General features: G+C 52.3%; 8 protein-coding genes across 9 annotated transcripts in view; 2 read left to right on the forward strand and 6 right to left on the reverse strand.

Moving 5' to 3' along the window:
* Positions 1-218: 218 nt before the first annotated feature.
* On the reverse strand, positions 219-28,124 carry DNAJC7 (DnaJ heat shock protein family (Hsp40) member C7). The gene is made up of 14 exons (XM_052657983.1): positions 27,854-28,124; positions 15,464-15,552; positions 14,519-14,643; positions 14,050-14,163; positions 13,339-13,413; positions 9,180-9,298; positions 8,387-8,540; positions 7,711-7,875; positions 6,787-6,878; positions 3,681-3,754; positions 3,185-3,331; positions 2,799-2,951; positions 856-918; positions 219-440 (listed from the first exon to the last, which is right to left on the reverse strand). The coding sequence occupies exons 1-14, from the start codon at positions 27,928-27,930 to the stop codon at positions 403-405; spliced, it is 1,485 nt and encodes a 494-aa protein (XP_052513943.1). The 5' UTR covers positions 27,931-28,124; the 3' UTR covers positions 219-402.
* Positions 28,125-30,874: 2,750 nt separating this feature from the next.
* NKIRAS2 (NFKB inhibitor interacting Ras like 2) lies at positions 30,875-35,906 on the forward strand. Its single transcript, XM_052657271.1, has 4 exons — positions 30,875-30,992; positions 31,951-32,059; positions 32,791-33,032; positions 33,687-35,906. Exons 2-4 carry the CDS (start codon positions 31,966-31,968, stop codon positions 33,924-33,926), a joined length of 576 nt encoding a protein of 191 aa, XP_052513231.1. The 5' UTR covers positions 30,875-30,992; positions 31,951-31,965; the 3' UTR covers positions 33,927-35,906.
* Positions 35,907-36,002: 96 nt separating this feature from the next.
* ZNF385C (zinc finger protein 385C) lies at positions 36,003-77,633 on the reverse strand. The gene is made up of 9 exons (XM_052657985.1): positions 77,535-77,633; positions 69,638-69,889; positions 48,358-48,506; positions 46,421-46,531; positions 44,675-44,840; positions 39,162-39,452; positions 38,227-38,423; positions 37,784-37,894; positions 36,003-37,292 (listed from the first exon to the last, which is right to left on the reverse strand). The coding sequence occupies exons 1-9, from the start codon at positions 77,566-77,568 to the stop codon at positions 37,056-37,058; spliced, it is 1,548 nt and encodes a 515-aa protein (XP_052513945.1). The 5' UTR covers positions 77,569-77,633; the 3' UTR covers positions 36,003-37,055.
* On the reverse strand, positions 50,115-53,315 carry C19H17orf113 (chromosome 19 C17orf113 homolog). The gene is made up of 2 exons (XM_052657984.1): positions 52,773-53,315; positions 50,115-51,599 (listed from the first exon to the last, which is right to left on the reverse strand). The coding sequence occupies exons 1-2, from the start codon at positions 53,313-53,315 to the stop codon at positions 50,115-50,117; spliced, it is 2,028 nt and encodes a 675-aa protein (XP_052513944.1).
* A 19,183-nt stretch (positions 77,634-96,816) lies between the features above and the next one.
* Positions 96,817-106,273, reverse strand: DHX58 (DExH-box helicase 58). The gene is made up of 13 exons (XM_052658287.1): positions 106,181-106,273; positions 105,818-105,986; positions 105,400-105,601; positions 104,831-105,021; positions 103,378-103,494; positions 102,663-102,789; positions 102,320-102,511; positions 101,252-101,514; positions 100,280-100,429; positions 100,024-100,185; positions 98,708-98,898; positions 97,513-97,609; positions 96,817-97,254 (listed from the first exon to the last, which is right to left on the reverse strand). Exons 2-13 carry the CDS (start codon positions 105,983-105,985, stop codon positions 97,072-97,074), a joined length of 2,043 nt encoding a protein of 680 aa, XP_052514247.1. The 5' UTR covers position 105,986; positions 106,181-106,273; the 3' UTR covers positions 96,817-97,071.
* Positions 106,274-106,662: 389 nt separating this feature from the next.
* On the reverse strand, positions 106,663-115,308 carry KAT2A (lysine acetyltransferase 2A). Of its 2 annotated transcripts, none has more exons than XM_052657537.1 (18): positions 114,969-115,308; positions 114,704-114,827; positions 114,223-114,368; positions 114,033-114,122; positions 113,551-113,732; positions 113,268-113,459; positions 111,413-111,519; positions 111,111-111,221; positions 110,873-111,009; positions 110,581-110,789; positions 110,273-110,399; positions 108,834-108,944; positions 108,390-108,533; positions 108,040-108,154; positions 107,920-107,956; positions 107,770-107,833; positions 107,551-107,635; positions 106,663-107,443 (listed from the first exon to the last, which is right to left on the reverse strand). In XM_052657537.1, exons 1-18 carry the CDS (start codon positions 115,305-115,307, stop codon positions 107,250-107,252), a joined length of 2,514 nt encoding a protein of 837 aa, XP_052513497.1. In that variant the 5' UTR covers position 115,308; the 3' UTR covers positions 106,663-107,249. The 2 variants fall into 2 exon arrangements, with proteins under 2 accessions (XP_052513497.1, XP_052513496.1); XM_052657536.1 differs by having other exon boundaries at positions 110,873-111,012.
* A 1,468-nt stretch (positions 115,309-116,776) lies between these two features.
* HSPB9 (heat shock protein family B (small) member 9) lies at positions 116,777-117,250 on the forward strand. The gene has a single exon (XM_052658833.1). The coding sequence runs from the start codon at positions 116,777-116,779 to the stop codon at positions 117,248-117,250; it is 474 nt and encodes a 157-aa protein (XP_052514793.1).
* A 948-nt stretch (positions 117,251-118,198) lies between these two features.
* Positions 118,199-137,937, reverse strand: part of RAB5C (RAB5C, member RAS oncogene family) — a 21,905-nt gene continuing 2,166 nt past the window's right edge. The window contains exons 2-6 of the mRNA XM_052657566.1: positions 122,628-122,881; positions 121,017-121,168; positions 120,688-120,810; positions 119,521-119,614; positions 118,199-118,990 (exon numbers count right to left, since the gene is read on the reverse strand). Of these exons, the coding sequence (XP_052513526.1) occupies positions 118,875-118,990; positions 119,521-119,614; positions 120,688-120,810; positions 121,017-121,168; positions 122,628-122,793 (651 nt within the window). The 5' untranslated portion in view covers positions 122,794-122,881 and the 3' untranslated portion in view covers positions 118,199-118,874. The remainder of the gene's footprint in view (positions 118,991-119,520; positions 119,615-120,687; positions 120,811-121,016; positions 121,169-122,627; positions 122,882-137,937) is intronic.

A 137,937-nucleotide genomic window follows, 5' to 3' on the forward strand; every position in this document is an offset into this window, starting at 1 on the left:
GGCTGACTGACCCTGAAGTCCACGTGGGCATCCACTCTGTGCCAGGGGCCCAGGTCTGGCCCCGCTGACTGGAGTGACAAAAAGCAGCTGCCAGAGCAAAGTGCCAGAAAGGATCAAAACATTTTATTCTCTTAATTTTTTTTCTTTTTTAATAAAGTTAAACAGTAAAACAAAAATTCACAAGCTGCCCTGTCCACCCCCCACCTCCCTCCCCTCCCCGCAGTCTTCGGCGCTGGCTCCCTTTCCTTCACCCCACTCACACAGACACAGGGTATCCAACTGAGAAAACGAAACTGCTCTAAGGACGTGGAGACATGATGAAGGGAGGAGGTGAATTGTGTCCACATTCGAGGTTAAGCTGAGCAAGTGTGCATTTTCTGGATTCTGGGTGGTGTCCTTTCATTAGCCAAACTGAAAAAAGAAATTCCCTGGACCAGAAGCTGCAGGGAAAAGAAGAGTTTGTCAGCTGGCTCTGAGTTTCCGAGGGAAGATCACTCTGCCCTGGTTACGAAGCGCTGCTTCAACCGCGAGGGGAAAGCCACCTGAGAGTATCAAACAGGCTGGGCCCCGGGGTGCAGGAGGCCCACGAACAGGTGGCATGTGTGCAACACCGTCACCCTCACAGGGAAGCTCTGGGCAGACACTTCCCTGGCCACAAGCAGGTGTGGCTTTTGTGCTCCCGGAAACCTACCCCCCCACCGCCCCCGCCCATCCTCAGCAGCACCCAAGGGGGTGGATGTCCTGCTAGAAGAGGATTCTGCCGCCTCCACTGATGGGCCTCTCTGACTCTCAGAGTGCTGCCTAACTGGGGGGGCCCTGAGTTGGCTTGTGGCCTGGGAACTCAGGCATACCCACCTTCAAAGCTGAAGCCCCCAGGACCGCCGAAGAACGCCTTGAAGATGTTGTTTGCATCAAAATCTGTGGAGCAAAATAAGGAGCAGAGAAAGCACAAAAAGGTGAAAAAATCCGAAGTGTGTGAAGAGGAACTTAACAGAGAATGGGTCTCCAAAGCTCTCCCAGATAACAATCACTTCCCTCCTTTCCCCAAAGTCATGGTCAAGAGGCAGGCCCACTACTTGATCCCACTTTGTTCTGTTCTACTTCCAAGTGTGTCCCAAAGGAAGCTTTCCTTGCCTCAACCCACTTTGCTGTGCCTTCTCCACAATGGGAAAGGCCATTTGCTCCTATACACTGTCTCCCTATGATGCTGGGGCTGCTCTTGAAAGGACCAGACTCTACACCTTAAGTGCCACCAGGCTGTATCTAAGAATGAGACATGGCTGAATGCATGCATGTGATGCCATACTCTGTCTACATCATATGCCAGAAAAAAAGCTGCCTGGTGGCAATCACAGTGTTGGGACTGGCATACATTAGATCATTCCCAATTAATACTCAACAAAACCTAAGGGGGAAGCTCAAGCAGCCCGCCCACCCCCCTGGTCAGTGACAGCAGCAACACTGAACACTGCTGCCTCGAGCCTCCCCCAGCGTGGCGCTCTTCTCAGGCCATGGTGGGCCTCACGTAGCCAGTCTGCCCAAGCTGCACAGGATTTACCTCCAGCGGCCAATCCCACAGGCACATCGTATTTAAAAGTGAATTCTTTGCCTGTGTATCTGCCCATCTTCCTGGCTCCCCCAGCTCAGTGAACAGCCCCACAAAATCAGCTGTGCCCAAGCCACTCTCGACTTGGTCCTCTGCCTCTCCTGACACGCTCAGCAGCCAACTCCTGCCGATGCCGTCTCCCAACCGTGCCCTCGATCCTCTTCTAGTGATCTTGTTTTCCCTCCTCTTCACCTTTTCTAAACCAGCTCTCCTCACTGCCATCACAAATATAACTCCAGAGCTGAAATCAGGTCCACGGCTCCCTTTCTTAAACCCTTCAACAGCTTTTGACTGCTTACAGCTCTTCTCAACTGCTGGGTAGAGCAATGTTTATTATTGTTAAAATTAGGTTTGTAAAACACACCCACCCACCCTGAACTGGCGAGGTCAGGGTTATCTATATAGCATCATCAACCTTATTTTTTTAAGTTCCGATTTTCTCAGTGGAAGAGAAAGGGCTGGCATTAGAGGCAGTGGTCTGAGAACTGTGCACAGCTCAGGGCTTCTTTTATCTCTAACTGAGCTCACAGTGACCAATGATGCTCTCAGCTACGCTTCACTTCATTCTAAGTCTTCTGGGGAAACTGAAGTCTGTGAGGGCTTATGGGAATGTGCCAGACACACAAGTATCAGTCATCAGACACTTTGCAATGGGAGAAAAAAAACTTGCAGCCAAAAGGAAAAACCCAATGTTTCCTGTAGCCTCTAAGGCCTGCTGAGGTCTGACCCAGCTACTGTGTGGCTATGCCCCAGGGCCCCAGGCACCCTCTACCCTCCTAGCCAAGCCCTGGTCACTCCCCTACAGTGCTGTGCTTTTCTGCATATCCAAGCTTTCCCTTGCTAGTGCTGACCTCGGCACTCACTCTGTACCCCTGGCACCTGCTACACTTGACTGCCCTCAATGGGCTCCATGTCTATCAGACCAAGGGTCAGACTTGGCCCGTGGACCACGGTTTGAAAACCCTTGGACTGTGGGTTTGATTCAGCTTTGTTATTTTCCATACCCATCACAGCACCTCACACATTACAGCTACTCCTCAGAGTGCACTTAACAAACTGTTGGGCACTACTGGCTGATGGCATAAGACACCCCCACCCCACTCCTCTGCCCACAGAATGTCTTCAGGAAAAATGCTAACATTCCACAGGTGTCAGGTTCAACCCAGGCCGCCCCAACCAGCTCCCAACTTACCACCCATATTCATGCCCTCTTCATCAAGGTCTTGTCCACTGTCATAGCGAGTCTTTTTCTTGGGATCAGAGAGAATGGTAAAAGCTTCTCCGACTTCCTTGAACTTTTTCTCCTCCTCTTTCTGAACTTCGGCACTGGCTCCACTGTGCCGATCTGAAGGGAGGAATACAGGAAGAACTCAGAGTCTCAAGAAAATAGAGTTCAAGGGAAAGACTACATTATGTCTCATTTGACAATCCAGTACTTCCCACATGTGGAGTATACAGAACCGAGCGCCACCTAATTCCAGCTGAGGAGCCTCTCTGAGGTTCTGGTGCTGGACTGACCATGGCAGCAGCCGGCCCAACCTGCTCCTCCCACTGAGCCCCACTCCCCACCCGCTCTACCTGGATGGTGCATCAAGGCCCGCTTCCGGTAGGCTTTCTTGATCTCATCCTCAGAGGCATTCTTGTCTACACCAAGAATCTTGTAGTAATCTTTCCTCTTACTCTTCTTCAGTTCTAACTGTGCATTTTTAAGGAGCTGTTTGTGTTCTGGAGGAAGACATTTAGCGTCAACCGATAAATCTGTTTTTGGCTTCCTTTACCAAGTCCCAGCCCAGATGCCCGGGAGTCAGAAGCCCTGTTAACCATACAACGGGCTTTTATGATGATTTCTTGTGGAGATTAAAAAATCTATTTATACTTAGGTTCTTCACATCAGCCTCATCACACAGAAAATGAAAGTGGCAGGGAGAACTAGGGACCAGAAAACAGGTGCCTTGTCCCACATTTGGGATCTCGGCTCACTTCTTCCAATGAGCTCCAGGTTCACCCTTGAATCAAACAACTCCCGTGTCCCATTTTAGGACCTACAAGTGCACATGTGCTCAAAATTCTTTACCTTTTGTTTTCTCCGTCTGATACACTTTTTCATAGTCCCTTACTGCTTCTTCATACTGTTCTGTGTCCAAGTAACTGAAAAGGAAATACAGGGCAGTACAGTGACATAAACAGCAATGGCCTTTGGTATCAATCTAGGGAAAGAGGCATGGCTCAAGCAAGAGACACAAACTTTTGGTTGAGATGCTTCATGAAATAGGAGTTCTTAAGCTAGCCACAAGAAAACTTCGCTACCAGTTCCTCAAGAAAAAGAGAGAGGTCTCACGCCACTTGCACCCACCAGCAAAGTGATACACTGCTCTGAGGAGAAAGCAACCAAGGGGTGAACGCTCCTTCTGATTTCACTCAGAGCCACCGAGAGGCATCTGGATCACCTTAGGAGAGACCATGTGAAGGCACCTACTTGACACTTGGGACTGAAACAAGGGAGAAAAATTATCAAGTGAGATCAATGGATATGGAAGAGTTTTGAAACCGCAAGTGCCATAAACATGCGGGGCCAGCTCCAATCCAGAGGAGATGTGGGATTAGTCAGCCACGAGAAGGATCAAGTTCAAGGTGGTGGCTGTCGCAAATGCTTCCATTAAGACTAGTCAGTCTGAGAGATATAGGTTAGTGAGACAGAAAAGGAGACTGTGAACACAGGCTTGATTCTCTTTCAGTGGCACAGAGGAAGGAGGGACCCTGACCCAAGATGGGAGGAAACCAGCTTGACAGGCTGATCGCCAGATCTTATAAATGTCTCTTCCACAGAAATAAAGTGGCATTTTCCTGATGATATCACTCGCTCTGAGACTGGCCTACTGATTGAACAGACTCTTGTAGGAATTCCAGAGACAGTCACCATCAGCTGGGGATTGGAGAGGGACCACACAGCGCAGCTTGCCACTGCAGAGAGAGGTTCAATGTCTCAAACCGCTGCTACCCAAGCTCATCTTTGCAAACATCACACAGCACCCCCAGGCCTAGAGGCCAGGGCGGAGGGAGCATTACTGATGGGGCTGGCGAGAGACAAGCCCAACATTCTTAGGCATCTCCAATTTTCTGGCCACATCTTGATTTATGACTTTTAAAAAACGGCACAAAACCAATGCCCCAGAGATACAGGGCACAAATGCTACTAAGAATGCAGAGAGCCCATTTTCAGGATTAAGTATAACAACATAAACTGAAGTAACACAAAATTGGTAACAACTCTGGGTAAAGACTGATGTGACAAAAAAGCTGACCCGATGGACCTTCCAGACCCTTACATAACGTACTGAATAAACCTACATTACAATTGCACTTCACACTTTTTTAAAAAATTCAAGGACATCCTAACATTAAAGAAAACAATTTTAAAAAGAAAAAGAAAAGTAGAGCTTTAGGGAAAAAAAAAAGCTCCATTCAGCCCATGACAGGAACCGCAGCAAAGGTCCGGCCTCTCCCCACCAGTGGGGTGAGCTGACGCAGATCCCAGCAGCACTCAGGCTTCTGGGAAGGCTTCAGCCTGAGCTAATCTCCAGGACGTCTCATCAGTCCCAGCTGCTCCAGGGGGCTGTTGCCAAGTTCTCAGCCAACTGTGCCCAACAGTGCAAGCTGTGCTCTGTGGCAGGATCTCACAGCAGACCTACGCAGAGGACAGTTCTGCTTCTCCCACAACGATAAGGAGCTATCTGACCAAAGCAATTTCTGTTTATTGCACACATATGAATAAACATAATCTTTCCTCCCATTACCCTCCTAACAAATCCAGAATTTTCTGTTCTCTTCCCATTCCCTGTTCAAACACTTCAGAGTGTTCCACTGAGCTGATACAGTCTTATGTTTCCAGTCACGCCCTCCCTACCAGACATCTAGGTGAGAGTCTGCTTTTTTTTCTTTAACAGTAACATTGCCGTAAACATGCATACAACACTTTTTATCTGTTAAAATAAGTCTTTAGCTGGTCAAAGGGTACACTACACTTCTGTATTCCAAAGCTTCCATGTGTGTCTGCAAGCAGTATGAAAAGATGAGATGACTGATAGATAGTCTCATAGAATCTGTAATATAACTGTGTGTGTGACAGACTTAGTCATCTACTTTAGAAATTCACTTAAGAAAAACCAAAAAAGCACTACACAGGAGAGCAGTTTTCCTATTTTTCACAAACGTGGATAATTTGGGGCACACTAAATGGGAAGCAGCCCATGCTCTCACCACTGGTGAGACTGGGGAGCCTGAGGAACTATGAGCTTGCTCACCAGGTAGCAGCAGTAACGCCTGTCCTTTGGCTAGAACACTCCACAAGGAACACGACGGCTGTGGGAGGACTGGGACATAACAAATGGGTCTTCCTCTAGAAACTTTAAAAGACAGAACATTCTTCTCTGTCTGGGAAATAATGTGAAGTAAGATGGATTTGGGGGAGCGGTCTCTCTCAGCCCTTGCTCGTGTTCCTGTCTGGAGAAGAGTCTAGTGGCTTCAAAAATAAGATGAACAAGTATGCTGCAGAGCAACCTGACTCTGAAGGCAAATCTAAGCGCTGGATCTAGGCAGGCACATCCTGGCTCATAAATAACCTCGCCAGACAAGGCTATTTCAAAGGGGACTTCCCTATACTGCAGGGATGCGGAGCCAGATTAAATTCCTTCCTATGGAAGCACTGTCTTCCCTAACCCAGAACATACAGGATAGGCACAACTCTAAACTACCACAAGAGACACCTTATTCTTCCTCTTCCAAGCACCATACATTCATTCAATAAAGCATTAATTGAGTGAGCACCTACTGTGTGCTAAGCACTGTGTCAAGTTAGAGCAAAAGTGTACAATACAAAATAAAATCTCCAAAGGAAATGGATTTTAAACTTTAACAAAAGGAATTTGGGTCAGGCATCAGAGGAAACTTACTGACCGTGAGGGGCGTAAGACACAGGCATGGGAGACTGAGGGAGCTTGTGCAATCTCCTCCGCTGGAGGTCTATAAAGATAGCTCTAGGGCTGGAACAATCCCACCTAGAGGCAGGGGGAAGGACCAAATGACCTCACAACATCCCCGGGTCTGCTTCATCATCCACAATGCAATTCCCCTGGCAGGCCAGCAGCAATGCCCTCTTCCCCCCACCCACCAGAGGCACTTACCACTGAGCTCTTCTCAAGTAGGCTTTTATATAAGTGTCATCGAGCTTCACTGCATTTGTGCAGTCTTCTATTGCATCATCTAGTTTCCTAAGCTTCAGGAGAGAGAGAGCAGTCATACTTCACATCTTCGGTGACTGAGGGAGCCCAGAAGCTGTGGCCATGGGTTCAGAATTCTAAGAGGATCCATTAGTCATGCTGGCCCACTGTCACATTCATTCTTAGAAAGCTAGTCCCTCAGAGGGCTAAGGACACCAAATTCAAAATTGGGTTCTTTTCTAAGTGATGGAAGCCAGGCACACTTAGCTGCAAGCAAAAACCACATCTACTGTTTCAGGTTAGTGCCCAACCAGACATGGCAAGAGGAAGGGTGGTTCTTGCCTCCTATTCTTCCAGAGGCCAACTGCAGGAATAAGAATTACTGTAATTTTTTTAAACCACTAGGAATCTGCAAGAGTAAGGAGCCTATTCTTGTTTCCTGATGGTTGTGTGGGACAGCACTTAGGGTATTTTCCAATGAGCCGGGTGACCATCGGTTATACTGGAAAAAACTAAGCCTGTCTAATATTCTCATGTCCTCAGAATCCCTCCTAAAAAAGAATCACTTGGTTAGGCAAAAAGAAGCAACACTTGCTTTAAAAATTGTCTCAATGCCTTTAGCCATTCTCTTTTTTTTTTCCCCTAGCCATTTTTTTACTATAAGAAAGAATCTTGAAGAACAGGTGGGACTATCCTTCCAAACTGTCCCTCAAGTGTCCCTAAATTCCACAGAAGAAATAAAAGCTTGCCTCTCAGAAGTTCATTCCTCATAAGCTGAAATATTAACCTTTTCTCTTCTCATCTGGTTTACCCTCACTGGGCAAAGTTCCCAAGACTTTTTGTTGGCCCTGAAAAATATAGGCCCCAAGTCACAGACCAAGTGCTTACCTTGGAATTAACCGTACCCCGATTACAGTAGAGTTTAGCATTTGTTTTTATATTGTTGGGGTCTATCCCCAGGGCTTCTGTGTACAGTTCATATGCTAGCTTGTAATTTCCTTCTTTAAATGCTTTATTTCCATCTTCTTTCTTTGCTTTAAGTGCTTTGGCATTCTATAGAGAAAAGCAAGGGGAGTTTCAGTTCACATCCAGAAAGGCTCAGACCACTGCAGAGTCCAGAGTCTATTTCCTGTTTCTTAGATCCCAGGATGACCCCCTACCCTGCCCAACCCCACCACCTGGGCTATTTGTTGCTCACTGGTGCTTGCTACGGAGTGGACAGGAGAAACCGAGCTTTACAAAACAATACCAATGAGACCTGTGCTACCCAGAGTTTACCTCTCTCTACTCCCCAGGATAAGCATGACTATCTTTTCTTCACTGAAGGAAGAAAAAAGGAAAAAACACTGAGATATTAAAAGGATCTGACTCTAAATTATCGTATTTACCTTCAGGCAAATACAAAGTTGTCCTGAAATAAATTCTAATGAAAGAACCAAGCATCCTGGCAAGGTGGGAAGAAGGGCTATCACATTTCCTGTGACTGGCGGAAACCTTTCACCCTGTCTTAAAGGTGCAAAAAGGAAGCTTTCTTTCCTGCACAGATCTGGTGCCTAGAACTTACTCTGCACGCAATGCACGCCTTCTCGTGGTCAGGAGCCATCCTGAGAGCCTGTACAAAAAACTGAACCGCCTTCTCAATACAATCTTCATAATAAAGGCAAAGACCTCGTACATACAGAGCATCAGCATTGGTGGAATCCATTCGTAAAATGTCACTGCAACAGCCAGAAAGGGGCACATTCAGCTGTGGTCTGGATTTCCCTCACCGTTCCTATCATTTGGCCTTTTTTTTTTCCTTGACCATGTGTCTAATATGGAAAGAATCCAAAGGTAGATTCCCAAGAACTCCTCCAAAATTACCTGTTCCCTCCCTTTACACACTGTGTCTCACAATCTTTAATTAGAACAGGGTTGGCAGATAGAGCGCACAGGACCAAATTCCACTTGGTGCTGGATTTTGTAAATAACGTTTCCTTGAAATCCAGCAATACTATTCGTTTATCTATTATCTATGGCTGCTTTTACACTGTAGTGACAGAGTTGAATTGTTAACAGAGACCACACAGCCTGCAAAGCCTAAAGTGTTTACTACCTGGTCCTTTACAGTTTGCAAACCCCTTGAGTAGAAACAAAAGAACACTTAACATCTGTTCTTTTACGTACAGGTCAAGTACCTATTGAACTTTGTAAAACCCTTAGGTTTTCAGACCTGGTCTAACCTTTGGCTTTAAGTCCGAGGAAGGTCTGATCACCCTATCTATAGGACCGTACATACTCCTGATGTAGAGAGCTGCTGGACAGCATTTGTCCAGTGCTATCTGGCATTTCACTGCAGAACTGGCTTGGCTTCATACCTGGCCACAGACTGTGCTTCTGGGTAACGACCCAGCATTGCTAAACATTCTGCTTTGAGGATTTTGAAGCGATGGCAGGCAGGGGCATATTCTAGGGCACGGTCCATGCAAAAAACAACCTATGGGGAAAAAGAAAGCAAATGAGATTCTTCATCCTGAACTCCAGAAATGTCTTCACTTTAGTCTGGTCACAGGTAACAGAGAGATTTAAGGGAAAGTAATGCCAGAGGTTTAAAAACATTCCTAAATTACCAGATTAAACCACTGAAATGAGGAGAGCAGCTGATCCAGATGATGACAACAGCAGCAGACACTTACTGAGTATTTTATACACTAACTCATTTAATGCTCACAACAATTTCATCAAGAAAGTTGTATTACTACCCATATTTTTATTTTTTCTGGCTTTATTATTTTTTAAATTAACTTATCTGACGGGGTCGGGTCTTCACTGCGGCACACAGGCTCTTCGCTATCGCACATGACTGTCTCTAGCTGTGGCGCCCAGGTTTAGTTGCCCCGCAGCATGTGGGATCTTAGTTCTCTTCTCTGACCAGGGATCAAAATTGTGTCCCTTGCATTGGGAGGCGGATTCTTAACCACTGGACCACCAGGCAAGTCCCTATTACCCTTCTTGACTGATGAAAAAACTAGAGATTAAACTAACTTGTTCAAGGTCATCAAAGCCAGTAAGTGATAAGAATAGAATTTGATCTCAGACACGAAGACCCAGAGCCTATAACCCTCATCACCATGCTAAGGTGCCTCCACAGGGAATCCAATCGACAGTGACTATGATCAAAACTCTCATTCTTGGACTTCCCTGGTGGTCCACCTGCCAATGCAGGGGACCCAGGTGAGATCCCTGGGCTGGGAAGAATCCACATGCTGCAGGGGGACCGAGCCCACGTACTGCAACTCCTGAATTCCCACACTCTCTAGAGCCCATGCTCTGCAACAGGAGAAGCCACCACCACAAGACGACCACACACCATAAAGACAACAGCCCCCACTCACTGCAACCAGAGAAAGCTCTCGGGCAGTAACAAAGACCCATCGAAGCCCAAAAGAAATAAAATTTAAAAAAATAAAATAAAAACAACTCTCATTCTTCTAGAATACTATTATTTGCTACTTTGCATAATTCATGTTTAGCCTAGTAAGAAAGACAAGGAACAGCAAAAAAGAACCTGATAGAGTCACTGTTCCCTACGCCACTGATATCACTCACGGTCTCCTCCGTCCTGTGGCGCGAGCCTCACATCTCACTGACTGCCCTGGTGGCCACTCTTCCACTTTAGAATATTCAATATATTAGTTCACCTTCAGTGGTCCTAGACTATACTTACCACGTCACTATACTAACCAAAATGTAAGTTACACACACACACAGAGCTCGGATTTTTTTCAGTCTTTCAGCTTAATAAAGATTCTCCATATATTCCCATCTTTTTTCTCAGTTTGTTCTCTGAGCTTTCACTTGTTGTTTATCTGCTATTCCTGGGAGATCCTTCTTGAATCATATTCTCTTAAGAATAACTGATCCAACTGAGAAATCTGGAGTTCAGGGACACCTATTCCCTCTAAAAATCTGGTCATCGGGATCAAGAAGTGATGAAATTTGAAAACATAGAAATAACTCAAATTCCATCAACAGGAGACTAGTTAGGTAATGTAGACATTCATAGAACAATATGTGGATCTAACGTAGAATGAAGAAGCTCTACGTACTAATATGGAAAGACTTCCAAGGCCTATTAAGTAAAAAAATGTAAAAAAGAGCAAGGTATAGAACTTTGCATAGCGTTATTACCTTTCATTCAAAAGAGAGAGAGAAAAAAAAAAAGAAAATGAAGAATCTGTATTTGTATTTGTTGGGAATTCCCTGGTGATCCAGTAGTTAGGACTTGGCGCTTTCTCTTCCAGGGGCCGGGTTCACTCCCTGGTTGGGGAACTAAGATCCTGCAAGCCACACAGCACGGCCAAAATCTGTATTTGTTTATTTATGTAGACCAAAACTGTAGCAGAAAATAGAACAAGAACAGTGCTTACCCCAGGGGTGAGAAATAGACAGATGGAAGACAAGTTTGGGGAAACACTTATCACTGTTTATACTTTCCAGCTTCTGAACCAAGAATAGCATTTATTCAAATATTTAAATTTAAAAGTAAGGGAGAGTAAGTAAACACCATGAGCTGTTGCACCTGGAAGACTTTTCTGCAGTGTCAAAAGTGGGGACGCCTCTCCTTGAATGGCACAGGTTATACCCTGGAAATTCTAAGGACCATAGGAAAATGCAGGCATTGAGTAGGTGAGTCATGGTGCTAATTTTCCCCTCCTTAAACAGAAAAAGAATTGGGGGAGAGCAGCCAGTCAAATGTAAGCAGTCACACCCTGCTGCCTTTGCTAGTTTCTGTACTGAGATGGTTCGGCCCCTGGTGGGGAGTGTCAGTTGGAGCCTCAGGGCTTCACTTCCCACCCCCACCTCCCCAGGACTATCGACAGCTGCAGGCAAAGAAGATCTTTGTTTCTTACAAGTTCATCTGTTTCCCCTGCCAGGATCATAATTCTTCATTTGTGACATCACCATGAACTACAGTGGGGGGGGGGGGGGGATGTCACAAACAGAGGATTCTGTCACAAACTGGGGATTCTGGCTCCAGGATAGGCAAGAAAGAAAAGAAACCCAAAAGACCGCCTTTCGACACAAAGCTTTTGCTTATGTAAACCTCAGAAAACGTGACAGGAGGCAGAACTGCTTTCCAAACACACACACACACACACACACACACACAAAGTACCAATCACACTACAAAGACACCGCGGTTACTAAAACCAAAGGACAGACAAGGGATGCTAATAAGTTAATGCGGACTCTATAAGCTAATCAGATATTACCAAATAAAAAGACCATCACAGTCTGTGACTTAAGAATGATTCTTAACTGTACCCTTTCATCAAGCATTTGAGGACCTGCTACAGAAAGTACTGAGCAAATTCCCACATATGAATTGACAACTCCAGCTCTTGGATGATACAAACTTCTTTTAAGTGATCCTGAAAACTGATCCTTATCAGTGACTTTTAACCCTTTTCAGGGCCACTTACCTCCCTTTGAAACTAGTGAAAGCTGCTTCCAAGTTCCATTGCTCAAGACCTAGAAAGATACGTGCAACTTGGATACCTTTCCCGTGTTTCATACAGGTCAATCCCTTTGCCAAGTACATTTTTCATGAACTGTCATACAGCTCCATAAAGGACAGTGGTGTGCTTTCGTGGAAACGCTTAACGTCAAAAGGGTAGTGTTTATAGCCTAATGACAGGCTATAAACACTATTCAAAAACGTAAAAGGGGTCTCTGCTGCGTTCAGTTCACAGGTATTAAAGCTAGCTCTCATTATTCTAATAAAAATATGTAATCCAAACTTAATATTTAATTCCAACTGGCTTTTCCTTTACTAACTAACACACTTTTAGGCTACTACCTCCTATTAGAAATAGGGATGAACTCAAGTAACAGACCTGTACTGCTTTTTATTACAAAGTGAAATAAAATTGAGGAAAAAAAAAAAAAAAAAAACCACTTCAACAAAAAAAAGTTTTTTTTTAACTCTGTTGATGTGGAACAACAGGAGCTCTCATTCCTGGCTAATGGGAATGCAGAAGGATACAGACCACTTTTGAAGACAGTTTGATACGTTCTTGTAAAATTTAACAAATTTTTACTATAGGATCTAGTAATTGGACTTCTTGGTATTAACCCAAAGGAGGTGAAACTTAAAGCCACACAAAAACCTGCGCACAGATGTCTAGAGCAGCTTTATTCATAACTGCCCAAAACATGTTCTAACAAATATATCTCTGGAATTCCCCTCTGGGGAATGTGGATAATGGGGGAGGCTATGCAAGTGTGGGGCAGAAGGGCTATGGGAAATCTCTGTACTTTCCTCTCAATTTGGCTGTGAACCTAAAACGTTCTTAAACAAATTAAGTCTTTAAGAAAAAAAGAGGGAGAGAAATGGTCAATGCCAAATTAAAGGGAAATTATTGTCTTAGATCTTCTGTACCTTTTTATTCCTCTAATTACCACACACACACACACACACACAGAACTTTGTGAGAGAAGTGTAGATGAGATTTCTACACAGTTGTAGTTTACCTTCCGAAAATCCCGCTTCTCAAAATCCGTTTCTGCTATTTTCTCATATTCTATGACTGCATTCGCATTCTTGAACTATACCAGAAAAATCATATAAGAGAGTTTTAATGAAGCTGTAGATTCCACAACCACAAAACCCAACAGGGCCTTGATGAATTTATTTAAAGAAAATCAGAACCACAGACTTTTTACAAGTCATATTGGTGAAGATATAGCCAAGACTTCTTAACAGAAAGGTTAAGGCCCAACCTTCACCCTCAGTTTGAACTTAAAAGTTAGAAACATAAAATAAGAGGCACTGTCAGGGGTTTGGTGAGATTCTCACTAAAATGTATCCAACAGTAAACAAGGTACATAAGAAAATGGAATTAAAACATGTTTTAGCTGCTAACAATTTAATTAGGATCTGAATTCATACAAATTTTTTAACCTCACTCAAATCAGTTCCTTGATGCACCTGCCCACGCCCCACTCCCACCAACTCGGAAACTCTCTACATTTCACAGATTTTCCAAAGCTGTAAGTCATATTCAAAACCCCTTTTACAGATAAGGAAGCTGAGGCTCTGAAAGACTATGAGACTTGTGCACAGTCACCCAGGTGTGGCTGATGGCAGAAGTGAGACAGGATCTCGGTTCTGATTTTCAAGTCACTATTCCTCCCAAATACACCACCGTGTTTCCTCTGATACAGACAAGGCCAAGCCCATACCTCCTGCTGGGCCTGAGCATTTTTGTGATCCAGTTCTAGGGCTCTCTGGAAACTACGACACGCCGCCATGGCATTCCCTAGAGATAGGTGGCATTTGCCCTCTCGTAGATGTCCCTAGGAGAAACACAAACGGGGAAGAAAAGGAACATGACTGGCCAAGCAGAGGGACATCAACAGCAGGAACACCCACACAAAACCAACAAGGGATAAAAAGAGCCAGAGCAGCAGTAATCAGCTAGGGGTGATTCTGCCTTCCACGGCAACATTCAGCAGTGCTAGGTATGTTGTTGCTTGTCACAACTGGGAAAGCAAGGAATCTGCTGAAAATATCCTACAATGCACAGGACAGCCTCCTACAATAAAGAATTATCTGGCCCAAAATGTTAATAATGTCAAATCTGAGAAACCCTGGGCTACAGGAACTCAAGTATAAGCAACTTAGTACCCCTGAAACAGCCCTATAACATACCCGGACGAAACTGTCATCCAACCTCACTGACTGCTGTGCATCCCCGAGAGCTTCCCGGAACTTTCCGAGCATCATCAGAGTGGCGGCTCGATTCCCATAATAGCTAGCATTTTTAGGACACATATCTACAGGAAAGGCAGAAGAATGTGAAACAAAGTTTAGCGTGGGTCACTGCTTCAAAAACTCAGGGACGCCGACACCCTCAGAACTATATTAAGACAATCAAACTATAACAGGAATGTTGGCATGCTCTCTTTAAAGGCCATGGCCAAATTTTTGAGTACTTGTGCAATGGACAGTAACAATGGTGAAATCAATTTACAAATAAAAGTTATTTAGAAATAATTTATACTTAGCTTTAAAGTGTACTGATTATCTTTTAGGAGTGAGGGGTTAGCACATTTATCTTAATGATTTGTATTTTATGTAATAAGATACAAAAATGAATTTGCATTTGTTGAGTTGGAGGTGCAGACGGAGCAAGTTAGGTGAGAAAAATGCTGATACGAGATTAAAATACTACAAACTGAGCATGTAACTAAAACTTGGGGGGGTTCGGGACGGGGGACACATGTACACCCATGGCTATTTCATGTCAACATATGGCAAAAACCACCGCAATACTGTAATCAGCCTCCAATTAAAATAAATAATTTACAAATCTACAAAGGTCATTTTCTAAGACAGTAAACGAATTGGCAATGGCTGACAGGATTAAGGTGGATATCCTTCTGCCATATTATCTAGAATTTCTGGAATGCCTTTAATTTGCCAAATGAAGAATCACCTGCTTGAGCCAGAGGGAGTTATTCTTTCAGGTCATTAAACACAAAACCATTCACACAGTTAACAGCTATCAATCCACTAAGCAGAAAGGTTACTTCTTATAGAGGGGCTATTTATAACAGCATTTGGCAAATTATTTTCCAGCATATTCCTTCTCACCTATGGCTTTTGTGTAATAGTTATAAGCTTCATTGTAATCTTTCTTGGCATAGTAGGCATTTCCTTGTTCCTTGAAAGACTCTGCTTCTCTGTAAAGGAAAGAGAAAGAGAATCATGTTACAATACCCAGGGAATGACCTCTATAATCTCATGGGAGCAATCTTTTGGTCTCGCATCCCCGGCACATTGAGCTGAAAGTTAATGTGATACTTGAAGGAATTTATAGATTTGTTCAACGGGTTGACGGACCAAAAGGAGGTGCTAATGAAAGAATCTGAGTTTTTCGGATGCTGTATTTTTTGGTCACTTAGATACATTCAAACTAAATCAAGAAAACTCTCTCATGCTGCCTGACCTCCCTTCTCACTATCCCTACCTTTAATCATTCCCTTAGGACAGACACCAACTTATAGACACTCTCTCACAGAGACGAAATTTTTATATTTATTTCCTTTCCACTGTGCCACAACTTCTGCCTCTTTAGCAAGCTGACAAAATAAGTTTTAGGTAATTCCTTTCAGGGGTAACTGATTTCTCAATGTGGAATGAGTCGTAGCCTTGGAATTTTGATGATTTATTCTTTCCAAACTGGGCTCATGCATTGGTCACCGGAAGGACAAACAGAGCAAAAGCAGGTGACAAAAGTGTGAAAAGCACAGCATACTGGTGTTTAAAACGGAGGGCAGAGCTGAGTGACGGGACACCGAGAACTCGGGTGACGGAGGCATACACAATATCGGCTGCCAGAGTCACACTCTAAGAAGGACCCGCCTACCGGAAGTCTCTCTGTCACATCTGTGTGGATGCTTACTGCTCCCTTGACCATCCCTCTAGTACCTTGCATAACCTCCCAAGGGGTAATATCAAAAATTCTGCCCTAGTCCAAGATCCGTTTTTTGAAGCTGTGCCATGAGACAAACTATACTTTCAAAAAGAAACAATGATATATAATGGGGAATTATAATTTTGACCAAAAAACTAAAATCAAATCAGATATGACCAACAATGTCTCAAAGAACAAACTTGTAACCTATATCAGAGATACCCAAAATCACTCTGATGAATCACCCTAATGACCAACCTGAATGACAATGATAATTCTTTACCAAAATAATTACTGTAACATAACTAAATATCTGGGCATTCTGTTATAAGGAAGAATAACGAAATTTTTTTCCTTTTTCTTTCCTTAACACACGCTAAGAGCCCAGTTCAAGTGCTGCCTGAAGGGAAGATGAAAGTACAGTTCTTAACCTTGGTGATGGTACAAGAAGTTTACAGCTTGATTCTGTGCATTGTGCCACTGGGGAGATTTGTGATTTTATTTACTCGTGTATTTTAAACTATAAACCGGTAAAGCCACCTTTTACTGAGGCGATCTCCCTTTCCAGTTTTTTCCATCACTGCCCTGGCAAGACCTACTAACATGAAAGGTCTGCTAGCAGAAAGGAGAGGCAAAATGGGGGACTTCATTGGCAGTCCAGTGGTTAGGATTTGGCGATTTCACTGCAGGGACCCAGGTTCAATCCCTGGTTGGGGAACTAAGAAAAAAAAAAAAAGAGAGAACTCAGAAAAAAAGGAAAATGACCTATAAATGTTGACAGATTTGATCTGTGATGGATTTGAATAATTTTACTATACCAATTGTCACAATGCTGTAAAGAGGCCTTCTGCCATTAAAAGTTCTCAAGGAAGAACCCCCAAGTGCAAGACTTATAAGACCAAGCACAATTTTTCTACATGGTGAACACCTGTAAATTAAGCCAGGCACTATAAAAATGATGAAGAGCCTATCCTTTAAGAGCAGACACGCCAGGGACTCCCCCGGTGGTCCAGTGGCTAGGACTCTGATCTCTCAGTGCTGGGGCCCTAGGTTTGATCCCCGGTTGGGAACTATATCCCACATGCCACAACTAAGGCCCTGTGCAGCCAAATAAATAAATATTAAAGAAAAAAAGAGCAGACATGCCAAAAGACTGAAGAAAGGACTTCTCCAACACTGGATGTCAGAAGCTGAGTCAAACCACTATGAAGAAATGGGAGGAGAAAATGCAAAAGAGGCATTGGGCCCAAACTGTACTTGAGAAGACCTAGCCTTCTCTTCAGTTAGCCAGTGGCTGCTGCTGCTGCCAAGTCACTTCAGTCGTATCCGACTCTGTGTGACCCCATAGACAGCAGCCCACCAGGCTCCCCTGTCCCTGGGATTCTCCAGGCAAGAACACTGGAGTGGGTTGCCATTTCCTTCTCCAATGCATGAAAGTGAAAAGTGAAAGGGAAGTCGCTCAGTCGTGTCCGACCCTCAGCGACCCCATGGACTGCAGCCCACCAGGCTCCTCCATCCATGGGATTTTCCAGGCAAGAGGACTGGAGTGGGGTGCTACTGCCTTCTCCGCAGCCAGTGGCTAAGACCACACAAATTCTTGAGGAAAACTAAAGGCAGCTGGGCACTCAGATACATGTTGTGTCAGTGTAGAAAGCTTGTCAGTCAAAGACGGAACAATCTGGAGAGCTACATAGAGGTGCCCTTTCTTTCCTGAAAGAGAAGGAGGCCGTAAGTTCAGCACTGGCTTTCTATCCAAGATTCAAAATATGACTTCTGTGGAAAATCAGTAATCATTACTGAGGCCAGGTACTTTCCATACATTATATTATCAGGTGAGTTTCATTGTTCCCATGTTTCAAAGGAGGAAATTAAGGCTTAGAGGTTAAAAACTGGCTGGAGGTCAGGGTGTTGACCCACACCTGTCAGATCCCAAAGCTGAGCTGTACCCTATCTACTATACTGAGCTCTAATACTCACCTCTACCTATAGCCTGCGACTTTAAAAATTAATCTGTAATGCTAAGACACAAAATAGCCCCAGCGTATAAAACCCAACTCCAGACAGGCAATCTGGATTTAAATGAGTCAAATGACACTCCTAACAATTAGTCATAGGGCGAGCAGGGCTTCTTTCCCTTTAAGATGCATGACCTAGTGAACTGGACTTTGCCTCCCCCAAGAAATGCATTTCATTTTAGTAAATGGTGAGTAGATTCCATTCTAGAGCAAACAAAGCGAGTAATGTAGAGTCAGCCCACAGCAGAAAGAACAAGAAGAATTGTGTTGTGACAAGTTACCATGTTTTTAACCTCACACTGCACAGCATCAGGCCAGAATTAGCTATTCCCACACAACTGCCTCATGAAAAGGACTTATTTTCATAGAAACATGGTTGATTAACAGCTGCCTAAACAATGGGCACTTAGTGCTTTTAAACTGAATGCTTATTTTTTGCTTCCAGGTCCAACAACCAAAGCGGAGTCCCTCCTTCACTGTGAACCTCCCCACCACACGATGAGTTTTGACCAATGGGCCTGACCCTGCGAGACCAGCCAAGGAAAGAGTGGATCTTTGGAATCCAGCATGGCAGCAGCAAGAACTGAACAAGGCTGCATCAGAAACAATTCCAGGGTCAAATCCATTCAAGTCCTGCCTGGGAGTCTGAGAAAGGGCTGAAGCTTGTTCAAGTTGCCGTTACAGCCAAGGGACTAAAGGATGAGATGTCAAAGGCACAGGACTGGAAAAGCAGGAGAGCTGGTTAACACTGGAACTGAGGGCAATCTGGCAGTGGCCTCTGTCACTCCACTCAACTGCCAGTCAATTAATGTGAGAACCAAGTGAGGTTACATGTACCTAACTAAAACACATCAGTACTAAAAAAAAATGAAGAATTAGGATTAATTGGGTTCACCTGGATCGGGTTAAAAAAGGAACAGATTCAAAAGGGACTATATCAAACTATATATTATTTTTATGGCTGCAAAATAAAATTCAGACTAAACCCTGAAATACAATACTACATCAAAATACAGACTTGGTCACAGCTGACCCAATGTCACGATTAACATCTACACTATATTTCTAATGCATTTTCAAAATTTCAAAACATTTCCAAGGAGGACCCGATACCCTGTGTCTTCCAATACAGGAAGAGCTCGTAAGGCACCCAAGGGGGCTGCACAGGTCTCCTAAATCTTCCAGTCTTAAGTTCTCCCCACTAGATCCTGTTAGTGGCAAGGTTTTTGGGTTAAAACTAATTTATCCAGTTCCACACCCAATCCCTGGATCAACTCCAGGCAGAATAAGTGTCACTTCTCTGATTCACTAAGAGATGCTGGGAATGACTACCTCCATCAGACCAGTCCTTTCACTTTAATAGTCAGCAACAAATTCCTGTGAAAACAGCTACTGAAACGTTTTCCAAAAACTCTGCTCTTTGGATGTATGATGGGAAGGTGTCCCAAAGCAGGATCAGTGCCAAAGGGCCAGGCTGCTTTCTCTCCACAGACAAAGGTAAGGAGAAGACACTCCACTCTTGTTCTGCTTTGCTACTTAAAAATATATTTCTTTACTTTTTAGAAATCACTTCATCAATCAGAAAGCTGCAGCATGAAAACCTGCTCTTCTAACACTACATGTGCACTAAAAATCTGTACATCCTCTGATCATGCGGTTCCATTCTCTAATTTAGCACTCATTCACAGATGCTAATTACACCAACAAACCCTGCCAAGGGAATCATTTGGTATCACACAGGTCTTAGCAGGGCTCAGCATCATGTGATCAAATCAGACAACTTGGGCTTATGATCACCAGCCAACTTTGCACATTTACAACTCAGCTAAATTAAAAACACATTAAAACGCCAAAGCTGAAATATAATGTGTCCCAAGTTAGATGCTCTATAAAAACTTCCATTTTCTCTCTAAATACTTCCACGTTAAACACTTAAACAATACCTTTGCCTTAGGCCAATTAGTCTACCTTCTAGAAACAAAGTATTTAGAAACTTTAGTCAGCTCTCACTTAAGGCAGGATTCACTGGCAAGTATTTTGTTTTTGTTTTTGAAATGTCTCAACATTACTGGGTTCTCTCGGAATTACTTCACAGGTATATTTGTGATATACCATATTTAGATATATTTTACCCCAATGCATGAAAAATAAAGACTTTGCTATTCTACATTTGCAACTGAGGCAATACTGATTGATTAGATTTCTGAATGATCAAAGTGAGGGGGTGGTGGGTGAACCACTGTGCTCTTATTTCAAGTATTGGGCTAGAATAGATTTTTTCATAAAGTTCAGCTCTTCCAATAGCCATTAATAACAGTTTAAATTAAAACATATGTAGCAGCTTGAATGAGGTTTTCTTTTTTCCTCTGTGTTTTCCCGATGTATTTTGCTACTTCAGAAGTGGAAGAAAACTCTAGCTTTGCTAAAATTACAACTCGGGACAAAATGATTTCTTGTTAGAGCAAAGAAGTGTTAGGGGCCTCTGACCTGGAGACTATTTTACTGGCAGGAATAACTTTACAGAACAAGATATCTTTCCTTTCTTTACCCTCAGGCTTTTAATAATAATACTTTATACTGTCAATGAGTCAAATATCCTTCCTGCATTTGTATCATATTTCTACTTCCAAAAGGTCACCCTTACTCTATGATTGCTGCACCCATGTCTTTTATTCAATCAGATTTACTAGTTCCCCGTTGATCTAGAAATGCCCTCCATCCTTCAGAATTTACAGGATCTTGGCCAGTTTCAGAGCAGAATTCCTCCTTCCTTCCCACAGTATGAGCCTCTTGTCCCAAAGGCATGCCACACGGGCTGTGCCGTGTGTACTCTCTCGAGTCTTCATGGAGAGCAAAGTAAAAGGAGCAAGAAGCATTTCACTCCAACTTACCAAATGCACATTATTCGATTTCTTTCTATTTAGTCCTCTAACCTAACAATTTAAGTTTCACATGAATAGGTGGAAGTTACATATGACCTGGAACAAATGTCATGGACAGAGGAGCCTGGCGGGCTACAGTCCAAGGGGTCACAAAGAGTTGGACATGACTTAGCAACTAAACAACAACGCGATTTCATAGATAACAGTGTTTGTGCAATGCAAAGTGCTGCGTACTGATTGCAAACAAAGGCCTCATAAAGGTCCAGAGAAAACAGAACGTGGTCTCTATCCAGCTGCTACATGTTGGTAAGGGTGGGCTGCTGCTGCTGCTAAGTCGCTTCAGTCGTGTCCAACTCTGTGTGACCCCATAGACGGCAGCCCACCAGGCTTCCCCGTCCCTGGGATTCTCCAGGCAAGAACACTGGACTGGGTTGCCATTTCCTTCTCCGATGCATGTAAGTAAAAAGTGAAAGTGAAGCTGCTCAGTCGTGTCCGACTCTTAGCGACCCTATGGACTGCAGCCTACCAGGCTCCTCCATCCATGGATTTTCCAGGCAAGAGTATTGGAGTGGGGTGAACGGTGGGCTACCCAGCTTCTTTTCCTCAATATTCTGTAGAATAGAAAGCTGCTGCTTTCACTTAAAAGCCCAGTTAAAACATCCGCCCTCCCCAGAAAAGAGGAGATGGAGATGAAGAAAATATACCAGTTCAAACTGTCCTCTGTCTGGACACTCGCAGGAGTCTCAACAGGGGCAGAGCCAGAAGAGAGAGACCAAGAGCTGCCAAGGACAGACAGAGACAAGGACTACACAAGGCAACAGCGCTCTCTACTGCTCAAGCAGGGAAGGACACCAGCCAATGCTCCGGAGCAGGCTCTGTGGTCTTCTCCTACTCAGCAGGGAAAAAGAGGAAGCAAGGAAGCAGTCAGGCTGGACAGAAATTCCGTCACTAAAGGCGGAAGGATATTCTCAAAGAAATGGTGAACTCAATTTTGTTAGATACTTATGCTAGTTCCTCACATGGGATGTCACTATCTGTGGCATCTACTTAACCTCCATTTACCCCTGGGCACAGGAGGCCCAACCGTAAGGCTGTTTCTGAGAAGTAAGCTTGGTAGAAGCTACTCTGAGGACAACAGCCACTGGCTTTTCGGCGTTAGCCAGAAACTTGTTTTCAAAATATCTCCCCGAACCCATCATTTTCTATCCCTTGGTTTCCCATTCTGTGACATCTCCCACTACCCTCACGGGGACACTATCATGCATCAAAAATCAAGAGCTGGGGAATACCCTGGTTAGGACTCCACACTTCCACTACGGAGGGCCTGGGTCTGATCCCCAAACAGGGAACTAGGATCCCTGCAAGCCTAGCTATGCGATGTGGCCAAGAAATCTAGAACTGAGGAACTATAGTTACGATAAAGGCTGCTTTCCAAGTTGTTTTTTTGTGTGTATGTGTATGTGTGAGAGGGGTGGGGGGCAGTGGAGATGGGAACCATAGTCAGGCATCTACATTGCCAACTGTTATTTTGCTTCCCAAGTTTTCTTGGTTCTTGAGTTCATCAGGTGGTTGATGATCTCAGAGCAAACTACGCGAGGAAGAATTCTCAGGACAGCAACACCAATAAGACAAGGTCCTGCTTGTCTCAGACACCCTCCCCAGAAGCCTAATATTAGAATGAGAAGAGACAGTTACCACTTTGCTTATCGGACAATCCGGCCTTCCCACACAAAGTCATATGCCAATAGAACATTAAGTCTCAGAATCAGACTTTCAAAGTCAAATATTCCTGCTCATATTATCATTCTCAAAAGTCTCAATCGCTTATACCCCTGCCATGGTGGGCTAAAACACAGAAACTGCTGTTTGGATCTTGCATGGAGAAGGAAAAAAACTGTCAATCCAATAACATGAACAGACTACTGGAATAACTTGCACGCTGAATCCTGTTCTTACTGCTGAAATTAAGACAGTTTAAAAGAATACCTGGAACGACCTCTAAGTAACTTCCACATCACTCAGCACAGGAGAAAGGGGACCAAACATTAGTGAAGTAAGGGAGAAATGGGCTCTCAGAGGGACTTTGCATCAGACCACAAGGCACCCAGGCAGCCACCGACCATTGTTCTCCAATCTCTTAAAGGCCTAGAGAAAGAAAGCAAAGGCAAGTGCCTAGTAGGCAGATTTTAAAAACTTTAAAACTACTAACTTCAATGACTAAACCAATCCCTGATTGGTTGGAATGTACAATAAGCCTGGGCTTTAAGCCAATCAGAGTTCTGGTCGTTGGGAATGAACTAGACAGCAGAGCAACTGCCACTCACTCGGGCCAACGTTTTATTAAAATTGCTCAATTTACCTGGCTTCAGTTAATACATGGATCTGAATGAAAGCAGCAGAGAACAGAGACATCCTTCCTCCAAACTCTACTTTTGCGCCTGCTATGATTAATTAACAATTTTGTCACTTGTTAATATCAGGGTTCAATCAATTATTTGCTGGTATTCAGGATTCTGTATTCCTAGGCTTAGCCCTTCCCTAACCATGACTTATTTGTCCCAGGTCCCATTTCTTCATGGGACACACATGAGTACACCACACATACTTAGAGCACACCAAAACGAAAATGAATGCTGAGAAGAGAGTTTCTCTCTGATTGGGGCTCAAGGTCAAAGACAATTCCCATTCACCTTGCATGCTTTGTCAAGCTGCCTGCCTGGAACATCAAGAGAGTTTAGGGGGACAAAAGCCTAGGAATCTGAAACAGAGTGGGGAAGAAGGGGGAGAGGCATCCCGGCAAGCTCCACAGTTAAGGCCACAAACTCCAAAACACCCCAAGGAGCTGCAATGAATAGCAACTCCTGGATAGGGATCCAGGGTTTAGTGCTTCCCACGACCAATATGCAGAGAGAAATAAAAGGCGAAATTCCATGAGTTTAGTTTACAATACCGAGGTACTAAGAAAGGGCCTCATAATGACTGCTCCTGCTTTTCTCCATCAGGAAAACAGATACTGAGATGATCAGCCCAAGGAATCAGGTTAGGATCCCTGCTCCCTGGTGGCTCAAGTGGTGAAGAATCCGCCTGCCAACGTAGGATCACTGGGTCGTGAAGATCCCATGCAGGAGGAAATGGCAACCCACTCCAATATTCTTGCCTGGAACATCCCATGGACAGAGGAGCCTGGTGGGTTACAGCCCATGGAGCTGCAGAGTCCAACACGTACGCCCTGCTCCTCAGCCAATGGCTCCTGTAGGGTCTTCCCGTCCTCACTGCCCAGTCATATCCCCAGGGGATATGCTGAGACACAAGTGCTTCTTCTCTTGATAAGCAACTTGAAATCCTTCGATTTTACCATAATAAAGACTACCTACAGTGACCAAACTGCTCCCCAATTCAGGAAATGTGAGCTGAGAGCCTGCACTCAAGATAGGCATTCATTCATATATCAGGTAAAACAATCAGCAACTTCTCAGGAAAATGAGAAGACCTTAAATTAGCTGAAATAAACAACCTCAGAAATTGAGTTCTCTGGGCTTCCCAAGCAGCTTTGTCTGTTCTGGTGGGCAAAGAGAAATAATAATCCTCATATTCAGAAGCCTGATCTATTTTGGACTGCCAACTAACACACCTTTTATTCTAGCCTCTCAGCTATGAAGGAAAAAATAATTTTGTACAGAAGGACAGGCAAAAAAAATTGAAGTCCATTTCTTTCTCTCTAGAGACTCTAAAGCTAAGGAAATAAAACATGCAGCCATTTAAAATGCTACAACCATGAGGTCGAACATCTTGAAAGCACCTCACTCTGCCCCCTATGGGACTATGACAATTCAGAAGCAGGCTACCCTTGGGCCACAATACAAGGAAGAACTCCTTGCTGGACTTTACAAAAATAACCCAAGAGACCCATCAACGTTTCTGTCCCCAAGTGAACTGGGACTATGACTGTAACAAGAGACAACACAAACTTGGCCAAATAACTAACCAAGTCAGATAGTAAAGGGCATTTGTAAGAGACGTACCTATTCCTGCCCTCTGCTGTGAATACACAGGAGGACTCCAGAATACATAAAAAATGCGAAACCATATTCCTTCAAAACCTCTAAGTCACCACTCCATTTTCAGCATTGGAAATCTACATATAAACAAGGCTTTTTCTTACTAACAGAGTCCAATATTTACCCCCCTAAGGATGTCTTACAAGACACAAAGTGAAACTGTGATATTTTTGCTTATTTCATTATATTTTCCTTTTGACTTTTTTAATGTGATACACAGTAAACATTTATATTTTATTATGTTTTAAAAAGATCTAAAAAAAAATCTAAAAAAAAAAGATCTATATGTTTAACATACAAGTCTATTTCATAAGGATGCTTTTTTGTTTTTTTTTTTCTTACTGCTGCTGCTGCTAAGTCGCTTCAGTCGTGTCCGACTCTGTGAGACCCCAGAGACAGCAGCCCACCAGGCTCCCGCGTCCCTGGGATTCTCCAGGCAAGAACACTGGACTGGGTTGCCATTTCCTTCTCCAATGCATGAAAGTGAAAAGTGAAAGTGAAGTCGCTCAGTCGTGTCCGACTCTTAGCGACCCCATGGACTGCAGCCTACCAGGCTCCTCCGTCCATGGGATTTTCCAGGCAAGAGTACTGGAGTGGGGTGCCATTGCCTTTTTTTTCTTAGTGGTAGCTAAAACAACCATGTATTTTACACTCAATGAAATCTTGAACTCCATGAAATAAGGCAGTTAACGTGAGTTAACACCTTTCCTTATTCTGTTAACTGCCTGCAAATATCGTGTTTTTGTGTGTATGATGGGGGTCCTCAGGCAGTGCAGTGGTAAAGAATCTGCCTGCCAAGGCAGGAGATGCAGGTTCGATCCCTGGGTCAGGAAGACTGCCTGGAGGAGGAAATGGCACCCCACTCCAGTATTCTTGTCTGGAAAATTCCATGGACAGAGGAGCCTGGTGGGCTATAGTCTGTGGGGTCAGACTGAGCAGGCAAGTGCTATCACCTGGTCACATTACAGCAGCACCTGTTTTACCTTTTCTTATGATAGAATATCGGAGAAGGCAAAAGCACCCCACTCTAGTACTCTTGCCTGGAAAATCCCATGGACAGAGGAGCCTGGAAGGCTGCAGTCCATGGGGTCGCTGAGGGTCGGACACAACTGAGCGACTTCACTTTCACTTTTCATTTTCATGCATTGGAGAAGGAAATGGCAACCTACTCCAGTGTTCTTGCCTGGGGAATCCCAGGGACGGCAGAGCCTGGTAGGCTGCTGTCTATGGGGTCGCACAGAGTCAGACACGACTGAAGTGACTTAGCAGCATGACAGAATATCCTCTAAGGCTAAAACTTTTTTTTAAGGGAAAAGATTTGGTTTACATAGGGGCTTTGATGTGAAACTCAAATTAGAGACAGTGCCTACATCAGAAATTTATACTGAATTCACTTTAAATGACATATAGTCCATCCCAGGGACCTACTAACCTGCAAATTACATTTTGTCAAGGTTCTCAGCTCCCAACAAGTCAGGAACTTGAGACAATTGGCTGCAGTAACCACCTTTAAGCTAGTTAACTATTCATTCTGCCTCCTTGAGTTACTTCTTGTTTCAAATCTGGATAGTTAAAAAGAAAAAAAAATCTCGGAATCCTGATTTCAGATCTCATGAACTAACCACCACCTCAAACCACCCAGACTGAAGCCAGAATGGCCTTGATATAAAGATACGAAATATGTGGGAAAGAGACTGGAACTGTAGTCAATTAACTCGCGGTTGATAAAGACAGGGCTCCAAACTTCCAGAAGCTTTTTGTTAATTCTGCTCCATATTCAGGACAAGTATGACTATCCACAACTGTGTTCCAGCCCCACTTCCAATAACCTGCCTTAGCTGTAGCCAAAATCCAGAGTGTTCTCGAAAACCACTCACTCAGCAGCTCCCTTGGCTGGTCCGGACTGGCAATCTCGAGCCACTGCGGCTGCCCAGCAGCGCCAACAGCCCAAGCAGCTGCCCTCCTCCTTGCTGCTTAACTTAAAAAACAGCCCTGGGAAGAATGAGGATCTTTGGAAGGGTGGAGGGAGAGGGTTTGACGTGTACAGCATGAGACAAAACCCCTCACCCTTCTTTCTCTATCACCTTCCACTTCTGGGGTAACCGAAGGGCCACCAGGTCAATCATGGAGACACACAGTCACCTCGGGCCCAACTAGTGCTCGCTGGGCTACGATTACGAAGGAAAGGGGTGAGGACAGCCAAAGCTCTGGAGATGCAAAGGGCTGATAGACAACAAGGTACAGAAATTAACAAGAGAAGGAGGGAGTCGGGGGCGGTGTAAGAAGCCAGCATTATTGCGGTGCCGCCTCCTCCACCCCGCAAAAGACCTCCAAGATCCCCTCAGAGACCTGGCCTCTACAACGAGAACGACCTTCCTCTCTGCTTGGGGGTACAAGGCCATACCTCAGCTCCTCAGCAAGGCGGAAGCGGGAGAGGAGGGCAAACCTCCAAGAGCGCCCCTTCAGGGGGTCCATCCGGACTTAATCTCAGATTGGGGGGGGTCTCGGAGGGCGGGGCATCGCCTCTACAGGGATTGCACCACAGCAAGGACGGGGTTCCCGGAGGCATGGAGCTGAAGCTCGCCTCTTCCCCTACCCTGCCACCCAGTTACCTCTTCGCCTCCTCGTCGTCTAGCAGCTCTGGCTCGGTCGCCGCCATTACCACATCGCACTCAGCGGCAGCCGCCATCTTACCGCCGGGACCAAAGAGCCGGGTGGGAGGTCGGCGGTGAAGAGCACTTCCGGTCGGAGCATCGAGCAGCTCACCGGCGCTGCGCCCAGAGGGGCTCCTTCGGGCCGGTCTACCAGCGAGAGGCTCCGCGTCGGGCCAGAGCGGCCTCCCGCCCCCGGAGGTCCAGGGTGGTCTCCGCGCCGGGGCGGGGGGCCAAGGACGGTTCCTGTGCGTAGGGGGCGCCACTTTACCCGTGGGGGCCGAAGAGGGTATAAGAGGGTGTCGCCTCTCTAGGCTTCGGCTTTCCTCAGTATTCCGAGAGCTTCGTTGCCATAACAACTTCCAATCCTAGAGCGTCTCCGGTGATGGTCCGGGAGTCTGAGTTGGGTACGGACGCCGTGACCCAGGACCCTGGAGATAAAGAGCCCCCCCCTACTAATACCTTCCCGACCTTTGAGTATGTCCACAGCCGCCTCCTGCGAAAGGCAAGAAGAGACACTTTGAATCCAGTTTTCCTAGTGTTCATCGGCCCCTGGAAGCCCTGCCCAACCAAGCCTGGGGAACGCAGGGCGTCTTCGCACCGCGCCTTTCATCCCCTCTGGACCTCCAAGTACCAACTGGTTCATCACCCTAATGACGCTGACCCTTTTATGAGGCTGCTTTCATGTCAGCCGCCTGGGAGTGCCATCTCAGCATTAAGCCTAGGGAGGGTGACACAGAGCCCCAGACCCTGCCCTGGAGTTTATAAGGCAGCTCGCAGGGTGAGGTCCCTGTTCCACAGTGTCCCCAGTGCTCCCAACCCTCATATAAACTCCCTGCTCAGCACGCTTGTTTTGCCGAATGCAATCTGGATTGGGAACTCAGACAGGGAAAGGACACAGCTTAATTTTCGCAGCCCTTCACCCAGACCAATAATTTTTGTGGACCTGACTTAAATTGGGGTTTGAGAGTCCTTGGACTGCAAGGAGATCCAACTAGTCCATTCTAAAGGAGATCAGCCCTGGGTGTTCTTTGGAAGGAATGATGCTAAAGCTGAAACTCCAGTACTTTGGCCACCTCATGCGAAGACTTGACTCATTGGGAAAGACTCTGATGCTGGGAGGGGTTGGGGGCAGGAGGAGAAGGGGACGACAGAGGATGAGATGGCTAGATGGCATCACCGACTCGATGGACTTGAGTTTGAGTGAACTCCGGGAGTTGGTGATGGACGGGGAGGCCTGGCGTGCTGTGATCCATGGGGTCGCAAAGAGTCAGACACGACTGAGTGACTGAACTGAACTAAAATGAACTGACATTAAACTGAGAGGGGCGGGGGAGGTTGAGGTTAAAGTATTAAAGTTAACGGTTACCAAAGAAGGGGTCAAGGGAATTTAAGAAGAGTTTATCCCCCTTCTCCAGTAAAAGTCACTGCCATTGTCCATGAGCTGCTTGCACAGTCCCTGCCTACCACAGTGCTGAGGGAGCTGAAACCACACCTGTCACTGGGTAGTGGAGGATGGGAGAGGCTCCACCAGGGTTGGAAGAGACACGTCATTCTTCCAGCCAGTCATTCAACAACTCTCTCCAAAGCTAGGCTGGGAAGGCACAGACTCGGGCCCTGCTTGCCAATGGCTCATGGTCTACGGTCTAATGCAGGAGGCCCACCTGTCCTTAACCACGTTCCTATTTTGTGTTCTCTGAATCTTAAACTCTCAATTTAGAGAATGGATACATGCATATGGATGGCGGTGTCATTTTGCTGTGTACCTGAGACTATCACAACATTTGTTAATTGACTATCAGTTCAGTTCAGTCGCTCAGTCGTGTCTGACTCTCTGCGACCCCATGAATCGCAGCACACCAGGCCTCCCTGTCCATCACCAACTCCTGGAGTTCACTCAAACTCAAGTCCATCGAGTCGGTGATGCCATCCAGCCATCTCATCCTCTGTCGTCCCCTTCTCCTCCTGCCCCCAATCCCTCCCAACATCAGGGTCTTTTCCAATGAGCCAACTCTTCGCATGAGGTGGCCGAAGTATTGACTATACTCCAATATAAAAAAAACAGCCTCCCAATTTATCACCAAGTCTTGTTAATTCTCTCATCAAATATCTCTCAAATCTACCTCCTTTACACCCCCATTCAGATTCTTATCATTTTTTGGAAATCTTGGAATACTACCCTACTCTCCTAACTAATCCCAAGTCTCACCTCTCTCCAGTCTTCACTCTTTACTAGCGTGACCTGCTTAAAAGCAAAAACTGATCATGTCACTTCACTGGCATAAATCCTATCAATGGCTTTCCACTGCTGTTAGGATAGAGTTTGAACTCTTTGGCCGAACATGCAGGTCTTAGGTTGTTTGGGTCCTTTCTTTCTTTTTCTTTTTCGGCTCCTTTCTACTATCAATACTGAACCCAAATACGTGTAGTTCCAGTAAATGCCATGGATGTTGCCTCATTTCCTTCACCCTTTCCTTCCACCCCCTTCAAACCTCAGCACAGACCTGACCTCCTCCAGGAAGGTTCCATGGATAACGTGATGCCCACTGTCCCCAAGTTAAACACCCCTTGGCTGTGCTCCCACAGCACCTCTGTAATAGATCTTACATGCTAGACTGTAATTGGGTTAGATGTCTAGATGGTGACATTCTAATGGGCTGCAACCAGGTCTAATTCGCCAGCCTTTTCTCAGCACGTAGTCCTGTGAGTGGCACAGAGTAAACGCTCAGAAGACATTGGATGAATAAACGACTGGATAAACGAAGTGTTACTCTAGTAGCCTTTAGAAAAAGAACATTTGGGCATCTGAGACACCAGAACAGCACCCGGCGCGTCCCGCCAGCGTATAACCTGTGCCCTGGCGACCACCTAGCCGAGGTTCAGGCCGTCATCTCCCCGCCGGCCTCTGAGGGCGCTGTGTTGCCGGCGACCGCTCTCCGCCGCCGGAATTGGTCTTGCCGGATGGAAGCTGCGGGGGCGGGACCAGACGGAGCCTGGATCGACGCAGAGGAAGATCCGAGTGTTTGCCGCGGTGCTGCCCCACCCCTGGTCCCTGGGAGCCTGGGGGGGCCCGGCTGTGCTGCTGCGAGGGCCCTAGGAGGTATGGAGCTGGGAGGCCGGGGTCGACCACGGCTTTGGGGACGCTTTAGGTGGCAGGATTCTGATTCTCTCTGGGAGCCCCCTGGTGGGGAGAGTCTGCAGGAGGCTCGTGTGACAGTCTCTCTTGGGGTACCCCTTAATTGCGGGAAGCGGGGATCTGTACTGGGGAGTTACCTCTGGAGAAGTTTCTGTGTGAGAACCCTTTGGGAAGTTATCTCTGTCTCTCCTCTCTGGGGGAATCTTTGTCTAGGACTTCTGGGAAACCTGTGTTTGAGGTGCCTTGAGATCTCTTGGAGTGTCCTGAGATTTCTATGTCTAAGCCTTATCTGGGTGTGTCCGAGGGCAGCAAAATCTCTCTCCTTTCCAAAGTATCGTTTTCTTAGATTCCTTCCCTCCTTTGTTTCTTGTCTGATATTCTTCATCCTAGCCATGGCCTTGACTGGGAATTAGAGGGAACGAATTGTCCAGATAAGCCTTTCTGGAAAGCAGAATGTTCTTAATTGTTCACTCCCCAGGAAGAGTGACGTAAGATAGATCCGCACAAAACAATATCTCTGGTTATTTCTTTACGGGATCATGGTTTAAGAGAGGGAGCTGAGCCAGAGCTCCCTTCAGCAACTGGTCTTCTACACCTGTACATTCTGTGCACAGAAGAGATACTGGAGAGTGGCTCCTTTAAGCCAGCTACTCTTCCCGCTTTGTGGCAGCATTTACTGAGCACTTGCTCTGTGCCACTTACTGACCACGTCCTGGGGATAAGATGAGTGCTATACAGCTCACTGTCCAGTAGCAGACATAGACACGTCAGAAACACTATAGTGGACATAGTACACCCTGCCGAGGGTAGTGGACAGTGCCGACTCCTCAAGGCTGTGCGTTCGGTTCAGAACTTGGGCCCTCAATTCAGGGAAGGCCCTGTGTTTTAATCCTGCCTCACCCAGTGTGCTTCCATTCTTCAGGGTTGAAAGCTAAGCATGGGGAAGAGCTGCAAGGTGGTCGTGTGTGGCCAGGCTTCTGTGGGCAAGACTTCAATCCTGGAGCAGCTTCTGTACGGAAACCATGTAGTGGGTGAGTTGCTGGGGATGAGCTGTGGTGGAGGAAGTGGAAGTATGAAAAGATTTGATCACAATACCAAGAGGCTAAAAGTTGCTCCTGGTGGTACTCCCAGGATCTGGAAGATCCCAACCCTGCCACACAGAAGAAATCTGGAAAGAGGAAATCCAATATCAGAGAAGGATAGGAAGGAAAAGCTTGCAAGTCACGCTGTGCTTAGTGTGGTATCAACATAAGATTGACTCTGTTCCCTAAATCATTCCAGTCCAGTCAGATTTGAAGTCTGACCCTGATCCTCAGCCCTGACATTCCTTTCTCCCCCTATCTGGTTGGCTTGTTAGGATACACTCAGTCATGCAGGTTCCCAATCTCTTTTCTCCCTAGAAACGAGGTTGTTGTTGTTTTTTCAATCTGTGCTGAGTCTTCGTTGCTGCACGAGTTTTCTCTACTTGTGGCAAAGGCAAGAGAGGGCTACTCTGTAGTTGCAGTGCAGGGGCTTGTCCTTGCAGTGGCTTCTCTTGTTATGGAGCACGGGTGCCAGGGCACATGGGCTTCAGAAGTTGTGGTTCCCGGGCTCTAGAGCACAGACTCAGTAATTGTGGCACAGGGGCATAGTTGCTCCAAGGCACGTGGGCTCTTCCCAGGTCAGGGATTGAACTCAAATCTCCTGCATCAGCAGGTGGATTCTTGACCACTGAGCCACCAGAGAAGCCCAGAAACAAGTTTTTCTCCTCATTTTGTCCCAGGTTCTGAGATGATCGAGACGCAGGAGGACATCTACGTGGGCTCCATTGAGACTGACCGGGGGGTCCGGGAGCAGGTGCGTTTCTACGACACCCGGGGGCTCCGAGACGGGGCCGAGTTGCCCCGGCACTGCTTCTCCTGCACTGACGGCTATGTCCTGGTCTACAGCACGGACAGCCGGGAGTCCTTTCAGCGCGTGGAGCTGCTCAAGAAGGAGATTGACAAATCCAAGGACAAGAAGGAGGTGTGTGGCGGAACCCCGGTGGTGAGAGACAGTGGGCCCTGGGCTGGCTTTGGGAGGCCCAGACGGCTCTGTTTTTCACTCATTTTCCAGGAGCTAGGTTTGAAACTGGAGGGCGGGGATGGAAACCACTGCCAGGTGTCTTCACCACTAGAGGTGCCCACATGTTGAGACAGCTCAGCCAGAGAGGCTACTCGAGTTTAGGAGATCCCTGACCTAACACACATGATGTCCTCACTAGGCTTTTTTAATAGTGGTTGTGTGCTCAGCTGTGAAGGCCCTTTTGTTCTCAATCAGGCATGCTGGGAGTGCTTCCTCACCAGTTAACTTAGCCAGCACTAACTCCCAGTAGTGATCAGGCATGAATGACACAGGGCTTGTAACAGAACCCCTGGAGGGAGTGCCAGATGGAGGCCCCGCCCACAGTTTCTAATGTAGGAAGAGATGAGACCTCAGCTGTTGAGACTTCTTCCCCTCCCCTAGGACTCCGAGGTGGAAGTGGTTGCTTTTTCTTTTCCTTCCTCTGTTCAAGTTCTGGCTTCCATCTGTACCCGCTCTGGGAGTTCCATGACAAGCCTGAGGTGGTCACTGGCCCTCATCCCGGCCCCCAAGGTCCATGCTGCAGCCACAGGCCTCTCCTGTGTTCCTCTTCCACAGGTCACCATTGTGGTCCTCGGCAACAAGTGTGACCTGCAGGAGCAGCGGCGTGTAGACCCGGACGTGGCTCAGCACTGGGCCAAGTCGGAGAAGGTGAAGCTGTGGGAGGTGTCAGTGGCTGACCGCCGTTCACTGCTGGAGCCCTTCGTCTACCTGGCCAGCAAGATGACCCAGCCCCAGAGCAAGTCTGCCTTCCCCCTAAGCCGCAAGAACAAGGGCAGCGGCTCCTTGGATGGCTGATGTGGTGCCTTCCCAGCCCTGGAAGTTGGGTTGGGGGAAAGGGGGGGTTTAGGTGAGCTTTGCTTCCCAGTCAAGGTGGGGAGCTCACCACTAGGCCAGGCAGCTGGGCTGTCCGAGGCTCAGGTCGCTTTTGCTCCCTCCCAGCTCTGGGAATTGCTGACAGTCTAGGTTAGCACCGCCAACCCCCCCAGCCCCCATCATATCTGCCCTGTGGTGACTGGGGTAGTTGTGGGTCACTGTCCCTTTTACCTGCCAGGGGAGGAAGCAGAGCTCTATGCAGAGGTGCCGCATCTGGGGTCTGCTTCCTATCACAGGGACCTCCCACTTCCTGGTTTCCTGCCAGTGTCTATTCTCTCTCTCTTACGTGTACACACCCCCTGTTCAGGAAGCCTCTACATACACACACCCACACCCACACCCTCCCACCCATACACACACACACAAACACACACACACAAACACGGCATCAGCCTGGACATGTATCTGTGTAGATGTGCATGTGTGTGTTCTGGTGTTTGGGTCTCACACACACACACACACACACTTACGGCACCAGCCTGGACTCTAGAGTAAGGGCGTCCACATATCTGTCTGTAGATGTGCACGTGTATGTGCTGGTGTTTGGGACACACACACACACACACACACGCTTATGGCACCAGCCTGGACTCTAGAGTAAGGGCGTCCCCGTATCTGTGTAGGTGTGCACGTGTGCATGCTGGTGTTTGGGACACACACACACACACACACTTAGGGCACCAGGCTGGACTCTAGAGTAAGGGCGTCCCCGTATCTGTGTATAGATGTGCACGTGTGCATGCTGGTGTTTGGGACACACACACACACACACCGTCTCTCTCATGGCACCAGCCTGGACTGTAGAGTAAGGGCGTCCCCGTATCTGTGTGTAGGTGTACACGTGTGCATGCTGGTGTTTGGGACACACACACATCGTCTCTCTCTCATGGCACCAGCCTGGACTCTAGAGAAAGGGTGTCCGGGCATCTGTGTGTGGATGTGCATGTGTGTGCGTGCTGGTGTTCCAGGCACCTCCTCATCCAACAGCCCAACCTCTCTCCTGTCCTCCCCTTGGCTAGAAGCAGCTAGCCTCCTGGGAGTGTCCTGTTCTGTTGTAACTCTTCCCCCAGCTTCCTCTTCCTGCTCAGGGAGCATGTCACTGGGTGAGGTGGAATGAGACACAGCTGGGCTGGGAGTCAGTAGCTGGCTTTGTGGGCCTGCAAGGCCCTTCCCCTCTCGGGGCTCCGCTTTTCTCATCTGTAAGATGATCTCGATTCTGTGCTCTCTAGCCCTGTGGTTGGATACTGCCCGCAACTGCGACTGTCCCCTCAGCTTCTCCCTTTTCAAGGTGCTATGCCTACAGCCCTGCAGGCTGGGACGCTGCTCCCCCCAACCACCAGGGGGCAGGAGCGCACTACTCGCTCTAGTTGCCAGAGCGGCTGCCCAGTGCCCAATCAGCAGACCTCCCGGGCCTGGGGACAGGTCTTTCCCGTTCCTGTGGTGGTTTTCAGCTGATGGCTGGATTCCTGTTTATCAATTTCCTGTGTTTATATGCCTGCTGCCCCAGTGGAGGCTGGGCAAGGTGCTCCTCTAGCGCTCCCTTCTTACCTCAGATGCCTGAGCAAAACAAGGCCAAGCAGGAGCAGCTTCCCAGGAGCTGCCAGGCCTGTCGGGGGCTCAGAAAGGTGGTCACACTTCCAGCACGCTGTTCAGGTGAGCTTGTAACCTGCAACCTCCCGTGCTCACCTGCTTCTGATGCACACACCTAGCACAGGTGAAACACTACAGCCAGATGACCTCCAATACACGCCTCTTCTCCCCAGAACGGGAGGGGCGAGCAGGGGCAGGCGGCCCAAGCTGGGCGAGTCCAGTTTTAGGGCATATGCAGGCTTGAGCTTAAATTCATTTATTGATGTGTTGGACACAATAAAACCACAACTGTTATCAAAAAGTTTCCCTCCCCTCCCCCTTTGTTCTTGTTCCCCCATTGGAAATAGCTTTTTAAAAAAAAGATAACAGGCGGATACTGGCGAAGTCCCATATCGTGGAGTGGTGGGTGGCAGTGCTGGGGTGGGAGCGGGTAGTGGCAGTCATCTTGACGGCACGAAAATGGGTCTCGAGAGTGGATCCCAACACTCGGGTTCACAGCGAGGGGGGCTTGGGCTGCTGGTCTTGGGGGAGAGCTGAATTGAGTGCTGGGGGCCAGTTTGAAGTGAGGAACTGGAGGGGAGCCCTGGGGGGTGGATTTGGTGTCGGGGGCTCCATAGTCTGAGGGAGACCCAGTGTCACTCCTCTTCCCCCTTGAGAGCTGGGGTTCAGGAAGAATCAATGAAAGGCTAAGAGGGGAGAACGTGTGTGGGACTGGTCATTTCCTCTATTACAGATGGCCCAGCCAGAACATCACCATCACCTCACCCCATCCTGTCAGCAAGCGAAAACCCCAGAAGCTTGCGGCCCCAGCCGCCCCTTGGCTTTGCCCCACTTGGTGCCGCTCCCTCTCTCCACAGTCCACCACACCCTTGTCCAGGCGGTCTTGAACCCACTCCCACTGGAGACCCCCTCCATCATCGCCAGTGATTCTCTGGGGAATCCAGTGAATGGGGAAGACCACCCCCACCCCACCCCCTGCAGGGCATAGGAATAGAGGTCACAGTCTTGTCCTCAGGCTAGGAGAAAGTCAGATTCCTTGGGCCTCTGGCCACATGGCTATAGGTCTTGAGTTGGAGGGATGAGAGCACCATGGGGCTGGGGCTAGGATTATTGCATAGATCTTTGGATTTTTCGGTTTGCTCCCCGTAAGTCAGGATGGGAAATGGAGGGGAGCCCAGGACTAGCCCTAGACACCAGAGGCAGGGAGGGTGCAGATGGATGGTCCGTGGGCCAGGGTGGCATTAGCTGAGTCCCCAGTGCAGACTGAGGGCTGGGCAGCAGCTCTTAGCGTTAGCCCAGCTCTTCCTAGATTGGGCAGGCCCCCGAGGCTGTAAAAGGCATTCTCCTGCGGGATGGAGGGAACTGAGGCATCTCAGGGAGAGGGGTCAGGGCCGGTGGCGGGCAGGGGCAACTGCTGGCAGGGCGACTGCTGGGAAGTCAGCCCTGGGCTCCCTGGGAGGGCTAATAGGGGGCGAAAACGATGGGTCCCGTGGCAGGGCGAACGGCTCCCGCTGGGGTGCGAAACAGAGCTGGACCCAGGATTGGAGCTGGGAAGAGGGTGGTGGCCGCTGTGGGGGCAGGCCGGAGGGCCAGGGGCCCTGGCAGGGCACAGATGGCTGCTGCCGCGGTGGGGAGCGGGCTGGGCAAGAAGCGGGCTGCCAGGGTCTTGGTGAGTTGCTTCTGCAAGGCCAGTTTAGACTGCAAAGAAAAGAAGGATGGACACAATCTCTGACCCCAGGAAAATCCCCTCCCCTCCCTTGGCCCCATCCCTAGACCTTTTGCTGCAGGAAAAACGTGACTTTCAGGATTCCAAACCTAAATCCTCCTCCCTTCCCACCCCCACACATTCATTCCACAGGGCTTTCTCCACCACCTGTCGTCCTGTCCAGAGGGAGGAGAATCTTGGGATGGGCCAAGGGGGGAGGCTATGGGGAGTGGGGGGTGGACACAGTCTCCAGGAGATGCTCGCCCACCCCTTGGCGCTTGTCCCTGAGATGACTTTCCCGGGCCCACCTCCCCGGAAATTTTTCTGGGCAGATCCCAAGACAACCAAAAACCCAACCCCAGTTCGTTCCCTGCCCAGGCCGCCATGAGATGGGGTGGGGAGGCTTCCTTCCTGCCCCACCTCCCACCTCCCAGCCTGCCCTCCGTTCCGGCCAACCTTCTCCCCTCCGGACCTGAACCGATACCTTGAGGAGACTCACAGCCAGTGCTGCGTGCTTCTGCAGCTTGCTGTGCTGGCTGGAGGGCTTGGGGGGCTTCCCGGCCAGGCGGTCTTTGTGCCTCCTGCTGCTCAGGTGCTAGTGGACAGACAGACAGACTGGGAACAAGACGAGGAACCCAGGGACCCCAAAACTACCCTCTCATGCTTGGCTAGCTCACCCTTCTGCTACCCACAGTTCACACACCTAGTCCACTTGGCCCTGGAGCAGGGGAGGCCCCTGGGAAGGGGAGGCAAGAGTTGGCCTTTGCCTTCCAGGAGCTCACCATCCCTTGAGCGTCACCTCTTTCTCCACCTGCACCCTGCTCTGCTCCACCCACCTTCTCCCTGAAGGCTCTCTCCTGCCCGCCTGGCATGGGGCCCACCCCCTCACCTCTGCTCCACCCCCAATCCCAGCCTCACTTGCCCCACCTGCTTGAGTTGGGTCTCTGAGTTGACCTGGAGCTGACAGAGAGCACAGTGGAACGGGGGGCTGGGCCCCTGCCGGCCCCCCCGGCCCCCTGTCACTCTCTTGGCCTTGTGTCCAGCTCCTCTCCGGGGCACCGTGCGGCCCCGGCCCCTGTGGGGAGCGCCCCGCTGACCTTCCACCATCCACCGGTGCTTGGCTCCTGGCAGAAGGAAAGGAGACAGCTTGTCAGCACCAGCGAGGGGCAGCAGGGCTACAGAGACCCCCCTCCAAGCCAGGTCAGCCTGGCTGTCCCTTGAAGCCTCCAGGCTGCTCCACACCGACAGCCCCGACAGCCACATGAAGTTTCTCTTTCCCTCTGAGAGGTCCTCCCGTGCGTGCTAAGTCGCTTCAGTCGTGTTCAACTCTTTGCAACCCCATGGACTGTAGCCCGCCAGGCTCTTCTGTCCGTGGGATTCTCCAGGCAAGAATACTAGAGTGGGTTGCCACGTCCTCCTCCAGGGGATCTCCCGGCATCTCAGGGATTAGACCCACATCTCTTATGTCTCCTGCATTGGCATGGGTTTCTTTATCATTAGTGCCATCTGGAAAGCCCCAAAGATCCTCCCAGCTGCTTTCATTTCATGCCTCAAGGAAGCTTCCTTGCAGAGTAAATGGTCAGCCTCCCTTTGACTCTCATCCCAACCCCGTCCCCCAGGGCTGACCCACGGAGAGATGGAGAGGGTGTCTCCCGTCTTCCGTGGGACCCTTCAGACGTCTCTCCCCAATCCTCTCTCCCCAAGCATTAGCTGGAGGACCCCAAATGCCTGCCCACTCACAGCTGGGCACAGCACCTCTGTCACCCAGCCCTCGATCACAGGGGCCACCCAGAAGCAACAGCCTGCCCGCATCTGGTGAGGGGCATCTCCTCCCCGGACTCAAGCTGGCTGGGCGCACTGACCTGTGTTGTGAGCCTGAAGCTGGGAGGCAGAATTCACGGTCACCTTACATGTGGGGCAGTAGAGGCGCCCCTTCTCGCTCCTGCCTTCCCCACTCACACCGCTTCCCACAGCAGCTGCTGCTGGTTCAGGCTCTGGGGCCTCTGGCCCAGGCTCTGGGGAGCAGGGTGGGAAAGATGAAGAGGAGGAAGAGGAGGCAGCGTCCAAGAGGTCGGAGGGGACTGGCTCCCTGGGCGTGGGTTCTGGACTCCGGGGTGACTGGGTTTCGGGACCAGGAGGAGGGGCCGCAGGAACTGCTGGGGAAATGGAAGGCCTCAGGTAAGAGGGCAAGCTCCAAGATGATTCTCGAGACCATAACTTTAAAAATATTTATTTTTTCTAACTTTTGGCTGCATGAGGCATGTTGGATCTTAGTTCCCCAGTTCAGTTCAGTTGAGTTCAGTCGCTCAGTCATGTCTGACTCTTTGCGACCCCATGAATCGCAGCATGCCAGGCCTCCCTGTCCATCACCAACTCCCGGAGTTCACTCAGACTCACGTCCATCGAGTCAGTGATGCCATCCAGCCATCTCATCCTCTGTTGTCCCCTTCTTCTCCTGCCCCCAATCCCTCCCAGCATCAAAGTCTTTTCCAGTGAGTCAACTCTTTGCATGAGGTGGCCAAAGTACTGGAGCTTCAGCTTCAGCATCATTCCTTCCAAAGAAATCCCAGGGTTGATCTCCTTCAGGATGGACTGGTTGGATCTCCTTGCAGTCCAAGGGACTCTCAAGAGTCTTCTCCAACACCACAGTTCAAAAGCATCAATTCTTCAGCGCTCAGCCTTCGTCACAGTCCAACTCTCACATCCATACATGACTACTAGAAAAACCATAGCCTTGACTAGATGGACCTTAGTCGGCAAAGTAATGTCTCTGCTTTTGAATATACTATCTAGGTTGCTCATAACTTTTCTTCCAAGGAGTAAGCATCTTTTAATTTCATGGCTGCAATCACCATCTGCAGTGATTTTGGAGCCCCCCAAAAATAAAGTCTGACACTGTTTCCACTGTTTCCCCATCTATTTCCCATGAAGTGATGGGATGCCAAGCAGGGATCAAACCCATACCTCCTACAGTGGAAGCCTGAAGTCTTAACAACTGCCAGGGAGGTCCCTTGAGACCATGATTTTAAGCACAGACATTCCGGGGGTAGCATGGCTGAGGGGAGGGCCCCTGGTGTAGGGATGACCAGCACTGAATTCCAGACTCCTCACCAAATCACTTGGGCAGACTTGGGCCTCTTTGGGCCTCAGCTTTCCTACATGAAATCATAAAGTTGGGCCCAGTGGTCTCAGAGAGACCACCCAGTCCTGATAATCTACAGTTATTAGCTAACTGTTAAATAAGTGGAAGTCACCAAAAAGATGTACTGTAATATTCATAGAGCACTATTCCTAGCAGCAGAAACTGGAAACTATCCAAATATTCATCAGCAGAATAGTGAAAAGAGTTGGTGGTCAATGAAATACTACATGGCAATGAAAAAGGACAAAACACAGCGACACACGACAACATGGAAGAAGCCAGATGCAAAACCTACATACTCCAGATCTTCCTCAACCTATACTGGGGTTACCTCCCAATAAACCCATCATAATTTAAAAATGCATTTAATAGACCTAACCTAAAAGGCAGAGGAACCAGAGATCAAATCGCCAACATCCGCTGGATCATCAAAAAAGCAAGAGAGTTCCAGAAAAACATCTATTTCTGCTTTATTGACTATGCCAAAGCCTTTGACTGTGTGGATCACAATAAACTGTGGAAAATTCTAAAAGAGATGGGCATACCAGACCACCTGACCTGCCTCTTGAGAAACCTATATGCAGGTCAGGAAGCAACAGTTAGAACTGGACATGGAAAAACAGACTGGTTCCAAATAGGAAAAGGAGTACGTCAAGGCTGTATATTGTCACCCTGCTTATTTAACTTCTATGCAGAGTACATCATGAGAAACGCTGGGCTGGAAGAAGCACAAGCTGGAATCAAGATTGCCGGGAGAAATATCAATAACCTCAGATATGCAGATGACACCACCCTTATGGCAGAAAGTGAAGAGGAACTGAAGAGCCTCTTTATGAAAGTGAAAGAGGAGAGTGAAAAAGCTGGCATAAAGCTCAACATTCAGAAAACTAAGGTCATGGCATCTGGTCCCATCACTTCATGGGAAATAGATGGGGAAACAGTGGAAACAGTGTCAGACTTTATTTTTGGGGCTCCAAAATCACTGCAGATGGTGATTGCAGCCATGAAATTAAAAGACACTGAGTCCTTGGAAGGAAAGTTATGACCAACCTAGATAGTATATTAAAAAGCAGAGACATTACTTTGCTGACTAAGGTCCATCTAGTCAAGGCTATGGTTTTTCCAGTGGCCATGTATGGATGTGAGAGTTGGACTGTGAAGAAAGCTGAGCACTGAAGAATTGATGCTTTTGAACTGTGGTGTTGGAGAAGACTCTTGAGAGTCCCTTGGACTGCAAGGAAATCCAATCAGTCCATCTTAAAGGAGATCAGTCCTGGATGTTCATTGGAAAGAATGATGCTAAAGCTGAAACTCCAGTACTTTGGCCACCTCATGTGAAGAGTTGACTCATTGGAAAAGACTGATGCTGGGAGGGATTGGGGGCAGGAGAAAAAGGGGACGACAGAGGATGAGATGGCTGGATGGCATCACTGACTCGATGGACGTGAGTCTGAGTGAACTCCGGGAGTTGGTGATGGACAGGGAGGCCTGGCGTGCTGCAATTCATGGGGTCGCAAAGAGTCGGACATGACTGAGCGACTGAACCGAACCGAACTGAACCTACCGAACATAAAAGTTTGGCCTAGCCTACCTTAAATGTGCTCAGAACACCTACCTTAGCTTACAGTTGAGCACAATCATCTAACACAAAGTGTATTTTATAATAAAGTGTTGACTATCTCATGTCATTTATGGAATACTGTGTTTGACAGTGAAAACCACATTGCTTGCATGGGCACAAAATGGTTCTGTGTCAGTTGTTTACCCTCCTGGTCACGTAGCTGCTGCTTTCCAACATCACAAAAGAGTACGTACCTCTGTCATACAGAGTGAAGTAAGTCAGAAAGAGAAAAACAAACACCATACACCAATGCAGATAGGTGGAATCTAGGAAAGTGTACACATGAACCTATTTGCAGGGCAGGAATAGAGACACAGAGGCAGAGAATGGACACATGCGGAGGGTGGAACAAGTTGGGAGATTAGGACTGACATACGCACATTGTTGCTGCTGCTAAGTCGCTTCAGTCGTGTCCGACTCTGTGCGACCCCATAGACGGCAGCCCACCAGGCTCCCCCATCCCTGGGATTCTCCAGGCAAGAATACTGGAGTGGGTTGCCATTTCCCTCTCCAGTGCATGAAAGTGAAAAGTGAAAAAGTGAAGTCGCTCAGTCGTGTCCGACTCTTAGCAACCCCATGGACTGCAGCCTACCAGGCTCCTCTGTCCATGGGATTTTCCAGGCAAGAGTACTGGAGTGGGGTGCCATTGCCTTCTCTGATACATACACTACCATGTGTAAAACAGACAGCTAGTGGGAAGCTGCTGTATAGCACAAGGACCTCAGTTCCGTGCTCTGTGGTGACCTGGAGGGGTGAAAGGAGGAGGGTATGAGAGGAGGGCCCAGAGGGTGCGGATGTATGTACACAGAGAGCTGACTCACTTCCTTGTACAACAGAAGCTAATACAACATTGTTATCCTTTTGGGCTCCAAAATCACTGCAGATGGTGACTGCAGCCATGAAATTAAAAGACGCTTACTCCTTGGAAGAAAAGCTATGGCCAATCTAGACAGCATAGTAAAAAGCAGAGACTTTACTTTGCCGACAAAGGTCCGTCTAGTCAAAGCTATGGTTTTTCCAGTAGTCATGTATGGATGTGAGGGTTGGAACATAAAGAAGGCTGAATGCCAAAGAATTGATGGTTTTGAACTGTGGTGTTTGAGAAGACTTGAGAGTCCCTTGGACTACAAGGAGATCAAATCAGTCAATCCTAAAGGAAATCAGTCCTGAATGTTCACTGGAAGGATTGAAGCTAAAGCTGAAGCTCCAATACTTTGGCCACTTGATGCGAAGAACTGATGCATTGGAAAAGATCCTGATACTGGGAAAGACTGAAGGCAGGAGGAGAAGAGGATGACAGAGGATCAGATGGTTATATGGCATCACTGACCTGATGGACATGAGTTTGAGCAAGCTCTGGGAGTTGGTAATGGACAGGGAAGTCTGGTCTACTACAGTCCATGGGGTTACAAAGAGTCGGACACGACTGAGCAACTGAACTGAACTGAAAACAACACAGTAAAGCAATTATACTCCAATTAAAATTTAAAAAAGAGTATGTACTGTAAATCTCTAGCCCAGAAAAGATCAAAATTTGAAATTGGAAGTCCAATTTCTAACTGAATGCATATCGCTTTTATACCATGCGTGCTGTGTGCTAAGTCACTTCAGTCACACCCAAATCTTTGCGACCCCATGGACTGTAGCCCAACAGTCTCCTCTATCCATGGGATTCTCCAGACAAGAATACGGAAGTGGGTTGCCATTCCCTTCTCCAGAGGATCTTCCCGACTCAGGGATCGAACCCCTGTGTCCTGCATTGCAGGAGGATTCTTTACCGCTGAGCCACCGGGGGAAGCCCTGGGAAGTCAAAAGATCATAATCCAAATCATTGTGAAGTTGGGAACCATCTGTATGTCATTAACCAAAACCAGGTGAGACTAATCTCTGGTGAGACAAGTCAGGTTCATGGTTATCCTGGCGGAGGGTTATAGGTGGTTGAATAGCATCACCCCCAAACTCACGTCCATCTGGAATCTCGGAATGTGATCTTATCTGGAAAGCAGGGTCTTTGCTGATGTAATTAGTTAAGATGAGATCAAACTGGACTAGAGCGGGCCCTAGGTCAGTGACTGGTGTCCTTCTAAGATCATGTGAACATACAGGCGCGAGGGAGAAGGTGATGTGAGGGTGGAGACAGAAGGTCAGAATGTGGCCAAGGACTGCTGGCAACCACGAACCTAGAAGACGGGGACGAAACAGACTCTCTCTCTGCACCCCGGGAAGGAACCAACCTTGCTGACACCCTGTTCCAAAGGTCTGACCTCCAGAAATTGAGAAAATACAGTTCTGTTACATTCAGCCACCCAATGTGCGGTCATTCGTTATTCCAGGCCTAGGAAGCTAACAAGGTAGTGACTGGGAGAGGGCCTGAGGAGTGGGGGGGGGGGGGGGCGGGGGCAGTGCTTCTGGGGTGCTTGTGACATGTTTCTTGACCTCAGCAGATTCGGGTTGGAAAATCCGAGATGCTCTTCCATGTGGTGTGCGCCTCTTCCTGGACAGATGGAATACTCCAACACAAGCGGGAATAATAATAAGCAGAAAACACTCAACCCCTTGTCAGAAACCAGATTTGGAGTGGGACAGGGGCGGGACAAAAGTTCAGGACTGACCTTTGCTGTGCAGCTCTTCAGGGGCTCCACCGGCTGGAGTCGGGGTAGGGGACACCAGCGTCTCATCCTGGGTCAGGGTTTGCGGCCTCTGCTTGCTCTTGGCGGCTTCAACAGCCTTGAGTTTTCTGGCATGTTTGTGGCCTTTGTAATGTGCTTCAGCCTGGTTCTGGGGAGGGGAGAGCCTGGAGTCACCATTCATTTGCTGCGTCTACCTTCCCCATCCATGAGCTGGCATGTAGGGGGCAGGTCAGAGGGAAGCAGGGCTCCGGCCACACAGGGAGCAAACCCTTGCCATTGTTATTGTCATCATAGCACGTGTGTGGGCCCGAGGGTTATAGAATGCATTCTCATACATGAACTCCTGGGCAAACCGCCACCGCCTTCCAATTCTGCCTCAGCGCCTTTTTAGCTGTGCATCTTTGGGCAAGTCACTACACCTTTCTGAGCCTCAGTTTCCTGACTCATAAGCTTTGGGATGATAATACTGATTTCACAGGGTTGTGAGAATGAAAATGAGAACATGAATGACAAGTGAAAGCGAAAGTGTTAGTCGCTCAGTTGTGTCTGACTCTTTGCGACCCAGTGGACTATACCCTGCCAGGCTTCTCTGTCCGTGGGATTCTCCAGGCAAGAATATTGGAGTGGGTTGCCATTCCCTTCTCCAGGGGATCTTCCCGACTCAGGGATGAATGACAAGGGCCTGGTACAGAGAATAAGTGCTCATTGAGTGTCAGTTACTAGGTTTATAAATGCATGAGTGGGAAAACAGAGCAGTCCCCATGCTTTAGGGAACATACACTCCAGATCATTCATCCTTCTGTACATGTTTTTTAACAAATAGTTCCTGAGCATTTGCTATTTGCCAGGCACTGTGTTGGGCCTGGCATGAAAAATACATGGTTTCTTTATCAGAATGAGTCTCTCCGTCCATCACTTGCATGACCCATGTAACCTGAAAGCCTGGAAGGAACCCGCAAACCTGGCCTGTCCACTAGGGATTCCTGCTTGTTGCTCCCCAAAGTAGGAAAGAAGGCCCTGTGGCCCCTCCTTAGGCGCTTTCACAAGAGCAGGTCTGCCAACAGCATCTCCCCAAACTGCAGCAGTTGCCTGGACAGAAGGCAAACATTCCCTTGGAGGCCAGAATGAGGCTTCCCTACTCTCTAGGGGCAGGCCCTGCTAGGAAGTATGTGGACTGTGGGGTCAGCCAGGCCTGGGTTCAAATCCCAGCTCTGCTAATTACCAGCTGTATGACCTCAGGCAAGTCACTTAACCTCTCTGAAGCTCAGTTTCCTCATCTGAGAAATGAGACTGAGGATGGGACCTTGAACCATCTCACAGATGTATCATGAGAACTAATTAAGAGGATAGACACAAACAGATGCTGTAAACTCTCAGGTGTGTTAAGAACTCAGCCCCGAACCAGAACCGATGGTGCCCCCTGGGACCCAGAGTAGGGAAGGGCAGCCTGCTCTCATCAGAAGGTTCCAGAACATAGGAGCGAGGCATAGGGGGAGGAAAACAGAATCCCAGGGGAATGGGCTGGGAAGGGGCACAGGAATCTGGAGAGAGGAAAGGATGGGATGGATAAAGGGCCAGGAGCGGCTCTTCCTCAACAAAGGACAGAAAATACAGACCACAGTCCCTTTGCCACCCCTATTCCTCCAGGCAGGAAAGACCTGGAAGCCAAGGGTCCAGCCCACTCCCTGCCCAGCGCCCCCCAAGCCTGTCTCCACAACTCCCTCTCACCGCTGAGTTGAATCTCAGGTGACAGATGTTACAGGAAATGAAGAGCTTCTTCTTCAGGGGAGAGGGGACCCCAAATGTGTGGCTGATAACAGCTTTCTGGACCGGGTCCATCTGTGGAGGGGGTGGGAGGGCACAGTAACTGCGGGGTCAGCTAAGTAAGGTGGAAGGGCAGTGCCAAATGCCCAAAACTGAAGTCGATGCAGGAGGGCAGTGGTCAGCCCATAGGAAGAAATTTCCTATGTCTGTGGATATTAAACACTGGAAAAGAAAAGCCTCTTCCCTGGCTGACTCTCTTAGACGGCCTAGGCTTGTGCTTGGAGGCAGGGGGATGGCCACGTGACTTTTGTGATCTTGAGAAACACAACCATGGCCTGGTGATCACAATGGCTTCCCTTGCTGCCCTTCCGGTCTCTTTTTTCCCTCCTTCATGAGAATCACATCTACGTGTGCAGAGAGTTGAGGGCAGGGAGAAGTGGAGAAGGGAATTTGGAATTTCCTCCCCCATAACCCAGCCTTGTGCTGGGCCTGTGGGCTGGGGGAGATAAAGCTTACCCTATCAGTTCTGCCGCTGTCACAGGGCCTGAGAGTGAGAGCCACAGCCCAGGGGCAGTGGGGGACCTGGCTGGGGGTGGGGAGCAGGGTTAGCAGACAGAAGCCAGAGGGTTCCCTGAATAGTAGGGTCATTTCCCTGGAATATGAATTTGTATTCTTTTTCTTTTCCTTGTTTTAAATAATTTCTGTTTCTTCTATCAAACCAAGTCTTTATGTTCCCTTTTCTCAAGGGCTGGGTTGTGGTGTCAAAAGCAGAAGTCGTTGGGGGCTTACTTGTCAAGAACTTTCCAAACCTTCCTGAGAGAGAAGAACACAGGCTTTGAGAGAACAGCATGGTTTCAGAAACTTCCCTGAGACCAGAAAGAGGTTCTAACCCTCACAGCACCCAGGGCCAGGGGCTGAGGTGGGTGGGTGGCGGGACGGGACAGGATTTCAGGGGAGAATGGCCTGCAGGGCCCCCAGGGATGAGAACAGCAGCAGATTGACCCCCTCGTAGGGACCATGTGCCTGAACAATGAGCATGTCAGCAAGTGGACAGTGGGGACTACAAACCAGAGGACCCCCCCCCCCCCAGTTGTCTTGGGCTCCTTAGGATCTTTGAACAACCCTGGAGGGTGGGAAGGAAGGGGCTCCCAAGGGTGATTAGATAGAGCTTCCCACCATATTGTCAGGATGGGGGGAGGCTCATCAATGATTACATTTGATTTTTCAAAAAAATTTTTAAAATGGTCGTATACCTTATAGCTCATATAGTGAAGTAAATTTCAGATTTACACACATACATGGAAATACTAGTACACAGACTAGTAGGCAGACACACAGCACATAAAAGTACAGGTAGTTACAAATCACAGAAACAAGCAGAAAGATACACACTCACCTGCACACCAATGGCACACATCCAAACCATATGAAAACATACACGCAGAGGCCAGACACACACCAAACACATACACAGTCGACACACAAAAACTCAGATACCCAGGCATATACACTACATGAAGACAACTACACAGGCATAAAGAGTTCACAAGCACACGTGCACAAACTCACACCCGTAAATACACACAAAGTCCTACAGAGACAAACTAAAACAGAAAGGCACACAGACATACACAGATCATCCACAGATGCCCCTTTATGAAAACTCGATGAAACCTGCAGCTCACAGGCCCTCCAGGCTCAGTTGCTAGGGGAGAAGACAGTAGCATCCCGGATATTCTGGCCTAAGCAGGAGCTGGGCCCCATTTTGGGAGGACCTGGTCACTCGGAGGGATGTTGCTCCTGGTTGGACCCAGCTTCTAAGAGCCGGCCCCTGGGAGCCCACCTTCCCAGCCCACCCCCATGCTGGGTTGCACTCCCACCACCCGCCCACCCAGCCGTACCGTGCTGAAGTTGGGGAAGAGACTGAGCGGGGTGGCGCCATTGAAGTGGAAGGTGAGCAAGTGCTTGAAGTCCAGCGGGGGCTGCAGAGGCCTGGCGGGCAGGGCCAGGGAGGCCAGCAGCGGGCTGGGGGCTCCGGAGGCCGGGCCTGCTGCAGGAGGAAGAAGGGCAGGGTCTGAAACAGGGGGTTACAGGGCTCGCTCCTACCTCCACAGCCAGAACAAGAGGTTGATGGGCTTCTTGGCTGTGGAGCCAGGGCGGAAACTCCCATCTCCACGAAGCAGCGCTGGCTAAACCCAGGGTGATTACAGCCCATTTCTGCGCCTCTCCCCTGCACCACAGGGGAAGGGGAAGCAGAGGGCCCACAGTTCTAGGCTCCCAGCCCAGGAGGATGACCACCTCCCCCACAGGGGCAGCATCATGGCCCCAGTGAACCCCAGAGGGGAGTCGGGGCGGGGCCCTGATACACACACCACCATGGAGACTGCACGATGCACTGGGTTTCCACTTTATTGCAAATTAAACCCAAGCCTAGAAGACTTGGAAAGGCTAGCCCCATCCCCTCTCACTAACTACTCCCCTCCAGATCCCCAACAACACTCACAGCAAGGACTGACAGGGGATAGGAAACCCCCCAGAATCTGAAGGGATGTGTTCCCCAACTCCGACGAGGCCCCAACTGCTCTCCACTGGAGACAAAAGCCCTCCAACACCCCTGGGTCAGGCCTGAGCCCGGTCCTTGGGTTCAACCAGTCCAGCACTGTGGTTTATACAGTCTTTGGTCTTAAAGGTCTGAGGCAGGGGCCTGGGTTCAATCCCTGGTCAGGGAACTAAAATCTCAGCACTGCCAAAAAAAAAAAAAAAGAGAGAGAGAGAGATCTGAGGCAAGGGCCGGGGAAGGTTAGGAACTTGGAGAACAGCCAGACTTTGAGGAAGAAAAAAATTAGAAATAAATTCAGCCCATTTGGGACTTTTTTGAACCCTGTTGTTGCAAAAGCAAAAGAAGTCCTTTTCGATTTTTTGTGTTAACGCCAGGGAGGCTAGGATAGATTTATTTCACATTGATACATATGTATGTCTATGTGAAGTTGCTTCAGTCTAGTCCGACTCTGCCTCCCTATGGACTCCCAGGCTCCTCTGTCCATGGGATTTTCCAGGCAAGAATACTGGAGTGGATGTCTACGTACAGCCAAGTACAGAAAAGTCTCAGGCAGCCTGTTGGTGGAGAGGGCACCTCTTACTTCCCTTGAGCTTTTTCACAGAGAGGGTGCTCTGCTGTGTCAAAAATAAAGACAGTCATTTTTTCCCCCAGTCATATCTGAAGAGAAGATACGTTGCTAGGAGCAGGGCTAACAGTCAAGGACCCAGTCTCCCGGCCTTCAACTCCTCAACTGCGGAGGCTCTGTCTTCCTCCTTCCAACCAAGACCCCTCAGCTTTTCCAGAGAGAAAACTTGAGTGGAGTTCCGAGGGAACAGGGCGAACTACTCCCCACAGAACCGGAAAGGTCAGGAGTGATATTTAGGGTGCCGGAGACCCTAGCACCTCTGCCCACGGGCCCAAGCCCCCACTCGCACCCCGGACCCAGTCCCTCTTCCACATCCCACTGAGCCGGATTAGTACTCAGCATGGAGCCGAGGAAGCCCGGAGAAGGTGGGTGGGAGGCCACAGTTAGGAGGTAATCTTGCTAGGTCAAGTCTGGCTTGGCCCTTAGCGAGTCCAGGGCCCCAGACTGGCTGGACAGAGGAGAGGAGGCCGCTCTCAGGTGAGCTGCGAGCCCTGGAGGCCCTCGCCCCACCCGCTCTCTAGGAACTCCACCGCCAGCGCAAAGTCAAACTCGTGCAGCGGCGGCCCATCTACCGCGATCTTCACCGCGGGGCCGCCCCGTCCTTCCCCTGCCCCGCCAGGCCCCCACCACCGCAGCTCCCTGCTGCGGCCGACCTTGTCCAGGAGGCCGGCGCCCGCAGGCAGCGCCAAGGCCAGTGCGGCCAGGGCGGCGAAGTCGGGGAAGAGCTCGTGCAGTTCTGAGCGCGCGCACGCCAGCTTGGTGCACAGGGCCCGCGGGCCCAGCCGCCCCAGGCTGCACACCACGCGCTTGAAGAGCGCGAAGTCGCCCAGCGCCCTCTGGCGCACCACAGCGGGGGCGAAGGCGCGCAGCAGGACGCGGAGTGCCCCCTCCCCGTGCGCGCCCAGCTCCTCGGGGGCCTGCGGGTAGCGGCGGGGGTCGAAGATGGCCGCGAAGGCGGCCACGGCGTCCAGCGAGGGCCCAGGGTAAGAGTCCCGCAGCCCCCTCCGCATGGAGTCCAGGAAGGCCCCCCGCAGCCGCTCCAAGCCCTGGACCGCAGTCTCAGAGTAGCCCACCAGCTCCACGCCGCGGTAGGTGCAGCGGCCACAGCCCAAATCGGGGCTGGAGGATGCCAGTTCCTGCAGGAAGCCCTGGAGGCGCGCCCCACCTGAACTGCACTGTGCGTGGAGGGAGGCTGTAGCTGCCATCACCAGAGGCTGCAGCAAGGCCAAATCCGGCTCTTCTGGCTGCAAGACAAGGGCCAGCTTCTGCACGGAGGGCAGAACATCCAGCAGGAGGTGGGTGAAGGCCACAAAGGTGAACTGGCGCAGGGCGAGGGCCAGCGCCCTTGTGGTAGGCGAGGCTGGGGCAGAGGCCTCCAGTGTGAGCACCAGGCAAGGCCAAGCCTCAGCCACAGCTTCCACCACAGGCAGCAGGGAGGCCCAGGGCACTGGCCGTGGTCCTGCCAAGTCAATAGCTGCAAGGTCCAGTGCCGCCCTGAGTTCAGGGACCACGTGAGAACTGGGGCAGCCGTGCAGGCGGAATAGGGCATCCAGTACACTTTCATATTCACCTAGGTAGGCAGGGGGCTTGGGGTCTGTCCGGCCAGGGAGGCAGTGTAACTCCGTGAGCAGTGGGCAGGCGGCCTGGAGCTGTGGGCGCACCCTCCCCAGGCGGTCACTGGGCAGGCTTGAGCTGAGCCAGGCCAGCTTGGATGCAGACACGCCGAAAGCCTGCAGGATGTCCAGGACTTGGCCAGCGGTGGCCTCGCCTTCCTGTAGCTCCACACTGCCCAGAAAGGTGGTGGCAGGCTGGCCATCGCAGGGGGACACTGAAGTGACAAACAAGGCCAGACGATGGGACTCAGGCCAGTCCTTGGTCTCATCCAACACCAGGCCCACATACGGGGATGCCTTCAGGCGCTGACGGGCCTCTGTGTGCAAGACACTGGCGATAGCCACCTGGGACAGCCAGGGAGAGAAAAAGAGAGGACAGGGTTAGGCTTGTCCTGAGAAGGGGAGGCAGACGGGATGGGGTGAAAGAGCACAGGCCTGCGGTTGGACAGTCTCGAGGACTAATCCTAGCTTTGTTACTTACTGGCTGTGTGACCTTGGGCAAATCATTTGACCTCTCTGTTCATCTCTCAGTTGCCTTGAGGCTAATACCTGCCCCCAATCTCCTTAAAAGGTTGTTGTGACTTACCAATTTTTTTTTAACTTACACCACACTGCTTCTGTGATCTAGTTCCCCAACCAGGAATTGAACCCGGGCCCTCAGCAGTGAAAGCTTGGAGTCTTAATCACAGGACCTCCAGAAACTCCCATCCATGTAATCTTTTGTTGTTATGTTTACAAATGTGAAAGTGCTTTAGGAATCATAAAGATTCTAAAGCATTGCCCCAGTCAGCCCTGTTCTTGGGGGTCTCCCTCTGCTCTGCTGCTCCAGGATTAACTGATATGTTGACTGCCCACAGGTTAAACAGGGCCCCAGCTGTGTGCTGTTTGTCTCTCATCTCCGGTAGGATGAGATCCAACCTCTTCACCCCCACACCAGCCCCCAGGACTCATAAAGCCAGTACCTAGGACAGAGCTACATGAGTGCACACGTCCCCAGCGGCCATGTGGGTGATACTGAGTTTCAAGAGGACCAGGGATAAACCAAAGGGAATGGGGAAGCCCATGCCCTGCTCTCCAACTCCAGAACTTCATGCCCTGACTGCACAGGACCTAGTTTCTCAGCAGAAGTCAGAAGTCCACATTTTTATATGGAATGTCTTTTTTTTTTAACTTGGAGACTAGTTTAAGTCTTTCGAAAATACTGTGAAAACTACCAAAACATGCCTGTGAGCCAATCAAGCCCCCAGGCCACCAGTTTGCAACCTCTGGCCTAGGTAGTAAGCCAAGCACCCCTCAGCCCCCGAGGACAGAGCCTGGTCCGGCCTCTTCACTGTTAGGCGCCCCGCAGCTGGCCTGGGGCCTGGCACCTAGTATGCCCTCAGTGCAGGCTCTGATGGGTGAAGGTGTGAATGAACTGCTTTGGCCTCTTCCCGGGGACCTGGCATGCTGGTGCCATGCCCAGATGGCTCGGTGTCCTCCCTCCTCAATCCCTCCCCCACAGCCCTGGCGGCCACCCACCTGCATGTCCCTCACCCTCCTGGGGCTGTAGTAATCGCCATGCTCCATGCCCAGCAGTGCCTGGCACAGGTTGAATCTCTGCAGCTCGAGCAGGGCAGAGCAGCGGTCGTCAGGCACTTCCTCCTTGGCCATGCAGTACACTGTGGTCAGCACGGCCACTTTAGCTGGGTCTGCTTCCACCTTGACGCCCCTGGAGCTGGGGGCTGTGGCCAGGCCTGGGCAGGCCCCTCCGCCCTCAGCCTGGCCCTCAAAAGAGGGCTGGCCCCGGTTGGCAGCCAGAGCCTGGCGGTGGGCCCCTGAGGTCACGTGGCGCAGCAGGGCGTGGCGCTGGAAGTTGTCGGTGCCCACGGTGAAGGCATTCTCCGCTTTGCCATGCTTGTTCCGCACCAGGGCCTGGCGGCACTCGAGGCAGAACATCAGCTTCCGCTCGTAGTCAAAGTCCAGCCAGGTGAACTCCTCTTTCCAGTGCTCGTTGAAGTAACGCTTGCACTTCTTGTTGGAGTTGGAGGCCTCTCCAGCTGGTTTCTTCCCTGGGGGCACCATTCCTCTTCGGGGGGTCAGGGCACCCCCAACCCCTGCCCAAAAGCTCTTGCCCCCCAGCCTCCCCCACACACCAAAGCACCTCCCTTGACAGGGGGAGTTTGTAGGGAGCCAGGAGGGGGGCAGCCCGCCAGGATAAAGGGGACCATTCATCTAACTTAGCCAGGAAAGGTTACTTTCGCTCTGCTGGTGGGAGACTGGAGGTGAAAGAAACAAAGGAGAGGTGTTAGGAGTCCATTGGGGGTTACGCTGCCCACAGAGCACTCCCTGACCAAGAGGTGGTTTGGACCCAGTGGGAAAGGGCTACTGGGAGTTGGCCATAGAGTGTTATCCAAAGTGGGTCGAGGTATGGGGGGTCCCAGCTCCCTGGAGAGGGTCTCCCTCCATCCAGGGCAAGGCATCAATTACTGGCACCACCTACACAACTTTTTAAGTGTGGGGACTGAGTCCTGGAGACCAACAGTGTTTCTCCGGGCTCATGAAGAACTCGTGACTGAATCCTGACACCTTGCCCAAGGATAACTGGTGTCTTCAGAAGGAAGTTAGCAGCTAGCTCTCCTCCCAGAGCCACAGGACTGAGAAACAGGATTGGTTTTCTCTGGAGCTTCATTCCCTAAAGACACACATGGATACACTCATACACACACCAGTAGTGCAGTTCTAGGAAGGGTAGCCCAGATGTGAGGTGAGGGCTGGGTCCCAGACTGAAGGCAGTCAGCTGGTTGCCCTTACCTTCCTCACTTTATCACCACCCCTGGTGCTAGAGGAGAAGGAGCAGTTCAGTCCCAGAAGGCCACGCCAAATGATGGCCAAGACCTGCCACCTCTGCTTCCTAATTCTCTCTCACACCTGCCCTTCCTCTCTGGGTTTACTGATGACAGCAGCAGTCACTACCATTTACTGAATGTGAACTGAGTCAGGCCCTGTGCTAAAGGTTGTGATGACACCATTAGGAGACTAAGATTACTCTTGCAAGTATAATCCTCACTTTGGACAGGAGGAAACTGAAGCTCGGGGACTTTCAGGGACTTGCCCAAGGTTTGCCAAGCAGTAAGTGGCTGAAGTGGAATTATTGGGTTGGCCCCAAAGTTCATTTGGAGTTTTCCCCCGTAACATCTTGGGCTTCCCTGATAGTTCAGTTGGTAAAGAATCCACCTGCAATACAGGAGACCCCGGTTTGATTCCTAGGTCAGGAAGGTCCACTGGAGGAGGGATAGGCTACCCACTCTAGTATTCTTGGACTTCCCTTGTGGCTCAGCTGGTAAAGAATCCGCCTGCACTTCAGGAGACCTGGGTTCAATCCCCAGGTTGGGAAGATCCCCTGGAGAAGGGAAAGGCTACCCACCCCAGTAGTCTGGCCTGGAGAATTCCATGGACTGTATAGTCCAAGGGGTCACAAAGAGTCGGACACGACTGAATGACTTTCACTTTCCCATAACATCTTACAGAAAAACCCGAATGGACTTTTGGGTTAGTGCAATAGAACCCGAGTCCTCCTGACCCCACAGGCCACCCTGAGACCCTGGCCTGCACCGTCTCGTCTGGATTATACAGTGGCCTCTGCCTCTGCAGTGGTTCCCCCACTCATACCTCATGAAACAGCCAGAGAGCAAGGCCACACACAGATCTCACTATGTCACTCCCATGTCCACGTCTTCAGCGGTGTCCCACTGCCTAAGTCTACATACCTTGCCACGAGCCAGAGAGGCCCCCCTAACCTCTAGACACCTGCAGAACCTTCCTCACTTCTGTCTGCTAAGCCAGATCCAGAGGCTTACTGTGACCCACACACATTACTGTTAGGTTTGCTCCTGCCTCCACACCCTGTGCCTGGAACTCCCTTTTTCCCTGGCTGTTTCCCATTCCTTCCTGGAGAGCAGCTCAGGCATCCCTTCTGCCACCCGATCCATCCCCCCAACCTGGGTTGGTACCTGTCCTCTTTGTTGTTTAGTTGCTAAGTCGTGTCTGACTCTTTTCCGACTCTATGAACTGTAGCCCGCCAGGCTCCTCTGTCCATGCTATTCTCCAGGCAAGAATACTGGAGTGGGTTGCCATTTCCTTCTCCAGTGGATATTCCCGACCCAGGGATGAAACCCGCATTTCCTGCATTAGAAGATGGATTCTTTACCACTGAGCCACCAGGGAAGCCCCACCTGTCCTCTCATCACCCGTAATTCCCCGTGTACCAGTCTTCATAACACAACACAGTGAGCACAGGGATCCTCTGTGTAACTCTGCACTTGGTTCCTGAAAGGCCAAAATCACATTTATTCATATATTATTTCTATAACTCTAGGTTCTTGTGCATGCAGCTGGCTCTCAGCAAAAGTTGATTGCTTGAAAGAATGAAAGGATTTATTTTGAATGTATGAAACAACTTGTTTCTGAGACCATTGGTTTAACTGAGTCTAAACTCTGAGAAAGCAGTGACTGTATTGCCCACCTGATATTATTCCCAGAACTCTATGTAGAACCTGGCACTTAGTGGGTGGGTACAATAAGGGTTGCTGCTGCTGCTGCTGCTAAGTCACTTCAGTCGTGTCCAACTCTGTGCGACCCCATAGATGGCAGCCCACCAGGCTCCAATGTCCCTGGGATTCTCCAGGCAAGAACACTGGAGTGGGTTGCCATTTCCTTCTCCAATGTATGAAAGTGAAAAGTGAAAGTGAAGTCGCTCAGTCGTGTCCAACTTTTAGCGACGCCATGGACTGTAGCCCACCAGGCTCCTCCGTCCATGGGATTTTCCAGGCGAAAGTACTGGAGTGGGGTGCCATTGCCTTCTCTGACAATAAGGGTAGATGGGTAGAATTCCAGGGGGAACCCATTCAGTATAAGGAGAAACATTCCCTGTTGCCCGAAGTGGGTGAACCCTGCTGGTCCTCTTCCCCTGGATCGTAGAGGGGCAATTGGTACTGCTCATCACACCGTCCTGAGACACACTTTTCTCTGACCTTCCAGGATCCCACACCCCCTGGATTTCATTGCTTTCATCAACCACTCCTTTGATGTCATCTCACCCTCTTTTTCCCAATCTCAAACCATCCAAAGAGTCAGAACCATTTCTGAAGGACACTCCTCTGGGCACCACACCTCTCTATCCAACTGCCTTCCTGGCTTTTCTAGACAGATCTCTCCTGCATCTGTCCCTACAACATCTGTTCCTCTCCCAGGCTCCCTCACTCAGAAAACGGCCCATTCTCCCACCCAGGTGCTCTGGCTAGAAACCTGCCTGTCCAACCCCCACTCTCTTCCGCATTAGGGCCTGATCCAGCCACAGGTCCTATTGAGTCCACCTCCTCTATCTACCTCTAACTCCTCCCTCCTCTCCATGCCACTGCCACCATCCTTGTCTAGGCCACCATCCTCTCTTGCTTGGACTATGGCAGTTGATTCCCGATGGCACTCTGGGTCTCCACTCTTACCCTGCTCTTGGGTCAGAAACTCTCAATACCAGAGGGGGCTCTTTAAAATATACCACTTAAAATCCTCTCACTATTGGGACTTCCCTGTGGTTCAGTGGTTAAGACGTGCATGCATGCTAAGTCGCTTCAGTTGTGTCCAACTCTTTGCAACCCTATCGACTGTAGCCTGCCAGGCTCCTCTGTCCAGGGGATTTTCCTGGCAAAAAAAAACAAAAACAAAAACTGGAGTGGGTTGCCATGCCCTCCTCCAAGGCATCTTTCTGACCTAGGGATCGAACCCGCATCTCTTATGTCTCTTGCATTGGCAGGCAGGTGCTTTACCACTAGCGCCATCTGGGAAACCCCAGTGGTTAAGACGCTGTGCTTCAAATGCAGGGAATGCAGGTTTGATCCCTGGTCCAGGAGCTAGGATCCCACATCCCAAAGAAAAAACCAAAAGCCAAACAAACAACCCACTCTACTGCCCATTGCTCTGAGGCCAGCACCAGAATCCCTTTCTAGGTGTGCCAAATGCTCAGGCACTGCTGACGTCCCTAGGGGACACTTGTGCCTCCCTCTCCTTCCAGATACACTGATCTTTACTCAGAGTGCCAGAGTCCCATCCCCAGGACCTCTGCACATGCTGTGCTTTTTTCCAGAATGTTCCCATTCTCCCTCCCAACACTTCACCTGTTCTACTTCCCCTCTGTCTTAGCATCATGGCTGCTCTTCAGGGGAGGCTTCGCTAATAATCCTGTCCCAGCAAGTCCCCTTATTCTCCGTCAGTAGCCCCTGTTCTTTCCAACACGCTCCCCAAAGTTTATAAATCTGCTTATTTCTGTGCAATTTCTATTGCTTGCACTCTTGCTGTCCACCCACCCATTCCCTCCCACAAATTCCCTGAGGGCAGGAAAGGTAATTAACTTGTTCCTGTCTGGACCTCAGAGAAGGGAACCATGCCTGGCACCCAGCAGGTGCTCCAGCAGATTTGAGAAGTAAACGGGTAAGGAAGCAGGAGCTCTCCAGCAGAGACAGTGATGGAGTGGGCCCCTGGGCACCTGTTGGGCAGCGAAAATAGCCACCTTGGACATCATTTTCTCCTAGGTCCCATGCTGCTCCTGTGGCCTTGTCCAGTCTACCACCCAAAGGATCTCAGAATGGGGAGGACGTACAAAGCCAAGGTAACATCCTTCTGGAAGTTTGTCAGGGCCTTTCCTGTACCTAGAAGCTATCCCATTCTGCAGAGGGATAAAACTACTGTGAGACCTAGGATGTTCTTGAGACAAGAAACACAGAGTAGGGAGAAAGGAGAACTGGGAAGATGAAAATTCTGACACTGCACTGTCCAATAAGGTAGCCACCAGCCACATGTGGTGGTTTAAAATTAATCCAAATTTTAAATCTAAAAGTTCAGTTCCTCAGTCACACTAGTCATATTTCAACCTCTTGATAACCACGTGTGGCTAGTGCCTATCTTATTAGATGGCCCAGACAGAGAACATATACACATCCCAGAAAGTTCTATTGAACAGTGCTATTCCAGGAGATCCTGGCAAAAGCCATTGACATTCCCCCACCTCAATGGGACTCTTTGCTTGGTTCCTGAGGGAACCGGGCTGGGTGGGGCCGGATGTAAATAAGACTGACTATGTGACCAAGGCTAACCAGGAGGGTGTACCTGTTGCAGACCCAGGTGGCCTCACACTTCTCCACACCCTGGCCAGCTGGATGGGGGCCCATGAGGTGATCACGTGTTGGCCGGCGGTCCCCACTCCATCCTTGTACCAAAGCCTCAAACTGAGTGTTCATCTGGCTCTAGGATGGGGGTCCCCAGTCCCCTGCTTAGGCTTCTTTGGGCCCCTTCCTTTCGGGATCCCACTAGAAAGAGTTCCCGCTTCAGGCAGGGTAGGGGCGGGTGTCCCCTCTCCCACCCCGCAGGCAGCCAGGTGAGGTCGGGGTTCCCCGCACACCCTTGCCCAACCTCCCCGGGCCGGGTTGCGGAGGGCTGGGGAACTTCCTCTGGGGGGCGCGCGGTGGAGGAGCCCTCCGATGGGTGCCGCCCGCCCCGCGCCAACTCGCCCGCAGGGCCCCCAGCCCCCGTCGCCGCCCCCTGCCCGGAGGCTCCGGGAGGGGGCGCCCCGCCCGCCCGGACTCACGGAGACTCGGGAGCCACCATCTTGCTCGGTGGACGCTCTGGCCGCGGTCTCCTTGGGCTCCACTGAGCGACAGCAGCCACTAGCGGTAACCCGGGCGAAGAGGCGCCAGCGGCGGCGGGAGCCGGGGTCGCCGGCAGGGCGGCGGCGCCGGGGGGGCTCGGCCGGCCGCTCCCACCGGCCTCCGCTCGGACTCGCGGCGCGCACTTGGCCAGGTGTGACTCTCTCACCCGCCCCGCCGCGCGCGCTGCAGCAGGAGCGACTCAGGTTAGACCGCAGGAAGGATGCTCCGCGCCAGTGGGAGGGACAGGAGGCATTCATTCATTACAAGTATCCGTGGACGCCTAGAGGAGCTCACGGGTGAGAGCCAAACAGGTGGAGCGCTAGGGAGGCTATACTCTGGCAAGGGCTCTCAGAGTGATGAACAAAATGCTTTGGGATCAGGGGAGCAGGCTGTCAGCTGAAAAGGTTACCGGCCTGGAGCAGCAATGAAGTTTCACAAAAGGGTCAGTGAGGTTTTACCAGGGGAAGGGCATTCCAGCAGCGGGAATGGCAGAGCCCTGAGGAAACCATCAAGAAGTTCAAAGTTCAGCACAGGTTCTCAAAGGTCAAGATAAGGGCTTCCCTGGTAGCTCAGTTGGTGAAGAATCTGCCTGCAATGCAGGAGACCCGGGTTCTATCCCTGGGTTGGGATGATCCTTTGGAGAAGGGAAAGGCTACCCACTCCAGTATTCTGGCCTGGAGAATACCATGGACTGTATAGTCCATGGGATCTCAAAGAGTCGGACACAACTGAGAAACTTTCACTCACTCACTCACTTGGTGTGGAAGCTCTACAGTGAATGCTGCGGATTTTGATCTAGTCTCCTAGGGAAATCTCAGGAGGTGGGTGAGATGGGAAAGATCGTGGGGGATCTTAGTTCCCTAACCAGGGATTGTACACAGTCCCTCAGCAGTGAAAGGGAAGAGTCCTAGCCAGGGAAAATGGAAGTGAAAATGTTAGTCGCTCAGTCATGTTTGACTTTTTTTGCAACCCCATGGACTGTAGCCCACCAGGCTCCTCTGTCCATGGAATTTTCCAGGCAAGAATACTGAAGTGGGTGGCCATTCCCTTCTCCAGGGGATCTTCTTGATCCAGGAATTGAAGCCGAGTCTCCTGTATTGCAGGCAGATTCTTTACCATTAGGGAATTCCCAGGAAATCAATGTTTTAATCTAATGATCCAATGAGTTACTTGTAAGAGGGATGACAGAAATGGGGTGGGTGGGAGGAGGGACCTCTTCCTAGAACTTTCAGAAATCCAGGAGACCCTCTCCACTGTGTGGGTTCCATGCAGGAGGAATGTGGGGTTGTAGCACCTCCTTCCTCCCAGACCTGGAGGCCTGCAGGGGAGCTTCAGAGCTGAACTCTGGGGCCTTGGCAGCCCAGCACTTAGACTCATTTTCCTCACCTGTGAAGTGGGAGTTACAGCTGGTAAGGAGGAACGGGCAGGACAGGAATGGGTCTGAGGACCAAATGCAGTGCTGGGTGTGGAGGCCATTTGCAGAGGAGGTGCCAGGGCACTTGGTGACCCAGTCACCCAGTCAGCACAGTCACCCGGGAATACCTTCCAGCCCCCGCACAACTGGGTACACTCCTCTCCCACTCAAGGCCTAGGGCACACATTGAGGTCAGGGCATCTCAGGCTGGGAGCTCCCCCCAATCCCCTTCACACCATGCTGCTCTCTGCGCCCACTATCTGCCTCTGACATTCGCTGTGCACCTTGGCACCCAAGGCCACCGGGATGACGCATATATCATGGGACACACACACACACGTGTTGCCGTTTGGCTTGTGGGTACACTCAGACAAAGGGAGACACCCCTGTTCTAGGATGGTCCCACACAGCCTGATAGGTCTAGAATTCTGCACCCCCAAAATGGCCAGGTATGTGCTGGAGGGTCCTGGTTAGCATCTTTTAAGAGTAAACATTTTGATTTTATTTATTATTATTTTTGCCCCACAGCCCTGTGTGTGGGATCTTAGTTCCCCGACCAGGGATTGAACTGCCCTTGGCAGTGAGAGCTCAGAGTCTTAACCACTGGACCCCTAGGGAATTCCCTAAGTTAGCATCTTGCAACAGAACAGTCACCCTGGCTAAGTGTCTCAGAGCAGCCCCTCCTCCCCGCCTCCATGGCCAGGGATCCGCAGCCGGGACCCAGGACTCACTGGATGCTGCCTCAAGAGGGTGACTGTTGCTCTGATCAAACTGGAACAAACCAGACTGAGTGATGGAGAAAAGACCACCCAGAGGGGTCCAACCGAGACTGGGGCTGGGGAGCAGAGCAGGTGTCTCATGAAATAACATCACCCTGCCTACCACCCAAGGGAGCGAGAATCTGGGGAAACTCCGTCCTGCTGTTTTGCCATCACTGGGAAAGAATCACACGAAAGAGCACAGGGGCACACACCCTGAGGCCCACAGGCATCCACACAGAGAGTGACAGGGACAGATGCCAAGGAACACACTCGCACACGTCTTCCCATGGTGAGACGGCCTACGCACACTGATGTGTGCACACATGGAGGTCGTACCCACAGCAGACAGACAGGCCTGCTGGCCAAGGGGTGGGCACAGAGGCCACGCACAAGCATGCACGTACACACAGACGGCCATGAGCAACAAAGACACACTCAGATCATACACACCCAGAGGGACAGACACACGAGGACACACAGACCCCTACAGACGCACATACAGACAACACAAACAGCAGACATGCAGCGGCACACGCCATCACAAAGTGAGGTGTGTGTTCAGGAAGAGTCACGTGCAGAAACACACGCACCCCTTACAAAACTAGATGCATCTGACGTACGCAAGTTCAGGCAGCCAAACCCAGAGTCCCCTCCCACCCCTACCTCGAGTCACAGGGGCAGGGGATGGGGACCCCCGAGTCATGCGCACATACATGCACACATACACACCCCTCAAGTAGTAAAGTTGTCATTACTATCACAAATAAAACCAAAACACTGTGAAGAAGGGGAGCCCAAGAGGGAGAGAGAGCTGAATGCAGGGAATGAGAGGTTGAACCAAGGTCCCCACTTCCTGCTAGGATTAGGATTCTTCCCCTCATTCTCCAGCACCCCCATCCCACTTCTGGGCTGGCCAGCACAATGGAGACATCGATGTTCCAGGTGTTCCAGGCTCCTACCCTTGCCGTGTCGGAAGAAGACCCTAGAGCCCGAGCAGGGGAACCAGCCCTCGCCCCTGTAGCAGGGGATCTCCCAAATACTTCAAAGGTAATGGTTGTTTCCCTTGGAAACGACCAAGAAACCCCTTGTATGGGGAGGTGAGCCAGGAGACCACAAACAAAGTATGTGGGAGGGGCACTGATGTTGACCTCAGCATGCTGGGGGGCCTCAGTGGATGCTGCCCCCCATCTGCCTGGCTCGCTCTCTGTCTCTCTCTCTCTGCTGCATTCACAATCCCCTCTTAGTCCCCTCCTCGCCTGCTCCTCCAGGCAGCCTCTAGAGGCATGGAAAGTATGATTTGATACAAGGAACCTCTGTAGCAGGCTCCCGGATGACACACACCTGCCCCAAGGTGCAGCTGCCTTATTCCTGCAGGCCAGACCTCCAGACCCCCAACCATTCCTGCCGCCCCACCCCACCTTTGCTCCCAGCTGGAGTGGGGGCTCCCTCTGTCCATACTTGTACCTGGGAAAGGTACCAAGAGCCAGCTGGTTACTGCAGCCTCTAAACAGACAACTTTGTTTAGAGGCCAACAACAGGAGGGAAAGAATAGGGCAGGGGAGAGGGGAGAGGCCCACCCTTGGCTAGAAGCCCCCTCCCCATCCCCCAGCTCAAGCGTCCTCAGCACTCACCGAAGAGCATTCTCTGCCTTTGGAGGCACCGCTGAGCTCTGAGTGAGGAGCAAATGAAACCCAGCCAGAGTGACAGAGGGAAGGGGTGGGGGATGCGAGGGACAGGGGAGGGCGAGAGGGAGGGACTCTTGCTTCTGCTGGAGAGCCGTGGTTTCGGGCGCAGGATGAAGCTGCCTGTTCCCTGGTGTCCCCACATCACAACCACTGATGGAAAGAATGGGGCTCGCTCTTCCCCACAGGTATGGGGACAGAGGGAGGGTATCAGGGGGCCTAGTGTCTCTCATACCGAAGAAGAGTTTACCCCAGGCCCCAGGAAAAGAGGTGCTGCCAGCCCCTTCTCTGCCTGCCAGGTAGCTCTTCCTGCTGAACTCAGCTGCTGCTGCAGGAGCCCCTGTTCTTCTCTCCAGCCTTACTCATCCTCTGCCCCCATTATCTTTTATTTACCTCCTTATTGGCTCAGATGGTAAAGAATCTGCCTGCAAAGTAGGAGACCCAGGTTCAGTCCATGGGTCGGGAAGATCCCCTGGAAGAGGGCATGGCAATCCACTCCAGTATTCTTGCCAGGAGAATCTCATAGAAGAGCCCGGCGGGCTACAGTCCACGGGGTCAGGTCGCAAAGAGTCGGATACAACTGAGCAACTAAGCACAGCAGGCTACAGGGAACGTGAAGTACAGAGTGTCCCAGAGTATTGGCCATGGTGATGTGGGAAGGGAGCCCAGGTGGCTTACAGTTCAGGACCTGGAGACTGCTGGCCAGATCTGCTACCTGGCAATGCCAGGAAGAGGGGGAGGGGCACGTTTATCTGATCTCCTAGAAGGTCTGTCACCCCGAGCTTACCCATACCCTTCCCTCCCCACTCATCTTTTCTCTCCTCATTTTGCTCCCTCCTCCCCTCCTCTTCCTGAAACCTGCCGGTTCCCAATTCACCTGGGCACCTGGTGCCGGGAGGGTGGGGTGGAATGCGGCAGGGGAGACAGCCAAAAGCCACACAGCTGGATCCAGCCTCGCATTCCAAGCCCCGGGTCCCAGCGCTAGCCCCCACCCCCTCAGCATCCTGTCTCCACCAGACAATAACCCATAATCTCTGGAGCAGCCAGTTCTCCAGCTGCAAAGAAGATCTGGGGAGGGGCTGGTGGCAGCAGCCCCTGAAAACAGGTTTGTTAGGAAAAGGCTCTGGGGGGAGGGCTTGCGGGTATGCTCAGAGGAAGGAAACTCAAGCCCAGAGCTAATTAACCCACCTAGAGACACAGACAGAAACTTTGTCTTCTGTGGGGCCAGGGATCTGAGCTAAGCCCCCTAATTCTCCACCCAGACAGCCTTGCCTTTCCTGGTGGTCCCTAGGGGGAGGTGCTGATGGTCAGGTTCACACCTTTGGCAGGGGGTGGGGAGGCTGTCCAGGGTCAGTGAGGGCACTTACATCACCTAGCATTAAGGAGAGCACCAGCAGGAGGCACTGCTGGTTAGACTGCAAGAACTTCTCACTGGCCTTGGGGGTGCTGTGTGCGTGCTTAGTCGTGTCCAGCTCTTTGAGACCCTATGGACCATAGCCTGCCAGGCTCCTCTGTCCATGGAATTTTCCAGGCAAGAATACTGGAATGGGTTGCCATTCCCTCCTCCAGGGGATCTTCCTGACCCAGGGACCGAACCCACATCTCTTGCATCTTCTGCTTTGGCAGGTGAGTTCTTTTCCACTGAACCACCTGGAAGGCCTTGGGGGAGCCAAGGGGAGACGTGCATGCAGAGGCCTCAGGATGAGTTGGGAGGGGCCACTGAGGAGGAACTGGCAACCAAGGGAGATGCTGAAGCCGTGGGGGGACAGGCTGGAGGGCTTTGGGGACCTCCTGATGGGACTGAAATTAATCCATCTGCAGGGAGTGGGGGGTGAATAGCTCATCAAACCAGTGACTCAGGCATGACCCAAGCTCAAGGTCTTTGATCTCTGGGGCTCAGAATGCAGCCAGAGGTTTCTGCAGGCAAAGACTAGGAGAGGAGATGGAGGGACTGATTACAACAGGAGCCAGGTCTGAGGGCACGGGGCCGGGAACAGCCTCCACCTGCCTCTCTGATGCCTTCTCATTCCCAAAGGCACAGGGACGTCTGATTCAACTGCAGCCATCTTTGCCCTGAAATCCAACACAGTCTGCCTCCATCTCTGCTTTCCTGTCCTCCTTAGGGTCTACCCTTCACTCCCCTTAAGCCAGAGCTTAAGACATTTCTGAAATGCCCTTTTCTCCCCTCTGGTGTCATGTTGCAATGATGGGGGGCAGCGGATGGGATGGGCCAGCTGGGTCAGTCCTGCCAAGAGACGGCGGGGGCGGGGGGAGGGAACCAACTGGATTTAGGAGGCTCCCCTCCCTGTCCCTAGCTAGCCTAGGCAGAGCGGGAGATGGCTGGCATCTCCCCATTTTTCAGTTGAGGACACCAAGGCATGGGCCCTGCATGCTTGATCAGCCTGTCCTGGGGGCCTGTACACCTGCTCTGGGTCATCCCCCCTCCCCATTCCTGAAGCACTAAGGCTCTGTCTCTCTTAACAGTCACAAGGTGGGGAGGGCACAAGAGATGGATTTAGAGTCAGAGATGCTGGGATTTGAACCTGGCTGTGTGGCCTTAGGTCTGTTGCTTACCCTCTCTGAGCTCTAATATAGTTCAGTTTCTAACATGAGGGCTGAATGCCAGTCATCCACACTCTGGGATGTCTGGGTAAGAAAGGAATGCTGTGCTGCACTGCACATGGAAGTGCTTTGCAAACAGTTCATCTCCTAAGCACATGCTCAGCTTGGTGCTGGGTGTACATCACAGCTCTCGGTCCCCCCAGATCGAGGTCCAGGTGTCTGTCCCCTAAGCCTGTCCCCACATCCGCACTAGAGGTTGGAGGTGGAGGGTTGAGCCAGCAAACCTTTTATCTCTGTGGATGTTCAATAACTACCTACAGTCGTTTAGGGGCATGTGTGTGTATGTGTTTGTGTGTGTCTGTGATGGTCAGTAGGGTCATTGACTTCAGCCATATTGGAGCCAGGGTTCCTGGTGCCCACCCCTCTCACAGGAGGAGGGGCAGGGCGGCTGAAAGATGGCTCAAGATGAACTCCTGAAGGATGAAAGGGCCTGCTGTGTGGGAGATCAATGGGGAGGAAGGCAAGTAGGGGAATGACCTGGAGTAGGGGCTGGGGGGAAGGGTGGGGTTCCTGCTGTCTTCCCAGCCAGTGCCCCTTCCTGGGTGCTCCAGGCTCAGTCCGGGTAGAAGCTGGGTAAGGCTGAGTAAGGAGGGCTCTGACCCAGGCGTTGGGGATGAAGCTCAGAGAGAGAACGGCCCCCCACGTCTCCCTCCCATAGAAGCCTCGGGGACAGGATCCTCCAGACACGATCCCGCCTCACTGCCCGTGACGGCCTGCCACTGAGCAAGGCTCCAGTCCCATAGACCCCTAATCAGAGTGACAGCTCCAGGAGGCCTTCTAGAACGGGAGCCTCCAAGGGGCCTGACTGGGCCGTCCCACCCCCACCCCCTCAGCACCCTCCCAGGGAACGGGCGGGGTGGCCCTCCTGGCTGCCACAGGCCTGAGATCTCAGGCGTCCAAGGACAGAGCAGTGTGTTAAGGGCTCCTCACACTTCACCTCAAGCCCCCTCCCAGTAGGTGTGACTCTGCCTGCTTCTAGTCCATGCTAAGTTGCTTCAGTTGTGGCCGACTCTTTGTGATGCTATGAACCATAACTCACCCGGCTCCTCTATCCATGGGATCCTCCAGGCAAGATTACTGGAGTTGGTTGCCATGCCCTCCTCCAGGGGAATCTTCCTGACCCGGGGATCGAACCCACATCTCTTAAGTCTCACGCATTGGCAGGCAGGTTCTTTACCAGTAGCGCCACCTGGGAAGTCCCAGCCCCAGTCAGCTGTGGCCTCAGGTCTCTCTGCTCTGGCCCAGTCCCTTCCTCAGGTCTCTCTGCTCTGGCAGAGAGAACCCCCTGGCCCACCCTCTTCCTTTTCATGAAGGCCTGGGAAAGACCTTCAGCAGGATGGAGGTCCCTACGCCCCACCCCCGGGGGAAGTTGCTAGCATCGCTTGCTGTGGGCTGCCTCTCCCACCCCCAGCTCTCAGGAGGCCAAGGAGACAGGAGAGTCCATGGGAGAGGTGGGTGGATGCTGGGGGGTCATGGCCTGAAGTAGGTTCGAAGATAACCAGGTTAATGGAGCACCGGTTCCCCACTGGAGCCCCGGGATTCCAGAGTTCCCAGAAACCTGCGGGTTCTGGCTTCATCCCTGCTCTAGTCACAGCCATCACCACCCTCCCGCCATGCTCCCACAGTGATGCTCGCCCCTTTTAGCATGGTGGTGGGAAGGTCTGCCACGTGGACTGAGGGGCCAGCACTGCTCAGCGCAGAATCCTGGCATCCCGCCTTGGGCCAGCACAGGGCCCAAGGGCTCAGGGATGCACAGACAGGTGACTTACCAGGTCCTGTTTAGCAATCTGGAGGGGAGTACCAGGCCTCAGTCCTCCTGGTGACTCCACACCTGGCCCGTACTAGGGCTGTGAGAAAAGGGAAGCTGAGTGAAGGGGGACTCCCTCCCTCTGGGCAGCCTGTCTGGGCCACCGGTTTCTAGGTGCTGTGGTCCTTTCTCTCACACCCCACATGCTCCCTCCACCCTGGGATACTGGGAGAGGAAGGAGAACCACTGCCCAGGAGGAGGGCCTGCAGAGCCCGAGTTAGAGGGGAGCAGGGGTGGGACAGAGTCCTCTGGCCACAGGAATGGCCTTCCCCAGCCACCCCTACCCTCCAGCCCCACTTCCTCTGAGAGCTTCCTTTCTGATCATGGAACTGCCCATCATTGCATCCTCTAGGCTAGGGCCGTCTTGGCACGTCCTGTTTCCTTGGCCCCACATCTCATCAGTCACCAAGTCCTGCAGAAAAGACTCCAGAATGTGTTTCCTTCATCCCACCCCCTTCCTTCTCACGTACCCCAGTTGTTGTGAGTTGTTGCAAGTGTGTGCCTGCTCAGTCATGTCCAACTCTTTGCGACCCCATGGATTGTAGCCCTCCAGGCTCCTCTGTCCATGGGGATTCTCCAGGCAAGAATTCTGGAGTGTGTGAACAGTGAAGTCGCTCAGTTGTGTCCAACTCTTTGCGACCCCACAGACTGTTGTGTAGCCATTCCCTTCTCCAGGGATCGAATCCAGGTCTCCCACATAGCAGGTGGATTCTTTACCATCTGAGCCACCAGGGAAGCCCCTGATTGGCAATACTGCCTTATATACTTGAAAGTTGTTCAGAAAGTAGATCGTAACTGTTATCAGTGCACACACACAAAATCATAATTGTGTGAGGGGTGGCAATATGAACTAACATTATGGTAATCATTTTATAATATATATATGTATCAAATCATCACACTGTACACCTTAAACTTACTGACATTTGTTATATGTCAGTAATATCTCAATAAAGATCAATGAAGAGAAATACAACAAGGACTTACTGTACAATACAGGGAACTACACTCAATATTTTGTTACTTTCCCAATAATCCATAGGGGAAAAGAATATATATATATAAAAAACTGAGTGTGCTGTATACCTGAAACTAACATAACACTGCAAATCAACTATACTTCAATAAAAAAATACTAATAAAGGAAAAAATATGAATACCTCAGACAGCAGCTAAGCATTTGATGAATTAATGAATGACTTTGAACGCACGCATACAGTCGAATATGCTCTTATTCAGAGTCACGTCCTGAGGTCCAGCCCCGATGGGGGAATGCTCAGATGGGAGAAACAGTCCCAGCCACTAGAGCATTCCCAGCTCTGCTCCTGCAGTGTCCTCTGTCTGAGACATCCCTCCTCCCCTCACCCCTATTCCAAAGCTCAGTGCAGCCCCCTCCTTCAAGAAGCCTTTTGTGGTACCCCCAGGTAGAATCACCCTTTCTCCTTTGTTCCCGTGGGGGCATGTCCCACGTGCCACCCACAGCACTCATCTGGTCTTTTCCTATCTCAGCCTGAAAGATTTCAGTCATAGTGGGAGCAAGAGGTGGCGGTGGGGGCGGGTATAGAACTGGGACTTCGTCTCCAGGCCCCAGCACAGTACTGGGAACACAGGTTGCCCCATGAACACGCACTCGGACAGCAGGCAGCCCTCAAAAGCACCCTGGGCTGCTGGGTGTGTGTGCAGGGCACGCTTCTTGCGGCTGCCTCCAGGAACCAGGCAGAAGTTCCAGCCCTTCCCGCCTCCCATGCTGGGCCTGCTTCTGAACCTGCTTCCCCTGCCGCCAGCAGCCGACTGCTGCCCATCTCTCCCATGACTCCCATGCGCCTGTCAGCTGGAATCATCCTGACAAATCCATTCACCCACTTTGCCCAGAAATCTGCCTCGTAGCCAGTGGCCCTCTTTCAGCCAAACCTCTGCAGCGGCACCCCAGCCAGGGAGAGGCCGAAATCCTGGCCGGGAGTCCGGCAGCCAGAGGGAGGGGGCCTTCCCTGCCCCCCGCACTCCCTCACCCCCATTCTCCTGACCACTTTTCAGCCCTAAGCTGGCGTGTTGTGTACCTCACTGACCTTGGCCTGCAGAGACCAGAGCAGAAAACCAGGACACTCTGGTGAGTCCCTTAACTGGAAAACAACCTTCCAGGGGGCTCCAGGCTGGAGAAATGCTACTTAGGGGACGTGGTCCTAAAAGATCCCCCAGGAAGAGCCCCAGATCCAGGGGAGGCCTCAGACCCCAGGCCCTGAGAGACCCCAGAGAGAGCTGTCCGATGCAAAACAAAACTGGATGGTCTTTGAGAAGCCTGAGACCCTAAGATCCCACTGAGGGTCCCTCAGATCAAAGGACTCCACAAAGAAAGACCAGAGACCCAGAGCCCCTCACAGGGACCCAGAACCAAGTCTGGAGGCAGCGCCCCTCCTGACTGACCTGGCCCGGGGGTTGTCTTTTCAAGGCTGAGCTGCCGCAGGCGCCTCTGGTGGGCCCGCCCCCCACAGTGCACCTGGGCCTGGGCCGCTGAGTTCAGCTGGATGTTACACACGTCACAGAGGGTGTACGAGGGCCGTTTTCTTTCCCGCTTGGGCTTAGGTGCTTCTGGGGGCCGAGGGGGGCACTCAGCAGCTTCAGATACGGGGGGCTCCTTCTCACCCACGGGAGATGGGCTCAGTGGCCGCTTCATACCTGGGCAGAGAGGGAGGCAGATAAACAAAGGTGAGTGCGGTAAACACACAAAAGGAGTGAGAGGGCTTCGGAACCCAGAGATGACTGTGCCCTTTGTCCCAGCTGGACCTCCCGGGGGCCTTCCTTCTGAAAGCCCCAGCCCAAGAATGGCCAAAGGGAGCAAGATGGGGGCTATTTCAGACAAAGCAGCAGTGAAATGCAGGAATATCTGGAAGAGTATCAGAAATGGCTTCACACTGGGACATCCCTGATGATCGAGTGGCTAAGATTCCTCACTCTCAATGTGGGGGGCCTGGGTTCAATCCTGTTCAAAGAACTAGATCCCTCATGCTGCAACTAAGACCTGTTGTAGTCAGATAAATAATCTAAAAAAATATATTTTTTTAAGGTTTAAAACAAAAGAGATGGCCATACACTGGGAGCCTGGCGCTTAGGGACTCAGAGTAAAGCACTCAGAGGGAGACTGGGCCTCAGAGAATTGAGGGAGAGGCAGCAGGGAAGCTGATAGAGTCACATTTGAGGGACCCTGGAGCCCTCTCAGCCCCTGCCAGAGCCCAGACGCAGACAATCCTGGGACAGGCAGGCCTGTGGTACCTGCTGGAGACGCAGAAGCTGCTGGGCCAGAGGAGGGACTACAGAAACCCAGCCTCCCAGTGCCCAGCGCCAGTGACACTCACACACAGTGACACAGTGACAGCATGTGAAGCCATCCCCACCCCTCGCCACGTGGCTCCCAATACCCCCTGCTGTGCTGGCCACTCGGGCTATGGCAACAGTTGGTGTTTTCAGTGGAAATCTGGGCTCTGCTGCCTGGGTTGCGGAACACAGCACACACACACACACACACACACGCACGCACACACACACACGCACACACACGCACACACACACACACCCCTGGGCCCTGCAGAGCATGCACACCACCCCTCCAGGCCCCTCCTCTTCTCCTTTCTGACTCCCTTCTCTGAATCTTTCCCACCAGACTTTGCCTCTAATGGGCTCTGTTCTGCCCCATGACCTTCCTCAGACTGAACTGGGTTGATTTTCACTTCCTTCCAGAATCTGTGTGCACGTTTCCTGCCTCTGCTTTAGCTGGGGGCTTCCTGAGGGCAGGGCCTGTGTCTCCCCCACGAGGACAGAGGATTCCTAAGGTCAGGAACTGTGTCTTTCCCCCAGACTGGGGCTGACCCCTGGCTTGGGCCTGAGTGAGGATGACTGAGCCCATTTCTCTTATATGGGCAGAATTGTGCCCAATGACCCCGTCCTCTCTCCCCACAAATTTCATGACTTGAAGTCCTAACTCCTGGTACCTCAGAATGTGATTGAATTTGGAGAGAGGACCTTTAAAGAGGTAATCAAGTTCAGATGAGGTCATCAGGGTGGTCCCTAATTCAATATGACTGGTGCTCTTCTAAGAAGAGGAAATTTCAAAAGTTCCCTGGTGGTCCAGTGGTTAGGACTCCGCACTCTCGCGGCCAAGGGCATGGGTTCGATACTTGATCGGGGAACTAAGATTCCATGAGCTTCGTGGGGCAGCCAAAAAAAAGGAAATTTGGACACAGCTATAGAGAGACGACCATGGGAAGACCCAGAAAAAAGATGGCAGTCTGCAAGCAAAGGAACAAGGCCTCAGAAGAAGCCAACCCTACACCTTGAACCCAAACCTCTATCCTCCAGAACTGGGAGAAAATAAATAGTTGGTGTTCAAGCCACTCAGTCTGTGGTTCTTTGTTATGGCAGCCTGAGCAGACTAATGTGCTGCTGTGTTAAGTTGCTAAGTTGTGTCCAACTCTTTGTAACCCCATGAACCATAGCCCACCAGGCTCCTCTGTCCATGGGATGCTCCAGGTGAGAATACTGGAGTGGGTTACCATGCCCTCCTCCAGGGCATCTTCCCCACCCAGGGACTGAACCTGTGTCTCTTACATCTCCTGCATTGGCAGGAGGGTTCTTTACAACTAGCACCACCTGGGAAGCCCTGAGCAAACTAGTACACCGTCTTAAAAGGCATTTCCTGTGTCTTTAGATTTGTGTTCATTTTGCAAATTAGACCCAATGAAGACAAGTGATGGCTGTAACATTCCCATAAGGCCACACGCCTAGTGGTGGAGCCCACATCCGAACAAAGCAAATTCATTTCTCAAGTTCACAGCCAAGAACCTTGCCTGTTGTCCCTGAACCCCACCCCCTGCTCTCAGTAAACTGCTTGTCACTTCTCTGGGCATGTGCCCACAAAATCGGCCGTCATTACGCGTGTGGGGAGTGTGAGTGAATGGACCAGAGTGGCACAGCAATTAAGAGCAATTAATGACTCCTACCTGGTTTCAAACCTCAGCTTGTCACTTCCTGGCTGTGTGACTGGAGCCTCAGTCCTCTCATTTGTATATCTGTAAAATGGGGTGATGAGCAGTTCCCAAGTCACACACATTGTGAGGATTAGACGAGCTGCTCTCTGTAAAATACCCCTCAGGGTCCTATAAACATCGGTTTTTTAAATCTGGGATGTGTCTGTGTTTTGCAGCTTGTGAGTGCAGTCCCTTCGTCTGTCACCCTATGTGTCTACCACGGTGTACCTGGGTCACTGTGAATGTCTCGGTTACCTTGTTGTCTGTTGGGGCGAATCTGTGTCACTCTGTATGCATGTCACAGTGTAGCTGAGTCCTGGTGCGGGTGTCATTGTGCCCAGCTCATGGAATGAGGCTGTCACTGAACATCTGTCCCCACCTCAAAGTCGTATGTTGAAATCCTAATCTCCAGCAGTTCAGAATATGAAGTGCAACCTTATTTGGAAATAAGGTCGTTGCAAATGCTATTAGCTAGGTTAAGATGGAGTTAGGGTGGGCCCCTAACCCCATATGACTGGTGTTCTTATAAAAGGAGGAACTGTGGACACAGTCATGCCCAGAGTTCCCAAGTGGCACAAGTAGGAAAGAACCCGTCTGCCAGTGCAGGAGACAAAGAGGCACGGGTTCAATCCGTGGGTCGGGAAGATCCCCTGGAGGAGGATATGACAACCCAAACCAAGCAAGTATTCTTGCCTAGAGAAGCCCGTGGACAGAGGAGCCTGGTGATCTACAGTCCATGGGGTCGCAAAGAGTCGGCCACGACCGAGCACAGCACCTCACATGGACACGGGAGGATACCATGTGAAAACCAAGGCGGTGGGGGGGAGCTGCTTCTACAGGCGGGTCTGGTTGGACTGCAGTACCAGAGACAGCCTCCAGATAGCGCAGCTAGCGTCGAGCGGGAAGATAAGAGGTAGAACTCCGACCCAGGAGGGTAGACTCCACTCCTCCACACTTCTGAGGCAACTAGGTTGCCCCTCTGAGCCATAACAAACTCCTGGACATCATGTCTGGAGTCCAGGGGACAGCTCTGCCCACAGAGGGCACACGGGAAAGTCACTCCATCACCTTGTAAGATTCTACATCCTCTCACCTCTAGATGGAAGTCATCACAGCGATTCTCCTGCCTTTACAAGTCTTCCCCTGCTCTCTCAGAAGGAAAGCGGACCAGGAAAAAAGCACCAGGTACAAGTATGGGGATGGGGGTGGTCCAATCAGCCAGGGGGAAGAGTCTTCAGGAGAGTGAGATTTTCTGGCCTTGCCCAGGAGAGCAGGCTGCCCCAGCAGCAGGGGGACAGTGGTATTTTGAAATCTCAGAGCAGTTTATGACAGGCAGGCCCAGGACATGGTCCAAGAGAGCAGGCAAATATCTGCCACGGGGCTGATTAAACCCCCATGATATACAGCCTCTGGGCTCACAGGGCCCGCCTGGATTCTGGGGCTCATTGTGTACCCACCAGCCAGGTTGCTGGGCCTGCTGCAGCCTGCCCTGCCTAACACAGGCTTCCCAGCTGTCCTCTTGGGAGCTCCACCACTCCAGCTCAGCCACGGCTCCTAGCCAGAAATGCGGAGGGGTGGGCAGTTTTTATCGCACACACATGTTGGTCTAACCCCTGCTGTGAGCATTAAGAGGTCAGCACACCCTGTGCTGGCTTCTATTCAGAACCAGCATGACTCACCCTCACTGGACCCACATTTGGACAGGACACGCTCTCTTTAACAGAAGAGGAAGTTGAGTCCCAGAGCAGGGGAGAGGACTTGCTTCAAAGTACATAGACAGACAGTGTAAGAGCTGCTTCTGGGGGACTTCCTTGGTGGTCCAGCGGCTAAGACTCTGAACTCCCAGTGCAGGGGGCCTGGGTTTGATTCCTGGGTAGGGAAGATCCCCTGAAGAAGGAAATGGCAACCCATTACAGTACTCTTGCCTGGAAAATTCCATGGACGGAGGAGCCTAGTAGGCTACAGTCCATGGGGCTGCAAAGAGTCAGTCAGACACGATTGAGCGACTTCACTTTCTTTCTCACTGTAAAGCCTGTTATGCCCTGGTTTGAACTTCTGGGTGGGGAGGGGGACTACGAATGCAAAAAAAGGGCTCCTGATGAGGCTCAGGGCTGCCCAGCCCTTACTGTCCCAGATGCCAGGCAGGGAGATGCCAACCCCCTGGGCAGGGAGCGGGGAGGCCAGAGCCAGAGAGACTAGGAAGAGAGGGTATGAAGACGGGGGAGAATTGGACTTAATTCAGGAAAAGACCTGGTGAAAGCAGAGAAAAAGAGCATAGGTGTGCCCAGGAGTCTGTAATTTACACAGGAAGAGGATAAATTTCCCTCTGTTCTCACCTTCCTGCAGCAGGGGGCGGGGGTGGGGGTGGGGGGGGTGTTGGACCAGGGAGGGAGCCACCCAGTTGAAGGCAGGCTCATGCCAGCACAGGAGAATTGATGGAGACCAAGGTGGCTGTCTTCCCAGTGGCGCTAGTGGTAAAGAACCTGCCTGCCAGGTTCAATCCCTGGGTCAGGAAGATCCCCTGGAGAAGGGAATGGCTACCCACGCCAGTATTCTTGCCTGGACCCTGGAGGGCTATGGCCCATTGGGTCTCAAAGAGTCAGACACGACTTAGCACACACACGAGGTTGCTGTCTATATGTCTGTCCTCGCGGAGGTAGAGGGGCCTTGGGGGAAGGGAGCACTCAGATATGGCTCCAGAGCCCGTTTCCACCCCTTCTTGCTGAGTGTCAGTGGACTTCGGGGCCCCAGGTGTCAGTGGCATCCTTGGAAACTGCACTACCCAAAGATGGCTAGAGAGAAATTCTTCGGAGGCCGTGAGTGCAGAGCGGGAAGTGGTTGCATCCTGGGGAAGGGGGTTCTTGGGGAAGACCTGTCTTTGCAAAGGGTTAACAGAAGAGGAGGGTTCCAGGCCTGTCCCCAGCCTTTGGCAGGGCATGAAGGGCTCCCTCACCTAATCCTTAATGAGCCCAATTACACTTTGGTATTTTCCCCCAGGTCTGCCAATATCTACCCTTCGCCTCCCCAAGCCAGGTCCCCAGCGCTGCCTCTGAGAAGGGAGCCTGGCTGGCTGGCCAAAGTCGGGCCAGCCCTGCCCCTCTGGGCTTCAGTTCCCTGTCTTTAAGGAGAGCGGATTGGGCTGGGCTAATCTCTTAGGTCCCTTGCAGGTGGTGCTGTAGTGGCCACAGGGAGCAGCTGCCTCTAAGGTTGGGGTGGAGGGGGGACGCCAAGCTGTATTTGTCTGTTTCAGCGGCCAGAGGAAGGTGGGGTGGGGACAGAGAAAGAACTGCCCTGTGGCGAGTGCCCATTGCCTTCCAGGCACTGGACAGACATCACCTCTGTTAACCCTCAGAGCAACCAAGCAACCCTGTGAGGCTCTACAGATGAGGAAACTGAGGCTCACAATCGAAACGACAGGCCTTATCCTATGATGCAGGGGGAAGGGGTGCACAGCCTGGCAGCCCCCATCCCATCACTCACAGGGTCACAGGCAGGAGTATGAGGTCGTGTCTGGAAGAAGAGAGGCCTCATCTGTTCTTGTCCTGTGGAATGTGAGCCCTCCTGGGCCTGGCTGCCCCCTACAGGCCCCCAAGGAGCCACCACCAAGCACTCTGCTCTCCCAAGGCTGACACCTTGCAGGGTGTTCATTGTGCAGCCCCCACAGAGCGGCACCCCCAGGGGATGGCCCAGAGAGCTGGGGTCACCCACGGTCATACCCAAGACTCCCCAAAGGAGTCAGAGACTCCCACCTAGAGGAGTGGGATGGTCCGACTGGGGGCAGCCATGCCCACCCCCAGCTCACACATCCCCACTTTGCCAGGCAGGAGGCCCTGAGGCTGGGCTGCTGTGGGTGGGGGTGGGAGGGATCCACTGGACAAACCAAGGCAGTCATGTCTGTTGTCCCATCCGAAGTGATGAGAGATGAAGCCTGTCACCTTTCCCTGGGGACGGCTGGGTGCTGGGGTTTTCAGGAGTGAGCTGGCTAAGTGGTGCTGAAAGTCAACACTCTGGCTCCAAGGAAGCAAGAGAGAGGGCATGAGAGGTGACAAGAGCAATGGTCCAGAGGTGAGATCACCATCCCCCCAGGCTATCCTCACCCCCTATTGGCTGGGAGTCCCAGAGGGCCTCCTTCCTCTGAACACCCTAGAGATAAGGGCTGCCTCTCCTGGACACTGATTCTCCCCTGAACCTCTGGCCACCCTCCGGAAGGAAGTCTTTCTTGTTATCTCAGCTGCATCCCTCCTCGAAGGGCCCACAGTGGTAACGCAGAGCAGCTGCCTCTAAGGTGGGGGAGGGGGGATTAGCCTCAGTGTCCCCTCTTCTGACCTCTGCTTCCAGGCAAGGCCTAGGAACCTGCTTTGTACAGGAGAGCCCCCGGCCCACACCAAGGCCCCTGCCCAGGACCCTGGCACAGTCCAGCCCCATCCACTGCTTGCTGTCCCGGCCCAAGTCCCCGAAAGCCTGAACACTAGCTCCCCCAAACCAGGCTCCGCATCGTGACGGCCCCAGGGTCAGCACTTCCAAGATGGGGCTGAGAGAATGAGTCAGAGAGAGAGGGAGAGAGAGAGACAGCCAGAGGGAGGAGGGCTGAGAGGTCCTGGGACTGTTTGAGATTTGTCGGGCGGGGGTGGGGGTGGGTGGGGAGGGGCGGGGTGAGGCAGAATCCTGCCTCCCACAAAGGCCAGGAGGGCCAGCCTCTACCTCTGACCCTGACAGAAGAGGAGGCATTCTGCTTGAAGGAGGAGGGGCAGGCAAGGCGGCCTCCAATGACTGTGAATAATGGAGATGGGGGTGACGGAGTGGGGGGGATGAGTGTACTCTCTGCACCCACCCACCCCCAAAAGACAATAGGTCTCCCATCCCCCACCCCTTCCTTTCTGTTCTATCTCAGGGGCTGATGGGGTGGGAGTTGATTTTTGGAGTCTCTAAAGAACTTAGACAAAAAAGGTAGGTTCTGTGGTCGATCCCCCTGTCTGCGGAGAATTGTCCCTTCTCGGGATGAGTCTCGCTGTCCCTGGCCTATGGTCGCTAGCCTCCCTTCCCCTACTTCCTGGGAGCTAAAAGTTCTGGCCATCACCCTTGTCCCCCCTCTCGGCCTCGGTTTCCGGTTAAGCCGTGATTCTTGTCGCCCACCTTCCCAAAACACAAGGCAGGGTAGGGTCCTCGCTGCTGCCACCAGCCCTACGGAGCCACCTACACCCCCACCCCGCGCGGGCCCCCTTGGGCGCTCAGTCCCAGCGGCGCGTCGGTCCGGGATGGGGAGCCGGGAGTGCGGTCCCACGGCCCGCGCCCGCGCCTACCTGAAGGGCGCTTCCGACCCGAGCGGGGCCGCATCCAGTCGTCCGCGGCCGCCCGGGGCGGTCGGGATTCTCGGCGGCTCCCGGCTCCTGGCTCCCGGAGGTGCGCGGCGGATGAGTCCCGGGCCCGCGCGTCTCGGGGCAGCCGCCGCGTCCCCGGAGCCCGCCCCTGGGCGGCCCACGGGGAGCAGGTGCCAGGAGCCGCGCCGCCCGGAGCGGAGCGCAGAAGAGCGGGTCGGGAAAGTGGCCTGGCGCTGGGGCTCCCCGGGCAGCAGACAGGGGAGACGCAGGGGCTCTTCTGGCGGCAGGGCTGGACCCATCGGTGAGTAGCCTCCCTACCCTTGGCTGGCCAGTCCTGAGTGCCCCTCACCTTCCAAAGGGTCCCAGAGTTGGGGGGAGGGGACCCCGCACTGGCCACCCCGCACTGGCCTGCTGTGACCTTCCCTGCCTGTGCATGCTAAGTCGCTTCTTTGCCACCCTATGGACTGTAACCCACCAGGCTCTTCTGTCCATGGAATGTTCCAGGCAAGAATACTGGAGTGGGTTGCCATGCCCTCCAGGGGGCTCTTTCTGACCCAGGGATCAAACCGGTGTCTCCTGCTTTGGCAAGCGTGTTCTTTACCACTAGCACCACCTGGGAACCCTTCCCTACCCTTTTGTAAACCAGCCCCTCTGTGGGGGAAGCTCAGGGAGAATAAGGAAGCTGACATTCATGGAGTACCTCCTGAGTGCCAAGAGGGATGGCACTCAATCCTCGTAACAGCTTGCCCCAGACTGGTTTGATCCCCATTTTACAGACCAGGAGATGAAAGATTGGGGATGTTTAGTAACTGGCTCAAAGTCACACATGAAGTCAGGAGCAAATGGGAGACTTCAGGTTGTCCGCAGGTCAGGGGATTAAATCAGTGGGCCTGTTGGGGAAACATCATTGGTGTATGTGGCTGGGGATCATTTCTGATTCTTCCCAGGGAATCAGTGCACTGGCTCTGGCCCACACTGGGGCATGAGACAGGAAAATGAAGCCAAGCAGAGGAGGGCAGGAGGCAGGGGCTGATGGCATAACCTCCTAACAGAACCTGCCATCATTCCATTACTGGAGAGTCTCAAAGAAAGGCGATAGGAATGGCTCTTGTATTAAAGAATATGGACCAGTGCCCTTCTTCCCACCTCACGCTCCAGCCAGCCTTCGTGTGAAACAGGCCTTCCAGAGAGGAGGTCTCACCATGGGGAGCCCTGGTGATGTCTCACTTGCTAGCTCCTGGCACTGCTTCCTGGTTCTCACGTCTACCAACTCACTCCTGTCTTGAGGTCTCTGCTGTTCCCTCCGCCTGGAACTCTCCCCTGATCTTCACAAGGCCTTTTCCTTGCCACTCAGGCCTCAACTCCACTATCACCTCCCCAGGACCCCCTTTCCCCAGCCCGGTTATTATTATCTTTATCCCAGGCCCTGGTTATTTTCCCTTTAAGCACATCTCCCAAGATGCAATGCTTTTGCCTAGACACTTACCTATCTCCCCCGTGGGGAAAGGGCTTTTATTTTCCAGGTATTGGAAGCACCAGCGCTAAGCTCTATAAATGCTCTATAAAGAGTTGTGGAATGAATGCATGAACTCATTCCCACTCCAAGAGTCAAGCCACATTAAAGTGTCCACTTTGAATGGGCAAATTGTATGGTATGTGACATATCTCAGTGAAGGGGTTACTCAAAAACCAGTAAGTGCAGACTGCAGCTGACAGTCACATGGCAGCACCTGGCAAGCACACCCCCAACACAGCCACCCTCTAACTTGATCCGACCACGTCTCCTCTGTCATGGTCCACATCCTATGTCTGTCCATAACAAACTGCATGCAGTTGGTCAGACCTGGGAGGGATCTTAGAGGTCATCTTGTCCCTTTTGTAACTTGTCCCTGATGAGTTAGCCTCTGGCCTTTGCTTGAACGTGCTGAGGACGGGGCACTCACTGCTTCTCGAGATGGCCCGTCCCATTGATGGAGGGTCTCAAGGACAGAAAGCCCATCAGTATGGGAGCTGAGAGTTGCTTTCCTGTAATGCCTGAGCACGGGTTCTAGATCTGCTCCCTGGTGGTTCAGTGAAAGTCGCTCAGTCATGTCCGACTCTTTGCGACCCCATGGACTATACAGTCCATGGAATTCTCCAGGCCAGAATACTGGAGCGGGTAGTTGTACCCTTCTCCAGGGGATCTTCCCAACTCAGGGATCGAACCCAGGTCTCCCACATTACAGGTGGATTCTTAACCTGCTGAGCCACCAGGGAAGCCCAGATCTGCTCCCTGGTAATGCAGAAAAAGCCCTCCCCACCTTCCACAGCCAGCTGAACATGGCTGTCAGCCTCTTCTTCAGGGATCTCTCTGCTCAGTGAAAGAAACCCATTTCCCTCAGCTGTTCTTCCCCTGACATGGCCACCTCCTCCAGGAAGCCCCTCCTACATGCTCCTAGGGCATCTTGTATGGGACCCTAACACTGCACTTATCATGCTGTAACTGTCCCCAGACCCTGCCCAGGCTACACCACTGTGCTGACGGGGCTAGTTCTGGGCCTTTGTTCATTTCCTTCTGCTCAGTACCCTGCATGGTGACCAAGGGACTTGAACCACTCAACTCAATAAAAACTTGTCTCCAGAGGTTTTATGATCCCACTCATATCCCTCTTAAGCATATTTAGGCTTTCAATGACCTCGTTAAGACAGAGCCAGGGAGGGAATCACCTCCCCCGACCCTCTATCCTGTCCTCTATTAATGCTGCCCACTGTTAACTTTTCTGCACTTCTGAGTCAGCTCTATAGAGAGCCAAGGCTTCATGAAACCTCCCTCATTTATTTTCATGTCATTGCTGGCGAGCTCAGCCTCCCCATCTAGTCACCCAGAGAACGATCTCTAGCACTGTGAGCACCGGACCTTGTATTTAGGCTTGCTGGCTCTCCTGTTCTGCCTGGCCTGTTGAAATCATTCAACAGGAGCACAGGTGCCAGCTGAGTGCCATCACAAAGACGTGGCTTCACCTAGATACACCAGGATAACACACCCCCAAACTCCGACCCTGCACACACACACACAACACAGCTCCTAGCTGTGAGCCTTCTGTTTTCAAGCCCCTTCCCACATCTTTATTGATCCATTTTCTCCTCCCAAATAGCCCTGAAAAGTCAGCATTCCTCTCCCCACTTTAAAGATAACAAAAGGGGGGTTCCCTAGCAGTCTAGTGGTAAAGAATCCGCCTGCCAATGCAGGAAACACGGGTTCGATCCCTGGTCCGGGAAGATCCCACATGCTGAGGAGCAACTAAGTCCATGTGCCAAAGCTACTGAGGCCCGCCCACTTAGAGTCTGTGCTCCGTAAGCAATAAGAAGGCCATGCATTGCAACGAAGAGTAGCCCCTGCTTGTCACAACTAGAGAAAAACCCTCGTGCACAGGAACGAAGATCCAGCATAGCCAAAAATAAATAAACAGTTTTTTTTTTTAAGATAAGGAAAGGGAGGTTCTGAGAGGTTAGTTTACCTGCCCCAGGTCACACAGCCAGAAAGGGGTGAAATTGAACCCCATCTGGTTGACTCTAAACACTAGGCCTTCTTTCCTCTATCTCATAGTGCCTTATCCCAATACACCCAGACTTTTTTCCTATAAATGTGGGATGAGGAGGAAGACAACACGGAAACCCTTTTCCTAGTCCTGACAGCTGGGGTTGCTCGGATGCTGGTGCTCCCTTTCCCACCTAGCATCTTCCAAGGAGGGGTTCCATCCCCTAGTTATCACCTTCCCCCGATAATGCCATCAGAAAATAATTCTCAGTCTAAATAAAGCCACTGTGTCTCTAACTGGCCGACTCAGTTCTCCCTGCTGCTCAGTCTCAACCCATTATCTCCTCTTCCTCCGTATTTTTAAAAAATATGTATTATTTGGCTGCTTGGTGGGGCGGGGTGGCATATGGAATCTTTGATCTTCGTTGTGGCATGTGGGAACTTTTAGTTGTGGCATACGGGATCTAGTTCCCTGACCAGGGATCGAACCCCAGCCCCTGCACTGGGAGTGCAGGGTCTTAGCCACTGGACCACCAGGGAAGTCCCTCCGTTTCCTCTGTTTTGTCTGTGATGAATCCCCAGCCCTAGAACAGTGCCAGCATATCAAAGATAACCAACACATATTGCTGGATTTAAGGAATGAACCAACCCTCACTGTGGGCACAGAAAACGGATCGGGTTCCTTGCTCTGGCTGTGTGGGCCGAGGCAAGTTACTTTCCCTCTCTGAGCTTCAGTTTCCTTATTTGTAAAACAGGACAATTAACACATCCTAACATGGCAGAGGGTGATGAGAGATCATCCCTGCGGCGTGCTTGACATAATTTGTGCCCAGTTAATAACACAGGCGTCATTAATGCAGCGTTATGGTCCTCGCTTTAGAGACAGGGCACTGGGGCTCAGAGAGGTGACAGGGCTTACATAACCCACATTACCAGCTTGGAAGTGACCCATACAGAATGGGAGCCGGGTGTGTCTGGCCTTAAGCTTGTGCCCTTTCCCCTGTGCCATGGGGCCTTCCCTAAGCACTCAGTAAATATAATTCCTATCACAAATGTGTGAGATGGTTATATTAATTGTTCCTTCTAATAACACCAAGGACCCCACTTAGAAAGTCTACAACAGAGGGGCTCAGGAGAGGAGCCAAAGACCCTTACCTAGTCAGCAGCTCGTGTTCTGCTCACTGCCCCACCTGGGGTTGGAAGTACAGACTCATTCTGGGGCCCTGAGTTTCAGGAAGTTGGGAGAAGCCTCAACCTCAGGTGGGCTTGCCTCCTCCATCCCAGGTCCTCTCCACTCCCACTGAAAGGGCAGAATCGCTAAAGCTGAGAGCCCTCCCCCCACAGGGCCAGCCTTTTGCCTCCTAAAATAGCCCGAAGCCACCATGTGCCCAGGGCGGCTCCCCACTGCTTGCAAATCCCCCTGAAATTAAATCCCCATCCTGCCCCCAAGCAGGACAGCACCACCTCCTGCCGCCCGCTGGGCTCTATGGCTGGCCGGGCTCCCCCCAGTGGAAACCGGGACAGTCGTCCTTCACGGTGACCGAGACATAAATCCCCAAATAATGAGACAGGCGCTGGGAACACAGAACCAGACACGGTGCTAATTGGTTTACTTCTGGGCAGGCGTGATGCGGGACAACAGCAACAGGCCTTGGTTGCCCAGCAGGGAAGATGGGGTGGGGGGGGTGTGATGACCTCCCAGGTCCCTGATTTTCTGAGATCTCTGGCCTTGCATCCAGATCCACCAGCAGCCCCTCCTAGAACAGTAACTTAGATGTAAAAGTGAAAGATTGGGATCCCTTGGTCCAGGTCTTGAAGTAGGGAGACCCAAGCATCCTTACCACAATCTAGAAATACCTCTTTCCACTAAAAACAAAACGTAAAACTGAAAGGCTCGGCCCCCCTCAACATGCGTGAGGGTGGCGGTGGGGAGGCGGGGTGGGCCCCGTGCAGTCTCCCCGCCCCTCCTGCATGACTAGTAATAGATTCTTGGATGAGCATGAGGTCCTTAGTTTGCAGTAATCATGATGAGATTATCACATTAACCTTTAAAAGTCTTTGCTCAAAAAGAAGCAGCAGCAGCTGACACCCTCGACTCCCCCGCCTTTGCCACCATCACCCTCTCCTGGACCATGGCCAGATGAGCTCCAGATATGGGCCCCATGGAGGCTCCACTGCACCGGCCTAGAGGCAGGGGGATGGACACCATGACCTTTTCAGGCCTGGGCTGCTTCTGAATTGTGGTGACATGGAAGAGTGAGGAGCTGGGGGTAAAGGGTATGTGTGTGTCTGTGAGAGTAATTTGGGGAGGGGGGCCTCATGAAAACTAGAGTAACTTGTAATCAGGCAAACAAGCACTTACATATCACTCTGCCACTTACTGACCTGTGACTGGGAACATGGCCATTTTCCCCACATCTCAGTTTCCTGATCTATGAAATGGGGCTAACACTAACTAATAATAACTCGTCTAACCCAAGGCTGACAGCTGAGAAGATTAAATAAGATAACAAATAGAAAACACCTTGCAGGCTGTAAAGAGCCATTATAATGTGAGGGGATGACATTGTTAGTTAAAGCAGGAGGGACAGTGGTAAGACTGCAGAAAGAACTTCCCCCAGCTATGCAATGGAAACTAACTGGGCGAAAAGAGAGGAAAGACAAATGGGCCTGGGTGGAACCCCTGAAACCTCACAAATAATCTCCTCTCCCAACACATAGTGCCCGTCTGCATATCCAGACTAGACCCCTCCCCTCCTGCCCATCATCCTGCCACTCAAGACTGCCAGCCTGTCCCGTCTTCCCTAGTCCAGAGTTATATCCGACTTGTGTTTGTTGCCAGCGCAACGGAAATTATTTCAACCTCCTCACCCAGCTGGGCAAAGCTGCCTGGGTCATGTAGGAGAGGCTGGAGCGGGAGGAGAGGAGGCTGGGGACTAGGGTGTCCACAGCAGGGGTGGCCCCCTCCCCAGAATATTCATTGCAACAGCAGCAGGCTAGAAGGCAGTCAGCTTACTGCGGGGACTTGCTCATACTGCCCCATGGAAGAGAAGGAATGGCTGAGGGCCCAGGGGTCCTCACTAGGATCTAGGCTACCCTCCTTCCTACTTAAAGAGCTGCATTCAGAAGAGGCCAGGAGAGGCCCTGACTACCAGCCAGGATCAACCCTAAGGAAATTTAGATCTTTGAGTTTCCCCAACCCACCCTTCATTTCCTGATGCTTTTCTTTGGTTAGTTTGTCCAGCAGAATTCTCCCACCTTCCTGGACTTTGAGGTCTTCCCCTCTTCCTCAGTATAAGTAGCTGAACCTAACACATGCTAACCTTAGAAGAATGAAGGCAGGGGAGCACTGAGAATGACCCTGAGAATCTGGGGTCACCTGGGGCAGGAGGGAGGGGACAGCCTCCGAGCACACTGGCTGAGGGAGATGGTGGGATGGCCATGGTCCATCTTGCTGGCCAGGGAGCAGCTGCCGACCGCATCAAGGAGTCCTCCTCTCAAATTAGTCGGGTGGGTGGAAGCACACAGCCATTGCAGGCCATGAAGGAAGCCTTTCAAAACCAGCAGAGAGCTTCCAAGAAACGCCCTGGGAATGGGCTGAGTCAACATACCCTCGGTTGCCCAGGCCCTCCGTTCAGCCTCCAGGCTGTCAGGCTGCTTCCCACAGCAGGGGCTGCCCAAAGCCCTTGGCTGGGAGGCAGTTCAGGGCCCAGGACAAAGCCTGGGTTCTGGAGCCTTCAGACCTTGGGCAAGCCGCTTCACCTCTCTGATCTGTAAAATGGGTACAAAAGTATCTACCTTGTGGATTTGTTGGGAAAATTGAGATTTTGGAGAGTATCTCCCTTTGGGCCTGACACAGAGGAAGGACTCGATAAATTCACTCAGTAAATACCTGTTCAGCGTCTTCTGTATGCTAGGCCCTCCATTCTATGCCTAGGGGATGCAGCAATGAACAAAAGTCTTAAGGGGCCCTCATGGAGCTTGCAATCTAGGATGGTCAGGTCAATAAGTGGATAAACGCACAAGGTCAGGGAGAACAAGTGGCCAGGAAAGGACTCTCTGAGGATGGCACAGTTCAGCCCAGAGCTGCCTGAGATAAGGGTCAGGGCTGCTCGAAGATACTCAACTATGGCCGCTCACTGGAATCACCTGGGCAGCTTTGAAAATGATGGGACTCCTCCTCAGAGATTCTGATGGAATTTGTCCAGGTTGCAGCCTGGGCACCAGGAATTTTCGGTTCTGCCCAGGTGATTCTGATGCCCAGCCAAGGGTGAGAACCCATCACCTGGCAGTTTTCCCATGTGCCTGGCTATGTGAGCATCACCAGGGAGCTTGTCAGGCATCCTGGGCTGGGCTCTCATCCCAGGGATTCAAAATCTGGAGTGAGGCTTGGTGTCTGCCTTTTTAACAAGCATCCAGGTGATTCCGAAGAGCAGACAGGCCTCGAGATGCATCTGGAAGAACAAGTACCAGCTCAGAGCTTGGCACTCACAGCTCTCCACGTCCAGTCCTGAGCCACGCCCACACTGGACCACTTGCTGCTTAGGATGTAAGCTACTGGCCTGTTTGACCTCAGCCTGGTAAGCCTCGCCTCCTTTTTAACTCAGGTTCTGCACATGCTCAAAGGCTTTCCAGGAAGACCGAAAGTCCTGACGCTGTGGACTTGGGCTCTGTTTCTCCAGCATCCTCAGCCCCTTGGCAGAAGCCTCCGACTCCATTCTGTTACATGTCCATGCTTTATGTCCAGCCAGACCCTGGCCTTCCTCCAACCACGTGGCTCCAAGTCTGGCACCCCACAGGTATGGCTAGTCCTAGCTGAAGGCATACCACACCTACCCCAGCCTCTGCTGGTCACAGCTGCTCCCACAACTGGGCCAAAGGTGGCAGGGTTGTGACCTGCTCCTGTAACTCCCTGTTCCACCCTCTTCTCCTGTCCTGGGTCTCTGGTCACTCATAGCCCTGTCCTAGGGGCCAGGCTCTGGGAGGGAGAGATTACATGGTTATGCTCCTCAAGGCAGAGGTGTTCCTGAATCCCTCTCCATCCCTGATGAAGAATCAGGGCCCCCACCCTGTGCTTGGGCTCCCTGGCCTAAGGGATGATCACCCCTTCCTGTAGGGAAATAGCATAGTATAGCTATAGCCTCCACTGTGTTCAAGTCCTACTCCTGCCTCTTCCCAAATGTGTGGCCTTGGCGACCTCTGTGCCACAGTTTCCCCATCTGTAGTGTTAGTCGCTCAGTCATGTCCAACTCTTTTCAACGCCATGGACTGTAGCCCGCCAGGCTCCTCTGTCCATGGAATTCTCCATGGACAATTCTGCAGCAAGAATACTAGAGTGAGTAGCCATGCCCTTCTACAGGAGATCTTCCCGACCCAAGGATGGATCTTCTCACACTGCAGGCAGATTCAAGGATAAAATAGGATCTTTCCTAGAGGGTTTTTACAGGGATTAAATGAGTCAATGTTTCTACAGTGTTTTTGGAAACAGGTACCCGGTGATCAGCATGTGTGGTTGTTAAATAATATTTTAAAATACACGATTCCAGGAAGGTAAAGTTTTCATCAACAAAGTCAGTCCTGACAATGCAGCTAGTTCTGGGAGGCTGGGATTCAGATTCTATTTCACAGGTGAGCAGACAGGTCAAGGACAGGAAGTGACTTGCCCCAGATGACACCCAAACCTCAGGTCAGTTACTTCAAGCCTTCTCTCTTCAAACACCCTAGAGCCCACCTCCTCACTCCTCCAGCGCCTGGCCTGGCCCAGGTGGGCTCTGTGCCCCGCACTGACAGAGGCCCCTTTGTACCCCTGCCCAGGGTCACACCCAGAGCTCAGAGCCATGGACCAGACAAGTGCCTTGTGTCTGGGTCTGTTTCATGGCCAAGTCTGTGGTCTTCCTGGCTGCTCTAGCCACGTGCTCTAGGTGGGTGGATCTGAGGGCTATTCCATCCCCGAACCCCAACCTCAGCAGGGCATCCCTGACCCTCCCTCACCACATTCAGCCAGGAGACAGACTGGGAGACAGCCCCAAGGAAAACACCCCAGTTCTTGGTCTCTACCCTGTACAAACTTCAAGTGGCCGAACCCTGGGGTATCTGGGACCTCAGAGAAAGTGATGGTAGGAGCTGAGGTGTGGGATATGACATGGAGGACATTCTGAGAGAGTGGGGAGGGTTGTGCTGGGATCCGGGAAGCAAGATGGAATTACCCTGTCTTTCTATCTCCCTAACCTGTCTTCAAGCTGTTGACTTCTCTTTACCACCTGGATTGGCACAACAGCCTCCTCATCAGCCTCCCTGCCTCCACCACCCTCCCAGTCTGTTCTCCACGTGGCCAGAGGAGCTTTTTTATTTGATGGATTGATTGGTAGCACCGTGCATCTTGCAGGGTTTTAGTTCCCTGACCAGAGATTGCACCTGGGCCTCAGCAGTGAAAGAGCTCAGTCCTAACCACTGGGCCACCAGGGAATTCCCTAGAGGAGACTTTTTAAAAGGCAAATCTGAACATGTCACTCTCCTGCCTAAAACCTCCAAGGGCTTCTCTTACTTTAGGAGATCTGGCTCCTATCCACCTCCCCAAAACCCTTCTTCTCTGCAATCCATGATCCTGCCCACAGATTAACTGAGATATGAATGCAACTCTCCACCTAAGACTTTGGCTGGTACAAGTAACACTGGTAATAGCTAGAACCAGATACAAGAAAACTTGTTGTTGGCTAAAGTGGACACAAGAATCCAATCTTGAACACAAATCTGTTTATATTCGAATCTTCCAAAATTGGCGGAGTTACCCAGTCACTCACACAATGGTGGAGAGCAGGGTCGGGGGCCTTTAATCATTGTGAAATTGATCAGCGAATCAATTCTCGGCTGCAAAATATATACAGAATTGATGCCAGTGAAAATAATTTCAATAAAGCTAAAATAGAATGAAAAAAAAAAAGGAAATGTGTTTGTACCATAGAGGGGAAAAAAATGGAAAAATCTGATGAAGGAATTAAATTGGATGAACAGAGTTCAAACGGGAAAGCACTTTCTGAAGAAGTCTTCAGTGTTGGTATGTTTTGGTTTCAAATGTTTGCATTCAAAACATCCTTGGGGTCAAAATGTCCAGGTCAAAATATCCCGTGCCCCTCAGATCTGTTTTTGTGCCCCTCCCTGCCTTGCTAGGATACTTTGCTACAGCCACAGTGGCTCTTTCTCTTACCGGAGCACAGTAAGCTCTCCCTCACCCCAGAGGATCTCAAGACCTGTTCTCTGCCTGCAGCTCTGTTTTCCTCCTGGCTCCTACCTCTCGCTCCTGTAGCTGATGCTGAAATACCATGAGAGGCCTTCCCTCCTCCCCCTCTTTAAGGTCAATGCCCTGCCTGCCTCCCTGTATGCTCTCTTATCCCTGCTCCCTCACCCCTCATCTTATTTCTCTTTGAATTCCCAGGGCAGGACCTAGAAAACACAACCCATGGTAGGTGCTCAATAAATATTCGTGAGGTTTTTTGTTTGTTTTTTTGGCTGTGCCATGTGGCTTGCGGGATCTCGGTTCCCCAACCAGGGATCAAATCTGTGCCCCCCTGCAATGGAAGTGCAGAGTCTTAACCACTAGACCACCAGGGAAGTCCCAATAAATATTTGTTGAATGAATGAATAAATCAGTGTCACCTGATTGAAGGGCTGGGGGATGGGTTAGGGCTTACAAAGGCCCGTGGGAGAGTTAAAGAGACAGGGCAGGGACATAGTCTTCCACTGCAAGTTCCAGAGAATTCCATTTTAGCAGAAAAAAAGGAGACTGTACCAGTCCTTCTTCATTTCTGCCCCTTGCCCAGCTTGAGGTTCAAGACCATGTGTCAACTGGCCAGCTGCCTGCTCCCCACCTGCCCAGCTGGGCTGTGTGGCCCCCCTCCCCCGGGCCTAGCTCCCACATGTGGCTGCTGGCCAGGCTATTTGGGGAAATTTCCTGATCCCCCCTCTGGCCTCTCCACCCCCACACCCCATCCTGTGGCCCCGGAATAGCTGTCCCTGGCCTCAACTAGGGACGTTCCCATTCCCAATTAGCACCCAGATGGTATGCAAGCATCTCTGAAAGGTTCTGGTGTCCCTCTCCCCTCGGGAAGCTGCTAACTAGGACAGCAGATCTCAGAACGAGGTCACAAGACTCGGGCCCCTACACTCCCTTCGCTGCTGGAGACATGGGTGGGGACCAGACGTCTCCATCACAGACTGTGAAGGTGGAGGAGGCGTGGGTGAGCGCGAGATGAGGGACAGTTGAGGCAGCCTGGGCTCCTTGTTGCCCACAGAGCAGCTCTGGCTCCATCCTGGGAGGAGACCTAGCTGTGGGGAATGAGGAGACTGGGGTCGAGTCCAGACTGCCTGGATTCGGGATTTTTATGAACTCTCCAGGTTTCATCGGGCAGGATGTAGCGGTTCTGTACGTAGTACGTTGTCATGCAAAGTCCAGGGACGGAAAGACCCTTGGGGTCTCAGGGAGATCATTCTGGGATGAATCCTGGGAGGGGTCCCCAAACCCATTAGAGAATGAATCTTTTCCTGAAGTCTCATTCTACCACTGGCTCCAGGCTCGGCCAACGAGGGTGGGTAGGCACACGGGCAGACTTCTCCCACTTTCTGAAGACCACACCCCACATGTTTCTCTTTGGGAACACCCAGAGAACTCATGGGTTCCAATTCCCAATACTTTCTCAGGGTATTTCCCGTGCCCTAGATGAGGGATGGGGGTACAGGGCAGTGTCATAGCTTCGTCTCCTGCCTGGCCAGTGGGAGGGGGTTGTTGGCATCAGATGTAGGGATCAACAGATCTGAGATCAGGAGGGTGGAGATGCGTGGGGCCTGGGGAGGTAGGAGAGTCTGAAGGGGGCCTGGGGAGGGCAGTGGGGGCACTGCAGGGTCAGCCTGGTCTCTGGTCTGGGCATCTGCAGAGGGGAAAAAAGCACCTATGGAATTGGTCTGCACCCCACCCAAGGAAACTTTAGTCAGATAAACAAACAGCCAACACAGCTGCTCCTGTACCAGAGGCCGTGGCAGCAAGGAGAGGCCCCTTGAAGTGAGGAGACAGGGGGACAGGGCAAGGAGGCTGTTTGAACAAGGCCCCGAGGCCCTGGGGCAGTTGGCAGAAATGTCTGGAACAGGGCGGGGAACACAGCGGTGGTTTGGATCTGGAAGCTGGGCCTGGGGTGGGTGCGTTGAGCTTGGCTGCTTCGAGGAAAAAGAAAAGCATCAAATCAGCCTCCCTCTGAGGAAGGCTCCTAGGAAGCCTCCTGAGGAACACCTCTTTCCCTCGGCTCAAGGTCACAGACAAGGGCTCTCCCTCTCAACACTCTGAACCCCCAGCCCCGCTGCCAGGCCTGTGACCCTGGGCCTTGTGGCAGAAGAAAACACTGAATATTTCAGTCAGGAACCAAAGCCCCCAATTCTCAAGTTCTTAGCAGAGGAGCCAGGGCAGGTGGGCCAGCTTCAGGGTCTTTCCTGGAACCTGACAGTCCTCTCTCCTGGCAGTTGGAGGGGCCAGAGGTGATGGCAGCGCCAGGGGAAGCTTTGTCACCTTATTCTGCAGTCAGAGACATTTGGCTGCCCTGTTCCCTGGGACGCCTCGTGAGAGTAACAGAGGTTGGAGAGACACAGACCCAGACTTAGAGGCAGAGATGGGGGGAGGCAAAGACCAACAGATACTGAAAGATGAACTAGTGAGACGCCCCCACCATCAGGGACACAGAGCTGAGGAACAAGGAGTGAGATGTGTGTGCGTGGCAGAGAGACAGATGCAAGGGCAGAGACACACAGAAAAAGACAGAAGGAGACCAAGAGAGACAGAGACAGATACACAGAGAAAGGGAAGAGGAATAAAGACACACAGAAAAAGAGGCTCAGAGACAGGCAGAAAATGACCGACATAAAAGCAGGGGCAGGGCCGCCCCGAGAGCACACAGGACACATGGACAGACACGCTTACGGGCTGAGAGGCCCCCAGAACTGCACAGGGACCCAGAGACACTCCCTTCCAGCCTCGGGGGAGCAGAGGGGCTGATTGTTGAGCCTGGTGGGGTTTGCCGGGAGTCCTAGGAGGGCGGCACGGCTGTCTCCTGTCCCCAGCATTGAACCTCTGCAGGCATCTGGCCCCCAGCCACCCTCAAGTAAGCCAAGCCCTGGCCACTGGAGCTGGTGGGTCACCCAAGGTGAAATGAAAAGTCACCAACAGGGGAGAGAGAATGTGAACTCTGGTGAAGGCAAGGGGTTGGCAGAGCCCACATGTCAAAGTGGGTCCATGGTGGGGTCCGTAGCCCGGATTGTACTCGGGACAGTGATGAGGGGTGCACTACCATGCACAGTGACATCTGTGGGCTGCTGAAGGTGGGCATGCTTGCCTGGGTGTGTGTCTGAGTGTGAGTGTGTGTCCAGTTCAATCAAGCACCTCACAGCCCTAATGAGGCCAAGGCGGCAGGCTTGATCCTCAAGCAGCCCAATCAGAATCTGAGAGTTGAGTCAGACACGACTCCAAAAGGCTGTGCATCTTCTTCCGAACAGACGGTGTGTTCAGGTGCCACAGGGCACTCAGCTATGGCCGAGACCAATGTGCCATTCCTGCCTGCTGGGGACTACTCCCACTGCCTGACCAGCTGGCCCCCACACTCTTCCCCACCCAAACTTACAGGAGGACCCGCATTCCAGAAATACGGCCCTCTTCCTGGCTGCGAGTCCAGTGCCCCCTCAGACAGGCAGCCAGAGAGACGGTGGGGTCCAGCCCCCATCTTCCTGCAGTCTAACTGCCATCCCACCTGCTGCAGTCCCCACTGAACTCCCTCCTTGCTCCTTGGGTCCAGTGAGTGCTCACATCAGCTTCACAGTTAGGAGATGAGCAACCTCTTTCCCCCTCATCCCTTCCCTGTTAAGCATCACAGGAGACATTTTTTTAATGTCCCAATTTTGGCATGGAGAATGAGGTCAGCAGACCCATGGGGGCACCGCTTGTCGGTGACAGCTGACAGTCTTCATTTCACCTTGAAACTCCTTCATGGTCCAGGTGGGCGTGTCCTAAGCCCGGTTTCAGAGGGGTGCTATTAGGACAGGGAGAGCAGGAAGGGAATTCACCAAATAACAGTTTTGGTTGCTGATGCTGCGGGCTCCACCCCTAACATTTGCAAGGCCTGGAGCAGGGGGACAAAGAGGGGCCCACCTATCCATGTCGAAATGCTTAAAAATTATAAATCAAGCTAGTAAACTGCTAATTAAGATATATTCTGGGAATTCCTTGGTGGTCCAGTGGTTAGGACTCAGCACTCTCACTGTTTCGATCCCTGGCTGGGGAACTAAGATCCCGAAGCCATGTGGTGTGGCCTAAAATAAAACAAAATACATTCTAAACTCCCACCTTGACAAATACACTTTCATAATTACCTGAAAGACCAGCTTCCAATTTAGATTCCTGTGACTCCTGGGAGTTCTGCAGAACTCTGTGTAAAGAGAAAGAGCTCCATTCCTACTCTGGCCCCAGCCAGCAGCCTCGCTTCCTACAGCCAGCTGCTTTCTGCACTGCAAGAGACTCACATGCACGGAGGTAGATGCCCAGCCTCAACACACAGCCTGGTTCCATCTTCACACGCTGCAGACAGCTGCCCTTGGCCATCTTCAGGTGTCCCTCTCTCAGGTCCAGGGGTGCACACACCTAGTGCGTGACCTGCCCTGAGGAGAGCAAGCTCAAGGAAGAGGCTTGCATGGGCTGGGAGCAAGCTGGCAACCTTCTGGGCAGGGACCTCCAGCACCACAGGTATGGGGCATGTGGTCTCGAAAGGGATGTTCAGGCCCATCCCCTTAGCCCTGCTGACGACTCTTCATCCCACAGAGAGAGGGATGGCAAGATGAGGGCCAGAGCAGAGCCCTTGAAAGCACAAAGCCAAGACATGGGCAGCCCCGCCCTTGCCCAGGTTTAAGGGTGCTTATTAGACCCAGCCTTCTCTGGCAGCCTCCAGAGCTCAGGCCAGGCAGGGACTGGAGCTGTCTTTTCATTGGAGGGGAGCTTGGACAATCCCCAAGCAGGACTTTCAGTCACTTGTACTATTTATCTTCCTGAAAAAAATTGAGTGCCGCTTGATCCCAACTTGTGGATTTCTGGACATGGGGAGGGCAGGGAGGTGATGACAATGGGCCTTTTTCTTTGGATTGGGTCCCTAAGTTAGTTTGTTCCCCTGGGACACAGCCCTCCCCAAGTGGGCTGCTGCTGGTCCCTGCCCTGCAGGGACCCCTCTCCTCACCCTGGAGACAAAAAGCAGGGTGACTAAAGGAGAAGGTGGTGCAGGACCCTGGGCAGCTCAGACAGATCTAGTTGAGATCCAGAGACCAAAAGGGGCTGGGTGGGGGTGGGGGGAGGGGGCGTGAAGGGCACTGCTCTCTCTGGCCAAGTTTAAAAAAGAACTTCCAACCCCACCCCTACCCCCCGCAGATCGGCTTTGCTGTCCTACAGGCGAGGGGACACTTACACTTGTTGAGCCCTCACCAGGCGCCAGGCACTGTGCTAAGCGCTCTACGTGTGTGTTCTCATGTAATCCTTGCAGCCACCCTATGAGGTGGGTTCTATTATTATCCCCATTTTACAGATGGGGAAGCGAACTCAGAGGTTAACTAATTCACCCAAGGTCACTCAGCAGATAGAGGTGATAGGGCCCAAGTCTAAGTGACCCCAGAGCCCCCACTCTTTCCACTATAGCCTCCATTGCCTCCCCCTCCCAGAAGCAACAAACTGGCACAGAAGCAGAAGGGATGAAGGTCAGATATGAGGAAGGAGTTCCGACAATGATGGTGTATGTGGTGAGAGGAGACAACGCAATGGGGAAACTACTCAGATACAGGAAGCCCCCTCCCCACCTGAGTTGGGTCTTGGTCTGTCTGTTGGCTTGCGATGATCTCTAGAAGGTCCGAGGAGTCCTCTCTGGATCCCAGACAGTAACATCCTGACCTTCCTCCCATTCTACAATCCGGGGTTCTCTGCTCTACCCCAACACGGCACCAACACCCAAAGTCTGACTCTCCTTTGTGGCTCAGAGTGCTAAGCACCACATCTGAGCTGGCAGCCCAGGACCTCCTTTTCTAGGATGGCTTCCTTGTGATCCTAGGAGTTAGGACCTGCCTATAGCCCAAATCTCGACACAGAAGGTGCAGATGCACCCAGGTCTACCATAAGGCCTAATTCTGTGATCACTTCCACCATCTGACTCTGGGACTTGGACACAGAAAACATCAAGTCAGTCCCCAGGCTCTTGGGGTTCCCCGGGTCATCTAGAGCAGCCCCTGTTCCATCATCCCCTTCTCCCTCACATATCTGTATCCAGGGTGCAAATAAATGATCCAGGTGTGTTTGCGCTGGGCACACCGAAAGACCCAGGCTCCAGCTCAGCTTTGCAGCAGCTCTCACCGCATTTCCCCACAGAAGCCGTTTGGGTCACCCCATCACCCCGTAAAGGGAGGGTGAAGGAAGCTGCCCTTGATGAGGCACGGGGCTCGTTTAGTCAATGAACCCCGCAGTCCCCACCTTCCACCTGCTCTCCTCCAGAACGTTGCGTGCCTACCGTCCGGCTTTGTCCCTCTCCGTGCCTTGCAGCCTGCCCCAGTGTCAAGGGAAGCCAGCCGGAACCCTCGAAACTTCTCCAGAGTTTAGTCTCACCCTCTACCCAGATGCCCAGCATCAGTGCGCAGAGCCAACGGGGGTTCCTCCCTGACCCTTGCGGCCCCCCAGTTTTGAGTCGAGGGGACATAACAGGTGGAAGGGGCTGCCTTGTTCTCGCGCACTGCCCTGAGTCCCTCAGCGTGAACCGGCCCGCGTCGGGGACTTACCTGCGGGGCAGAGATATGCCGGCTGCGGCCACCTGCTCTCCACCGCGCTCTGGAGCGCAGCGGCTTCGAGTCGGCCGGGGAGGGGGCGGGGCCCGGGCGGGGGCGGGGCCTGGGGAGCTTCGGCCGCGCCCCTCCCTGAGCCTCCGCGGGGTGGGACCGACTGGTTTATTCAGGTGGGCAGAAAGCGGGGTCGGGTGTGGGGGGCGGGGAGCATCCGGGCCACTAGGGACGCTCAGGAGCTCTGGCTTTCCTGAAGGCTTAGGGCGCCTGGGTCCTGAGGACCTCATGAAACGCCCTTCTTCAGGCAGCCTTACCCAGGTGCCCTGGAGGCAGTGGCTCCATGTGAAGACCCCTTCACACGAAGAAGCAAGCCTGGGAACCCCTCGTGCGTTCCCCGTTCCATTTGAGCTCAGGAAAGCTCTCCCAGCCTGGCAAAGTGGTTGCAAAGCTCTCCCACCGCCTCTAAAGTCAAAGCCCCCCAACCAGGGGTCAGCTGTGTAGGGGCCCAGGCCACCGAGGGGACCTTGAGGTGCCCAGGTCATCTTTATCCTTTGTCCATCTCTCTCCCAGCAACATAGCATCTCCGCCTCCCCCAACCACCCTGCCCTCAATGCCAGCTCAGGTCCCTCAGCTGTCACTGTTTAGCCCTGGAATGATAGGCGTCCGGACTCCGTGCGTCCAGCCACATTCAAGGCCATTGAGCTTAACACCCCTGGGCCCCTGCCCCCCCCCCCCAACCCCGCTCTGCCCCCAGTCGCTAATTTTATTGACCTGTAAAAGGCACGTTGCTGACAGGCGAGATCGTGACTGAAGGTGAAGTGGGGAGCAGAGGGGCAGAAGCAGCAGTCCTGGGAGGCACAGATGGGACAGGAGAGAAGGGTGACTCCTGGAGCCAGGGCCAAGGAACGCTGGAGATTAGCAGGAGGAGAGGCCCTAGGAAAGAAGGGTACACTCTCTGGGGGAGTGGAGGCCAAAAAGACTGGAACTGGAATGTCAGCCCTCAATCAGACAAGAGGCAGACTGAAGAAAGATGCCGAAGAAGGGAGTGTGCGTTATTTCCCATCTATCCTTAGGCAGGAGCAGGGGTGCAGCAGGAGAGGAGGAGGTGGGATGGCAGGAAGGACTGCCATCCTGCTCTCAAATCTCTGCCCTAACCCCCTCCCTTCCTCTTGAAGGTGACTCCTGCCTGCTGGGCCTCTTACTACAGAAATAGCCCTTTCCCTGAAGAATCAACCTAGATCTTGCCTTTCTCTTTCTTGCTAAAATGAGAACAGAAAATTTAGGCCTTTACAACTTCTCCCACCCACCCCATGCCTGCCTGAGCCCTACCCCTCAAAATCCTGGATCTCGGCCTGTCCCCAGCCCAGGGAGATGACCGAGGGGTCAAGGAGAGGATAGAGAGGGGTCACTGGGGTTTGAGCCTATTATGGGGTGGAAGAGGTGAGAAAGCCTCACATTCTTGATGGCTCTCAAATTTAGACTTTTGATGCTTTGTCCAAATAAAGGTTACATGAATGAGAGCCATAAAGAGGGGTGTTAAAAAAAAAAGCTTTTGACATTAGAAATATAGCACAAAGCAGATCAGCGGACGAGGAAGGGGAAGAGAAGATTACAACGGGAACAAGGAAGTTTTGAGGGTGACGGCGATGTTCATTATCTTGATTGTGGAAGAGTGTACATATGTTAAACTTATCAAATCATACACTATAAATATGTACAGCAATATCAATTATACCTCCCACATCTGTTTTTCAAATATCACACATTTTCTACACCCGTTTTCCACTTCTTTAATTTATGGAGAATCACAAAACATAGAAGTGGCCTTGGCAGGGAAGGAGTGTTGAAGGGAAGCCGTGACGATGCCTAGTCAGGATGGCCATTCTCCTGCCTCAGGTCCGCCCCACCCCAGTTCCATCCAGTGTATACGAAGGTGTCTATGTACATGTGAGGGGATCTGGGATGAGCTGTGGCTCTCCGGCTGCTTCCTCAGTGTAGGAGTCGAGCCAGCCTGGGAGCCCGTGGTTCCTCTGTGGCTGGTTGGTCAGCCAGGACTCAGGAACTGGTGACTCTGGTGAGAGGGGCTGGACCCAGGCTTTGCCCAGGAGATGGTGGCTGTTGTGGATTCTTCTGCCCCCTGCAGGCTGTGCTGGGCATTGCAGGACAAGGCAGTCAGTCCAGAGAGAGGCCCGCCAGGCCCTCAGCATATTGCACATAGTCAAAGTCAGGCACAGTGAAGGGCACACGGGACCACTTCTTGGCCCGGACTCGCCCTTGTGGTGTCTCCAGCAGCATACTGCCAACTTTGAGCACCGGCAGCTTCACTGACTTGTAGATTATCTGCAGACCCCAGGCCTGGGGGGAGAGGAGAGAGATGGCCAGGTCTGAGTCTCTGTCCTCAGACAGCTTCTTTTCTCCAGTCGGGGTCCATGCATGCTGGGCCTGTGTCTCCCACCTCAGCCTGAGAACTATCTCCCTATTATCACACTGTGATCTCCCTACCATAGTGGGGGAGATCCCCAGATTGGGAGGTCCTGGGGCAGGGTGGTGGGCCCCCTCTCAGACTGAGGACTTCTCAAGGCTAGAGCGAAGGGCCACAGCCCCGGCACTTACCTCCCCACAGTTCCGGCAGCTAATGGCACCCCCGGGCCTCCAGTCCTTGAAGCTTCTGCTGATGTCCACAGGCTGCTTTGAGACGTTGTAGTAGATCCTGGAAAGGGATGGGGGTGGCCACAGCCCTCACAAACCCCACTTCCCACCCCAACCCCAGGTCTCACGCTCTCCTGCCTGCGAAGCCTCTGCCTGGGCCTTGGGCCTTTCTGCCTGTCAGGAGGCACAGAGACGTCCCAGGGCCGGGAAACCCCATCTTCCTTATGCTCTGCCTATGCTGCCTCCCCGGCATCCTCTTCTGCCCAAGTTCAGGCCTCAGCACCTGGATGATTTTAACAGTCTCCCAACAGCTCTCCTTGCCTTATCCTTCTATCCCATTCTTCTCAACCCCATGTCATCCTGCCACCAACCTCCAGCTGCTGCTACTGCTAAGTCGCTTCAGTCGTGTCCGACCTCCAGAGTGATCCTCTAAAAATGTACATCTGACCCTGACATGCCCTTGCTCAAAAATCCCTCCCAGACTCCTCACGGCCTACAGGACAAAAGCCAAACTTTCAGGTCTGACCTTCAAGGTCCTCCACAGGCCAGTCTGTGTTCCTCCAGAATCTCTTTCTTCACCACCTCTTCCATTCATGTCAATCACAATTACTCCCACTGCATCGCCCTAACCTCCACACCTACTCTGATCCAGTGCCTTTTTCAAGACAAGATACAGTGGAAATGCTACCTCAAGAAACTGTGAAGATCCGTGGCCTGGCACACAGCAGGTGCCTAATAAATAATGAATGGATGGAGGATAGGGGAAGGTCACCCTCTATGGTAGAAGACAAGGGGATGGCTTGGGGACAATTAGCCCTCTTCAGGTCTTCAAAGTAGGTAGGACCAAGGGGCCAGTTTGTGGCCTCTCAGCATTTGGCTTCCTGAATTCCAACTCTTGCTCAACCACACAGTGGCTGTGGGGACTCGGGCAAGTCACTTAGCTTCTCTGGGCCTCTGTTTCCTCACCTGTAAAATGGGATAATGATAAGACCTGTCTAATCAGACTACTGTGAAAATGGACACTTGGTAGTTGTTAAAATGCTCTTTAACCTCCCAAACTCTCAAAGCACTGTCTGGGTGCAAGGGATTCTTCATCCCCCATTATGCCCCTTCCTCTCTCCCCTCTTCCCATCCCAACATCCCCTTCCACAGTTCTCACGAGAAGTTGGGGTTCACATTGACGTGGTGGGTACCCTCCACCTTCCGTAGGTCACTCCCATAGCCCACGGACACCATGCAGTTGATGCAGAGGAGCTGCACCTGCTCCGCCAGGAACTTGCGCTGCCGACTCTCTCGCTGGGCTGCCTGGACTGCCCGCTTGACCAACGCTGCCCGCTGCAGATCCCGGATCTGAGATGGGAGTGGACACTGGGCATGGCTGAGACCGGAGAGACCTGACCCCAGGAATGCTTTCAGGGGGCAAAGACCTCAGATCATTAGCAGCCAGAAGGGACTTCTTCAACCATTCCTGGAGCTGTTAGAAGCAGCTCTGTGGCAAAAAATAGGGGGGTGGGGACAACTATGGGAGGGAAGCAAGCTTTCTTGCTGAATATTTACCCCTACTTTGGAGGATTTTGTGCAAAGTGGCTTCACTTAATCTAACATGTGCTTAATTGCTCAGTTGTGTCCGATTCTTTGTGACCTCATGGACTGTAGCCCACCAGGCTCCTCTGTCCATGGGCATTCTCCAGGCAAGAATACTGGAGTGGGTTGCCATGCCCTCCTCCAGGGGATCTTCCCAACCCAGGAATTGAACCAGGGTCTCCTGCATTGCAGGCAGATTCTTTAGCAGCTGAGCCACCAGGGAATCTAGCATGGGGCATCATGAATAATTATGCAAGGACAACAGAAGCAGGGACCATCCTGAACAAGCCTGGATATTGGTGATCCTACCTCAGGGGAACTCATTTCAGTCCTGGTTCTGGGCTTATTTTGTGGCTGTGTCTATTTGTTTCCCCCTTTCTGGTTCCAGAAGGGAGTCCCCATGGTGACTCAGATGATAAAGAATCTGCCTGCAATGCAGGAGACCTGGGTTCAATCCCTGGGTCAGGAAGATCCCCTGGAGAAGGGAAAGGCTACCCACTCCAGTGTTCTTGCCTGGAGAACATCACGCACAGAGAAGTCTGGCGGACTACAGTCGATGGGGGTCACAAGAATCGGATACAACTGGGCAACTACGCTCCCACACTCCACTACACTGGTTCCAGAAGGGCTGTAAGGCGGCTCTCCCAGATAGACAGAGTATTTGGTGATAAGGGTAAATTCAAAGCCCTGGATAAGCCCTGCTCCCAAGGCATTCTGGAGAATAGCCACTGCCTTCCCTGGTAGCCCTACCCCCAGCCTCCAGCCTCTACCTTTCCCAAGTGGGCCAGGTTAGCCCCCAGAGGAAGGGGGACCCAGGGAGTGTGTGTGTGAGTGGTCAGAGACCTTCCAGGCAGTGTCCTCAGCTGCCTTCCCCTCAGGCTGCCCACAAACCTTGGCCTGGTACTCGGCCTGGTCCATTGCCCGCACAGCAGCCACTGCCCGTTCCATCAGCGCCTCCAGCGCCTCATTCGTTAGCTCCCGCTGTAGCTCCCGACTGCCTTGGGCTGCCACAAACGAGTATACGCTTTGGCTGGCCCGGGCCCGGCCCCTTGCCTGGGGAAAGAGAAAACAGAGGGACCTAAGTGGGGCTGGGGTCCCCCACACAGCATCCTTTGAGGGCTGGTTGGGGAAGGGCTGCTTTGAGCACCTGGACCATGGAGATCTCATTGGTCAGGAGCCCATAGCGCACCACCACATTGCACTGGGGGATGTCCAGCCCCTCCTCTGCCACACTTGTGGCCACCAGGAGGTTCAGGGTACCAGTCCGGAACTTCTGGATTACTTCTTGCTGGTCCCGCTGGGATTGGGGGGTAGGGGAAGAGAAAGAAGATGGTAAATGATGTAGGTTCAGTCCAATCATCCTGCTAGCTCAGCCTCTCCTGGTTTGGCCCTTTTACTCACAACCTTGGTCCCTTTCCTGAGGAATTTTGAATTCCCACTTCGATCTTCAAGTACCCCCCAGGATCTTGCTCATCTTCCCAGGTAACCATGTAAACTCTGTCTCCCTTCAGTTCAGTCACTCAGTCGTGTCCAACTCTTTGCGACCCCATGGACTGCAGCACGCCAGGCCTCCCTGTCCATCACCAACTCCCAGAGCTTGCTCAAACTCATGTCCATTGAGTCGGTGACGCCATCCAACCATCTCATCCTCTGTTGTCTCCCACCTTCTCCCACCTTCAGTCTTTCCCAGCATCAGGGTCTTTGCAAATGAGTCAGTTCTTCACATCAGGTGGCCACAGTATTGGAGTTTCAGCTTCAGCATTAGTCCTTTCAATGAATATTCAGGACTGATTTCCTTTAGGATGGACCGTCTCCGTTAGGAGTCCCCAAAGGTCCCTGCCCCTCTACTCTAGGAGCTCTCAGGCCCCTGACTCTCTGTTCTGAGGACATCACTCGCCTGTCCCCATAGATTCCCCAAGCCTCTGCATCTCTTCCCCCAGAGACCTCCAGACTAGGGGAACCTTCAGCATTAGGGAACTCAGGGTCTCTGTCTCTGCCCCAGCTCTCTGGCCTCCCCCTAGACATAATCAGTCACCCATTGCTCGGTGAAGACTCTGTCCCCTTCTTTTCTCCTCTAGGGAACTCCCCCGCCCTCAGCTCCTCCCACCAGAGCCCACACCTGTGTCATCTGGATCATCTGAGTCTTCTGGCTGTTGTTCCCAGCCCCAATCAACACCTGTGGCCGGATGCCCACTGTCTGCAGGCCTGGCTGCTGCTGGAGCCACAGCAGGAGGGAGTGAGCGCTCTGGCGGGTTCGGGTGAAGATGATGCCCCGGGGGCTGTCAGGGCTCCTGAACTGCTTCTGCAGGATCGCTTCCAGCACCTCCAGTTTCGGGTTCTCTGGGCCGCTAGTTGCCAGGCGGGCCAGCTCATTCTTGTGATCTGCCAGAAAAGCCCAAAACAGAGGCCTGGAGGTGGGCAAGGCATGGCTAGGGTGGGGGATTCATAGGGATAACATTACAGGAGTATGGGGTCAGGAGGAGGGGTGCCTGAGGATACGTGCTCCTGCCTAATTCCCCTGAACAGCACCAAAAGCACATTTAAGGATACCCTCTGCCTGCCCTGGTAGCTTCCCTGATGGCTCAGACAGTAAAGAATCTGCCTGCAATGCAGGCGACCCAGGTTTGATCCATGGGTCAGGAAGATCCTCTGAAGAAGGGAATGGCAACCCACTCCAGTATTCTTGCCTGGAGAATCCCATGGACAAAGGAGCCTGGCGGGCTACAGTCCATGGGGTCGTAAAGCGTTGGACACGGCACGACGGAGCAACCACACTCAGTAACCCCTGGATCTTTTCATGCTAATCTTTGCCCCCTGGGATTGACTCAACCTCAGGTCTTTTCAGAAGGATCCTTGCCTTCCAGCCTGTGCTGAGGCCTCCTCTAGCCTTACATTTCACCCTCTGACCACCTCACTTTCCCAGTTTAAAGGTACCACACATCCCAAACTTTAAAGGATCGTTCCCAATTAAATGGTTTTTTAAAAAAATCTTTGTCATAAACAAGAATTAGTTGTTACACCCACTCAAACCTTCACAAACGAGGGCATACTATCTTTTGTCATATCCTCGACTTTGACTTTGGGTTAGAAAAGTAGGGCCCCAGTACCCTCATTAGGACTTCTCCCACCCGTGGTGGGACCTGTGCCCTGACTGGCTTCTGACCTCTAGTTCAGCTGCGAGCCTCACCATCAAACAGCGCCAGCAGCCAGCGCTCAGCATGTAGGACCCCGGTCTTAGTGGCGCGCTCCCTGTTGTAGAAATCCCGCAGCGTGTCGAGGGCATCCACCGCGCGGACCGTGTCGTGGATCAGCAGCGCGTCATTGTACCGACGCAGATGAAGGGCGTACACCCGCTGCTCCAGGAGCCCCGCCTCAGCCGCTGCGGGAGGGTTGGGTTCGGAGGATCTGAGTGGCCACGCCCCTCCAGGGGTCAACGTCCGCCTAGGCTCCGCCCCACGAAAGGCTCCGCCCAGGCTGGCCCCACCCCGGATCGCCGCACCTCCCAACCCTCCCCTAGGGCGACCCCTCACCATCCTGGCTCAGTTCCACCACTTGCTGCTCATAGGTCTGCGTCCCGAAGTCCCGTCTCAACTTGGGCATCTCCAGGTGGTCGTGGATTTGGTCCATGAGCTTCTTCAGCATGTCCCCAAACGGGTCCTGGGCGAGAAGAGTGAGGGTGTGAGGGGATTTCCAAACACATAGAGGGAATGGGCACCTAGTGGGGAAGCTGATCTCTGGGTGAAGCTGCGTTGCTACTGGCGGCATATCGGAGCTGGAGAGGAGCCAGCCCCAGAGGGAGGCCAGCTGGGTGGAGGAGTCCTGGTTGGAGGTAGGAGCCGGGGTCCTGCACCCCGCTCCTGCTCTGTCTGCACCCCTGACCTCTGGCTTGAGCACAGTGATGTCTGTCTAGTCCTGTCCAGCCCCATCAGAGCAGACACCAGGCAGTGTCTGCACCACATGAGCGAGCTTGGAACAGCCTCAGGACAAAGTGCCCAGCTTTACAGTTTGCAAACCGTGCCCAGGGTTTTGAGAGATTCCCCCACAGTGGCATCTGAGTCTAAACAAACAGCAGGCTGAGGGCATGGGCTGTGTCTGCCTCATTTCATGGAAAGGAGAAATGGAGGTTGAGACAAAAGCAAATAACCTGGAACCACATAGCTGGTGAGGGTGGAGTCAGAGCTCAATCCCAGGTGCCCTAACTTGACACCAGACCCCACCCCTGGCCCCAGCCTTCCCTCTACGTACCTGGGTGTGCCTGTGGCAGAGGTCATACTGTTTGCAGGGCTGGTGGCTGTGCTCCTGCAGCTGGGGACTATGGTCCTGGGGTGACATGATGCGCCATGTGTCCAGGTTGGCACAGAGCTGGGGCAACAGAGAGGGGTTCATTGGAATGGGGGTGGGGGGAGGTGTGGGGACAATGGGCAGAGCTTTGGGGCAGGGTGGGCTGAAGCAGGGCCATCAGGAATGGGGATTCATGTATTCAACCAACATCTTGTGGACTGCCATGGTGGTCTAGTGATTAAGAACCCACTAGCCAATGCAACACCCCACTCCAGTACTCTTGCCTGGAAAATCCCGTGGACGGAGGAGCCTGGTAGGCTGCAGTCCATGGGATCGCTAAGAGTCAGACACGGCTGAGCGACTTCCCTTTCACTTTTCACTTTCATGCATTGGAGAAGGAAATGGCAACCCACTCCAAGGTTCTTGCCTGGAGAATCCCAGGGACGGGGGAGCCTGGTGGGCTGCCGTCTCTGGGGTTGCACAGAGTTGGACACGACTGAAGCGACTTAGCAGCAGCAGCAGCCAATGCAATGTACTTGGGTTCCGTCCCTGGTCCAGGAAGATTCCACATGTCTCAGGGCAACTGAACCCTTGCACCACAACTACTGAGCCTGCACTCTAGAGCCCACGAGCCACAACTACTGGACCCACGAACCTAGAGCCTGTGCCCCGCAAAAAGAGAAGCCACTGCAATGAGAAGTCAGAATACCACACTAAGAGTTGCCCCCACTCTCTGCATCAGGAGGAAGCCTGTGCACAGCAGCAAGGAAGACCCAATGCAGCCAAAAATAAATAAGTAAATTTTAAAAACAAACAACAACAAAATCAAATAGCTATTGCCCCTGCTGTATGCCCAGTACTGTTCTAGTTCCTGGGGATATAAAGCATCTTACATTGGAAATGGGGAGACAAATGATAAATGAGTAAAGAGTAACAGAATGAGAGTATTTCAAGTAGTGTTCACTAGCTCTGAAAAAAATAAAATTGGTATGGAACAGTGCAGTGATGATCAGGGAAAACTCTGAAGAGGTGACATTTAAGCTGTTCCCTGAATGATGAGAAAGAACCGACAGGTGAAATGCAGGATAAAGACACTCAGGGCAGAAGTGGCAGATGCCAAAGGTCCTGAGATGAGGACAAGCCTGACATGCTCACGATTCAGAGAGAAGGTCAGAAAAGTGGGAGTTGGGCGGGGGGTGGCAGGGAGGAGAAGGTGCAGGAAATGAAGGTGGGAGGTAGGCAGGGGCTCAATCATGTGGGACTTTATAAGCTCGAGTGGGCTTGGGAGATTATTCTAAGCGCGAGGCTAGTGCTTAGGTGGGGAAGGGACCCCAACCCTCCTCGCCAGGGGCAGCCTGGGGAGAGCTGATGGGCATGGTATAGGGCAGGGTGGGTGGGTCACAGGGGCCAAGCTGACCTGCAGGACATGGTCAATGGCCCCCTTGAGCGTGGAGGCACCGCCAGTGCCTGGGGAGGCGGTGAGACCCAGCACCTGTGGCAGCGGCCGGGTCCTCTGGAGTTTCAGCTCCAGGTATCGGCTCAGGATGATGTTGTAGACGGTATCTTTGTGCGTGTGGTGACACTCATCCACCACCAGCAGGGAGAAGGCTGGGGGCACACAAGGGAAGGTTATGACCTGAGTTTGCACAGCCCTTCTTCCCATAAGCTTTGTTTCGCACAGTCCTTACAGCTTATCTGAGAATCCCTCCCTCCCTTCACAGCCTGCACCTGGGCCCCAGAGAACCGGCCAGGTAGGGACAATTTACCTCCATCTTGCAGATTAGTAAACTAAGGCTCAGCTGGGGCAAGGGACCTGCCCGAAATCCTGCACTCTAGCCAGATCTGTTTCTACTGGGGTGTATGCTGGGGTTTGGTGAATGGGGAATTCCTCATTCTATAAAGTGTTCCTTTACTACAACAGGAGCCTTGGGGTCCCCCAGGCAGGGTGCCTTGGGCGTACCCTCTCCCCCTGCCCACAGCCCTCACCATTGAGTTCCACATGCTCCTCCTCTTCCGGGCTGGCCAGTGCCTTCTGCAGCAGCTCAGCTGTGCAGATGAGCAGGTCGTGCCTCCGGGCCATGTGGCCAAAGCCAGCTCGTGGCCCCATGTCCCCGCTCAGGGTTGTGATGGTCCAGCGTCTGTCCAGCATACGGCTGAACTCCTCATAATGCTGGGTCACCAGGTGCACCTGGAGGTGGAGAATGAGACGGGGGAGGAAGCTAGATGAGGGTCTGGGGGATGGGGGTGGAGCCAGGTGAACCCCTCAGCACATAGCTGGCTTCTGGAATGGGTGAAGAGACAGGGAAACTTAGAGATGGTCACAGCCACTTTGGAGTTCTGGAGGCTCCTGAGAGGTTACCTGAGGAACTGAGAAGCCACAGTGTGGGGAGGGCAGGACACTCACCCTGTTGACCAATACAACCACCTTGGCTCCGTCCATGGTCTCTAAATGCCTCTTGGCCACATAAGCAGCTGCCCTGGTCTTCCCAGAGCCTGTGGGCAGCCATATGATGATATTCTTCCCCTCCAGGGCGGGCATGATCACCTCCCACTGGTAGGGTCGCAGCTCCATCCTGGAAATGGCCGGGAGCTCAGACCCAAAGACCCTCCTGGCTCCCTCCCAGGCCCAGCCCCTGTCAGAGCCACTCCCCCTTCCTGGCCAGCTCCATCTGGTTGGGGGAGCTCCTTGTGCAGGGTGTGGGGCGGTGGTGGGTGGGAACATCTTCCCCGCTCGAGGGAGAAGGGGCAGGGCAACATTGGGACCTACCGGGAACCTGAGCTGGGTGGGAGCAGACCACGCCAGCCCCAGATATGCTGACAGGGTCTGTCTCGCCTGCAGCCTTGCCGGCTCAGCCCAAATGCTGCTGGGCTCTGCAGAGAAGGAAATCGAAACTGAAACTGAGGGGAGGAGCCAGCTCAGCAGAGATCAATCTAGGAATCTCCCTTCCAGGCCCTTCAGAAAAACAAATCCTGTGCTTCTGGGGGCCGGGGGTCGGGGGGTGGTGCAGGGTGAGGGTGGGCAGTGAGGGGAAGAGAAATGCTGCTGACCGAATGGGACCGCAGCCTGGGTCCTGCTCAGCCCCTCCCCCAGGAGCAGCCAGCAGGGAGAAGGCGGGGGCGGGGCGCCGGGGGTGGGGGGACAGGAACGGGAGGGGCCAGAGGCTTGCTGGGAAGGGCAGCCCCAGCTTGCAGGGGATATTGGCGGAACAGGGTCAGCAGGGGATTTTACTGAGGAAACCACCACACAAGACAAAACAAAACCAAAACTTTATTGTTCCCTTGGAGGGATTAATGCCAGGAAATGAATGGTCCCCATGCCCCCTACCCCTAGGGGACAAACAGAGCAGTGCAGGGTGAGGCATGGCCCCTTCAGTCCAGCTTGAGCTTCCAAGCTCTGATGGCCCCCACTCAAGCTAAAATTGGGGATCCTGCCCTTGAGGAACCAGTGATCTGAGCAAGGCCCAGGATTCCAAAGCTGTATCGCTTGTGGGGAGTGTGTGTGTGGGGAGTGGGGATCAGATCAGGAAGAGGGGTGGGGGGTGGGGGTGGGGTGGGGCACCAGGGCGGGGCAGCGTTTATCCTCTGGCCACTAGCCATGCTTAGAGGCTCCCAGACCAGGGAGACCCATTCCCAAGCTCAGACATGATGAAAGGTGGGACAGAGCTGCAGCCTTGGGGATGCCTCAGGGCCCAGAAAGGGCTGCAGGATCAGGGGCTGGAGGGTCCCAGGCTGGAGTGTCTCAGACAGAGGGGGACCTGGGCACAGGGGCACCCCAGGGATGAGATCAGAACTGCAGGAGGAGACATTCCACGTTGAGGCCGAGGTCCAAGGCTGGACTACTTGTCAATGAGCCCGCCCTCCTTGAGCTTGAAGTAGAAGAACTTCTCCAGGGCGCTGGCGCACCGGCAGTACTCGCTGTCCGGGGGGTTGTACTCGCGGCAGTTGGCAATGACCCGCTGCAGGTCGGCCACAAAGAGCTTCCGGGTCACATAGTAGCGGCTGCGCAGCCTCTCTGTCATGGTCTTCAGGTCTGGGCAGCAAGAGAGGAAAGGGCATACCTTTGAGAGGCTGCCCGGCCATGGAGGGCCAGAGCTGGGGCAGGCGTGGGAGGAAGGGGTTAGAAGGAAGGGTCCTCACCGATGGGGAAGCGGATGACCTCGTAGTAGTCTGGGGCCTCTGACTTCTTCACGGGCTCCATGAAAGGCCAGGCACTGGGGTGGGACTGCAGAGGACAGTCAAGCTGGGTCCAGATCCACTGTGCCCCTGCCCAACTCGGGACTGCCACCCCCTCACCCTTGGTCAGAAAGCCACAGCCTTTGGCACAGGGACCCCCAGAAGAGAGCCTGGTCTCCCCACCTTGATCTGGGCCAGCAGGTTTTTGAGGGTTGTGTAGAGCTGGTCAGGGTCCTTCAACTCCTTCCTGGAGCGAGAGAGGCCGAGTCTGAGGCTCCTGGGCCCTCTGCCGCCCTTGCCCCACACTGTCCACTCCCTCCACACAACACTCACCCTTTCTCCTTCCCCAGTGGCTTCCAGCCTGTCTCTCCTGCAAAATGGGAGAACACCCTTAAGAATGCCTATCCACACCCCGAGCAGCACACCCCCTCCCGTGCCAAGACCCTTGCTCACGAATGCCAGGGACGCTCTCCACAGGGATCTGGCGCACACCCTCCTTGAAGCAGCTGAGCCCGGGATAGACCTTTCGGATCTGGGCCTGTTTGCGCTCAATCAGCTTCTTGATGATCTGAGGGAAGGAAGGGTCTGAGAGGCCAACCCAGCTCCAGCAACCAGACTCTCCGGCCGCAGGCAGGGAGGGCTCCCGCACTTGCCCCTCGAGGCAGCGCAAGAACCAAGACCCTGGCCAGCCCCACTTCATGTGTGCACAGCAGGTATATACGCATCTCTATACCCACACCCGTGTTCACTCAAGCGCATGTTCACGGAGAGCCCCATGGAGACACGCACGTGAGCATACGCACCTCCTTCTGCTTCTTGATGATGTGGGACAGCTCTGTGTAGGGGATTCGAGGGTTCAGCTCACACTCCATCAGTGTTGCACCCTCGTAGTCCTTGATGTAGCCCAAGTAGCGGCTCTTGGGCACCTTGATGTCCTTGGAGAAGCCCTAGGGAGTGGAGAGTTACCACCAACCCATCAGCAAGGCTCTTCCAGCTTGAATCTGTCCCTGGAACATTTCCAGGCCGGCAGCCCTTCCTGATTCACCCCCGCCCCCTGCGTCCCACCCTGAGAACTTCCCAGCTCTCCCAGCTGCCTCTTCCCTGGGGCAGCAGCAGGAGGGAGAAAGACAGGCATGAAGGACTTCCCTACAGGTGCTGGATGGAACAGGGGACATGAAGCCCACCCACACTGGGGGCGAGACAGAATGACCCCTGACCCCAGTGGGCAAACAAGAGGCGAGAGTCACCTGCTTCTTGAAGTAGCCAATGGCGTACTCGTCGGCGTAGGTGAGGAAGTAGAGAATGTTGTGCTTGATGTGATACTCCTTCAGGTGGTTCATCAGGTGAGTGCCATAGCCCTGCAGGGGAGGGGGCAGAGCTCATCAGGTGGGAGGAGGCAGGCCTACAGCTAGAGCGGTCTCAGGAGGGTGGGGAGCGGAGGGCAGGGACAGGAGGGAGCCGACTGGAAAGGAGGTGGGGACAGCCAGGGGATCCAAGTCAGGTAGGAGGAAAGGCGACTGGCAGAGGAAGGGGAGCTTATAGGGAGAAAAGCGAAGGATGCTGGGTTTCTAAGCGCTTACTCCAGGCCAGGTGCGACGCTTGGTTCTTTACAGAGCAATCCTCAAGTTAACCCATGAAACAGCTATCATTACCTCCATCTTACAGAAGAAAAAACTGAAACTCAGCTATGTCAGGAAATACGTCCAGGTCAGGTGACCAGCCATGGCAGGGAGAGCCTGGATCTAAACCCAACCGGGAAGCTGTGGTCCACAGGCCACGGTTCCCAGTCCCTGTGCCTCAGAACTGGAGGAAAGGGGAGAGGGGATCACAAGGGCCCCCCTCATCATGACATCTGAACCCCAAAGAGACACCCTGTCATCCACAAACATTAGGACCGGAGGCACCACGCAGATCTGAGTTATGGAAAATGGGACAATCATGGAATCTCCTGGTGGTCCAGTGGTTAGGATACCTTGCTTTCACTGCCAAGGGTGTGGGTTTGATTCTAGTTGGGAAACTAAGACCTGGCAAGCCTCACAGTGCAGCCAGAAAATAAAAATTAAAAATAAAGTAGCCACACCATTTTAAAAAATAGATAAGACAAGCCGGGGACCCTACTAGTCGGCCTGTTGTGACAGGATAGAAGACAGGACGACCACCCAGAGCGGGACTGTTGTAAAAATTATCAACTCTCCGATGCATGTACATGTTCTTGTGATGAAGGAAACACAGATCCATTTAAAAGTGTTACTACAAATCTGGAGAGTTCTCATCACAAAGGAAAAAGCATTTTTTCTCTGCTCCTTTCATTTTGTACCTATATAAGATGATAGATGTTCGCTGTGGTTGTTTCATGATGTATATAAGTCGAAGCATCAGGCTGTACATCCTAAACTTACACAGTCCTACATGTCAGTTGCATCTCCATAAAACTAGCAGAAAACAAGTGTTACTGATTCTTGGGCACCCTGTGTTGACAGGTGTTTTCTTAATTCAGTTATCAAATTACAACTGCCACCTTGTGGGGATGTGAGGAAGTGTCGGGCCATTAAAAGAAGGCTTGGGGGCAGCTGTGTCACTATTGTGCTGCTCTGACCTGGTCCAGACTCGGAAGCAGGGGGTGGGATGAAGCTGGGACCAGGAGCTCCCTGACCTCCACCCACACTGGGGGCGAGCACAGACTCACCTTGACCTGCTCATTGGAGGTGACAGCACAGAAGACGATCTCCGTGAAGCCCTGGGTGGGAAACATGCGGAAGCAAATCCCACCAATGACCCGCCCGTCCTTGATCAAGGCCAGAGTCTTGTGCTTCCTGAGGGGAGAGAGCTCAGGTCACAGGCCTTACCCGTCCCCTGAATGTTCCTCAGGAACCCACCACCCCGGAGGCCTGAGCTGCACACAGTGCTGGGAACTAAGGAGCAAAAATTCCCCAGGGATGGAGGAAGAGGCCCAGGGAGCAGTGGGGGGTGGCCTGGGCTCTCCCAGGGACCTACGGGTCGAAGACGAGGCGGGCAATGTACTCCTTGGGCATTCGCGGCAGCTGGTGGGAGAAGACGTTCTGTAGCCCCACCAGCCACAGCAACACCCGCCGGTTGGCCTTGGGTGTGAGCGAGTTGCCGATGACGTGGAACTCAATGATGCCTCGGCGCTCTTCCAGGCGAGCAGTCTCATCCCGGGCGGCGTTGGCCGACAGCAGGCTCGTCTGGGAACCAGAGCAGGGAGTGATGAGCCAGGGTCTCCGGGGGTGAGCCCCCGCCCAATGGGTTGGGAGGCTGGGCTGCCCACCTCGGGCCCTAGCATGGCGGCGGGGTCGGTGATGGTGAGCATGACCTCATTAACCAACTCCATGGGGATGTCACCCATCACACGGAGCCGCTTGGCGTCCTCCAGGGTCAGGTTTTCTGGGAGCTTCCTCTTCTCGCCTGCTGAGGGGGCTGGCAAGGTCTCCCAGGCACAGCAAGAGAGACCGGGCCAGGGCTGGGTGGGGGAAACGAGGGGTGGAGGTCAGGGGTCAAGTACCCACCTGGCATGGGCTCAGCGCCTCCAGAATCCAGGCTCAAGGAGCTGTTGCTGCTCCCACCCATGGTGGGGCTGAAGATGGGGGCACTGGGAACAACTGCAGCGCTGACTGTAGCTGAGAGAGCGAAAGAGGAAACAATCAGGATGGAACTCAAAGGTAGGGTGTGTCCCGCAAAGATAGCCTGGCTCTCCCACTCCTGTCGAGCCCTCCTGCACTTCCCCCCTGCTCCCAGTCGCAGCCCCTCCTCCCCCAGAGGCACTGAGCTCAGCCAGGAAGGCCAAGCAGACAGCCTGCTGTGCACGTACCTGGCCGGGGCACCAGTTGCGTTCCCTCTGAGGGCGGCATGGTGAAGCCCGACTCCCAGATCGGAGAGTTTGCCCCATAGATCTCCTCCTCCAGCATGGACAGGAATCTGTGGGGAAGGGTACAATCTGTCCCACAACTCTGTCCTCCGACAGGGAGCAGCCTGGGCCAGACACAGGGACTGGAGGCCGCCCAGGGACCTGGGAGACAAAGATGGCCTCTGTGCTCTGGGAGCCCCTCTCTGAAGATAGGAGGACAGGATGATTCAGAAGAGATCAGAGGCCCAGTATGCCAGGGTGAGGGGGACAAGGCCTGAAATGATGCCATCCCGTGCTGCGCACCAGGCAGGGCACCCAGTCACCCAGGGCCTCAGTATCGAAATGGGACTCCACCCTCTCCTGCTACCTCTTGCTCCCACCTGGTGGCTGGAGGAGCATAGGAGGGTCTGGATCAGTCAGGAGAGAGAGTGAGTGTGTGTGTGTGGTGTGTGCGTGTGGTGTGGTGTGTGGGTGTGGTGTGGTGTGGTGTGTGTGTGTGGTGTGGGGTATGTGTGGGGTGGGAGTGGGGGTGTGTGTGGTGTGGTGTGTGTGTGGGGTGTGTGTTTATGTGGGTGTGGTGTGTGTATAGGGTGTCTATGTGTGGGGTGTGTGTGTGTGTGTGGTGTGTGTGTGGGGTGTGTATGTGGGGTGTGTGTGTATGGGGTGTGTGTGTGTGTGTGGTGTGTGTGGGGGGTGGGTGTGTGTCTGTGGTGCGGTGTGGGATGTGTGTGGGGGCGTGTATGTGGGTGTGTGTGGGGGGGTGTGTGTGGGGGGGTGTGTGTGGGGGGGTGTGTGTGGTGTGTATGTGGGGTATGTGTGGGGTGTGGGGTGTGTGATGTGGGGGGTGTGGGGTGTGTATGTGGGGTGTGTATTCGTGGTGTGGGTGTGTGTGAGGTGTGTATGTGGGTGTGGTGTGTGGGGATGTGTGTGTGGTGTGGTGTTTATGTGGGGGGTGTATGTGTGGGGTGGGGGTGTGTGTGGTGTGGTGTGGTGGGTGTGGTGTGGTGTGGTGTGTGTGTGGGGTGGGTATGTGTGTGTGATGTGGTGTGGTGTGTATGGGGTGTGTGTCTGATATGGTGTGTATGTGGGGTGGGTATGTGTGGGGTGGGTATGTGTGTGTGGTGTGGTGTGTATGTGTGTGATGTGATGTGTGTGTGTATGTGGGTTGTGTGTGTGTTGCTCCATCGAGTCCGACTCTGTGCAACCCCATACACTGTAGCCTGCCAGGCTCCTCTGTCCGTGGAATTTTCCAGGCAGGAATACTGGAGTGGGTTGCCATGCCCTCCTCCAGGGAATCTTCCTGACCCAGGGATCGAAACCCATCTCTTATATCTCCTGCACTGGCAGGTGGATTCTTTACCACTGCACCACTTGGAAATCTGTGGATACCTATGAACCACGTTTAAAATGAAAAGACAGTGTGGCAAAACAGAGAAAAATCTTACAGAAGGACTAGAACAGGGGTAGAAATTGGCTTCTCTTCAAGTGTAAGCTCTGGTTTCTTGGAATGCTGTGGTGAGACGGATTCTGAGCTGTGTCCATGCCCCACGGGAAACAGGCAGTCACGTCTACCAGGTGGGTGGGCAGGGGCAGCACTAGCACTCAGGCCATATACCTGCCATCCCACCAGTATACAGACAGGCAAAGAGCTAGTGAATTACTCTTGGGCCTTGGGCAAGCCTCCCAGGTAGAGGTCCAGATCCCAGAAGGTTCATGGAGGGAGAAGAGGGACCAATCCAGGAAGCCTTCCTGGAAAAAGGGAACAAGAGGGAGGATGTGAGCGTGGTGCAAGGTCCTGATGGGCCAGAACGAGCCTTACTTGGGGAAGTGGGTGAGGATGAGGGTCCTCTTCTCGGGCACCAGCTTGTCCTTCTCTACTCGGAACTTCTCTAGCAGCTGTCGCCGGGTAACCGTGAAGATGGAGCGGAGAAGGCTGCGCCCGAAGACGTGAGTGGTCTCATACCGGGGGAGGCTATCGCAGCTCTGGGGCACGTGGCAGTAGCAGAGCCATCTGCAAGAGCAGGAGGTGGTAAGGGAGAGCAGAAACCAAGTTCAGGCTGAGCCTACAAGCCTCCCCCCATGCTATCCCTGGCTGGACCTACCTGGTGTAATTGACCTTGTAGGTAGCCACATCCTCGGCCTGAGACCTCTGCCGAAATTGGGCAGGTGTCTCAAGCTTCCAGTAGTTAAGGCAGAGCAGGAACATCTTTGAGAGCTCGAACATCGTCTGCCGCTCCCGGGGAGCCAGGTGACTAAACTTGTACTGCACAAAGTTTAGCACGCCCTGGGCGGGGAGGGGAAGGGAAAAAATAGGAGAAGAGGTGTGAGCAGCTAGCATGGCCTTCTTATCCAAAAGTAAGGTGCTTCCTGAGGGCAGGGAGCTCTCTCGGGCTTTCGCTCTCACTTTGAGCAGGAGAGATTATACCGCTTCCCACCTAGTATACCCACCCTGAGGTTAGCACAAAGCAATTGCCTTTTTCCTAACCTCTCCCCTGTTCTCAGGGCAGGCGGGGGGCGGCAGATAACACAGGCTCCCCGCTCCTCCAAGATGCCCTCAATCCTCTTACCACCTTCCTCATCCCACCTGCTCAATATTAGGCTTCTCAAATGGGGGGCTGCCCAGGGACCCCTCCACCACAGGCCGGGTCATCTGCAGGATGCATTTCCGGAGGAGCTGCAGGAAGAGGGAGGGGTAGAGATCAGTGGAGCACAGAGCTGCAGACCTTCCCAGCCTCCCTTTTGCCCACTCACACTCTCATTTGAAGGAAGCTCACCTTGAAGAGGTAGAAATAGACCTGCTTGGTGTCCGTGTCCTCCTCCTTATGAACAGACATGAACAGATTCTCCACGTCCACCACCATCCCCAGCAGCCGGTTAATCTCATCCTCCGACACGTTCTCCAGGTGGGACACGTGGTCAGCTGTAAGAATAAGTGGTAGTTGGGAAAAACTGACAGAAAAAAATCAACAGGACTTCCTCCTCCTCATTATTGCCAGCCAAGACACATCCTCAGTCCCTCTGACCAGTGTGACCAGGCAATGAGACTGACTGCTCCTATGTCAGCCCTGGGGGGCCTCTTGTCTCTTTTGGTGGGAGGTTTCCTTTCTGCTTCCTTGGGGCATACACACTCCCAGCCCAATTCCTCCTTAGGAGGCATCTTCTGTCTTTCAGGGATGAAACTGTGTGGTCCTGTCCAAGCAGGACCCAGCACTTCCACCTCCCCAACCCCAGTTCCACGGGTACTATCTGCCTTACCCAAAGGGTGCTCACAGCTGCGGCACAGCTCGCTTAGGTTCGCCGCTGGCTGCTGCAGATCCATGCGGGGTGCAGTGGGGGGCTTGGGGTTTTTCCAGCCATTACACTTGCAGGTTTCATTGGCCTGGAAGCAGAAATATCAATCAGTAAGCGTGTAACCCGGAGAAGAGTAGCCGCTCCCCTGTCACAGCTTTGCCCCGATTCCCACCCAAGCCCTAGGATGCCCCAAGCCCCGCCCCCTATTACCCCCAGGCCCCGCCCCCACCTTGCAAGCCGAGAAGACCCCTAGCTTCTCAAGCTTCTTGGCGCGCGGCAGCCCCCGGACTTGCGCCTTCCTTTGGCTGGCGCGCTGCTGCTGGCTCAGGCCAGGTCGAGCCGGATCACCCCCGCTCCCGGTACCCCCACTTCCTACCCCGGGCCCCCCAGTCCCTGTGCTCCCGGCTGGGGCTGTAGCTGGGGCAGGGGCTGGTGCCGGAGTGGGAGCCGGAGTGGGGGCCGAAGCTGGGCTGAGGGTAGGAGTCGGAGTTGGGGCAGGGGCTGGGGACTGAAGCGGACGGGGCTGCGCGGCAGGGGCCGGGGTAGAGGCCTGGGAAGGTTCCGCCATGGCCTCCCCCGAAGCGGAGCGCGGCGCAGCGCGGCGCTCCCAGCCCTAGGGCCGCATGGGCAACCGGCATTCAATGCGCAGGCGTCGCTGCCCCAGAGTATGATGGGAGTTGTAGTCTTTCACGGTTAGTTTCGTCGCCTCCAGGTTCCAGACTTTTCTGTCCTGTCCCTCGATCCCGGACAGCCAAATGAGGCTCGAGCCAGCACCCCAGATTGACTCCTCCTCACTTGTAATCCTTTTAGAAGGCTTCCGAGGTAGTCAAGATTACTGCCTTTTGAGGACATGGAGAAGCACCCCAGAAAACAGGCTTCTGTTTGGGGAATCACCTCTCAAGCCATAAAGGTGGAAATCCAGGCCTGGGGCCAGAAGTGTAGTGGTTTCATGCCCACTTCCCTCCTCCCCTCACTCTGCCCCTATCCCACATGTTTCTGGACACAGAATTGTAGCTAGTTCAGTTCAGTTGCTCAGTCGTGTCCGACTCTTTGCGACTAGGGTGGTGATTAAATAACAATAGTTCTATTTCTTGACCTGTTAAGTGGTTACATGGTTGTGCTTTGTGCGCTTTTCTCTGTGTTAACTTATACTTCAACGAAAAGAGGTTTATTATTAAAAGCACTGAGCGTCAGAGTAATGGCCAGGGTCAGGAAAAAGGCTCCTGAGGTGGGGATGAGGGAGCATGGGACGTGCTATTACACCCACACCGTGGGCACCTCCCAGTCAGGGCCCACGTCTTCATCTTTGTGGTCCCAGAGCCCAGCTCTGAGCCTGCCGCGATAGGCCAAGGGTAGGATGAATGAAGGAAACCAGAAAGACGCGTTCATCTCCTAGTACAGGTTCGTATGTGGTCAGAGAACTGTAGGATATTACAAGAACCAGTGACCCCGTGGTGACACTGATGGCTCTGTTCAGGGGCAGTCCTCCTTGCCCCAAGGCCTGATTCGCAGAAGAGCAAGAGTCTCATGGCTCAATCTCATCTTCACTTCATGCTAGTGACCACTGCAGGGTCGGGCTCAAGTGCTGCCAACCTCTTTTGTTGGGTCACAGCCCTGGCCGCCCGGCCCTGTGATGGAGGTAGGACAGAGCCCTGACCAAAAAAGGAGCAGGATCTGGGATAAAAGCAGCAGCAAGAGGCTACAGAGCAGCTGCCAACCTGACCCGTGGAGGTAGGACATGCAGTGCAGTTCAGTTCAGTTCAGTTCAGTTCAGTCGCTCAGTCGTGTCCGACTCTTTACGACCCCATGAATCGCAGCACGCCAGGCCTCCCTGTCCATCACCAACTCCCGGAGCAGAGGTGACCTCAAACTCAGCGGAACCGAACCTCTCTGGAAGCCAAGGGAGCGCCCTGCTCAGAGCTGCTCAGCGCAGCGCGCAGCGCTAGTGTAACGACGCGGGGCCACGAGGCCCCGCCCCCCAGCTCCGACAGGCCGCTAAGTTCTGAGCCTCGAGCCCAACAGCAGTTGCTCACTCGGATGCAGCGGGTCGGTGGCAGTCTCCCTAGCGGGAGCCAGTCGGCCTCCCGATGTCCCAGCGTGGCCTTTACTGAACAGAACCAGGTGGCCACTCTACCGGTGCAGCGGCTCACGGAGGATGTGGCAGCTGTGCGGGACAACGTCCACCCGGAGGATGGCTTCCAGATGAAACTGTATGCCCATGGCTTCACCCCCGAGGAGCTGTTGGTTCAGGTGAACAGCGGATGCCTGGTGGTGACTGGCCAGCGACAACTGGAGGGCTGCAACCCGGATGGGACCGGCTTCCGCGTGGCGCAGAAGGTGCACCAGCAAATGTCACTACCACCGGACCTGGATCCCGCTGCCATGACTTGCTGCCTGACGCCCTCCGGCCAGCTGTGTGTCCGTGGCCAGTGCCGGGCACTGCCTCCCTCTGAGGCTCAAACAGGACCCGCCTCGAGATTCAGAAGCCGTGGCTCTAAGAAACTAGCCTGACCCAGTAAACAACCACCGTAGTGAGCAACAGCTTCAGTGTCCGTGGTCTTTTCTTGGGGCTGGGATCAGAGGTGGAAGTTGAACAAAGGAAGAAGGCCAAGGGGAGGGCCCAGAGGGGAAGGAAAGGCACCTCAAGGTGGTGGCCTATCATAAATCAGGCCCTGGGGGGAAGCTGGAGGGACAGTGGGCAGTGTTGTTTCACTCAGCTCGGCTCACTGCTTGGACCAGCAGCTCCAGCAGGGAGCAGCAGAGAGCCGAAAGGGCCCCACCATCACTGGACTCCAGGACCAGCAGAAGGCCCCGGGAGAGACTGGGAACCAGGCGACTTGGATCTGGTATGGAGCTGCTATCTTGGCCTTAGGACTAGCCAAGTTTCCAAAGGTCTTGGGGTGTTCCTTCTTCTTCAGGGGAAAGGGTGAGAGGACCCCATTCCCTCACCAGCCTAGTACAGACTAGTCAAGAAACCCCAAAGAGGCTGTTTCTGGTGTTGAGAGAACAATTATTTTCAAATATAGACTGCACATGCCCCAATAAAATCTGGAGGGGGTTGAGAAGAGGCAAATGCTGGACCCTCAACTTTATCTTGGTGAGATTCAGCCTCAGCTCACTCTTACCCCATGCCACCCGGTTATAGCTGGTAACAGCTGGCCTCTCTCTCTTGGTTACCATGACCACCAACATCCCCTCACTTTAGATGGGGAAGAACGCTTTTGTTTAAGAAGATTTAGAGGTTCATGTGAAATTAACTTCAAGGAAGCTGGAGAGGCTATGGCCTGATAAACTCTGCCAGAGAGAGAAAGACAAGGAAGACAAGCGGGAGGTCGATCGGCTGACTATATTGACAAGATACTGATTGGTTACATGTTGAAGAAAACATACAATACAAAATACAGAAAAAGTTGGTTCCATTCCCTCCCACTACCCCCCCTTACCCACCCACCCCCAAATACTCATCATCGTGATTTGGTCAGAACAGGGCTCAGAGCCAGAGGTCAGGGTGACCAAGGACGAGGGGGAAGAGGGCTATGAGCAATGGGTTCGTGGCTGTCACAATAATGCTGTGGTAATGCTGTGGGTTCTCTCCCAGCTGTGAGTTGGGGGGTAAGGCGGGCGCTGCAGCCTGATGACCGCCAGCCGAGGGAAGAGCTGCCTCTCCCTTCCCTGGCCCCAAGGGCCTGCCCCGCCACCCAGAACCAAGCACACTCCAGACACAGTAAGGATATGGATGCTCCTGCTGAGCCCGCTAATCAGCAAGAGGGGAAGAAGGGTAACTGATCCAACCCCTGCTTCCCCACACACCAGGGTGGGGGTGGAACAGGGGCACGTGGCTACTACCAGCAGAAGAAGAGGGGGAGAGCAGTAGAAAGGGCAGGAAATGGGAAGAGCAGATCATATATATTAAAAAAGTGACTTAAGACTTAAAACTGAATTAGTATTTGTACAGAAAGGTGCAGGTGGAATAACTCACTCCGGCCTATGATCAAAATGATACGGAGAAATCATGGCGGACCCCTCCCCCTGCCCCCCAGTGGTGGCCCGAGTCGTTAAGTGCGATTGGTTAGAGTGGACTCCAGTCGGGCCATTGAGGCGGAGGAGGTGGGGGCAGTGGGCAGGCAAGGGGGGCTCAGTTGCTGCAGCACTGGCTCCGGCTGGCAGGGTTGTTCTCCTGGAGGTCCACGCCTCGGTTCCGGCCCGGAGCACCAGCTGCATTCTGGGGTTCGTTCTTGGGAAGCTTCTTAGCTGTTGGGAGAGGAACAGGAAGATGTGTGTTTGTGAGGGAACCCCAGCACTCTTCCCAAGGCCACTTGGGTACCACCCAATCAGTGATACCCAGCATACTGATGGCTTCACTGCTATGCGCCAAGTGCGTTCTGGGTCTTTCAGAAAACTGAGACGAAAAGGGGTTAAATAAGTCTCCCAGGACCACAGAGTTTAATAAGTGGGAGAGTGAGGATTCAAACCCACACAGGATGACTCTAGAGCCAAAGGAGGGGGGAAAAAAATCCTAAGCAGTGGGTAGGGAGCTGGTGATGTGTAGTTTTAGATGGTGGTACAATAAAGGGTCTGGAAGTGAAGTGCTGAGACGTGGGCTCAGGTTTTAGAAATTCCTGGAGTGAACTATATTTATCTGAGAGATGAAAAAGAAAACAATTTTATCAAAGTACTAAAAATGGTAAAAGATCTGTTGATGAAGGGACCCCACAGACCTACGACAGGACAGCAAGCAAGTAATACACCCTGGCTGGGGGAAGGGAACAGAGGCCACTTACCTATTGCCATGAAAATTTCATTCACATTCATCGCAGTCTTTGCTGATGTCTCCATGAACAGCAAACTGTTGTCCTCTGCATAGGCTTGTGCTTCCTGATTTGGACAGAGATGAGAAAGTGAGTGGGAGGGAAACACTGGCAGGGGCTGGGACCCAGGAGAACAACGGTCCCCGATGAGTGTCTTCCATACGACAGACACGATGCAGCGGGTTTCAGGCCTAAGATGCCCCTGTTCTGAGTTCTCCGCATCACACACAGCACCTCTCAGCTCACACACATCAGCAGGTGTCTGACTCAAGTATCCATGGGCCCCAGTTCTGCCCTCTTGCTTTTCAAAATTACTAGGCTAGAAAATATTTCTAGAAAGTTATCCTACAAATAAATACACTCACACACTTGGACAAAAGTATGTGGATGTTGACTACGGCACTGTTTCTAGTCTTTTGTAATTACACACAGCCTAGAAATCCATCAGGTGGGAACTGGTTAAAAAAAAACCACACAGTATGTAAAGAAAGAGATTCATTGGCATGATGCAAAGAGCCAACTCACTGGAAAACACCCTGAAGCTGGGAAAGATTGGGGGCAAGAGAAGAGGGGGACAGAGGATGAGATGGTTGGATGGCAAACTCAATGGACATGAGTTTGAGCAAACTCAAGGAGATAGTGAAGGACAGGGAAGCCTGGCGTGCTGCAGTTCATGGGGTCACAAAGAGTCGGACACGATTTATCGACTAAACAACAACAGGGCTTGTGTATATTTTCCAGAAAGACAAGAAACTGAGAGGAAGTTGTGGGGAGGGGGACTGACTTTCTAGGGTTAGAGACCCAAATTTCATCCTATACACTTTCCTGTACTGTGAAAAATTTCCGATGTGCACGTGTTTAAAAAAAAAAGTTTTTTACTGTTTTGTTAAAAAGTCAGTTTACAGACAAAGTAAGCTGAAGCTTCTGCTATCTACACACACACACACACACATCCAACCCTGATGAACACAGAAGGCAGAGGGGCAGACGACACTCCCTTTAGGCTGTGCTCGAGCCGTGAGGGGACGCGGACGGAAGCTCCCTACCACCACCCATGGCAGTCCTTCGCAAAGCCCGAGCAGCCTGGGGAAGCCTAGGGCAGCCAGCTCGTCCTTCCCCCAAGTCTGCTCTGTCCCCCACCTGGAACTCCACGGCTCTCTTGCTGGCCAGGTCCGCCTTGTTGCCTGCAAGCGCAATGACGATGTTGGGGCTGGCCTGCCTCTGTAACTCCTTCACCCAGTTCTTGGCCCGTGCAAAGGTATCCTGGGGAAACAGGGCCAGAGCATCAGCAGGACAGAGCGGGCCTTCTGCCCAGGGCCGCTCGCTGGAGAGGCTGGAGCTGACAGTGCCCAGGTGTCTAAGATGCCACCACCCTAAAGATTCTGGAGAGACGCCCGCCAACACCAGAGGAAAATGTGCCCACACCCCAAACAGGAACAAAGGGTGGAGAAGCAAGAGAAAGTCTTTACTGTGTTGGTGATGTCGTAGACCACGATGGCAGCCTGGGCCCCCCGATAGTACATGGGGGCCAGGCTGTGATACCGCTCCTGTCCAGCTGTGTCCCAGATCTCAAACTTGACTGTTGTGTCGTCCAAGCAGACGGTCTGTGTGAGGAAGGCCGCTGGAAGAGGGAAGGCGGTGTTACCAGGTGCGGAAGAGCTGAGAAGACACCCCCACACATCTGTGCTGAGCCATCCAGGCGCTGGCGCTCAGAAGCCTGCTGCTGAGGGGGGCACCGAAAACCCCCAAGCTGGCAGCCAGAGCAGCTGAGCACGGCAGGCAGAGCTGGTGCTTGTGTGTGTCGAGGGGGCCGGGGCTGCACAGGCTTTACAGACCCCGCCAGGCGGGAGTGGGAGAAGGGAAGCTATTGCAGAAGCCGTCCCTGAAGGGCAGCAGCAGGGGCAGGAGAGGAAGACTACAGGAGAAACCCGGCTCCAAGCATAACAGGGTGGGCCCAACGCCCTCCTCTGCTCTCCCATCAGAGAACACTCCGAGCCCCTCTCTCTGCTCCAGCCCAGGGGTGTCGCTGGCCTTTGGTGTCCTGAGGACACTTTCACACGTTCAGCTATGTTGGGGAAGAATGAAGTACACGCCGTGCTACTGCCAGGCAGAGGCTGGGTGACTGGCTTCCCATCGCCGCCCCTGCCACCTCCAGGCACGCCGGCTGCCGCCACCCTTGGCTTTGCCCTCAACTCACTCCTGACTGGCTCGACCTTCAGGGAACACAGTGACCCTATCTTTGGCCGGAGGAGGCAGAGGAATACTCGGCACCTGTGCATGTGCTTTGAAGGAAGAGTCTTAGAGCTGGGACTGGCAGGCGGGAGAGCCAGCAGAGGACTCCGGGCAGCTCTGTGGAGGAAGCTGGCCCTCTGCGGCCACCCGCCCCACACCTCCCTGAGGGGCCTGCGGCACTGCCTCACTTCCCCCTCTCAGCTCCTGACTGGAGTGCTGAGGAGGCAGCCGAAGACTGCTGACACGGCCCGTTCTGTTTCCAGCTGCCTGGAAACCTCCTACCAAACCAAGAGGGTAGAAGAAGGATGACTCAAGCCCAGGGTCAGCCCCAGCCCCTCGAGGAGTATACTAGCCACTGAGGCAGGAGGCTGAGACCAGACTGTCACAAGCTACATGCTAGGAAATCACTAGGAAATCAGGGACAGGTTCTGAGCTCAAGAAGGGCTAAAGGTCAGCTTCAGAAACACCAGCCCTCTCACAAGGCCATTTCCCTATTCCAGGGTTGACGCACTGCCTGGTTGTGGTAAGAAGATAACAATCCTCAGAGACCCACATGGAGCCCTCCCGCCCCAGGTCGGTGGGGGTGTACCTCGGGCCACACAAGTAAGCCAAGAGGTGGAACCAGGGGAAGAAGGCGGTTTTAGTCTATCAGATTATTCTCACTAAATGTCTGTTGGGACACAGACATGGAGACCAGCTGCTGGATTCAATCCAGGGTTTAGGGGAGGCGAGCTGCTGCTGCCCAAGGCATGCTTAGCCTGTGGGCAGTTAAGTGTCCCTTCTCCTCGATGCCCAGGCATTTCTTCCACTTCCCTGAGACCACCATCCCTGCCCTCGGGCCCACTCACCTCCAATTGTGCTCTCCTGGTACTCGTGGAACTGACCCTTGACGAAGCGGAGGACGAGGCTGGATTTGCCCACCGCGGACTCCCCCAGCAGGACCAGCTTAAACTGACAGATCTTGTTCCCAGCAGCTGGTCCGTTCGGTCGTGCTGCGCCTCCCCGACCCGCCATGGCCCGTCCCGCTGTAGTGGTACCAGTGAGCGTGGGGGCAGGGGCCGGTGCTATGCAAAGAGGCACTTAGTGGGGAGGGGGACTCCAACTATAAGGGAGAGATCAGAAGTACTGGGTTAGTACAAAGACTGTGGCCCAGTGAGCCCCTCTTAAACCACAGGTCACTCCCTCCGCCCTCCTTGACAACCTGGCTGACTGCCTCCCCTCTCCCCCTACATCCTGCCCCACTCTTCCAGAAGTTAGGACACGAGCCCTTACTAGGCTGTAACTCACATCTCTTGGCCCTACAACCATCTGATGGTAAAGAGAAAAGTGGCCACCCAACTCTAGGCTCACAGTTCTCAGCAAACACACTGACTTCCCAACCCCAGAAATGTACATTCACATACAAGTTAACACCCAAAGGAAAGGAATGGGCATCTGCCAGCCTGGTGACTGATGGGTAAGTCAACAGGCAACATGGGGTATCAAAAACTGGCTCAGAAGATTCTAGGATCTAGCTCAACAACAATGGACCTCTGGCCTGGTAGCTCAGATCACAGCTCGCCTCTAAGCAAAGCCAGAGTGGGAGGTGAGGCCAACCAGGGAACGGGGAGTCCCCGTGGAAAGCTTCTTAGACAAGGTGCTTGGTCAACCTCGTGGGCATTTAGGGACCAGGGCCCGGCCAGGTGCAAGTTGTTATCAAATGAGTCGTTCTGTCCTGTCATCTCCAGAAGGACTGACCAACTTTCTCAATCTGAGGCTGGACTGTGCGCTGGAATCAAAGCTTCATTTCACTCCCTCCTCCTGAGCCTCTCCCCCCGCCCCTCACCAGCTCTCTCATTTCTGATGGCCCAGAAGTCTCACACACATTAAAAAACCAAACACACACCACAGCCAGCCAGCTCTGCTGGCAGTCAGAAGGGCTGCCAAATTTCCCTTTTAAATAGAGACCACAGTTCCATTCTCCGCTGGCAGAGTCAGAGGGTGACATGGAGGAGGGCAAGGGGGGAGGTGTGGATGGGCGGAGACAAACACAGGAGCCAAGACCTGCGTATCCCCCACCCGACCCGGAGCTGGTGTTCCTACACTGACATCTTAGTCACTCTGTTAGTGGTGGTTGGGACTGAAAAGAAGGCTGAGGCGCCCATCTCCAGAAGCTTCTAGAAGATTAACTGGTATGAGAACGTACACAGAATGTCTGACAAACGAGCTCTGTGAGTAGGTATTGTATCCTGAAGACTCTGTGGGGCATCTGAACCTAAGCTGAGAAGAAAAGGTTTGGATGAGACTGCCCTTTGCAGGACAGAGTCTATGCAGGAAGGGTTTCAGAGCAAGACAGCCCGACTGGCCCCTGAGCACGGGGAGCACGTTCCCCGCCAGTCAAAGGAGGGGGTGTGAATGAAGAGGGGGGTGTTTGTGAGAAGCAGTGGTCTGTGCTCATGTGAGAAGCAGGCACAAAGGGCTCGCTTTGTGCAACCTCAAATCGTTTCTCCACGTCCAAGTTCTCCCAGCAACTCGCTTAAAAAGTGAGCTTCAGGAAGAGTGATTCACTAACCAGGAACAAGAGTTTCCTTTCTGGATGGCTCTAAAGGAAAAGAGGTTTGAAGCGGGGGCCACCTATTCCCCAAGAGCACACGGAAGGAAGTATGGGGGGGGGGGGGAGTCCTCACTTGGTGACAAGAAATGCTAGTTTTGAAATATTTTCTAGTTTTAGATGCTTTCTCTTTTCACCCCAATCAGTGGTATTGGCAAGACCCTACACTGCGCCCTTGAGGCCAGGTCTGTGCTTTCGGCTCTTTTGTCGCCTTCCTCTCAGTGTTCGGAACAAACAGGGAATTCAAAGAGCGCTCAGCAAATGAAATGGTTTTCAGAGACAGCTGACATTTACTGAACAACTGCACAACCCACATCTCCTTTAAGCTTTAAAACCATCTCCTATTTTTCAGATATAGCCTGCTGCTCAGGTGTTAACTGCCCTGCTCAGAGCCACCCAGAATGTGGTGAGGGAACCTGCATGCCAGCCACAGTCCCTGCTGTAGGGGGCACTGTGGAGGCAATGCCCTCCCTCTGTGTTTGGTTTTGAGCGGCTGGGTGAATGAGACTCTCCTTTTGTGGCAGTAGTTTCCTGGCCCAGCAAGGGCTGGCTCTGGCTGCCAATCGCAGCCACCCTGAAGTCCCTGTGTACTTTTGCCACCAGTGGGAGGAGCTGCCCAGGGCCAGGTGACAGCGACAGTGTGAAACCACAGTGGAATTACGGGCTGGTTAGTACCACGAGTCCACGTGATGCGTGATCTTGGCCCAGCAACAGAGAGCGGCTGGGGCACTGGAGAAGGAGGTATGAATGAGTGGGGAAAGGGGAACAGGAGGTGAAGACACAATTCCAAGAAAACCAAAACAGCCGGGGCTGAGGGTTACTGGGGTGGGGGGTAAGCAGCACTCACAAGTCAAGAAAAATAGAGGTAACACTTAAGTCTTGCTCTTATCAAGCCAGTGGGTTTCCAAACCTGCCCAGACAACTCTGATTTTTTTAAACAAGTCAGAAGAAGAGACATATAATGTTTATGCAGTGGTTCTCAACCCAGTCTACACAACAAAACCACTCGTGCAGTCAGCCCCTGGAGGTTCCGGTATAGGCTGGAGAAGGGCCTGGCGTCTGCACTTTATAACTTGCTGCAGGTGCTCTGCCTAGTACAAACTGGCTTGGGACATGTTCTTCCTGGATGCCAGTCCTGCCTTGCAGAGACACCTGAGCAGGCACACACAGCATTTTTTTTATGGCCTGTTGCCTCGTGGTTTTCCTGGCCCCACTCAGTGATCACATGAGCCAAGGTCTTGAACCTTCCCAGACACTAAGGCACAGAGGAAGTTGATTTTGTCACCAAGGGCACACGGAGACATGGAGGTGCCTGAGACAGGCAAAGGCCATACTCCAAGGCCCCAGGAAGCCCTAGGCCCTCCCCTCCCAAGACTGGGAAATCAGAGATGGACCCCCGGCAGGTGGTAAAGGTGAATTCACTGAACTGGGCTTCTGTCTGGGGACCTTTCCTCCTGAACCAGCAGCTAGATTACCCATAGGTGCAGTCAAGTGGTGGCATTCTAACCCAAAATGATACAGTAAAAGTCAGTCTTCTTTCAGACCGAAATCCATCCAGTTCTCTTGAAGAGCTGAAGTTATGGTCAAAGTTTCTTATAAGGTATAGAATAGGCCAAAACATGTGTGTGTGTGTGTATATATATATATATATAACCAGTTTCTCCAGCACCAGAAAAAACACATGAGTGGAATGAATTTCCTCCTGGATATTTTCATGAAGCTGCTGAAATGTGTCGAGCTTCAGACCCACTGTGAGGGCCCTTTCTCACCATGACCCAGCCACCCACCATCCCCATGCTCCATATCAGAACTTGGTTCATTCAGAGGCCACTAGAACAAGCACCACTCCCAATCTTCAAGGCAATTGGGAGAGACTGTGAGGGCGGAGATACCCTACACCTTTCTCCACGGGGCACATGAAAGGGCAGAAGGGATCCGAGCTCCTAAACATTCTGGCCCATGAACAGGCCTAACAGGTACATGCCCAGCCCAGCCTGAAACCAAGGGGGTAAGAGAAAGAGGGGAAAAAAGAGCAGGATGCTGCTGTTCTGACCTCTAGACACTTAGGTCTTGCTCAGTGCACGCATGCTTCGTCACCCAGTTGTGTCCGACTCTGCTGTAGACTGTAGCCCGCCAGGCTCCTCTGTCCATGGAATTCTCCAGGCAAGAATACTGGAGTGAGTAGCCATTCCCTTCTCCAGGGGATCTTCCCGACCCAGGGATCAAACCTGAGTCTCCTGAATTGCAGGCAGATTCTACTGTCTAAGCCACCAGGTCAGTGGATCTCAAACTTTTTTCCATCAGAATCACCCACTAGGTTTAGAAAATAGGGCCGACCAACTGAATCTAGAATCTCTAGGAGTGGAGTCTAGAAATCAGTGTTTTTTAAAATAAGTCTCTTTGGGACTTTCCGAGTGGTCCAGTGGTTAAGAATCTGCCTTCCAATGCAAGAGACTTGGGTTCCATCCCTGATCGAGGAACCCCACATGTCTTAGGGCAATTAAGCCTGCACTCTGCAGCTACTGAAGTTCATACACTCCAGAGCCTGTGCACCACCATGAAAGCCCCAGCATGATGCAACTGAGACTTGGAGCAGCCAAAAAAATTAATTAATTAAAAAAACAAAACATAACAACAAAAGATAAAATAAGTTTCCTAGTAATTCCCTGGCAGTCCAGTGGTTAGGACTCAGCGCTTTCACTGCTAAGAGCCCAGGTTCAATCCCTGGTCAGTGAACTAAGATCCCACAAGCTGTGAAGCATGGCCAAAACCCCAAAATGATAAAATAAAAATAAGTTCCCTAAGTGATTCTACGTGGCTGATTTAAGCCCAAGAGTTGCAGCTGGCACAGGAAGGAGGGAGGAAAATGAGACAGAAAGGCGCCCCCAGCTGGGTACTGTGGACAGTACAGGTGGAGCAAGCTGGGGGTGGGGACTGGCTCTTGGCTCTACCCAACACCTGCAGCCCTCTCCAAGACACCAGATGCTGCTGGAGTGTCACCCTTGCCCCCAGCATCCATACTCGAAAAGTTCACCTCTCCCTTCTCTAATTCATGAAGTCACCCACTTGATACGCTCTGTCCTTCCTGGTAAAGAGTGAGCAATTCCAGCTGGTGGGTGTCTCTCGAACTTCCTGTTTGCTTCAGAAACTTCCCCTAGCTGAGAGTCCCGGCACAGCGTGGATAGTGAGCAGATTAGGGAAACCAGATTTCGTTTTGGCCAGAGGCTGGGCTGAGACTCTAGACTTGCTTACTCAAGGTTAGCCTTGGGGGTTGGGGGGTGCTGGCCAGTGACTCTTCAGCTATACTTTACTCTGGATAAAAGCATTCCTGAATATTTAACACAGTGAGAATTGGGCAAGAGGACAGCAGAAGCAACCTGTTAGCTTAAAGAGAATGAACAAATCAGGGAAGGTAGGAGAGGTAATTAGGTTCAAAAGGTAAGGTGGGGGGACTTCCCTGGTGATCCAGTGGTTAAGAATCAGCCTGCCAGTGAGGGGGACACGGGTTTGATCCCTGGTCTGGGAAGACCTCACAAACCTTAGAACAACTAAGCCCATGCACAACTACTGAGCCCATGCTCCATAACAAGAGAAGCCCCTGCGACGAGAAGCCTGCACACCACAACCAGAGAAAGCAGTGGCAACGAAGACCCAGCAGAGCCAAAATAAAATAAACACAAATTTCTTTTTTAAATCTAAGGTGTAAGACATTAAAAAGCTCAGATTGGCAGGGGAGCTGATTCACCCCTAGACTTAAAAGCACAGGGGAAAACCAGAACCACCAAGACTGGCACCCAGGACCAGAGGGCAGACGCACAGCAGGACTACCCAGGCCTCCAGCTGGTGGCAGATCCAGAGAGACAGGAGTCAAGATCCACAGGAGGCGCCACGCCCTTTCCTGGCACTATTAGCAGTCAGGACTTGGGAGGCTGAACTGGGTTTGGTTAAAGCCTGAGTGACCTTGGCCAAGTCAGACGAGTGACCGCTGTCAGCTTCAGTCCCTTGTCCCTTATCTAGTAAATGGTATTACCTAACACCAATCACACAGCGCTGCTAAATGAAACAAGACTAAATGAAACAACATGCAGAGTGCATGGCACAGTATCCTCCTGAAGGTGAGGGACTTGTGAACAGCAAGGTTGTCACACTACTAACAGCCTAACTAACTAGCTTTGACTCATTGGTTGTCAAAGCTCAATGCTTCTCTTCACAATCACAGAGGAGGTGAAGGGGAGGCGAAGTGACCTGCCCAGGGTCACAGTCGGGTGGTGGCAGAGCCCGAGCCCAGGATTATAACTCCAGCAAGGCTCCCCAATCAGAGACAGAAAGCCCAAGGATATTAATAATGTCGCTACAGCCACCAAGAGTAACAGGGCCACCAAAATATGGCTTTTAACTGTGGAAAAAGGAGTTTTGTATCAAACTAAAAAAAAGCATGCTGTTGGATGGAAAAGTTCTGTATCTTGATTTGGGAGGCAGACACATGAATGTCTGTTGTTGTTCAGTTGCTAAATTGTGTTCAACTCTTCTGCGTCCCCAGGGGCTCCAGGCTACAGTCTGTGGGCAAGAGCTTAGGCTGCAGCCCACAGCCCACAAGGCCACAGAGAGTCAGATGCAACTTAGCAACTACACAGCAGCTGCAGCAGGACGGGAGCCCGCCAGGCTCTCCTCCATCCATGGGATTCTCCAGGAAGGAGTACTGGAGTGGGCTGCCATTTCCCTCTCCAGGGGAGCTTCCCAATCCAGGGATCAAACCTGCATCTCCTGCACTGGCAGGTGGATTCTTTACCACTGAGCCACCAGGCGCACCCACATGGATGTCTACACGAGCAAAAATGCACTTAAGACTTGTAAGTTTCTCTGTATATAAGTTACATGTCAATGAAAAGATTTAAAATGCTGCTGGTACAGAATTTTGCATACAGCAATGAAAACTTAAAGTTTAGAAACATGAGACCAATCTAACTCCCCTATAGATAAAATATTTTATATTTTAGTATTACAAGATGCAGAGTAAAGGCAATCAAAAAAATGCTGTCCGAATTAGAAGAGGACCAAGAGAGCAAAGATACCCAAACAAACAAGGGGCGAGATGGTAGGATTCAACATAAACAAATGTGCCTGCTGCATACATATTAAGATCATACTTATGGTTTGTACTTAATTGTGGGTTAAAGAATTTTAAGGTTGTTTAAAGCTTCATGGAAAAGCCGACGCTGATGTCTTTTCAGTGTGGAGAAAGAGGTTACAGCGGTGAGACTCTCTGCACTCCGCAAGCAGTCCAGAGGGAAAAGGGTTTAGGGGTGGACTTAAAGAGAGGCATGTCCTCCCTGCGTGACCACTGGCAACTGTGTGGAATCACCACACCGAGGGCCTGAGTCTCATCTGGAGTGTGTAATAGAGGAAGCTGGGCCCTGGAAGCCAGAAGCTTAGCAGTGCACGCAGGTTGAGCTCTGGGGAGAATGTGACGGTGTGTCGGGCCAGGGCTGCAATCTCATCCCACAAGGAAGGAAGGGGCTTGGGGGAGATGGAAGCAGGAGGAGAGGGAAGGGGTACTGCCTTTACAGTCACAGCACGTGACTCCCTGTCCAGGGGACAGGGAGAGAAATCATCCCAGAGGGGGACTCAGAGGGAGTGAGAGGGGAGGGTCCTACTGCTGGGACAGGCCGTGGAATCTGCCCCAGCCCGCCCATCTCCCTCAACCGGGAGCAGTTTCCCCTCTTCTCTTCCAACAGGGAGACTCCACGGGGTTGGGGGCCTAGACCCCTGCACCGCAGTGAGGCTGTGAGCACAGCGTCCACCAGCTATACCAACACCTGCCGAAGGGACCGGATGCAGGGACGCCAAGAGGCACACACCCTGGTTACACGTGACTGTGTGGGCCTTCCCGTGTCTGGAGCCGTGCCAAGGAGCAGCCCGGACAGTGTGGCTGCTCCTGCAGCCCTCTCCCTGGTAGGGGAGGCTGGCAGTATCGCTCAGCACAGATGCCAGGAGGAGCTGGGTGAAAGCCACCCCTGAGGTCGGAGCCCTGGCCTCCCCATGCCCGGCCCCAGCAAGAGCCCCAAGAAATCTTTCCCCAATCTCCAAGCTGCTTTCTCAGCCCTCGACCACAGATGGTCTCCCTGGAGAGGCGGACAGCAGAGTCAGCGCCGGATGGAAACCTCCAGGCCCTCTCTTCCTGTGCCCATGGGCAAAAAGGCTGCTGAGGGGCGGGGGCTTATCTACCGGGATCTGCTGACACGGCCCGGCCAGTGTGCCCTTCCATACCATCCATCCAAGGGCCCTGGGACCCAGGGGCAGTGCTAGGGTTCTCTGCTGGTCACTTGGGTGGCAGGGTGGTGAGGAAGGCCAGACAGACAGGGGTCTGCCAGCAGCTACACCAGGTGAGGCTTGTCCTGCCTACTGATTTGAAGAGGTCCTGGAGGTGCACGGGCCTACCACAGCCACTAAGAGACTCTCCCTAAGACGGCCTGGCCTCCAGCTCAGCACACCTCAGTCCTCAAGGCTATGTCAGAATCTCTGGCCCCATGTAGGGCAGCTCTCTAAGAAGCCTCAAGCAAAAGCCCAATTGGAAGTCTGACGCTTTTTTGGTGGCACAAACCCCTCTGCATCCAGCTACAGGGGAGGGGGGATGGGACGAAGGCGGTGTGGTGGCTCCCCACCCTCACTCCATCCCCGGTTCTTCACCTGCCAGGGCTGGGTGGAACACAAAGAAGAGAGCCGGGCAAGCTTCCTCCCTCATCCCAGCCTATACCTACTATGGTCCCAGGATGGAGTCTGAGTCACATGGAAGACAGTCAGAATGGGTGTAGGATACCGGCCAACCCACAAGCCTCACGATTCCTCTGTCTGAGCTGCTCATGCTCCTACAGTTCATTTCCTAAGACAGCGCTAATTAGGATCTCAACAACGCAGGGCCCACTGAGTCCTCTGTCTTGGGAAGGTCTCTGCAGGAGCCAGGAGTACATGCCTGGACAGCGGCTGCTTCCACGGCAGCCCCAGGCCAGAAAAGCCTCCAAAAACCTTTGCTGAAAGTCAGGGTCATCAGCAACACTTGCCTACCGAGCTACTCATACCAACAACTGACACCTCTCACAAACCCTTCCTGTCCTTAACGGAAAAAAAAAAAAAGGAAAGAAAGAAAGCCAGTTTAAGTGACTGCCCCGCTCTGTTTTGCCCTTAGCTTCTCAACAGAGAGCAGAGGGCAGAGGTCATGCTTCACAGGCAAGCAGGGGAAAAGAATCAGGTATTAGATCTAGCAAACCAAATTCCTCCTGCTCAGACATCCCACACGCTATGGTCAGAGGCTGCCCAGCCACCAAGAAACAAGGTCAAAGTTCCTGCTGTGGGGTCTGAGGGATGATGGCTGCTCCAGGGAGTCTGCATCCCAAAGAACAGTATTTTAGGCTGATCTCTCCTTTGTTAAATTTTTGTCGTACAAAATGTCGATGGGTGAGGGGAAGAAGTCAGGCAATGCATGGGTCTCAACAGGTTTCAATGAGTGAATCACACTTCTATTTCATGGCCCTATTTTCATGACTGTGGTCGGTGGCAAGAGGCTGGAGAACTTGGGGGCTTGAGGGCTGGAAGTGAGAAAGAGAGAGAAACTAAGGGCATTGTTGCAGATGAAACGATCGCAATATAAAATTCTCAAAGGCAGACTATGGGTTTCTCTTTGTTTTAACAGCGCATAACATCAAACTTGACGCACAGTGGGTGTGCATCAGTGTGGTGAACCGAGCCTGCGAGGCACATACAGACTGGTTAGGTCTGGCGAGCGAATGGGGTAGCTCAAGGCTGCGACACACACCCATCTGCCATACGGTTCGTATCCCTCAACAGAGCCATAGCCCAGAGGAAGAGATGCTTCCACAGTCCAGACAGAACCTCTTAGGTTCCATCTGCACAGGGGTGAAGAGCACGAGGGCTGGAGTCAGACAAACTTCAGGTCCAAGAGTTGCCAGTTCCTAGGGTGAGTCTGTACTGCATCACTGAACCCACCTCCTCACGTGCAAAACAGAGATTAGCACCACCGATCTCCCAGGGCTGCTGGGGAAGGATGCAGAAAAGACTCCACCAAGCACTTGAGGGCGAGCTGACGCAGGGAGAGCTCTCCCTGTAGACGTTTGTGGCGGGGAGGTCCCAATAAAGTGGAGTCCTCCACCAAACGTTCCAACACTATTTATTCACATATTGCTTTTGCTTCCAGTTTTCCCGGACCCCGTGTATCAGTGCCCCTCATCTGGAGAGCGTGCTGAGGAGGACAACAGCTTGACTCTGAATACTTCTGTTCCTCTCCCAAATGCCTATGTTGAAACCCTAATGCCCACTGGGATGGTGTTTGGAGGTGGGGCCTTTGGGAGGTGAGGCTGTGAGGGCAGAGCCCTCATGAGTGGGATGAGTGCCCTTTTATTAATGAAAGAGACTCCCAGAGAACTCCCCTGCCTCTTCCAGCACACAAGGACACAGCCAGAGGTGGGCAGTCTGCAACCTGGAAGAGGGCCTCCACCAGAACCCAACCATGCTGGGCCCCTGATCTTGGACTTCCAGCTTCCAGAAGTGTGAGAAGTAAATTTCTTTGTTTGTAAGTCACCCAGTCTGCTGTAATTTTGTACAGCTGCCCAAATGGACTAAGACAACAACTTCCCCCAGTGCCTGAGAAAAAGGACCAGCTCACTGCTGATGTCCTCTGTCCTGTAAACAACCATAACCTTGTATTCTCTGGAGACTGACTTCCAAAGCCAGGAGAACAGAGGGTGGGGACCACCACCATTGTCCAAAAAAAAAAAAAAAAAACAATCAACATTGAGTGAAAGCCCCCAACCAGGCAAACAAGAACTCTTAAAAAAAAAAAAAAGTCCCACAACATGAAACATCGTAAAGCCAAACGGCGTTCCTTCCATCTCAGAGCCTCTTTCAGGAAAGGGAAGAAGTAGTTCAGTTGTGGAGAGGGGGAGGGGACAGCGCTAGGACAGCTGACAAAGACACGAGAGTTCCTTTTAAAACACCAGGCTGCAAATGCTAGAGATTTGGAAACTGGTGTCATTAATCACCACAGCCTTCAGAGCTGCACAGAGAGCAATCTGATGACTAGCAGAGTAGCCAGGGTTCGGGAGGCCACCCACGCCCTCCCCCACGCCTGGGATGCTTCTGACAGAGCCACCTGAAGGGGACACACATGGAGCTCTGAATAGAAGGCAAGAGGCTTGTAAACCAACTCCTGTTCAGGTCCCAAGTTAGTGTTTCCAGCAGGTTACACATCTTCAGAGGGATGACACAACAACGGAAGGATTTAAGCTATTCAGTGATTCAGGATCACAGCTCAAAGTGACAGCCTGCCCTGAGCCTGCCTGGAGCCACAAACCCTGTGCAAGCCCTCCCAAAGAGGAGGTCTGTTTCTGAATGACAGCAATAGAATGCTGGCCTGGACCACAGGGACTCGCCTACCAGACTCAAGAGTTCTGGAAGGTTTGGCTGGAGAACTTAGTACCTGAAAAACAGGAATGGTTATGAACCTCATCCTTCCAAATGGATAGTAAATTCCAAAGTAAATACCAAATCCGACCATTTTGGGCTCAGTCAAAAAGCATCGGGCAGAGGGTAGGAGAAGTATGGAGAAGCAGCTGCTGGCCATTGGGGTCAGCTCCCAGGAGTCTCCCGGGCTGGATTTCCCAGGTGCAGTTCCGCCTCACCTGCCCCTGGAGGCTTCAGCAACTATGACTAACCATCAAGAGGAGAAATAACTTGAGCCCAACCATATAACTCCGTATCAACGCAGCTGAGAGGAAGCATTTGCTAAAAAGGAGGGGCCCTGCAGAGCCAGCTGATTCTAGGACCAGGCCAGGAAACACACAAGGTAAGCCTGGAGCACCCTGCGGTGCCAAAAAGTAAGGAAGTGCTTACAAAACTGAAAACCAAAACACCCCGAGAGGATGGGGGTAGGCCAGAGGGAGCTGAAAGAGCTCCCAGCGACCAAAGCTGGGACAACCTGAACAATAAAGTAGCACTGGATTATAAACCGCAGTGTAAAATAAACACCCACGAGTCCATACTGATATAACTCATTGAATACATAAATGGGGGAGAATAGCCAAATCTTTTGTGTATGAGAGTTCGAAACAACCCACGTAGATCCTTCGCCAGGGAGGCGAGAAGCATAACTCCCTACCTCTCCAGTGTGGACTTCTCAGAGGGGCTTCCTTCCAAGGAGGAGAGCACGAAAAGGGGCAGGGGAGATGATGACGCGGGAAAGCCCGACAAACACCTCAGCCGGCGCAGAGCGGACGTGTCCTTGATACAATGTGGTGAGAACGGCACTTTAGCCCCGTGGTCTTCCTCCCCGAAACTCATAGCCCCAGTATGGCCGTGAGGAAAATACTAGGCCAATCCCAACTGAAAGATATGCTATAAAATATCTGACCAATATTCCTCAAAACCGTCAAGGTCATCAAGAACAAGGAGAGTCTAAAAAAAATGTACAGCTGAGAGGAACCTACGGAGATATAACAACTGAAGGTAACGCGGTGTCCTGTATGGGATCCTGGAACAGAAAAAGAACACTAGATAAAAACCAAGGAAATGTGGGATTTCCTCGGCAGTCCAGTGGTAAGATTCTTTGCTCCCAATGCAGGGGGCCCAGGTTCAATCCCCGGTCGGGGAACTAGACCCTACAGGCTGCAACTAAGAGCTTGCACACCACAGTGAAGACCGAAGACTATGTGTGCCGCAACCAAGACCTGTCACCGCCAGATCAACCAAGTAATTAACTTTTATAAAAAGGCAACTGTGAATAAACTGTGGACTTTAGTTAACAATAATGCATAACTGGTTTATTAATTGTAACACATGTACAATACTAATGTAAGATATTAATCACAGTGGAAACCATGTGGGAGTGGGGGGGGGGGTGTGCAGTTTGGGTGAAAACTCTAGGACCCTTGCAATTTTTCTGCCAACACCACTTTCTCAGGCCCACTCTTACAAGAATGAGCCTTGCGCAGACGTGCAAGCGAGGACCCAGGGACCAGAGCCAAGTTCACTTCCATCATCCCTTGCCAAACCCTGGCCTGGGGTCAGCGCTGCCCCACCACCACACACAGCCACCGGGGCACAGCGACCAGGTGCATGGGCGCTGAGAGGCAGTCAGTGGACCATGGACGGCCACGGCCATGCCCTTTTCCGATGAAAGCTTGTGTGGGACGTGATATCCGGAGAGCTCTACCCTCTAGAAACTGAGTTGGTGGCCTGTCTCTGCCCCTCCTGTTACCTGTACAGTAGCATTCATCCTGTTTACCTGTCTGCTTTCCTATCTCTGAGCAACTATGTGGCGGCTGGACGAAGAAATGGATCAGAGGGCCAGGCTCACCGCATCTTCGCTGGGTGAGTTAGAGGAAACAGGCTGCCATCTGCTTCAAGGGCAGGTCTGAATGTCTGCCCTTTCCTTGGACAACCACAGTGGGGGGGCTGCTATGCTGGGTGCCAGGATGGCACAGAGATAGAATAGGCCACAACTGGTGCCCCCACGGGGCTCATCCTCTAGACGAGGCAGACCACAAGCAATGAAAGGAAAGCACAAACAAGAGGAAAGCCCTCAGACTCCCTCGGGAGAGGAGGGCTTCACAGAGAAGTGATGTTCCAGCTGCGCTTTGAGAGAAAAGCTGGGCACTGCGGCTCACAGGCGGGAGGCGGAGAAGGCCTTTCCACGCAAAGGGAAAAGCGCACAGTTCACCCAGAGACGGGGTGAGGAGGGGCCTGAGCACAGACTTTCAACTTTCCTCCTGCTCTGCCACTCACTCCACCATAACCTGGGGACTGAATGCAGTCAGTCTGTCCTTGCACACAGGAAGCACAATTCAAAAATGTAGCTTTTATTTGGATGATTGTTCCTATATACAGGAGATGGGATAGTTACTCTGAAAACCAACCTTCTACAGTACCAAGCTATTAACGCAGAGAACTTCTTAAGAAACACTCCAAAAAAAAAAGAAATACTCCAGTTCTACTCTGTCAAGGCTCTTGAAAGCACTATTACCTGGGTTGGGGGACATCCTGGTTTACAAATCCTATCTGAAGTGATACTTCTCAGATGGCCCCAACAAAAGTACCCCGACTCAACTCAGGCGAGAGAAAATGCAAAAGCCCAGAAATCTGGGAATTGAACCCAAAGCAGCCTGCAGGAACGAAAATATTGTCCTCAAGTTTCCTGTTTTAGCTTAAATATATGCAAACTTTGCATTCCAATCTATAATAGATTCAGGATTGTTTGAATATAAAAACGTCTAAAACTGAGTAAGACTGAAGTCCCTAGGAGATGCAAAGATCCATGATTCTGAGTATCCAGTGGGTCTGAGAACCCCCAGTGGGAGGAGCAGAATCAGGGCCTCAGCATTCTCTTCTGTAAAATGGGAACACAACCTACATCAATTCTGTTCCCCATCCACGGAATGAGACAACATGGCAAACATCCAGCCAAGCACCAGGCATCACAGTAAAAACTGGCAGAAACACTGACTCAGAATCCTAGGGATAAATTACGATGTACCTTCAAAACCCCATGGACCTTGTGAGTATCTATTCTGTGCCAGGGAACAGACTAACTTCTTTGTCCCCTTTGTTTCCACTTTGGCAAGATATTTTGTATCCCCATTTTACTGGAAGAGAGGCTCAGAGAGGTCAACAAGTCCAAGGCCACACAGCTGGTACATGAGGAAGTCCAGATGACAACTCAGGCCTGGTTGACTCTAAAGCTCTCGTGCCTTCCACCCCACCACACCACCTCTGTTTACCAGGCAAGGGTTAGAGGAAGAAGGGTCCTTTTGAGAAGTACTTGGTTGGTGGGGCTGAATTTAAATATCTGACCTTATTCTGTGTTTCCATGTAAACTCCAGTGAAAGGAGCCCCTGGTGGACTGCCACATTCTTCCCACTGTAAGCAGTGGGCAGCACCAGGGGAGAATCGGGAGGCTAAGCAGAGGCCGGCTCAGCCACCTCTCTGTGCCCTTCACCCTGCCCAGAGGGACCACGAGTCCACTCACTTTTGCTTTCATTTTCCAGCCATCATGACTTTCAGATTCCCAAGAAATTATTGGCATGCAGATGCATGCACTCTCAGGCCCTGAAGGGTCCTGACTTGGAACTCATAACTGCCATGGTCCCCAGAAACAGGGGTGAAAGACAGGAGGGTAGGGTGAGGGTGGGGCAGAAAACCAGACTCAGAGGAGGTTGTCACTGGTGAGGATGCTAAAGGGTCTGCACCTGGGCCACTGCTTGCCCATCCGAATGTTCATTCCTTCCAAAAACAGACCAAAGGAGGACCCTCTATTAGGGAAGATGAGGCACATCAAATCCCAAAACAGACCCAGTTCGACCTTCTTCCGACTGTGTAATCTAAGGCTAGCAACTTAAGTTCCTTCAACATCGTCTCTAAAGTGGACATACAAGTCCCACAATCTTCCAGCACTCTTGTGAGGAACACGTGTGAAAAGAACTTGGCAACTTTAAACTGATTTATAAAAAATTAGTTGTTACCACCCTTCCACGGTATAAAGGCAGAAAAAGGCCTACTGTTTG

The sequence above is a fragment of the Budorcas taxicolor genome, chromosome 19 (assembly GCF_023091745.1).
Source record: "Budorcas taxicolor isolate Tak-1 chromosome 19, Takin1.1, whole genome shotgun sequence".
Taxonomy (NCBI): Eukaryota; Metazoa; Chordata; class Mammalia; order Artiodactyla; family Bovidae; genus Budorcas; species Budorcas taxicolor.

What these genes read in the sequence shown, in the direction of transcription:
- DHX58 (XM_052658287.1), bottom strand. Translation starts at nt 105,985, where the DNA reads ATGGAGCTGCGACCCTACCAGTGGGAGGTGATCATGCCCGCCCTGGAG. An exon ending in TGGTTGTATTGGTCAACAGG is followed by an intron (nt 105,602 to 105,817) that starts GTGAGTGTCCTG and finishes CTCCACCTCCAG; the next exon opens with GTGCACCTGGTGACCCAGCA. An exon ending in AATGTGAACCCCAACTTCTC is followed by an intron (nt 97,610 to 98,707) that starts GTGAGAACTGTG and finishes ATCCCTTTCCAG; the next exon opens with GATCTACTACAACGTCTCAA.
- ZNF385C (XM_052657985.1), bottom strand. Translation starts at nt 77,568, where the DNA reads ATGCGGCCCCGCTCGGGTCGGAAGCGCCCTTCAG. An exon ending in TCTTCCCCAACTTCAGCACG is followed by an intron (nt 46,532 to 48,357) that starts GTACGGCTGGGT and finishes CCCCCTCCACAG; the next exon opens with ATGGACCCGGTCCAGAAAGC. An exon ending in TGAAGAGCTGCACAGCAAAG is followed by an intron (nt 39,453 to 44,674) that starts GTCAGTCCTGAA and finishes TTTCCCCAGCAG; the next exon opens with TTCCTGCGGCCCCTCCTCCT.
- KAT2A (XM_052657536.1), bottom strand. Translation starts at nt 115,307, where the DNA reads ATGGCGGAACCTTCCCAGGCCTCTACCCCGGCCCCTGCCGCGCAGCCC. An exon ending in AGAAGCCTAATATTGAGCAG is followed by an intron (nt 113,733 to 114,032) that starts GTGGGATGAGGA and finishes CTCCCCGCCCAG; the next exon opens with GGCGTGCTAAACTTTGTGCA. An exon ending in ACCTGCTGGCCCAGATCAAG is followed by an intron (nt 107,636 to 107,769) that starts GTGGGGAGACCA and finishes TGTCCTCTGCAG; the next exon opens with TCCCACCCCAGTGCCTGGCC.
- HSPB9 (XM_052658833.1), top strand. Translation starts at nt 116,777, where the DNA reads ATGCAGCGGGTCGGTGGCAGTCTCCCTAGCGGGAGCCAGTCGGCCTCC.
- C19H17orf113 (XM_052657984.1), bottom strand. Translation starts at nt 53,315, where the DNA reads ATGGTGCCCCCAGGGAAGAAACCAGCTGGAGAGGCCTCCAACTCCAAC. An exon ending in GGAGGGTGAGGGACATGCAG is followed by an intron (nt 51,600 to 52,772) that starts GTGGGTGGCCGC and finishes TGGCTGTCCCAG; the next exon opens with GTGGCTATCGCCAGTGTCTT.
- DNAJC7 (XM_052657983.1), bottom strand. Translation starts at nt 27,930, where the DNA reads ATGGCGGCTGCCGCTGAGTGCGATGTGGTAATGGCGGCGACCGAGCCA. An exon ending in CTATTACACAAAAGCCATAG is followed by an intron (nt 14,644 to 15,463) that starts GTGAGAAGGAAT and finishes CCTTTCCTGTAG; the next exon opens with ATATGTGTCCTAAAAATGCT. An exon ending in TGGGGGCTTCAGCTTTGAAG is followed by an intron (nt 441 to 855) that starts GTGGGTATGCCT and finishes TTTTCCCTGCAG; the next exon opens with CTTCTGGTCCAGGGAATTTC.
- NKIRAS2 (XM_052657271.1), top strand. Translation starts at nt 31,966, where the DNA reads ATGGGGAAGAGCTGCAAGGTGGTCGTGTGTGGCCAGGCTTCTGTGGGC. An exon ending in GTACGGAAACCATGTAGTGG is followed by an intron (nt 32,060 to 32,790) that starts GTGAGTTGCTGG and finishes ATTTTGTCCCAG; the next exon opens with GTTCTGAGATGATCGAGACG. An exon ending in AATCCAAGGACAAGAAGGAG is followed by an intron (nt 33,033 to 33,686) that starts GTGTGTGGCGGA and finishes CCTCTTCCACAG; the next exon opens with GTCACCATTGTGGTCCTCGG.